This window comes from Desmodus rotundus, chromosome 11 (assembly GCF_022682495.2).
Source record: "Desmodus rotundus isolate HL8 chromosome 11, HLdesRot8A.1, whole genome shotgun sequence".
Classification (NCBI taxonomy): Eukaryota; Metazoa; Chordata; class Mammalia; order Chiroptera; family Phyllostomidae; genus Desmodus; species Desmodus rotundus.
This window is the reverse complement of record NC_071397.1, coordinates 100,559,333-100,703,511: the sequence shown is the minus strand read 5'-3', so window position 1 is coordinate 100,703,511 and position 144,179 is coordinate 100,559,333.

Sequence of the window (144,179 nt, the reverse complement as noted above, 5' to 3'; positions counted from 1 at the left end):
GGCACACACGGAGATCGGGTCAGCGGACGTCCCCGTCAAGTGCCTCCTGGTAAATCCGTTAGGCCCTGGGGGCCACCTGGTGCCTCTCTTTCAACAAGTCTGCTCTGCAGCTGTAACGGGAAAACAGCCTCAATGCGAAAACCGTGGCCGCGGCTGCGTTCCACTAAGACTTTATTTACAAAGCAGGTGCCAGGTAGACACCCTTTGCTGACTAGAAGCTCCACGAGGAAAGGAACCTTTGTCTGCTCTGTTCACCGATTTATCCCAAATGCCTGGACCATGCCTGACACACAGTGCAGGTCGATGAACAGCTTTTACTCGAGGTGTAGTGGACACACACCAGGTTATTTTCAACTGTACGGCAGAGTGACCTGCTGGGTGCCAGCAGTGTGGAACAGTCGCCCCAATGCGTCCAGTCCAGCCCATTGCATGATGAATCGATGAAGGAAATGGGCACATAGGACAAGGCCGTATCTAAGAACACTCGACTGCCATCCTAAGATCTGGTTTTCTACCTCGGGTAACAGGAAACCACTGAAGGTTTTCCATGTTGTCTGCGTTCATCGTCTGCACTGCAGGGCAGCGTCCCTGGCAGACAGGACTGCTGGGCTGAACAGCAAAGATACTAGACACGCAGAGGTGGGTGGGCCCACCGCCACTCATGCACAAGAGAGGGGCCTCTGAGCTAGGGCCTAGTGTGTTGGGCGTAAGTACGGCATAGATTCTAGACACCGAGTCTGCAGGACCCAGACAGGTGCTGAGGGGCGGAGGAAAGAATTTAGGGAGACCATTGGTGGCAGGGAGCTTGGCTTGCCCATTCTATAGTTCAAAAGCCACAAGACTCTTAGGGATGGGAGACGAATTAATTCCAAAAAAGCCAAGTGTGGGCAAAGGGCAATAGCCGCGTGTAAAAGGCATGTGCAGTGGGCTGACAGAAAGTTGGGTTACTGGAAAGTTCTTCTCTTGAGTAAGAATTAAGTGTGACACATTGTCTCACATGAGTATCAGTGAGCCCCTCTGCCCATCACAGACTGATCTGCAGGGCACTTGGAAGCTGGTTCCTAATGTCTAGTTAGGGACATAGGTAAAGAAGGGAACAAATAAAACAAGAGCCAGGACTTCCACTGAAATCTTTTTTATCTTTCATACACATTTATCACTATACCCAATTATCTGTCGGATACCTACTTTCTTTAAAAGCCTTCTTTAAAAAAAAAAGACAGTAATAAACGTAGCAATTGGCTAGGGTTTTTAAGAAGTGTGTATTTATGAAGCGGGAACATGCTTTGACATTTGACGTCCTGATCTGGACCAAAAATAAAGTTTTAAGTTTTTCAGCATATGGATCAGCAGGGTGCAGCCTAAAAACAGATGCCACTGATAACTGCTTAGTGCCCGAGTAAGAATCCTCGGGGAACCACACGTGCGTGCAGTTGCAATTTTCATTAGGACTCTACTATTCCTAAAACCTTGCGTTCTGTCGTTGAAGTCCTAGGAGGAAACACTGAGGAGAACCCCAGTGGAACTGGGCCAGAAATTAAAGGATGAATCTGTTCCTGTACGAGGCAAACAGAGGATATCTGAGAAGGCTAAGAAGGAAGTGCAAGCTTCAGCGTCCTTGGTTCTTCCTGAAGACCACGGTCTGAACTTCACAGTCGTTTTCTCCAGATTTCTCCAACCAAAATGCTGATCCTGCGTATTCTATGATGCTAGAGAATACGTTATAAATTTAAACTGTTGTGGGGGCCAAGCAGACTCCACCACACGGGTGACGTGGGTCAGAGGGAACAACGGGGTGAGGAGGGTCGCAGTGGACAACACGTGTCCCAGCGAAAGACCAGGGATGGGAAGCTGCAGTTCAGTTCACCTAGAATGTGGCTTTGTGTCTTGTCGCTAACGCCTCAGAGACAGCTGCATGTGTGATGTGAAATCTATGAATGTTTAAATGCTGGCAATTAATTAATTTTTAACATACACGGGTCGAACAAAGGTTAGCTGCGTGTCCCCAGTCTGCTGTCTCCTGCTCACATCACTTTCTTGGGAGAGACCACTGACGAATTGTTCCATAATTGACCACCATTAGTTTTTTCTCTTTTTTTGAGATGATGTGTTTATAAAAATTTCATAGAACCTGATTCAGGAGAGAACAGAAAATCATCACGCCAGATTATGGAACAGAGAATTCTCATGATAGCTAACACTTTTATTGAATTAACTATGTGTAATATGCTTTAAGTGCTTTAGATTTAATAATGTAGCTAAGGCTCAGAACAGCCTTGTAAGTAAAGGACTATTAGAAATGGAAGCATAAGGAGATACATAAGTCACACAGCTTGTAAGTGGTAAATCCACCAGTTCGATGCCAGTAGGGTGCGTCCAGTGCCTGTATTCTCGCCGCCGTACACCTTGCACATATTCCCCCAGGGGTGGCAGAAAGTCACTCAGCCCATCTGATCTTAGTTTTCTTGTTGCTAAAATGGAAGTGCTACTCTGTGACCAATGACTGAAGACCTGCCAGCCTGCCATCCAAGCTCTGTAGCCCGCTCCGGAGCTGGCCTGTCACATCCCGGTGCACAAATCAGAACCGCCCTGTACAGCTGGCACTCTGCAGGTTGACCGAAAATTATTCCTGCCACACACCAGGCCTAACCTGGTGATTTCCCCCAGATAGGAAGCTGAATGACTAATCAATAGAAAGTAGCTGAGGAGTTATTATTCTCACTGCTTCCTGAGCAGAATATTCTGCCGCAAACTAAGGAGGAAGAGGGAAATAAACAACTGAGTTCTGGCTCTACCCACCGTGTTGTAAGTCAACCATATCAATCATCGAGAGCAAACACCAGGACAGGGTGGGAATACTTTTTAATGAGCTTCTGCCGTCTCATCCAGGGGAAACCGACACCTTGAATAGAGTCAGCATAGAGAGGCAGCTGGGTTGACGAAGTACCTAAATGGTTATCTGCGAGGTTGTCATCCAAGACAGCTCACCTGAAGGCTGGGCATATCAGGTGTCACACTGGCAGTGATGGGCTGACAGACAGTTGGCCTCTTGGAGCTTCCCCAGCAGCCCCCGAGAGAGACCACTTTAAACGAGCAAATGTGGTAACATCCTTAGCTCAGTGCCTGGCAGACAGCATGCAATCAACATCAGCTGTGCTTATTATTTTTTAAAATTTTATTTTTGATTTTTAGAGATAAGAGAAGGGAGGGAGACAGAGAGGGGGTGAAACATCATTTCGTTGCCTTCTGTATGTGCCCCAACTAGGGGTTGAACCCAAAACCCAGGCATGTGCCCTCACTAGGAATCTAACCAGTGACCCTTTGCTCTGCAGGATGGCACCCAACCGACTGAGCCACACGGGCCAGGGCAGCTGCGGTCATTATTAACTCAAGAAGCTAGGAACACAGAATGGCCATCTGAAAACCAGAGTCACGATGCCAGGTTTGAGTTAGGCGATTGTCAGAAAGAAGCACTGTGACTCTCTGTAGAAGGTGAACACTCACTTTATTTCTAAAACAAAATGTTGTTCACTTTTTATTTGAATAAAAAAATAGTGACAAACTATTCTTGCAGCTCAGCTGATAAGTATTTCCCACTGTCTGGAGCGGATTGCCACAACAGCCAGGACACGTAATTTTCCCGTGCAGAGGGACTCAGTGGTGGTCCCTCCTCCTCCCCCATCAGGAAGTGGAGTCTTTCTCCACCCCTTCAGCCTGGTCTGGTTGTGCTGGTCCTGACGTTCCCCCTCGGAGGCCTGCACATTTTCCTCTTCTCCTGGAAGCCCACTCCTGCCACGTGAGCCGGCTCTGCTGACTGCTGAGGCCTGAAGGTCAGCGGCCCCAGGTGGGACCGGCCAGCACACAAGCGACCCGGCCGTGGACCTCAGGTGCATGAAGGAGGTCAGCCCAGGCTGAAGAACCAACCGCTCACCTGAGCCCAACCCCGACCTGCGAGCTCAGCAAATGCTTAGTTGCGGAGACTGCTGAGCTTTGGGACGGTTTGCTTTCCGAGAAAAGCCCACCGACATGTTCTCAGACCAGGACAGGCAGTGAGACCACCTGGAAACCACGTTCACTTCCACAGTGTGGCTGTGTCTGTGACGGGCCATTCGCCACTTTCCACGGTCAGTGCCGCCGCCAGAGACTGGCTAAGAATCGTCTCTTTCATGTTAAGGGGACACTACATAATATTTGTTATCGATTCAGGTGTGTCGGATACCAGACTAGAGACAAAGGAGTTCTGCAGATGTTGACTAGAGAGGCTACAGAATCCGTCAGAAGGCGTGGGTGTTCTTAGGGACACACTTCCCACTTCACTGTCCTATCTCCACAGCAATAGCAACACTAGACGTACTAACGAGACTTGAAGCTAAGTTCATCTGTACAACGGAGAATGTCTGTGCTTCTGAGAGTGCATTTCTTCTCCCTCAGAGGCCTTTGGGGGATAAATCAAACAATCAGATTAATAGCAAAACACAGTATAGTCATGCTTATTTAACGAAGACTTTTTACACACAGTATCGGTTTGTATCAGTTTCAGGTGTGCAGCATAACACACTTTACACAGCGGCCCCTCAGTATTGCCGGCACCCGCCTGGCGCCGCGCGCGGTTATTGCAACATTGTTGGCTCCACTCCCTCTGCTGACCTTCACACCCCCGCGGCCACTCCGTCACTGCCGGTCCCTGCTCCTCATTCCTTCACCTTTTCACCCAGCCCCCGCCCCTTCTCCCCGCAACCATTCTATTTGTGTTGGATTTAACTGCAATGATAGAGGTAGGGGGTATTTGTTTGTAAAGGTTGTCGTCACCAAGTCCTACAAGCTGATGGCTTAAAAGCAGACACTTATTTTCTCACAGTCCGGGGACTGGACATCCAGGATCAAGGTGTTGCCAAGTCGCTTCCTTCCGAGGCCTCTCTCCCCCCTTGTGTCTCTACCTGGTTGCCCTCCGTAAGCACCTGTGTTCACATTTCCTCTCCTTATGGAGACACCAGTTGTCCTGGGTGAGAGCTCAGCCTAGTGACCTTGTTTCAACTCAATTACCCCCCCTTGAAGACTCTGTCTCCAAAAGCGATCACACTCCACGGTAACGAGGGCAGAACGTCAGCAGACGACCTTTCAAGGGCAGCTTCAGGCTGTAGCCCAGGTCCAACAGAGAGAAGACACCTGCCAAAGTAAACCACACAGAGCAAACATGTGAATGGAGTGAGCTTGGGTCTAAAACTCCACGATGAGCAAATGTCGGTGGTTGTTCGGTGATGCCGTTGAGCTTGCCTGGAGTCTTCTTCTCCTTTGTTCTGTTTGGGGCCAGTCCCCTTCGTCAGGTTGTGCAGGGTCCTTCTGTTGTCAGTGCCCTGAAGGGTTCGTTTTGTTTAACCTCGGGTGGGCGCTGCATTGTGTTAAACAGCCTCTCTGCATCTCCCGAGAAGGTCCTGTGATGCTCCTAATAGAGTGAATTACATTCACTGATTTTTATGAGACTTCACTGTTTTAGACCAATTTTTGGTTCACAGAAAAATAGAGAGGCAAGTACAGTGGTCTCCCCACACAGGCACAGCCCCCATTACTACTGCCCCTCAGCAAGTGGCACTTCGTTACACCTGCTGACCCTTCACCGACATGTCACTGTCGCCCTCACCCATAGTTTGCGTCACAGTTCACTTTCCGAGCTGTTCGTTCCATGGACTTGGATGAAATATGATCAAGGACATCTATGAATATAATAAACGTTTTCGCCGCCTTAGCTCCTCTGTGACTTACCTATTCATGCACCACCACCAGCACCTGAACCCGCAGCATCGCGACCTGGGGAAGCCACTGGCTTTTTACCTTCTCCATAGATTGGCCTTTTTCAGAATGTCACACGTGTGTGTGTGTGTAATTTACTCCACCAAACAATGAGACTCTTAGATTAAACCATGAATTGCATCATGAATAGACATTGGGGGGAAGCGTTTGTTTTCTTAGATGTTGCAAATGTTTGGGCGTGTGTACATCAACTCGAGATGGTTATTTTTAAATGCTTTTTATACTCAGTTTTGTCTACTTTTTGATCCGTAATGTCCTCAGAATGTTATGAGTTTTCATAGGTATAAACTTTCAGTTACTATATATCATTTGGAAGTTACAACCTTTTATAGTCATAAATGTATGTTTCTCTTTGTCAAATTTTATGGCTTCTTTTAATTGCATTTTCCTAGTCCGTCTTTTTCAGGCCTTTTCCCAAGAGCTTGTCTCTTGGAAGCAACATATCGATAACATGCCATTTCCTTGAAATCCGACAGTCTTTTAATAGGTAATTTATTTATTTGAATTTGTTCTGATTCACACTTTTTGTTTTATGCTTTCCTCTGCCTCATTAAATAGGCAAGGAGTGCCTTAGTTTATATTAATAATCGCAAAAGAAATAGCAGTAATCCATAACAACCTTTTAATATTTCCTGATATAAATTGCTACACAAAATTGACATAAAATTTGACATGAATTTCATATTAGCTGTAACCGATGTTTGTAAAGATTTTGTAGTTCACGGAGTGCATCATCAATACTATCTCTTCTGTTCTTCTTCTTATTTTATTCTTATTTTACACTTGATGGTTTTAGGATTTCAAGAGGTTTGTTGACCTGTTATAGTTACACAATCTGCCGTTGTGAGGTGAAAACTCAAATCCTTGTTGTGTTTTTTTTTAAAAAAAAATCCAAAGCCTGTTGATTGTTTCCACGCCACTGTAACCATTCAAGGAGCAAGTGTTGGGTGAGAGGGAAACTTGGCTCCCGATCCTTCGTTCACGCGTGGAGGACCCTCCCCCCCGACACTCCTGGTCATGAGCCACCCCCGCCCTTCACTCCAGCCTTTGCCAACAGCGGGCTGACTTCACTGGATCGCCCAGTTTGGAAGGGAGCGAGGTGGCTCAGCCAGTCACTTCTCTCGCCCTTTCTGAGCTCAGCCACTGTCCACAAAGGACACATTTCCGCCTGGGCTCCCCAGGCTGCACGTTTTAGAGTTCAAACCCCGACCACGTGGGTGGACGCCTGCCCGTCGCCCAGCACGTCCCATCTGAACCAGGCATTCTAAGACCACAGGTCTGCAGGTATGAGTCATTTCCTCCAATTATTAGATTTGGTAGTAATAAAGGTACTTTTCTGTTATCCCAGCTGCCTAATTCCTTGGCTCAGAATTTATTATTTGGAGGGACCCTCTTAAACCTCAAGAGATTATGTGTGAAATAATCAGAATCCTCACTTAATTTAGATTTTGTGATGAAAATGCCCTATGGTGGCCTAAAACCACTGTCACACTGTCATCCAGTCTGCGACTACAAATGGCTTTGGAAATGTTTTCTCCACCGGTTCAAAAGTGGGTCAGCAGAAGCTCACAGTGATTGAAATAATTTAAGGGGAGGAAGATTATATTTAAATGATCCTTAAAATGAAGTGAATCTATTAAGTTAGCTAAGTCATTTAAGCAACAGTTTTGGGGATGAGATATGATAACACCAGTGTATGAACATTCTATAATGTCATCGTCTCAACTTGTTTCAGGTCAGGATTTACAAGTGCAAACACAGAGCATGAAACATGCGCATCCATACATTCTGCTGTTCCCCAGTCAGAGTATGGAGAATGAGATGGAATCCTTACAGTCGACAAATATTTAACCGGTGTTAGTTAAACGTCACAAAGGGAGAGCAGAACACAACAAAAGCCAGAGATGAGCCTGACCACAAGGCGCTAGTTCACTAAGAGAAGAAAGGAGTCAAGCACCTGCCACTCTAAGAGGGGATATCTGTCTTCCAAATGCACCAAGTGTCCTTTAAGGACACATGGACCAAATCAAGGGGGAGGGTGGAGGTGGGGGAAGGAGGGGGGTTCGGCTGGGGCGGGGTGGAGGGATGGGGAGAAAAGGCACCCAACTGTAATTGAATAACAATAAAAAATTAAAAAAAAAAAGTCAAATGAACCAAGTGCCACGGGGATTCGGAGGAAGGGGTGCTGCTTTCACGTGAGGCAGGGGAGGGGGCGGCGGTTAAGGAGGGTAAGGAGGAGGTGGGTTGGAGCCAAGCCTGGACGCCTAGGTAAGATGACTTCAGACGGAGAGCTGGAGGGACCTGAGGGGAAGGCCGTGAAGTAAGAGTGCACATCACTAACTCAGTGTGGAAGAGACTTTACCCAACAAGGCAAAACTTGTTGCTGTCAGAGAAGCTCTCGGTACACAGGAGGATCCACGCGTGTGAGACAGTGAACCCAGGTAAGAGTGGCTCCATTCTGGGAACCTAGTGCCCGTAACGGGGATGGAAGGAAGGTTTAGATGGGTAGATTGGGGCTGGTCCATGGGTGGCTGTAAGTAGCCATTAAAGAGTTTGGACTGCATATTCTTTATATAAATGGAGAGCTATCGAGAGTTTTTTAGCAGTTTTTAAAATCAGTGGTGTCCCTGCAAAAAAAAAAAAAAATTACCCGAGCCTAAGAATAAATCAGAGGTGAGCAAGGTAGAAGCAAGGCGACTGTAATTCCTGAAGGCCGTGTAAGTGCAGCTGCGGAACGGATCAGTAGCAGTCGGGCAGGTGAGGAGGGGACAGAGTGAGGGATGGCGTGCAGTGAGCTGGAGAGGGATCGGGAATCACTGGTTGAGAAGGGGCTAACAGGGAGAAGGAGTTGGTAAAGGCAGAAGAAGAGAAGTTCCTCTCTCTAAAAATATCATAAATAATTTAGCTGAAAAAGAAGCTCTAAATGTCCTCCTTAAATTAATTAAATATTACTTTTTGTCGCTAATTTTAAGAGGCCCAAGGGAACCGAACATCACAAGAATTCCAGAGGGGAAGAAGCCCAGGGCCGTCCTGCAGAGCCAAAGCTGCCTACCTGCCTGTGTCCTGCCTTCTCAGCAAGGACTCTGCCCATTCTTCACTTTCCAGTTCAGTCTGTGCTTAAACAGAGTCAGCAAGAATCAGGAGACACCTCACACTTCCCGTTTCCCCCGGAGAAATTGTGCTTCACATAATTTTTAGCAGGCGTCTCAGAATGTCAGTTACATCCCAGTTGGGTCCACGCTGGAGGACTGAGTCTTGCAGACCCCGGGTACCGTATTTCTTTGCCGGGACCTGTCAGGCACAGTGGTTTACCACTTGATAAAGCTGCCAGTTCATTTGTCACTACCAAGTGACAAATTAGCTCATTATCTGTTTTCCAAAGGAGGGAAAACAAACGGCAACAGTTGTGGCACAGAGATAGCGCACTAACCTAACCAGTGAATATCTCTTTTATTTTTTGAATAAAGATAAAGCATCATAGTAAAGGAAAATTCTCCAACTGTGCTACAAAGAAAGGGATTAGAGCAAGTTTGATATTAATCATCCAGACCAAGAATCGGCTTCCTGTCTGCTCATTGTGGTCACTGGATTTCATTTTTCTAGATTTTCCTGCAACCGATGGATGGCATTCATTATTGTTAGTAACTGTGGAAGTAGGGTAAACATTATTAATTTGAGTTCACAAAGCATAAATCTGAGACAAGCAGGTTAAGAGCCTGGCACAGCTCACAGATCCAGATTTATTCAAAAAGGAATCTACAAGTTCACTGCTAAAGTCCTTATTCATTGCACTGATTTGTCTCACCACAACCTGTTATTTTCTTCCATGTTTCTAAAGATTCCTCACAAGGAAAAGACAACTGTATCTGCTGCCTTTTCAAGGCAGCACAGAGGAAGTGAACCTGAAGTTTCTTCCACTCCGAATGACATTGGAGTCGGCATCAGAGACAGAGCGCAGGTGTGTGTAAAGATGGAGACCTGGAACCTGGACGTCTAGGATGGTCTACTTTGGGTACCACAGAATGGGGACAGGCGTTATTAATAGCACAGAGCCCTTCCCTAAGTTATGCAAAGAGCAGAATTACCCCGATAACAGGATGTGTGGTCTCCTTATTTCTGAAGGGAAGAGCGTTAAAGTTGCAATTTAGAAAAAAATGAATAAATACTTACAAGGAGCTGGGCACAATGCCCAGCGGAAAAGTACAGCCAGTCCTGGCCAGAGAAGGCACTTTATGAACATGGGCTGGTATTGTCTCTCCCTCTCTCCCTTCTCTCAGTGATAAAGGAGAAGGATTTGTACTCTCACAGAAGTGCCTGGGAACAGAAATGGTTCTAGACGAGACATTTCTCTATAAAGGAGAATTAGGTTCACCTTGAATGACTTTCAGGGTTTTTTAACCCTCTGTTTGATGGGAGAAAGGGAAAGATATGAGAAGAAAAATGAAGAATGGGTAATTTTTCCTGACTCAGGTTATGACAAATTAATATTTTTGTTAGCTAAGGGGATATAGGTTGAAATTATTTTTGTAGTTTTTAATATAAACTCATGCTATTCATGTGATCACAATGGCCTCATTGCCACTGCAGGCTCTTTTTGTTGAAACAGTTTCCTATTTAGTAAATCTTAGATTTTTTAAATAATTACTTGTCATTTTGCAAGCACAATGGGACTGATGGCCCACAGCACAGCGAAAGCTTTGTTTTAGCCCTGAGACCCATGAATGGAACAAGGGATGACTCCCTGGGGCTGTGCAGCCTGCAGCAGTGAAGGGTGCAGTGTGCGTCTCCCACAGGCCATCCGTCTTGACGCCTCTCGCCCTCGCAGGCACAGCAGCCTCATCAATACGTGTCTGGACGCCAAGTGGGAGTGTGGGTGGCCAGCACCAGCACCTCCTTTTGATGAAAGAGCCCTCCGATGCCTTTACAGAGGGAGGGTGACATTTTAATAACAATCAGATGTATCATTCTTATCTAAAAAGGCACTATGCTCCCTCAAGGGCACGCCACCTGCCCTGGGAGTGCACAGGAGACATCCTTCGTGCTAAAGGCAGTTAGCCTTCCCTGGACTTGTGGCCAAAATGCATGTTTTAACATCGGCAGCTTCTACCTTTGATGGAGTCTCCTGTCTGTGCTTGTCTTGTCACAGGAACAAATCCTCAGGTTTGCATACGGCGACGGTCTAACCAGTCATGGGTCTTGGCCTCTCGGTTTCTCGGTGCCTGCTAGTTGTATGAAATCCATCCACGGAAACCTGGGGTAGTGAAAGACAAAGGTGTTCAGAAAGTAGAGAAAAAGAAAAGACTTTACTCAGGAATACACATTTTTGACAAAGCGATCCAACTCCTGTTATGCAGAGGAAGGCATGAAGACTCGATACCTTTGGCAGGAGCAGATGACCCAGGATTTGGGGGAGCCACAAGCAGAGAAATCAGTTATGATTGCTAGACCAAAGATGAAGTGCTTTTCAAAGTCTTACGTTGACTTCCTGGCACTCACTTCAGAGAGTAAAACAGGGATAAGAGGAAAATATATGTATAACTTGGAAATAATATATATGAGGTCTGTCTATAAGGCACCCAGCCATGTAATATGAAAAATAGAGACATTTATTGAAGAAGATAGAAGATACAAGAAACAGTGTACATAGGACAATGACCTCAGTCCCCTTCCAAGTAGGCACCTTAGGACCTCACATAGTTTTCCTAATCACTATCACCTACCCCGTCATATTTTCCTGAATCTCCTCAATGGTCTGAAATCTCTTCCCTTTCAAAAGTGATTTTAGTTTGGGGAAAAGCCAGAAGTCACAGGGCACCAAATCTGGGCTGTAGGGGGGCTGAGTTACCTGGGTGATTTGGTGTTTTGCTAAAAAACTCTTCATGAGGAGTGATGCATGAGTGGGTGTGTTGTCATGATGAAGCTACCAATCACCAGTTGCCCATAGCTGCAGCCTTCTGAATCATCCGAATAGTTTCCATGGAGGAATATTCAAGCTTCATGCAAAATTTGATACAGATCCGTTGCTCTACTTGCTCAGTCATTTCAAATGAGACGGCCACACAGTACATGTGCTCACTCAACGGCATCTACTGCCCCCACTGACTAGTACAGTGAAGTCATCATTGTTCACACATGTACATTCCAGTCCACTGTCCTTGGCTGCCAGGTTACATTGATGTCGTGAAAACTGTTCTCGTTATATTAACAATGGCTGGACTTTTCCCAGACAGACCATACTTATACATTACAGGGATAAGATGTTATACACACACACACACACACTTTACTGGGAAATATGTATACATTACTTGGAAAAGAACACATATAAATTAGAGTGGAAACCATATAGCAATTAAATTTTCATTTCCTACTTGGAGAAGGCAAAAACATTTAAGTTAAGTGAGCAGGATATAAATAAAGCTTAAAAATTATAAAAAGTAATGAAAAATACAAATACCCAAACTTTTACAACCAACAAGAATTTGCTAAACACCCAGTAGGTTTAAGACATTATCCTTGGCCTCTTGGCCCCTATCCTTTTCCTTACTGTTACCAGGAAAACAATGTGAGGAGAGGCCATGGTGCCCCAAACCCTGAGGGCCCGGCCCCCACTGTACCCTCACTGGAGTGAGCAAGTCACGCAGTAACCTCTGACCTCTAATTTCCCCAGTAACAATTGAGAATAACACTTATCTATTATGGTTCTGGGGATCAAAATAAGTCACTAGTCTTCAAACTTGTTAATTAAACAAATATATATTGAGCATTGCCTATGAATCACACTCTGATGCAGGAATTAAAAATAACATGATAATAAAACAGATAAAAACTCGCAGCCCTCCACTGGCTTCCCTTGGAGAGGGAGGCAGACTTGGAAAATAAACAACTCAAAGCCATACGATAAGTTTATGGGAGGCAGTAAATATGGTAACGGCTTAAATATTCTGGAAGCCATGAGGTAGATGTTCTGTAGTATGAAACTTCCACGGGGCAGCCGTGGAAAGCCCCTCTAAAAGAGAGACATTTAGTTAAATGCAGTAAGGAGGCATGCGTGTGTCACGCAGATATCAGGACAAACGGTGTGGTAGGGACAAGGGGCAGGCAGTGCGGCTCTCTGAAGTGGAAGCAGGTGTGGTGTGTTCAAGGACATGCCAGGAAGCTGCTGTAGCTGGGAAGACTGAGGATGAGCAGTCAGGTGATAAGGTCTGTAGGCAACACGTGCTTGGTCCTGTACACCTCCGTCCACCAGGGAGTAGACTCCAGGTTCTTTTTCCTAGTGAGAAGCCACAAGGGGGTGGGGGTGGTTTACTCAGAGGACAGATAGGATCTGACTTGATTTCGATTTTGCCATTTTCCCTCTGGTTATTGCGTTAATTTGGACTCTAAGTAGGAGCGAGTGTAGAAGCAGGCTATTGCCTTAATCTGGAAGACAGGTGACAGACTAGAGCGGTAGCCATATAGAAGGTGGGAGGTGCTCAAGTTTTGGATGTATTTGAAGGCAGAGCAAATATATTTGATGACAGAGAGACATGGAATGTGTGAGAGGGAGGAATAAAGAATGACTCATGGCTCTTTGAACAAAAGAACTAGAATGATGTACTTGCCAAGAGCTGAAGTGGGGAACATGGCAGGAACAAAACCAGGCTGGGGGCAGAAAGGCAGAGGTCGGTTTTGGACACGTGAAGTTTGCACTGCCCATCTGATGTACAATTAAACTCGTGACTAGTTTGAGGGAGAGGGGTAGACTAGGGACTGAAATCTGGTACTGATGATTTAAATCTAATTTTAAAGCCTTAGGTTTGGATGAGATTATGAAAGAAGTGACAAGAATTGGGTCGATGATTATCTCACCTATTAGATGTAAAATAAAAGTGACGTCAACAAAGGAGGCAGGAAGGTACGACCAGTAGGATTAGGAGGAACAAGCAAACCGTGGTGTTCCGCATGCCAGTATAAAAAAAAAGTGCAGAGGGAAGGAGTTGTAAAGTGTCAGATAAGAGGAAGTTGACAAATGAACATTGGATTTAATAACATGGGTTTTTAAAGGATTGTGATAGAATTTGTTTTCTTTACATAGCAGACACAAATACGTCTACTTTTTAAAAAAATATTTAATGTGTCCCTTCTCGGGAAGTTTGCTTCTATAATCCTTCTGAGAGTATGGTGGTTCTTGTCATTCCAAACGCTCGGTCACGTCATTGAACCAAAGGTAGAGAGCCAGCCCAGGTGGGCCAAGTGGATTGCCTCTTCTGGGAACATAGAAACTCTCAAGTATGGGACACTTGAAATAAGAGGAAATAAACGTGAACTGGAAAAGCTGTAGAGAAGAAAAGAAACAAGTTTTAGGAATGAGAGGAGAAATTACATGAATTTTAAATGCCACGTCTGAGATGAGACATTCACAAAAACCTGCATGAAGACATCATGCAGACATTGGATGGGGGCTCTAGCCGTAAGAGTGGATACACTTTAGTAAAACATTAAGAGAAGCAAGTGGGAAAAAGAGACCCACTTTTTGCCAGAAAATATAAAACAAGAAGGTTGTAAGAAAATCTAAAAATAAAACTTTGAAGTCAAAAATGTTTAAGGCAGTCCTATGTTTCCAGGGCTCACAGACAACCGGCAGAAGCAAATGTAAGTATCCCACAGTAACCCACCTTAACTCAGGCTTGTAAGAATTCTTCCAGGAAATGTTACAAGAATTATTAAATTGTTAATCATTAAAAAAAGAAAAGAAATGGGCAACATACACAGAAATCATAAGAAACAACAGACAGCATTATCAACTGATGAAATCTTAAAGTGTTACCAGATTTGAAATTTATCATACTTAAAGAACTAAAAGAGAGAGTTGAATATTTGAAAGGGAAAAGGAGACTTAAAAAAAAAAAACTATTGAACATACAAGAATATGAACCAAATGGAAGGTTTAAAAATTAAAAAAATAGTACAAAAAGCTGAAATTTTTTAAATATATTTTATTGGTTATGCTATTACAGTTGTCCCATCCCCCTCCTTTTTATTTCCCTCCACCCTTCACACCCCCTCCTACCCACATTCCCATCCCCCTTAGTTCATGTCCATGGGTCGTACATATAAGTCCTTTGGCTTCTACATTTCCCATACTATTCTTACTCTCCCTCTATCTTTTTTGTACCTGCCATTTATGCTACTTATTCCCTGTACCTTTTCCCTCATTCCTCCCCTCCCTGTTGATAACCCTCCATGTGATCCCCATTTCTGTGAATCTATTCCTGTTCTGGTTATTTGCTTAGTTCATTTTTTTGTTTGTTTATTTTTTAGATTCAGTTGTTGATAGTTGTGACTTTGTCATTTTACTGTTTCTATTTTCAATCTTCTTTTTCTTAAATAAATCCCTTTAACCTTTCATATTATAAGAGCTTGGTGATGATGAACTCCTTTAACTTGATGTTATCTGGGAAGCACTTTATCTGCCCTTCCATTCTAAATGATAGCTTTGCTGGATACAGTCATCTTGGATGTAGGTCCTTGTCTTTCATGACTTTGAATACTTCTTTGAATACTTCCTTCTTGCCTGTAAGGTTTCTTTTGAGAAATCAGCTGATAGTTTTATGGGAACTCTTTTGTAAGTAACTGTCTCCTTTTTTCTTGCCGCTTTTAAGATTCTCTCCTTATCTTTCATCTTGGGTAATGTAATTATGATGTGACTTGGTGTGTGCTTCCTTGGGTCCAGCTTCTTTGGGACTCTCTGAGCTTCCTAGACTTCCCGGAAGTCTATTTCTTTTGCCAGATTGGGGGAGTTCTCCTTCATTATTTTTTCAAATAAGTTTTTAATGTCTTGCTCTTCCTCTTCTCCTTCAGGGACCCCCATGATTCAGGTGTTGGAATGTTTAAAGTTGTCCTAGAAGTTCCTAAGCCTCTCCTCATTTTTTTTTTGAATTCTTGTTTCTTCATTCTAGTCTGGTGTTGAATATTTCTTTCTTCCTTCTGGTCCAAACCATTGATTTGAGTTCCGGCTTCTTTCCCGTCACTGTTGGTTCCCTGTACATTTTCCTTTATTTCACTTTTCATGGCCTTCACTTTTTCTCTATTTTGCACCCATACTCAACCATTTCTGTGAGCATCCTGATTACCAGTGTTTTGAACTGTTCATCTAATGGGTTGGCTATCCATTATTTAGTTGTATTTTTTCTGGAGCTTTGATCTGTTCTTTCATTTGGGACATTTTTTTTTTGTCTTGGGGAGCCTGTTATGTATTAAGGGGTGGAACCTTAGGTGTTCACCAGGGTGGGGCAAGTCACATCACTGTGTTGTAGCGCTGAACATTTGCTCAGCTCTCTGCCAGCTTTCAGTCACTTCTCCCGCTACCCACAACTGTACTGGGCCCTTCTGGTGCTGATTCCCAGGGAGGTGGGTTTGTGTACATTCTAGAACCCAGTGGGTCTCTCCAATTAACTCACCTGTGAGGCTGGGGTTTTTTTCCACCATCTCAATCCCCACAGGTTTTTTCATTCAGAGGTTTTGAGGCTTTATTTCCCTGCACTGGGACCTGGGTTGCCTGGTCTTCTCACTCCCCATTTGTTCTTCCTGGTTTATCTGCACACAAATGTGGGACCACCCTGTCCACCAGCCACCACCTTGATGAGAGAGTCCTCTCTGCCCGGCTGCCCATCTCCGCCTCTCCTACCAGTCTGGATGAATGTTTCTTCTTTAATTCCTTCGTTCAATTTTCTGTCAGTTCTGGTTGTTTTTTGTTTTTAAATTTGTTGTTGTCCTTCTCTTGGTTGTGGGAGGAGGCAAAGTGTATCTACCTATGCCTCTATCTTGGCCGGAAGTTATAAATCTGAAGTAGGTAGTTGAGAATTAAAGAAATAAAAGGAGCTGAAAAAATTACTGAGATTAAAACTTAGAGAGCCTAATAACACAATAGGTCCTTCACACAAAATGCAGCTTGAAGAAATGAAAATGATGGAAGTAAAGGGTATTTGTCAGTAGGTATTTTGATAAAGGGAGTCAGGAGAATTACTTTAAAAAGCCTCAGATTCTGCAAAGCAATCAGCATGCCTACTGACCTATAGAAGAAGTTACCTATTGGTCTGCTACCTCTTGCTGTGTTCCTGGCCATAATCCTTCTCAAAAATGGCACCTGGCCAAGCAGTGACAGCATGGTCCTCTCCCAGGTGCTGATTCAGGATTGACTGATGTTATCCCTAAGTTCTCAGAGGTCCCCTCCTACGGCATTTCATGTTGCTGTTACAACCATCAATCTGAGCCCCGAGATGCCAAGTTCATCGCAGGAGGCAGTCAGTTCTCGTTGGGCAATTAATGGCATCTGAAAGCGTCATCATCTCTCTTTGGGTTAATTTTCCCAACTGGCATTATAAATTGAACCTGCCCCTGGCATTGTTAAACCCAAGAGACAGGGGAATTAACTGCATTTGGTAATTTAAAAAAATAAGAGTTTAATAAACAAGCTAGTGGCACAAAAATAACAGCAACTTGACACTGTTTATTCTGTGAGACAGGAAAAAAATTATTGGCTTTATCTTTCAAGGTTTGAATCCAAGCACAGTGAGAGTTTCTCATCCTCGAGTGTTTAAGTTACTCCATTATCAGTCCTCCAAGTTAATGAGGGGAGCAGGTGATGTGGGAAATGGGATTGAAGAAGGTGTACACCTCCTAGGGATTTACGGAGTCGGAGAAGAGTTTCATCCTTACGTTGTCTCTGTATTACCAAAGGGAGAAGATATGCAGAGAGGAAGATATGCTAAGTTTTTAAAGGATACATCGTTATGCTATTGACAGTTATTGATATCAGTTTTCTGGAACCTAAGATATCTGGTGTTTCACTTTTAATTGAGATGTAGAAAGTCACATGAAAAATGTTACTCCCACCCTATTAGTGACAAAAAGCCAATATCTACAAAATCCTAATTTCCTGAGTCCTTCAAGGATCTGAGGCCACAAGACAATCAAATAAACTGAATTCCCCAAAGTAGCAAGCCTACCAAGGAGACACAAGCCAAATGAACCACTTCTTGATGGAACGAGGAAGAAGAGGCAGCCCCACACTGTGGGTAGAAAGAAAACAGCTAACGTTTTAACAAATTCTTGCTGCCGGATGAAGACAAACATGAGAGTTTAGAGGAAACTAACAGATTAGGGGTCAGGAAACTTTTCCCTCAATGGTCAGAGAGTAAATATGTTGGGGGGGCCATTTTTTGGTGTCAGAAGTGGAGTACGAACCCACGTCTCCGTGGGAGAAGTAAGATTTCAAAGCTCTGTGGTCTGTGCTATAGCTACTCAGCTCTGCTCTTGTAGAAAGAAGCCACATATGATGCACAAGCAGATGAGTGTGGCTGTGTTCCCACACATTTTATCACAATACCAAGTGGCAGTCCTGTGGGCTATCGTTTACTGGTTCCCAATCAAGTGTCTCCCAGAATCTTCGACAGAATCAAATTGGACGCAATTCTCTTTTCTTTGGCTGCCTGCAATCCATGAGCCATGGTGGCTGAGTAGAAGCTGGCCTTAGCAATTTGCACAAAATCAAAAAACTGAGTCAAGTCTGCACTCCTCCAGTAATCTTCTAGTTTACACTGGTAAACCAATTTTAGCCTCCAGTTTACGCCATTTCATAGACCAAGTCCTGTCTATGAGCCTGGGCTGCTACAGCGAAACGCCACAAGCTGGGTTGCTGAAATAAGGGACCTGTAAACGGCTGAGGTCACAGTGCTGGCAGATATGATTCCTGGTGAGACCTCTCTTCTTGGCTGGCAGATGGCTGCCTTCTCACTGTGTCCTACATGGCAGAGAGAGAGAGGTCCAGTCTCTCTTCCTCTTATTATAAGGCCACTAACCCCATCTCAGACCCCCTGTCATGGCCTCATCTAACCCTGATTTCCATCTCTAAATACCATTGTGTTGGGAACCTGAGCTTCAACACAGGAAACTTGTGGGGGACAGAGTCAGCCCATGACAAGTCCAGATCATCCCCGTGAAAGCTCGCAGCCATCGGTTCCCCCGGGAAAGCAGAGCCACCATGAGGGAATGAAGGTCTTCTGACATCGCAGCAGGTATATATGTCACGAGAGCGCCATTCTCCTGCAGCGAGCCCATGGTCCCCAGCTGGGCGACTGTATGTGGGGAGCGGAGAACACCCCAGCGCCTGAAGGAGGGGCATGTGGGCTGGGCTGGCAGTGGAGTGGAGAGGAGCAGAAGCAGCTTCACGGCACATTCGTCCCAGGGACAATATAGAGGGCCACAGAAGACATAGACCCCTGGCAAGGCCCCTTCCGTGTCAGAGGCTGAGTCCCGGTCACACCTGCAGGGTCTGGGGAGAGGACCGCCAGCACTTCTAGAAAGCCAGGAACATGCAGCGGACGCCTGGGCCCATGGGCAGCTGCAGGAGACATCTCCGAGCGGTCACTGCTTCCTAGGTGCCGCTGCCGTAGGACCACACCCCAGCATCGTGGTGGCGCTGGGGCTGCTCTAGGTCGGCAGGACCAGCAGTTGGGAATAACATCTGGCAGAGACTGAGGTCAAATGGAACGTGGGGTGCCTGCTCTCTTTGCCGCTGTATGCCACCCAGGCAAGCTCCTGAAATCATTGGCTGCTGTTTCCAGGCTCTGCCTAAATTCCTCTGTGGGTCAGTGCCAACCCGCTACATTGTTCTGGGAAACACAGCTCCAGTTTCACCAACATGACACGGAATAAGCTGCCACAGAGTGATCTGTTTCAAGAGACTAAGGTGCCCCTGGCCAAACGAGCCTGGGACTTTGCATTGAATTGTGTGGAATTCCCTCTCCAAGTAAAAGGTGGTCTGCATGGCACTCTGTGCCTTTAAATTCCCCAGTCCTCAAGGGAGTGAAGGGCTGGGACTTTGGGACATGAAGCACTAGTGACTCTAAGCACGAGTGAGTTGGTGGCTGTGGGGGGTCAGTACCCTGGACCACGCAGCCCTCGCGGAGGCCAGGAGACTGGCCACACCGGGTCTCCCTGGGAAGGACAGAGCTGCCGTGCGGTGGGGTCTGCTGCCATCTGCTCCTGCTGGGCAGTCTGCCGCAGGGTGTGCAGCCTGAAGCATGCTGTCCCCTTACCCCTGCAGGTGCTGGCCCGGAGTCCTTTCCCAGAGCCCAAGAGCTTCCTCGGCCGAACAGAGAGGTTATGACACAGGCTGATAAGCTCCTAGTCCCCTCAGAAATTCACTGGCAGGGACAGAAACCTCACCCCAGGAACGCAGAGTCCTGTATTTTCTACCTAAAGCACCAGAACCACTGCCCTCCAATCTCCTGTACACAGCTCCTTCTGAGATACCACGGCTTTGCCAGTGGCGCTTTCCCCCTTTTTAAAAAAGACACAATTGTGAAGCCAAATATGTGTTTCTTCGTTTTTTTCCACCAAAACACAATACTTTTTAGGCGAATCCCACTTACTTGTCCTTCGTTTGCCCTCCCACGTGAGGCAGCCTTTGCCTGGCAGTCCCTCCCTCCTGCAGTGTGAAGTGCGACACCCCTTTATTAAGGGGGACACACGCACACGCACGCTCGGCCTCTGCCTCCCAGCCCTCGGGGCTGCGCCAATAGAGATGGCATCTGCTTCCTTTCTTTTTTACCAGGACTACCTGGACATGTACAAGAGTTTTACCATCAAAAAAACATATTTCTTGCTCATTTAACAGTTTTAAATGGTTCCAGGCAGACAGGCGTGAAAGAGTCGGTGTGTCCAGCGGTTTCTGTCCGTGAAATCATGCAGGGACATGGACCCAGGCTCTTCCTCCTTTGGCACAGGGCGACCGAGCTCATGTAAGTCTTTTTCCATCTGGGTCATGGACAGGAAAGATCGTGGAGAAGTCTGTGTGGGAAGTTCAAGGTGGCGCAGGTCCCTTCCACTCACTGCTGTTGCCCTTCTTTCATCTCGTGACCTGGGAAGTTAGGACGTGCAGGCGGTCGGTGTGCCCAGAAGACTGAGGGAAGACTGGCTTGGGGAGGGGGGCGCCCATAGGTGTTTGCACAGAAGGGAAGCCGAGGGGACTGAGAGCTGAGAGGAAAGAAGCCAGGGGCCCGAGTGAGATTCTTCTGCAGTTGAAGGTGGGAACATGTAAGAGCTCAAAATGTCAGGTTGAGAACAGAAGGAGATGGTTTGGTGCCGCCTACAAAGTCAGAATGGGAGCCGATAAAAGCCAATGTTAGTTTCCAGATTTGCATGTGGGTCATGTAGGCGGGGTCACTGATGTTTCAATGGGAGGAAGCTCAGTCCAACAGCAGGGAGATGGCAGCTGACATTTATTAAGCATTTGCCATATACATGATGTTAAGGCCTTTCTTTGTATCGACCCTTCAAATACGTCTATTGGCTTGAGGGCAGGTTATTATTGTCATTTTACAGATGAGGCACAGGAAAAGATTGATTAGCAAGATTACCAGGCTGTTTGAACCAAGAAATTAACGCCCAGTTAATGTATCAGTGCCCAGCTTCTCACCGGTACCCCCACAGTCCCTTTAGGAAGGCTGAACTTCAGTTAGAACCGTGCAGGTGGCTGGGCCGTGAATGCCCATGGAGTGTATCAGTTAAAAAATGGAAACATAGAAGCCGAGAGCAGGGAGTTGAAAATAAAGTGTTACCGGGACAGAGCCCACCCTTTCCTTGCCGTTCTATCTATAGCTCCTTTCAAGACACAAGAAATAATTGAGTAGTTGTGACAGAGGCCCAGATAGATCAAATATTTCCTGTCTGGCCCTTTAAAGAAAAAAAAAAAAATGTGTATCCCAGATCTACAGCCATGAAAATATGGATAATTAGGACTTTGCATTACAGTGTTTAAACATTTCGGGATTCTGAAATTTATGTAACCAATGAGTTATGTGGACTAGTGTGGTTTGCACCGAAGAATTAGTAAATAGTGAATAATCAGATCGGACACAGCAGAAAGTGGAATGGAGAAGGGTGGTAAGCTTGTTGGGAGCATTTTCCTGAGCAGAGAGAAAAGTCCCCTCCTCCCCCAGAGGGAGACAGCAGGTTCAATGACAGTGACACAGTGGCCATGCATGTATAAAATTTGCAGTTTAGTATAAAATTACATTTATATATAGGAAGTGTAATTATAGTTCACGTTGCATGACCATTGTAAGTGTGTATTTATGAAATATTTTATTAACTATTTAAAACTCACTGATGTCCAGTTTCACTCATTAATTGTTGTGTGCATTGTCTTTTTAAAATTCCAAATAAATAAGTTACCAAGACTTTTTTTTTAAAAGCACCGGAATTGGCTGGACGACACTGAGGTTGATAATGGAGGTCATTTTGACCCAGCGGAGCAGACCCGTGGAGCAGAACTCCACGTGAAACAGTGAACAGACAGACTCCGTGATTGAGTGTGCTGCTCACTCAAACTTAAACACAGGCGAAGACCGGGCACCCCCGGTTCCGTGAGATGGGATTGAGATACAGGGTGATAGTAGAGGTGGCGGACAATTTTGAAGTTTGGACTGTGGGGAACTGTAACTAACATTTTAATTGCTTATCTAAAGCATTAATTTTCCTAAGCTACGGCCCTCTGGGGTTCATGCCTTTGAATGAAGCCTTGCGAGTGGATTCTGTTTTACTTTGTTTCGGTGTTAGGACGTGCGTGCGTGTTTTCAGAGTTCATGTTGCTCTGCATCCTCATCAGCATTGGGAGATATTAAGTCTAAGGTCTGAGATTTTCCTTTGTGTTTTCTTTACTCATTGTCTTACCGAATTCAGTGTTAAATTGTTCAGCGTAAACGCCCTCTTGTGACGTGAAAACCAACATGAGTTTACTACAGATACTCATACAAGCAGGTTAGAATGCTGTAAAAAACAGGGGCATTCAATGCAAGGTAACATAAATGAAAAACAGACACCATGTGCTCGCAGAAATTAGTAAAATCAGAATAAAGTCAGCAGAAGCCAGAACTCAAAATCAGGTGTGCCTCAGAAAGGAACCCTATAAACTTTTCCCAGAATCTCCAGAATTCCTGAGATCTCATTAAGCCCACCCTGTATGAGGAATGGACATTTGAGCCAATTTAATTTGAATCTCAAAAGACAAGTTGACTCTGACATTTAAGCGAGAGTAGCAAGTGGACCCTCTCTTTCCTACGGTTATTATTACAAAGACACCTTTCTGAACTCTTCCTACAATTATTTCCTTTGTCTTACTGAATTAGAAACCTTCAGAAGGAAACTGGGCAGGTGAGCTAAGAGTGCACTAAAACCCTGGGAGGGCCAGTGGCACGCCGGAGCCGTCACTGCAGAGCATGGGACAGGCACTAAATAATCGTTTGCTCAACGGCGGCCTCTTGAATCCATTGATTGCAAAGAAATACTCCCACAGAGTAGAGCTTCAGTGACAAACCAGAAAGGATCTGTGTTAGAACCACCATACCACATTTCTCCTGGAAACACACAGTTTTCAAAAACAATGTAATTTTATCTACAGTAGGATTCTTAGACCACAGTGGCTGGCGGACTTCAGCTACTTTAGAAAGATCGAATCATAATGTGTCTTAATGTTCTCTCTAAATTAACCCACTTTCAGGTCTTTCTTCCCCTAGGAAATGCGTTTTCCTGATTCTGCAGCCAGAGCTCCAGCCACCGGCACACAGCTAGTAAGTTTACTGCCCATAGGTCCATTCACCTTTCCACACCTCTCCTGGGAACTCCAGCACCGCTTATGGGCAGCACATCCTCAAACAGAAGATGCTGGGTATTCCCAGCGCTCACCTCAGGCCCACAGTCTTACTTCTACAATGTGCTACTCTTCAAAGAACAAATGCCTTCTATTTCCAGATTCTTTTTACAGGGCTCTCTCACATAAATCATCTCATTTATCCTTCTGTTTGAAGCACAGAAAGCAAACGCTTTCCTATTTTTAAAGATGAGGAAGCAAACTCCAGAGACTAATTGGTCTGACCGAAGTCCACGCGTGCTAGATCACAGAACAAAATCCCTGGCCCATATCTACATTTTCACTATGTTCCTCCGCTTCTAACAAGTATAAAATTGCTGAGGACCCTGAACGAGAAACGTTGTTCACAAGGATATTTATCCTAAATTCCAGTAAATTCACTTAGCAAAGTTTCCAAACGCTTATTCTCTTCAGAGGATGCTGTGCACATTTTTGGGAGGCAACAACGATTTAAATTATGAAAAAGCAAGTTGCAGGGCACCCCTCCAACAGGGAGCCTGGAAGGCTCCGGTCCTTCCGTACCGGAGAAATACTGACTGTTCACGGTCGCACGGTAAAATGTTCTACAGAACAACAATTAATCGCACCGTGACAGTGTCCCATGTTTTATTAGGTAACAACTATTTTGACTTGCTTTCATACCCAGGTGCACGTGTGTGGATGGGTGGAAAGATGCATAATGCCATTGCACTATTAAACTACCCAAGTTTCACTTCATATTTTCAACTAAACAATTAATTTTGTCCCTGTATGCCCTATCTGAACAGGCTGACATGAATTGGCCTTTTATTCTCATTATGCATGCAAAGTAAGTTGCAGACAGCAACACAGTTGAGCCGCGTGCTTACTGTTTAATATTTATAGCGTTCCAGCAATGATTAGGCGGCACTTATAACAAAATCTCCGCTCCTCCGGGCATGTAAATTCTAGTGTTAGCACGGACTTTGTAGTCAAGATGCCTGTTTCATACTTACAAGCAGGTGAGCTCTGTGAATCTGCAAGCCGTGTTGCTGGCCCCCAGGGCCATGGATTCTCACTTTCTGTTATGCAATTTGTCTGCATCGTGCCATAGCTACAAACTGAACCAGTGACTCTAGCCCCCCCATCTGAAAAACATACCCCGCTGTTCTGGGGAGGGGCGGGTGGGTGAGGGAGCATGAGCGAATCAGTGCAAAGTCGATCTCTCTCCTCGAACAAGAATGTGAGGCGTGCGTGCTCCTGCAAAATCCACAGCATGCTTATAAAACCCACGCCTTCTAGAAGCGCCTTCTGCCATTTTCAGGACTCTTTCCTGTTCATCACGAGTATTTTGGCACTGGAAATCGCGTTTCATTTTCTGTTGGTATCCGTGTCCATCTGCTTTCCACCTTGATGAAGCACAATGACTGTGTGCCTTTGGAGAAGCTGCAGAAACACGGGCTTCATTCTCTTGCTGTGCAAAGCTGCCTGTCCAGGTGGTCTGAGAACCTTCCAGGTGAATGAGGCTGTATGACTACAGAGATGGGAAGAGATGGCTCATTGAGTCACTCAGAACTGCAGTACCGGGAAAAGGTCTGCTTTCAACTACCAAAGTAGAGGCTTGGAAAGATGAAAGTGCATCCGCCTACCATGGGAGGGCAGTAAAGAGAGGGCGGGGAGGGGGAGGGGAGACTGTGAACATGAAACGGGGAAGTGAATAGCTTAGACGGCAGGAGTGGCAGTGGGGAAGCTGGGCGGGCTGGCAACCAGGCGGTGACATTAGGAAAGATGATGATGATGAAAAGAGTTAATTCTTACACTCTCTCCAAGTTCCTCGTTTAGGGACAGTGGGTGGGGGATGTGTGTAAGGGATGGGGAGGCGCAGAAATGAGAACTGCAATAGATGAGGGGTTACGGCTGGAAGTAGAGACGGGAAGAAATGTTTCTGTGTGGGTGTGTGTGAATGTGTGTGTGCACGTGAGGGAGTGGAGGTGGCAGAGAAAAAGATGAAGAATGCCTCTTCCTCCTCACTGACCGGTCAGAAGTTTAATATACTAGTGGGTCGGTTCCTGGGACACAGACAGATACATACGTTTTAATGGGCAGAGTTACTCCGCTGAAAATGTGACTCATTCTTGCACTCACGTCTAGGCAGAACAAATTGCCTGGGGTTCACCTCCCTGCCTGTTTCTGTTTAGGAAAAAGGGATATGCCACTTGAACTTGAAGCTTAAGTGACATGCTGCACCAAAGTCTATAAAAGTCTTACATCAAATCATCAATTAGTGGCCCAGCAAACAGTAATTCAATGTTTCATTTCCTTTCGACCACTGGTCTCTGAAGCAAAGGAAGAACAGAAAGAATAAGGGCAGAAGCCTTCTCATCAAGCCTTAAAACGCAACACCATGCACAAGAATTTTTTTCTAGAAACTTCCCCTGGAGAAATTCATCTCCCTCACGCACTTTGAGATGGCAATAAAATAGCTGGAAAATTAGAATAAAGCATCTTACCAAGAGGTGACCACTAAGACCTGATGTGGACGTGTGAACGTGGAGGCAGGTCAGGGCGCACGGCCCCTGAGCGCAGAGAGGCAGGAGCGTTCCTCCAGCCCGAACATCATCAGGCCCTGGGGACGGGTCGTTTTCAAAGGCGATGCCAGGCGGCCTGAGTGGATGGTGAGGATTCGGAATTAGGGGCCTGTTGGGTGGACACCCCAGCTCAGACCTGTGTAAATTCTGCCGGAGCTGGGACAGCAGGTTGCGAAAATGATACAAATTCCTATTTCCGAAGGAACACACGAGTGCATTAATGTTAGGGAGAAAGGCAACAAAGGTATTATATTCCCCTTATCCAAGTTGATGTTTAAAAAACCGGATCCCCCCGGAAGAAACTTGGTGAAAACGGTGCATTGGCTCGATGCACAGAGCGGGACATGGAGGAGGGGTGGCGATAAAAAAAAAAGGCCTGCGTGAGACCGTTTGCTTCCGAGGCAACAGCCTTGGGCCAGGCGCTGCACAAGCACAGAGACACACGTTTCCACGGCGTTTGTGAGGGTCCAGCACCCTCCCCCGGGACCCGAGCGGCAGCCACTGCCCTGTTCACACAAAGCCTCCACAGTCCCTGGCCGTCCCTGCAGTTTGGCCTAGAGGACCCTTCCTCCAGGCATGCAGACGGCCGGGCGCTGCTCCCTCTGCCAGCCTGCCCAGTGACAGGTCAGTGTGGAAGCTCCATGTGCCCGTTTTCTTTTCCATCCCCCACGTGGGTCAGGTAAGCTGAGGTAGTCCCTCTGCAGAGAGAGAAAAATCAAGCAGATAGGCTCGATGAGGCAAAGATGAACAGAATTCTCATTGTATTTGACTGATTTTGTCCTGCGGCCCAGCCTCGTTGCACTCACCTGTTAGGTCAGCACACATGTGTGTCTGACATTTGCAACCAAGAGATTTCAGTTAATAAGGGCATGTGGCCCGGATCACCTAAGAGACGCTGCATTTCCCTCCGCAGCTCAGCACCACCACACAGCCATGAGTGATGCTTCTTAGCAAACCATGGGGCTTATCGAATCTGAGGGAAATGGTCCCAACTCGGGTCAGTAGTCAGCCGTTAGAAATTATTCTGTGGATCTTTCTAAAGTAATGGCGCTCGTTTTGTGTATGGCTCGGAGAAAACATTTTGTTGTCTTCAAACTGAATTTGGCAATCTTTAAGAGTAACTAGGGGTTTCTCCGGAAGTGAGAATTACTGCACCAGCAAGTTGGGGTTAACGCACCAATAAAAATTCCTTTGGGAATTGCAGTATTCGAGTGACCAACAGCAAAGGGGACATCCTGCCACACCAGCTGGTCGACCTTGAACCCTTGCATTCCGATCTCCTTTCTCTTCTTCCTGAGATCCGCTGCCCCTCAGTAGACACAGTGTGGTCACCAGAAGGGAGGGACAAATACCCGTGAGGGAAAGGTTTGACTTCGGGTGGTGAACACACCGTGCGGTACACAGATGGTGTGTCATAGAATCGTACACTTGAAACCTATATAATTTTACTAACTAATGCCACCCCGATATATTTAATAAAAATGAATAAGCACTGTTTTAACACTTACCTTTGATCTTAGTCAAAAATTATTTTAAATTATCGCTTACACAAATAAATTTTTCCACTCATTAGGTCTCCTTTATATTATTAAAAATTCTTCCTTTCCTTTTTCTGACTTCACCGCACCCCATCCCGAATAATGGTCCCTTGGAATGTTGATTTAGTACCGAGTGTAATCTCTTATGTCACCTGACTTTGCTTTTATATTCAAAATGCCCAGCTCCAAGGGGAAACCATCACTGCAGCTTTGCCAACAGGTCCTTCCTTCCATGAGAAGCCGCTCCAGTGTCCCAGGCAGAGGAAAAAGAGCTGTCTCGTGGTTTTGCAAACAAGGACTCTTCTCTGGCCTCTAAATAATGGAAAGGAGTATCTTAGGGACAATCCTCCTAATCCGGTTGGCTTCGGGCTACCTGCCCAGCTCGCCACTGCAAGTCCAAATGGGCGATTTCCCTTCTCCACCAAAACACTAGTTGTTTGGCTTGTGGAGTTGACCTCTGTGGGGTGTCCATGCTGTTGGCTCACTGTTGTGATTTTAAACCCTCAATCTGTTTTGTACTTTTAGCATAAGGCTCTTAGACTGTTACATAAAGTGCTACTCCATGAATCCCCTTTTTATCTCCCAGGAGATAAGTGTTAAATCCTCACCCCAATGTACAGATGGACAAAAGCATGTTTAGGTGTTCAGCAGAAGCTGGGGATTCCACGGGAAACGTTTTGAACGTCAGTGCCTGTGCTAGCCTTGCTTCTTGCTTTTGAAAACACCAAATAATATGATCATAGGACAAACATGCCTTGTGGCCTTGATCTCCTCCTGTCTAATCAGCCCCCCAGGAGTCTGCCTTCTGGGGGTGGTTTTCAGGTACAAACCCATCAGTCAGAGTCATCTCCTCTAATCTGGTGGCCCTCACACTCTGGGCCCCTGACCTAGTCACCTGGGGATCAGACACCAGACGGCTAAGGGTGGCCCTGTGCCCCAGACCCACTGACATACTCAAACTAGCCAGTCCCAATCCCACTTCCTTTCCTCACCTGTTCCTTTCTGAAACAGCCAGCATTGAGACCCTTGCCCAGGGTCTCCCCTGCACAACCTCAGCCTTGAGACTGACCCAGGTGCTTTCTCATGTGCCCCCCACCCCGTGACATGGAACACCCCCTCCTCTTGGGAACTGTGAGTAATAAACTATCTTTCCAATGGAAATGGTTTCCTTGTCTGTTGACCTTACTGTACCTCAGATTTCCTGTTAATATGCTATATTTTCCAGCAGCAACCTAATTGGAGACAGGGGTGCCGTCTCTTTCTACTTCCCTTTTGTCTTTTTCTGTAACAGAATTTTTGCTCAAATTACTTGAATTGTTCACTTATTAACCCATTGCTTTGTCTACAAAGACGTGGTACAAAGGGCTATGGCTACCCTGAGCTATCATTACACCAAAGCCAAGAGACGGAATGAAGTACCTCTCCCCACATCGCTTTCAGTCCTTCGATCCTGAGTCTTAGCCAAGACGTGAAAATATGCTGGTACACCTATTTGCAAGGCTAGAGTGAGTATGTTTACTTCGCAATTTCTTCTCTATTTCCATTTGTTTGGTTTTTATGTAGATTTCGGTGAAAGAAATCTGATGTAATTGCTGTGGCTAGTCTAGATAGAGGGGGAAATGTAAATGTTGCCGGCAAAATGAAAATTTGTGACGGTAATATTTTTTGGAAACTGTGCGCAATGTTTTTTGAAGTCTGTAACAATGTAGATTTGATTACTGCTGAATGACTTTGATGGGACTCCAACTCTTCAAAGCTGAATTACATTTACAAATGTGATGGGATGTTTCCTGAGGGCCCATCGTCCTGCTCTTCCAGTGACCTCCTGTAAGCTTGTCAGGAACGAGTGGTCTCAGGTGTCTCGCTGAAATTTAAACCAAGTCAGAGCATTTCATCTGCCATGGAATGAAGACAGAGTCCTCTCCACCGTGGTCACTGACCTCCTGGGCTTGCGTCTTTAACTCTCACTCTGTGACGTGCTCTCTAGGATGTGTGAACTTTCTTCTACTTACCCGGAATGCTTATGTAGCTGGAGAGGAGGCCTGTGGGAGTGCACCCGGGTGATAAATCACTTTTTCTGGGTGCGGAAACAAAACCAACATGATGGTGAAGACTCATAGTAATTTTTTTAATTAAGGGTAAATTATTTGGTTGTAGCTTTTCATAAACGTCAGCATGTTTACAGGTATTTTCAGTTTTCTTTATCAACACTGTTTTGAAGAATGTACACAACTTGAAAGGCGTATCAGAACATGCTCCTTTGAATTTTAATTCAATAAATTTTGTCCACTCACCCTTAACATAAACCATAGCCAGTGCATCTTTACTGTCCTGGCTATGGTTGGAAGGACGCAAGGACAAGTACCAGATCTTAGAGGAAGGTAACTGCTTGTTTACAATTGGTTATTGGAGTAAGACAGAAGGAAATGAGGTCTCCATTCTCCAGGACGTTCTTTCTAGGGTAGAAAACCAGCAGCCTGTGGTATTCAGGGAAAAACACCTTATCGAGAGTTCCAGCATCGATTGTTAAATCTTCAGGCATTTTTGTAAGCCTGTTGCTCAACAGAAACTTACTAATCGTTAAATCATATGAAGTTACAATTAAATCAATTATATCGAATGCAAAGGCAATCGATACTCAAAATGTCACTTCCCAATTATTCTACTGCCTTGCACTGTTGTGTATGTTCTCGGGGTTATCGAGCCTATTGTCGTGGGGATGAGAATGCTGCGGAGCTGTGGGCTCCTGCCTGCCCGCCCTAGTCCACGTCTGCGCTCAGTGACGTCATCCTGGCAACTCAACGTCAGCCACGGGGCGGAATTCACACGATGGAAATCAGCACATGCTGCAATTTCTGGCTTGAGTTGCTGTTCTGTTGATTGTTTAGCCATAAGAACGTATTTTAAAAAATTAATAAGGCAAGTTAAACTCAGACATACTCTGTGTTTGTAGCCATTACATTATAAATGGCACCGATAAGTGAGGAATGTTGTTCCAATATTCAAAACTATTTTCCAGTTCAGAAAGAGAGTCCCATATTGCAGACCAAGGAGTGCAGTTCCTCACACAGCTTCGTTGCTTCACGTTTGCCTTGCTCGTTGATGTAAATGCGAATCTTTTTGTCTTAACAGTTTAACATAAACGTTGGGCTGCGCAATAATATTAGGTTTAGCCACGTGGAACTGTAAATGCAAATCTTAACAAATATTCAGGTCAGGACTGCACTGACCAGTGCAGCTGTAGGTGGGCAAAGGAAACGTTCTTTTTCAACATCCATGGAAGCATCTTCGAGATTCAATTTGCCACATGAAATTTGCAATAGGGTATAATATACTATATTATGTGTAAGTGCTATGCATCTTTATTTGTAATATTTATAATACACTTACGTGTGTGTCTGCATCTGTATGTGCCCCTATTCTTTCTTTTCCAAAGCTGGTTCTTGCACGCTTGCCAGCCCACCCTCCCCTGTAGTACCTGTGACCTCTACCCTAGGAGCCGAGTCTCTGCTTTGCTAGGGCCTTCCCACGTGACAGTCCTGTTTGATATGCCCAGGCATCGGTAATGACCCTGCTTATTGCTGGTCCAATCCATGGTAGGTGGTGACACGTTGTGGGACAATGTGCAGACATTCGATCCAGTTTGTACAGTGTCACCCCTGAGTGGACATCAAGCCCTCGCTGGGACATCCAGAACAGCCCCTCTCCTCCCCACCTGGCAATCTGCAGCCTCTAGAATGTTCCCGGTGTGCCTTCAAATTGTATTCTAGTCCCTCTCGTTTGTTACTTTCATGGAATTTTGATACTATGCTTTTATATATAAGAATGACTGAAACCCTAAGAATATTTTTTTCCATCAAGCATCCCAAACAGGACAAATATTTCTCACGTCCTCTGCGACGTACCTGAGTAACAACTCAAGTGCTCTGAAGGAACCGTGTGGATTGCTGTTTCTTTCCTTGCAAAACGCTTCTCACCGCTTAGATGGCGAAGCATCGAAGTGTTCATGCATCAAGACCTTGCCACCCCGTGGGCGGGCTGTGGACAGGCAGGAAGAGGCCAGTGACCCCACCTGCAAAGTGTGTCAGTGTGTTTGTCTAGGAAACAAAGCTCGTGCAGTGAGGTGGAAACAGCCGTAACAGAGGGGACATTCTCCTAGATGACTTTTTCCCTTGTCCTCAGTTCCCCACATGGTGTCTGAGACATTCTCTCTGTACCCCTAGGGATTGAGAGGGAAACCCAACTCTTCCCTGCAAGCACTGCGCCTGCTTGTTCAGCTGATGCCTCTCTTCTGTAAGAAGCCCCTGGGGCCACCCCTACATGTCACGGGTGGAAACGCCTGCACCCCCCTGGACTCTGCTGTGAGAACCACACGAAGCACCCTCTGAGACACACTGCCGTCGGCAGTAGGGGGAGGAAAGGCATGGTCAGCTCAGGGTCTCCTCCCACAGCATCTTGACCCGGCCTTCCGGGACGCCCGGGAAGCCCTTGTCTCTGAGTGATGTGCTCTCCAGGCCGCAGCTTGGCCACAGAGGTCAACGTGTTTAGTACCTTCCACTCTCTCCTGCCCTCTATTTTATCAAGGTTGTCCCAACACCCCCAGCTCTGCAGTTGGGTGGTGTGCTATGTGGTCCCTGATGTCCACACTGCTTGGGGGAGTCCTGCTGTTTTTACTTTTCATGTGGACAGTTCATTGAGCTGTGGTGAGAATGGCTTCTGTTCTGCTCAATTGATTATATTGACACTGGGCGTGTGAAGGAACAAAGGTGTCCAGAGAAACGAGGCAATGAGGGGAAGGAGGGTTACAGGTCACAGCAATCAGTGGGGACGGCACTTACGTGCAGGGCAGGACCATTGTCCTCGGGGTGTGCCCAGTGACGAGGTGGACATGAGTGCATCCTGTGCCACTGAGACAGCCTCCCCCCCAACCCCAGACGCACAGAAACACTGTTTTCTCAGCAATTTCACAGGAAGTTTTACAATGGAAATTATTACCTAAAGGTAATAGTACCTGGATGAAATCCCTCTTGATATCTGCGGGCGCTTGCTAGGCATACCTCATTAGCATAAAGTAAATATGCGAGGGGAGGGCACAGGTACCCAAGGACGCTCATTTTAAGATTTAGAAATAAATTATTTTGTTCTAAAATCTAAATTTATTGCTCTAAAAATATTGTATTTCCTATTGTCAGAAACTTACACAGAGGCTGGTTAGTATTGGTAGAGGTTCCTACAGGGGAAATCAGGAACCCTGAGAGTCGACTGGAATAGGAGCCGATTCAGCTTCCCTTCAACCCTGAGACCCTGGAGTGTGATGAGTCTCCCTATCACCTACTCATTTTTTTGAATGTATCAAGATTAGTGTTTGTAAAAAAAATCAATGCTTTATTGGATCTGATTATACAGAATATTAAGGGTGAAGTTTCCATCCGTCGTGGTTTCTGAACACGCGGAGTTCACTTCAATAAACCCAAGCAAGGGACGCAGTGTATGGCCTGTTGTGGCTGGCGGGCAAGGCCAGGTGCAGGCAGCTGTTAGAAGTGACCATGCCTCAGCCTTCAGCTCGGAGAGAGCGGCCCAGAGGCCCCCGTGGCCCCCAGCTTTCAGAGCTGGGGACAGTGATCACACCCAGAAAAACAACCTCAAATGCGGTGAGAATTTATTCCTTTTCAACATGATGGAGGGGACAATTTTCCTTCTTTTTCTTTTAGCTCTCATGACTGGTCTAATCATCAAATTAACCGGAGAAAATGACCAACTTCAATTATGTGTATCCATACGGGGATTCCCTAAGAGAACGGGACCCTCAGACTTCAGGCTTCTATGCCATCTTGAGCTAATGAGAAAGGGGGCGTGGGGTGTGAGGCTCAAAGGAGAGGAAGGCATTCACATGAAGATAGAAAAGCAAAAGTTTGTTTGACAGGTGTTTGCTGGGCCATCTGTAACAATGCAACCAAATGCAGGTTCAGCTGCCAGAGGAGGCCACGAAAACCAAACTTGAGACACAGGTGCTGGTGAAAAGCAGAGCAGTTTACTCAAGTGCCAGCTACCTGAGAAGATGGGCAATTCTCTCACCCCAAAGCCCATCTTAACATCTCAGCACAGGCAGGAGTTTTTATTAGGAGGGAAAGGGAAAGCAGGACGAAGAGATCGGGGACAGGGGTGCTGAAAGTTCTCTGCCCGCACTCAGCGCAGTCCATTCTGATGATTATCTCAAAACTGGTCGAGCAGAGACCCGGTGTTTCTGGTTGAGAGTCAGAAAGCCTCCCGGAGTCAGAACCTGCAGGTGCTGGAGTCGGCCTGTTTCCGAAGTGAGTTCCTGGAATTCTCACCCAAATATGCTGCTTATCTATGGATTACCTGTTAGTTACCAGTTCAACTTTTATAAAAACACTTGTAACAGAACGGAAGAGAGAGGGGGGTTACAAGAGTGGGACACAGGGTGGACTTTGCTCAAAAACGTGTGTTAGGTTCCTCCCGGTCTATCCTACCTGGTTCATACTCCTCTGTAGTTACCTGAGATGCCCCGCTTCCTGGAGCAGGTCCTCTGTCTCATCCTGTTAGACCATTAGGGGAAAGATCAAAGATTTTTCTGGAGTCTTCTGTTTCTTAAAAATAACAAGCTTAAAATAATCAATATCTCCCCAAAAGGCATATTTTGGGGTAGTAAAGCCTGACCCTCCCCCTCATCACTCAGAGGGTTTCCTTCAAAGCAGAAGACACTGACAGGCGATTTTGCTCTTTCCTGCATTTGCAATGAAGAGCCCACAACTGATTTTACTCTATGTTTTAATTTAAAAAGCATAACAGAGTGAAAATTTGGGTTTCCAATCTGCAAGTAGGCCATTATTGATGCAAGTGAATTTGACCAAAATTCTCAGGTTTTCAGAATTTATTACCAATCCCTCAAATTCTGAAACAAATGTATTTTGGTCATCAGATCAGAGAAATAAGAGCCCTTCTTTACTGCCCCTGGCCAGATGTTTTCCCGTCCTACAGATGTAAAACCCTACAACTAAAGACCATCCATCTGGCTTGGCAGCTGCTTAGTGCCTCTTCCAAATTCCAAAGCTGGGCTGTGAGTTTGAGAGCGGCAGCCTGTTTTGGAGAAGCAGGGGACCTTCCCAGGTGGGAGAGGGAATGTGGATTAGACCGCTAATGTAGAGGATAATTATGGTCTTTAGCATAATAATGGAGAGAAATAGCATCCCTGAGGGCAGACCCAGAAGTGAAAACAGCTTTGCCCCTTAAGATACCGTTGCTGCTGTGTCATTTAAAGGTGTGTGTGTTGGGGAGGGGTGGGGAAGGCAGGTGTGTCTGCAGAAATTATACTGTGAATTAAGCTTTGTCTGTTTTAGTGCAGGTTAAAGCTAATCTACATGTAAGTATTAGCGCCAGGGCCCATTAATGGATTACCGGAGAGCCCCATGCATCTAATGTCTGACAACTGATTGCTGAGTGTGGGGGAGAAAAAGGCCTGGGCTAATGCATCCGTGGTTGTCATCTCCGAATGTCCGAATGTCCGAATGTCCGTGGGCATTGGACTTGCACATGCGTGATGATCTCTAAGGGTTGGGTGCACAAAACATCTACTAAATACTCCAAGAAAAAAATGTGTCTGTTCACAAACGAGTACTTTCCGCTGTGGGGAGGGGCACTGTGAACAGTGGGTTCTTACCCAGTAGAAAAAGGAGCCTGCTCGGGTCCAATCCAGCTTAACAAAGACCAGGAGAAAAATTTCTGGCAAACACTCATGATTATGTTTGAGTGTATTGTTTAATTTTGCTAACTTTTTCTAGACTCTCTGGGCAGGAAACAAACAACTGAAAAGATAAAACCACTTGTAAGTTGGTTACAGCAAAAGATAGTTTGCTTAGTAAGCAGACATATTATTCCTTCACGTTTAAGTTTGTGGACAAAAAGGGGCCGCATGCTAAACCTGACCAATTCAGGGGAGGCCCGCATGGCGGCCTCACAAACTCAGAGACCTAAAGTGGCCGCATAGGGTGGTATGACATTAAAACTTTCTAACTAAAAGCGAGTCATGGTGGATAGTCATGTCCAAGGCCAAGATCTTTCTTGACAAAGGTCAGCCTTTACCTTAACTGAGCTTGTCTATTACCATTTTTGCATCTAAGATAATATACCTTTGGAATGTCAGGGGAATCCCCTTTTTCCAGACCCTTTGGGGGCACAGTCTCCCACCAGGGCACAAGACCAGGGAGCCCCTCCCTGTTATCTTGCTTCCCCCCACCCCATCTCTCTGTGCTGTGAGTGTCGTTAACTACCCTGCACCCACCAGTGGAAAAGAGTGTTTGTTTGTTCATTTTACTCTTTCTTCAATCCCAGAGATGTCCCCACTTTGCTTCCTCCCTAATCTGTCACCAGTGGACTTCATGGACCCCCCCAGGTCTTCCCCTTTTATTCTGATGTATACAATGAGCTGATAAACTGCCATTGTCTGTAGCGTTCTCTCCCTCCGTCAGGAGTTTGCATCCCAGGCAATTGCTATCGGTTTGGCTCGAATAAACTCTCTACAGGTCAAGACGTTTCTCAACAACGTTTTAAAAATTGCAAACTGATTTAATTATTCTCTCTCTCATTATCATCTCAGGTGTAGATGAAAAAAGGGTTCCATCGAAAATAGCCTCACAGGGTGATCTGATCATCAATTCCTAACGGGCAGGTCACGCCCCAGGCCCGTAGATGGGTTTCCCTTTGCCTTAAGCAAGCCCTGCCCCTTGTGCTCACACACCCAAATCATAACAGGTCTGCAAAGTAAGCAAAACCACCCTCAAGGGAGCACGTACTCTTCACTACTCTGCCGTCTAATCTCTGACTTGCTTTTTCTCACCTCTATGTAGTCTTCCCCACTCTCCCTCCTCAATTTCCAGCGCATAAAAGAAGCTAAAAACTGTCGCTCTCGGAAGCACTTGAGATCTTGCTTCCTGGTGATTTTTCGTGGTTTTGGCTCAAGTGAAACTTCTTAAAAGTTCTTTACAGGGTGGCCGTTTAAGTTGACACACTAATGCTTGCAAATTGAAAAAAGTGATTTTGTGTGGTTTTTACACATACACACACTGTAAGAGTGGAAGTGTGCTACCTCGCGTGTCAGCAGCTCACTGCAGGTCTGATCCCCAGCCGGGCCCCCTGGCCCCCACCTCTTCCTGAGAGCGGCCTCCTTACATTACGTCACCTGGGCACCCATCCTCTGAAACAGCGTTTCTTAGTGCAGCAAATAAAGCAATAATGCCGTGCGCCCTGGAATCTGATAAAGAAAGGAAATTTAAAATGTGAAAGTGGATAATACCTGTCAGTGACAAAGACAAATGAAACACTTTATTATAAAAGTTTAATGGGGCAAAGATGAAAAATGCACGCTCATTACTGCATACCTCCTAGCCTAGTGGCAAAACCTTGGCTGCTTACTGAGACCCTGCGCCCTGCAGCTGGAAGCAGCAGTGAGCTATGGAGGAGGGACCCGCGGGGTACACGTCACCCCAGCCTCCTCCGGTCCCCCACCCAGCTCAGACTCCCAGGCCTGGACGCTTCCACAGCGGGGTTATAAGAACAGTTGAATAATTCAAAGTCCCTGGAGCCAGAAAGTCTTCTCAACACTCACAAAGATCTTCAGCAGCTTCCAGACTCTACGTAACCATAGTGGGCTGGACTTTTTCACCTGCAACACGAAGGAGGCTCCTGAAGGACTTTGAGGATCCTCGGTGGTCTAAGTGTGCGTCTGCGTGAAACTGTGATTTTACACACTAGAGCCACAGTTCCCTGTAGCTCTGAAGTCTTGGCTCCTTGTGCCATCTGAGTGCCTCTGTCCAGGGCCCCTTTGCCCACAGGGCACAGTGCCACTGCCGCTAGGGGACCTTTCGTAGTGAAACGCAAGTCTAACGTGCTGTCGCGGTAAAGGCTCCAGTATTTAGCCATTCTTTTCAAGGTAAAGGAAGGCCACACTCCTTAGCCTGACACACCTTAAATGTCCTTCAGATCTGCTCCTCGGACCCTGGCCAGTCCCTCCGCCACCCCTTTGAAGGCTAGTTGTGTCCGCCAGCTGGGACCTCCCCTCATCAGCGCATTGCCACAGACGCCCCTGTACGCAGCTGGGTAGACTCCGGCTCTGGGGCCATGTCTCGTGACCAGGGCTAAGTGCCGCTCCACTGGGGTGGGTTTAGCTCTGTTAAGGAAGCAGGGTTTGGAGTCTGTCAGATCTGGTCTTAATTCCAGATGCCGCCTTTTTCACGTCCAGCACGTCACCGGACCTTTCTAAGCCTTGGCTCCTTTACATTGTGGCTGATCACACTGAGTTCCAAGAGCTGCTGTGAATAAATATCATCGTGAGTGGAAGGCACCTACCTCGATGCCTGACACACAGAAATCATTCAATAAAAATTAAAAAGTGTACCTGTCATGTTAAACCTCAAACTTTACCTCCTGCGGTGAGATCCCCCTAAACGTCTCATCTCACTGGGCTCCTGACCCCCCACGCCAAACACCCTGCAACACTTGCTTAGCCAATGACACGGCTGCCCTCACTTCCCACGGCACTGAGATTGTTATGCAAAGGCGTGCTTTGCTCCCAGCACCCGTCCCGGGATTTGATACATGCCTTACCCTTAATACTGGCCTTAGTTATTGAATACATAGGGTTGAGAAAAATAAGATTTCATGTGCGTGTCCACATAGGTGGAATATATTGTCACGTTTTAAACATCTTTAAGTATTTTAAATACATTGTTAATAGATCATACCTTTCCCTCAGGGGTTGTTTGCTTGTTTGTTCGCTTGTTTTGCCTTTGCCCTAAGTTCTTTGGGAGAAGGCTCAGCAAGAGGCAAATCTCAGGACCCAGAGTAAATATTTTAATTACTCAATTTCTGTCTTTGTTTTTGGAAGTTAGTGCATTTATTTCTTCTTGTCTTATTTGCTCGTAACCTCTCAGAGGACAGCAACTAAATTTTTATACAACTCTTTATTCTCCACAATTTCTTGCACCTTGTAGTTCTCAGTTAAACCCTTGCTGAATGACATTGGATGAAGGACAAGTAACTGAAGTGTAATAGATTAGAGAAACATAGTATTTGTCTGTAATTAGCTAATAGATGAGTAGTAGCATGCTCTTGGTTCATTTATATCTTACAAAAATCTTCTGAAAGTTGTAGAAAAAGAAAAACTTACAGCATATTATTATTCTTCCTACAAAACAAACAGCAAACTGCCATGTTCCATCATTAAAACCCCAGACTGTCCCCGGGGGGACGGACTCGCGCCTCCCCAGGACCTCTGGCACAGCGGCTATGTGCCAGGGAATGCTCTTTCTCCATTTCCATCCCAGCTTCCTTGTTAGGCACCGAGGGGGGCCTCTGTAGACAAAGCATTTAGTTTCCATTCTTTTCAGAACAGGGCTCAGCAGCTATTCTCGGAAACCTCCGTGGGAGGCGCAGATGCACCTCTGGGGGGAGTGAGTCACTGCTGCCTCGATAATTATGCAGTATTCCTCCTGTGGATGATGGGTCTAAATAGCTACAAAACCAAATCCTAGGAACCTGGAGGCTAATTGGCCTGAAAACAGCCCTGTGCTCCAGCCGGAAGGAAGGAGAAATGCAGTCAATTAAGCTCTAATGGGCAAACCCAGCACCCCCCTCCCCAGCAGCGCCAGGCTCAAGGTGCTGGCTTCAAAACAACGCGCGCTGATTGCATCCCACTGAATTCCCAGAAGCAATTGCCAGGTAAGTTCTGCTGCTCCCCTGCCGTTGAAATTTCCTTTTCAGAAATGTGGCTTAATAGTGTTTCTTTTGAGAGAATTACTGTTTGTGAGGCACTGTGATGTCTCCTAGGGTGACTAAGACTGAGCATTAGCCTCCCAGAAAGTTACTTTCTAATGGGGAAGAAACAGGCGTAGACACCCAATTAACAAGAGCTTCAGAGGAAGGTCGGTAAACAAAACGGGGACCTGCTGGGGGAGTCTGAGTACTCAGCTCCAAACTGGAACTCTGGGGTAAGAGTGAGGGCTAGGGTTAGGGCTAGGGTTAAGGTTTAGGGATTGGGGTTAGGGGTTGGGGGTTGGGGTTAGGGTTAGAGTTAGGGCTTCCTTTATCTCCATCCCAGGGCCTTACAAAGGTCATAGGGCAATAGGAATCTTCAGATTGGGCGTTCCTTTCCTTCCCTTTCTCCTTAGGTTCTGGCTAAGTCACAATGTAGCCAAGGCACAGGGAACGTGAACTTTCCTTGACGGACATTTGAAAGGGAATTTAACCAAGGCCAACAGATATGTCTGTGCAGCCTCTATTTACAGAGTGGCCGCTGTGTTCCAGGTGCCCTCTTAGAGATTCGGCATGGAACCAAATCCACAAGGACCCTGTCCTCACGGAGTGTCACTCACAGGGAGGGGGTGGGGTATAAACAGATAAGAGAGGAGAGACAGGGACACTAGAAGATGAGGGCCGCGGGGCACAGCGTTACCAGATAGAACGTCAGCAGGGTGCTCAACCACCTGCTTTGCCCGAGACTGCGGGGGCCCCCAGGACTGGGGCTTTGGCACGGAAACTGGGAAGTCCTGGCCATCCTGGGTATGGGAGACAGGAAGGAATCAAAGGTGACTCTAAGTACCTGGCCTTGACCAATGTGAGGATGGGTTTGATTTGGGAAAAAGGAGAACCCAGCGGGTTCTAGGATGTGGAAAGGAGAGCAGAACCAGGAGTACTCTTGTGACACCTTGCGTTTAAGATGTTCTATGCACATCCCCATGGACATGTAGGGCTGGTCATTTGATACAAGACTCTGAGTTTTAGGGGGAAAACCAAGGTGAGAGAAATAAATTTGAGTATCATTAGAATATAAATACAGAGCATTTGTTGTATTAAATCCATTGGGCTGAAGGAAATCATTGAGGAGCCTCCAACATTGGGAGTTCGGAGTTGGCACCAGATGGAGGGGCAGTGAGGAAGAGGAGACTCAGAAGAAAGGAGAGTCCCAGGACCCAAGTGGAGAGAGTGTCTCAAGAAGCAGGGGGACTTTTCCTCAACTGCAGGTGAGTCACGTGATACGGAGACTGAGGACGGACCTCTTCACTGTGTCACTGTGGCGATCCCAGATGGCTGAGGGTGGGTTGGGTCTCGCTGAGAACCAGAGCTGAGGAACTGGGGGCAGTGGGTTCAGACGAGGTCTCCCGTGCACCCACCCCCAGCACAGACCAAGAGGGAGTCTGTTAGGGGTGCTGCTTAACTGGTGTGTTCACACTGAGCATCAGGGTCTTGTTGTTAATAGTCAGATGATGTTCATCCAGGTCAAGTGTTAACACAGCACAATATATATACCTGCTGTTATCAACCCAGACAGGCGGGAGAAGACAAAATGATTCATCGAGGATGAAAAGTAAGAACAGCATGCTTTTTCTGGTGGATGTTGATGAACCACCCTACAGCAAGCTCCGTGGTGGGCCCCCACGCCCATCTCCAGGGTCTTCTCCCGAAGAGATGAGAACTGGCGATTGAACTGCACTTCTCCGCAGCAAGGAGAGCAGAGCTGCCAGGAGGCTGGCTGGCCCACTGTCCTGGGAAGGGACCTCACGTGCATATCAAGAGCATCACGTACTGTTTTCTCTTTGAAAATCTCAGACTTGTGGTGCCTCCTTCCGCAATGTCCAAATAAGTGAGTAGCCAGTCAGCGAAGTACAGTCCTCCTGTCCTGTTTGAGAGCCCATTTCCCCAAACTGTCCAGAGCACACCTGTGGGGACTCGGCCCTGCCCTGCTCCTCCTACTTCTTCTCCCAGGAGCACACGCTCAGTTAGCCGTGGGGATTCCAGGACCAAATTACATCGCAGTCAGGGAGCCCGTGTCCCGTGGAGTTCGTGTCGGCTACGGGAGCCTTCACCCCTGTGACCTAGCTCATAGAGGACTGCTGGTGGTCCCCGGAGTGCCACAGGCAAAAGTCGTGAAGACGGGGATGAGACTTTCTTCGGACACCTTCCCTTGTCGCAGTAGGCAACCACTCGCTGCTTCTCCAGCTACCTCTCCATCCCTTGCAGTCTCTAAATCCTCCTCTTTCTGAATCCACAGTCAGACGCTGTGGGGAACATTTACATATGGAGGGCCATCTGTGTTCTGCTCTCTCTGCTGAAGATGCCTCCATTTCTCAGGGCCAACTAGAAACATATTTACTGTAAAAAAAAAAAACTACGAAAATACACCTGCTCTGCGTCTGTGTATTTCACAGGTCGTGGGAAGTGAGACAGTCTCTCTCTGAATGCCTGCCTCTTCTCTCTGAGCGAAGAGAAGCAGGCTCCCTCCCAGGACATCAGGGCTGCTACGTCTTCGCCTCCACAGGACCAGGTGTCATCTTCAGGAGAGCCGCTGCTGACAGGCTCCCAGGTAGCCTCCCGCGCTCCCATGCTGCTTATGAGATGAGGGGCCGCAGCCACACGGGGCCCCCTCTCTGTGTCTGGAAGTCCCGTTTCTTACCTTACGTGTCTAGATGGATGGCATTTGATCATTTCCCTAGTTTGTTTTCTACGTAGGTAACTCCAGTTGTATTATTAGCATATCAAAAGTATGGAAAGGTATATAATGATGTTTCCCTTCTGCCTGTTCTCCTTTTTGCTAATTCCCAGACCCCATCCCTGGGTAACCATGGTTACTGTTTTCTTCATGCACGTAACAAGCCAATACAGATATATATCCTGCTTCTCTTCAGCCACATACTGATCCAAACCGTGCACCTTGCTGTTGCCACATGACGCCGTGTGATTGAGGGGTAGCCCACGCAGGAGGGTGGGGCCTCACAGAATTCTCTCCCCTTGGAGCTCAGGGAAGGCTCCAAGCACTGCCCAGCCACCGAGCACAGCGCCCAGCCTCCCTGGATTGGGATGTGGCCCTGGGACGAATTCTCTCAGACAGGATGTGAGGACAGGTCACACTCACCTTCGGGTCAGGGGTTTTAAGAAGCAGGTGGGCAGCCACCGGGCTCTGTTCTATTCCTTTGGCTGGACGCAGACAGTGCTGAGGCAAGAGTGTAAAGGATCGTGAGACCCGATGAGGAAAGGGGGAATGGGGAGGTTTCCATGCAATGTAGCCCCAGGTAGCGAAAAAGGTCCTTTAGAGATAAGGCCCCAGGATCCCCTGTATTGTTGTATTAAATCCATTGGGCTGAAGGAAATCATTGAGGAGCCTCCAACATTGGGAGTTCGGAGTTGGCACCAGATGGAGGGGCAGTGAGGAAGAGGAGACTCAGAAGAAAGGAGAGTCCCAGGACCCAAGTGGAGAGAGTGTCTCAAGAAGCAGGGGGACTTTTCCTCAACTTCAGGAGAGCCGCTCCTATTCGGCTCTCCCCTGGCAGAGGAGAGCCGAACAGGAGCCGGAGAAATGAACTCCCATCGGACTGATGCGCCATAGGCCTGTTGCTTACAGGGTCTGTCCAACCTTCTCCAGCGCAGAGGTCACACCTTGCTGGTGCATAAATGCTTTCTTGTCTTGTTTGTGCAGCCGTTTACTCTTCCGTCGTAAAGGTGACCCGCAAGCCTGCTTCGGATATTTGAGTCGTTTCCAGCCTTTTCCACTAACAGGCAAGCTGCTGTGGACAGAGGGGCACGGTGCTCCTCCCACACGTGAAATGCCTTTCAGAGACGTATTTCATTTTGAAATTGAAAATCTTACTTCAATATTCCTTTTCTACGTGTATACCAGAGGAACCTGTGCACTACTGAAATTGCTAAAATACATACCCCTTTCGAAAGAGATTGTCTGGACAGCCAAAAGCAGAGAGAGCACTCCCTGCCCCACTGTACTGTTTGGGTGTCACTTCGCCCGCGGCCTCACCAGGGCGTTGAAAATGCGTCCGGTTAAGAATCTGGCCCCCGAGGCAGAGGTCCCTGATGGCTGCGGGCTTTAGCATAAGCTGGTTCCTCGGAGTGCACTCAGGACCCTAATTTACTCTCAGGTACACATACTCTGGAAATAATTGGCCATGTGGCACGTTTAAAAAACAAAAGGGGGGAAGAATGGATGGAAGGGAGCATTGCTTTGAGCAGAAAGAGGCAGGAAATGGAGAGAGCGCAGAAAGTTATGGAAGTCAGACACCAGTTTCCAAAGGCGTGGAGTAAAGGCCGCTCCCAGTCAGGACAGACCGGGCTCTGTCCGATGACAGCACAGCAAAGCCACTGGGAGTCAGTGACCTGGGTCACAAAGCAATCATTAAACCATGTTTTACAGGGTATTTGAAAGCAAAAAAAAGAAAGTGCAAAATTTTACTTAATGTTACCATCCTAAGGAGTAAGCGTAGATGGCTTCTCAGAAAGTATTCATCTATCAGAGTCCATTTTCCACCCATTCTAAGTAAATACAGTGTGGACCAGAACATTCCGGTCCTGATAATTCAGAACTCTAAACTAGATGGCATGCAGAGAGCTACTCGGCTTATCAGGATGAGAAAAATCACTTTAATGGAAGAAAAGCGTGAGGTTTCTAGTGAAAAGGCTCTCTAACATTTGGATTTGTCCTCAGCCTCGTGGTGGTTGTGTGACTGTGTGACGTCCTCACACGTGCCCTCTGACCCCCATCTGAAACCGACGATGTCGGAGTGCAGGACGGTCCTGGCTCATTCTTAAGAAAAGTGTGTCATCGGAACTTGAAGTCCAGCAGAGGAGACTCGTTCCAGTATCGGCGGGTTAGAAAGTCAGGCTCCGGGCTGCGGCCTCATCCCCGGCTGCTGTGGCCTTGGACTTGCCAACTATTTTGCTACACCTCCGACCCACCGGCTCCAGCACTTGGCACAGATCAAGGTTGCTCATTTCTGAGAGCAACAACCTTGAAGGAAGGTTGTCAGCTGATGCTGTTCAGGGGCTGGTGCTCATCCTTCAAGGTCATGGCTGAATTGACAGCCAGCTCGGCAGCCGACAGCAGTGGCTGGAGAGAAGCTGTCAGGGTTGAAGATACCATGAAGGTCCCCAGCTGCTCTTTACACAAGTCAGGTGTGCGTTTTTTACCGGCTTCATTCCAGGCAACTGTGTTCTTTACATTTCCTCTCCACCGCTATGTGAATGCTATGTCTTCTCCCCTTGGATCCCAAGTCGCTGTTTGATAATTAATGGGGAACAGCTGCCTCATCTCCCCCTCTCCCCACAAAGTGGGGTGTGGAGAGCCACGGTACCTGCAGCAAGGGGAGGAGACGTTTGGGTGAGGGGTGCTTCCTGAAGGACAAACTTATTAAAACGGCAATGAGTACCATGCTCTGCTCTCTCTGAGAGAGAGATAGAGCCTCAAATTCCGCAAAGAAATGGATGGTCCAGGACCTTCCCTTGATCCGGAATGAACAAATTCAACTTCCCGATTCTGCTAATCAGAGGGGAGTTCAGCATAGACAGAGCATGTATGTTTGGGTGCAGGGTATTTCTTGTTTACAAGCACAGCTAAATTTAATTTCTCGTTTCTATGTTCTGAGGCCATTTTTGCAGGTTTTAAGAACTTGTTGGGGTCCTTGAGGAAGCGCTCAGCTCTGTCTTGGATCCGAGGGTTAGGCCCACATTTCCTTCACACCATTATCACGTTGGAAGAGACGCACTGACCGAAGCACTTTTTAAGGATCAAGTCCCCTGCTCCCAGCCGTCACTCTTACTCTTCGATCCACAGCCCCCATACTATTGTCCACCTCCCCTACAAGCTGAACATAGTAATCTCGTGTTTGCATGATGCTTGATAGTTTGCGAAGCATTTTCTTCTTTGTTCTTCTTAAGAAATTATTTTCAGAGCACTTTTTGGTTTACACTAAAGTTGAGAGGAAGGTACAGAGGTTTCACATGTACCTTCTACCCCCAAACGTGCACAGCCTCCCCCATTATCAATGGCATTCCCTAAGTGGTACGTTTTTTTTTAACCAGGGATAATCCTACATTGACACAGCATAATCACCCCAAATCCACAGTTTACTTTAGGGTTCACTCTTGGTGTTGGACATTCTGTGGGCTTGCACAAAAGTATGATGACGTATATCCATCATTATGATACTATACAGAGCATTTTTATTGCTTTAAAAACCCTCTGTGCTCAGCCTAGTTGTCCTTTCCCCACACCCTGGCAACCACCGATCTTTTCTTCTGTGTCCACAGTTTTGTCTTTCCCAGAATGTCACAGAGCTGGGGTCACACTGTGCGCACCTTTTTCAGGTGGGCTTCCTTCACTTAGTCTTGTTTTCCCGTGCCTTGTCCTGGCTCGAGAGCTTGTCTCCTCTTAGCACTGAACAGTGCTCCATTGTCTGCATGGCCCCCCATCTATTCATCCATTCGCCTACGAAAGACACCGTGATTACTTCCAAGATTTGGAAATCATCAGTAAACCTGCTATAAAATTCAGGCGCGGGTGTGTTTGTGTGGTCACATTTTGCTTTGTCCGTTTTGAATTCCCACCAGCGAGAGATCCTGTTGCTCCACATCCTTGCCAGCACTTGGTGTTTGTTGTCTGTGATCCAAATTATGGCCATTCTAATAGGTGTGTAGCGCTATCTCATTATTGCTTTAATTTGCATTTCCCTGATGATATAAACTGTGGAGCATCTATTCACATGCTTATCTACACATCTTCTTTAGTGAAGAGTTGGTTAAGGTCATTGGTCTACTTTGCACTGAGCTGCTTGTTTCATTTTATTGAGTTTTAAGAATTCTTTGTATATTTTGGATAGAGGTCCTTATCAGATGTAGCTTTTGTGAGTGTTGTCTCTCTGTCTGTGGCCTGTATTCTAACTATCCGGATGTTGTCGTCTACAGAGCAAAAGTTTTAGTTTTAATGAAGCACAGTTTATCGGTTATTTTTTTCACGGATTGTGTTTTTGCTGTTGTGTCTAAGAAGACGTCACTATACCTGAGGTCCTGTGGGTTTTCTCCTGTGTTATCTCCCATGAGCTTATAGTTTGGGTTTCACATTTAGGTCTCCGACCCGTTTTGAGTTAATTTTGTGCGGGGTTTAAAGTTTGTGTTTAAATTCCTTTTTTCTTTTTTTTTTTTTTTTGCATATGGTGTTTCAGAATTATTTGTTGCAAAGACTACCTTTGTTCCATTGTGTTGCCTTTGCTCCTTTGTCAGAATCAATTGGCTCTATTTATGTGGATCTATTTTGAGGCTCTCTGTTCTGTTTCACTGATCTCTCTGTCTATTGTTCTGCCAATACTACACTGACTCGATTACTTACTTCAGCTTTATAGTGAGTCCTGAAGTCAGGCAGTGCCCTCCTCCAGCTTCATTCTTGTTCTTCAGCACTTTTCGGGCTCTCCTGGGTCCCCTCCCTCCACACAGACATTAGAATCAGTTTGTCAATATCCCCAAAATCACTTGCTGGGATTTTGATTGGAATTGCACTGAATCTGTAGATCAAGTTGGGAATTACTGATGTTTTGGTAATATTGAGACTTTCTATCCATGAACGTAAAATATCTCTCCATTTATTTAGTTCTTTGATTTTGTTCATCAGAGTTTTATAGCTTTCTTCATATAGATCTTGTTAGATTTGTACCTAAGCATCTCATTCTTGGAAGGTGCTAATGTAAATGCTGTAGTGTTTTAAAACTCCAACTCCACTTGTGCTTTACCGGTCGAGAGAAAAACAGTTGGCTTCTGTGTGTTCACCTTGTACCAAGACACCTTGCTATACATGCCTGTCAATTCCAGGAGTATTTCGTTGATTTTTTTCAGATTTTCTACATATTTGATCAAATCATTTGCAAACAAAGATAACTGTATGTCTTGAATTCTGGACTGTACAGCTTTACCTATCAGGGCTTTTTAAATGATATTGAAAAGGAACGGTAGGAGGAGACACCCTTGCCTTGTACTTGATCTTAGTGCGAAAGCGTCGAGTTTCTCGCCGTGCAGTGTGACTGAGCTGTCGGGTGTTTGTAGGTAGTGCTTAATAAGTTGCTGGAGTTCCCCTCTATTTCTAGTTTACTGAGAGTTTTTTTTAAATAAAAAACAAGTGGTAAATTCTGTTGAATGCTATTCCTGCATCTATTGTTATGACCATGTGAAATTTCTTTTTTAACCTATGAATGCGATGGGTCCCATTGATTTTTGGTTGTTGAACCAGGTTTGGTTTGCACAGCCAAGATAAATCCTACTTGGCGCTGGTGTGTATGTTGTTTTATGATGTTTTGGAATTAATTTGTAATATTTTTTCAGGAGTTTTTGTCTATGTTTGTGAGAGGCATTGGTCTGTAGTTTTCTGACAACGCCCTTGCCTGGTTTTGGCGTTAGGGTAATGCTGGCCTCATAGGATGAGTTTGGAAGTATTCCCTCTTAGATTTCCCTCACAGAATGAGTTTTGGTATGATTCCTCAATAATAGAGAAGTGGTATAGTTTATTTCTTACATGTTTGTATAGTTTACTGGTGAAAGCTGGGTCCGATGCTTTCTATCTTAAGAGGTTATTAACTATTGCTTCAATTTTTCAATAAATATAAGCCTCTTCGGATGACCTGTTCCATCTTGTGTGAGTTTTGGCAAATTGTGTCTTTTAAGGAATTGGTCTGTATCATGTAGGTCATCAAATTTGTGAACATAGAATTATTCATAGTATTCCTTGATTATCTTTTTAATGTACATGAAATCTGTACTGATAATCTCTCTTTAATTTCTGATATTAGTAATATGTGTCCTCTCTCTTTTTCTTAGCCTGGTTAGAGGCTTATAAATTATTTTGAATAAAGCACCTTCTCCCACATAATTTTAGTCTAATATTAAGTGAACTAATGGGGGAAGAGGATACATAGTTTAGACGCCAGACAAAAGGACGATTCACCTTCTGGGAGAGACAACGCAGGACGGGGAGAGATGTCGCCACGCCACGCAGAACTGGATACAATTTAGAATTTATAAATTGTTTATTTTTGGAATTTCCCATTCAATGTTTTTGGACCATGGCCGACCTCACAAAACTGAAACCATGTAAAGCTGTGGATAAGGGGGGGGCCACTATATGTTTGTGTGTGTACATGTATGTTTGTATGTGCGTATTATGAAATGATGACCACAAAGAGGTTAGTTACCACCTCCGTCACTTCACACAGTTGCTTGTGTGTGTGTGGTCAAAACTTTTAAGAAATACTCTGTTAGCAACTTTTAATGGCACAATACAGTATTGTCAACTATCGACACCGTGCTCGACATTAGATCCCAACATTCACCCCTCTTATAACGGCAAGTGCGTAAGCCTTCTTTTTTCTGGCCTTTGACCACCTCGACCTATGCTCCCCTCGCCAGTTTGCCTTTTTTATCACCAAAAGCGCACGATTCTGCACTGTTTCAGTGATGCAGGACTCACTTCCTCAAAAAATTGTTTGTCTGGGTTCTGTTTCTACAAAGCTTTAGTAATATGCGTGAGCACTTTTTAAATTACTTAACCTTAATATGAGTTGCATTTGACATGACAGTTATTTCAAAAAGCTCAACTTCATGAAAAGGACAAAAAATACAGCAAGAGGAATTGAAATACTCCACTTTTGTTATTCTGTGACCACACGGAATAGTTTCCATTGCATTTAAAGTGCAGAACAAATGCAGTAATGCAGACTGTGAGGAGTGGTGCTTTGGTTTGATAGGCGCAAACTTTAGTTAATGCGTGGAATGTTTTAATGAATTTGAGCATCGTCGGTCTTGCATACAAGACAGTGAAATACAGAGATTTTAAACTGTTTCTCAAAGATCAGTGCAATAAAATTACAGAGAAAGCAATGAATTGTGGCCCCACAAGTAATAATGAAATGGACATTACATAAAAAGAAATCAAATTTTGAAAAGAAATGCCCAAAGATGTTAGCCTTACAAGGCCAGAAGTTAAATGGGCAATGCTTGAATACCTTTATTGTTTCAGCAATAAATAGATGCTTAGCATAAAGCGGCACACAAAATAATGCCAGTGTTTGCTTTCACCCTATCATTTTCTTTGCTTTTTGGAGAAAACAAAATGTTCAGAGGTTTTAACAAAAAACAATAGTAATTTATAATAAACTTTCTGATAAAGTTCTGTTTTACTGAGGTATAATTGACATATAACATTATATTAGTTTTATTTCATTTTATTTTTTAGGTAGGCAGCACTTTTATATATTTATTGTTTATTGTTTATGCTATTACAGTTGTCCCAACTGTCCCCTTGGCACCTCTCCCGCAGCCCGCCCCACCTTCCCACAGTCAATCCCCACACGGTTGTTCATGTCCAGGGGTCACGCATCCATGTTCTCTGTCTACTCCCTTCACCTTCTTTCTCCCTTCACACTACTTCCTACTCCCTTCACACTACGTTAGGTTAGGTGTGCACTCACACAACGTGGCTCACTTTTTGTACGTCCTGCAAAATGATCACCCCTAAGTCTAGTTAACAGACAACACCCACAGAGGTACAACTTTTTTCTTGTGATAAGGAGTTTTAAGGTTTACTACATCAGCAACTTTCAAATACGCGACACAGCCAGTGTCGTGAGCCATGGTCACCACACTGTGCATTATGACCCCATAACATTGATTTTCTAGCTGAGAGTTGTTACTCATTGGCTCGCTTCATCCTTTATACCCACCTCTCGACCCTCACATCTGACAGCCACAGATCTGCTCCTCTTGTCTTTGATTGTGTGTGTGTGTGTGTGTGTGTAACCCACATCTAAGTGACATCATGCAATATTTGTCTTTCTCTGTTTATGCATTTCACTTGGCCTAGTGCACTCCAGGTCCGCCCATGCTGTTGAAAATGTCAGCAGTTCCTTCTTTTGTATGACTGGGTAATACTCTTTTACATGTATACACCACACTATGCTTACCTATTTATCAACCCACACCTCGGTGGCTTCCGTATCTTAGCTATTACATACAATGTTGCAATGAACATGGGGGTGCGTATATGTTTTTGAATTAGTGTTTTTGTTTTCTTTGGATAAGTTCTCAGAAGTGAAATTGCAAGATCATATGGTACTTCTATTTTTGAGGAACTTCCATACTGTTTTATGAAGAGTGGTGAAGTTCTTCAGTGGAAGTTTTTTCTTCTGCAGAAACAATAAAAAGTAGCAGAAATCAAACCTGGAAAAAGAGACTTGGACATTATTTTAATTTTTGGAATTGGTCATGTAATGGGGTTTTATGAATGTCTGCCGAACTTATCATTACATTAAAGACTTTTGCTGTATCTCTTACTTCGTGTGAAAGAAACTTTCTGAAATTAAAGTTAAAAAGCATTCCCTGATCAGCTATTAATAAAGATAAATGAACTAATTTGGATCTACCCTATTGAACATGAACATGCAAAGAAGATCAATTAGATAGTCATTGACTAATTGGCAGAAGTTAATGTTCGAAACAGAAATTGTAATTTTATTATTCTTTCCTGTGACAAGCCAAGATGGTTATAATTTCCATGAACTAAAGCCACTTATACATATCCGTGAGAAATATACATTATACACATTATTGTTTATATATTTTGAAACCTTCTATAACTTGTAACATACCATGGGTATTCTTGTGAAACTACATTTATTTATTTAATGTTGTGTTTCAGTCATCTATGTTGATAGTTCATTTATTTTCATTGCTCTATCACATTTCATGGCGTGAATACATCTTTTTATATGCGTCCTCCTGTGGGTGAATATTTATCTGGTTTCAAAATTGCTGTGACTGTCTCCCCAGGTTCTTGTTTGGGTCGCCCAGGTTCATCCTCACATACCCATGAGTAGGATGACTCGATTAGAGAACACACATTTCTTAAACGTTACTAGATGTGTCATATTGTTCTTCAAAACACTCACGCAAATGCACGGTCTCAGGAGCAATGAGTCACGCTTCCATCACGAAACTCTAAAACAGTCGGTAGTTCTTAGTTTTCTCAGATATGAGTGCGAGACCCTTTCTTCCTGTGGCTTGGCTCACATTCCCTGACCACCAGCACATGCGGACGTCTTGTGAGTTCAGTCTTTCAAGCCGTTATTCTGTGAATTTCAGCAGTGCTTCCGCCCGTGTCTAACGACCAGTATATTCTCGATATTGTAACTGTGCCAATGGTGTGTATGGATTAGATGGCTGTTCTGCTTGTCAATGTCCATAACACTTAAAAATAAGACAGATTCATTTGAAGTCAGTTATATATTAACCAACCAGGAAGTCAGTAATTTCATCATTCTCCATACAGACATTTACTATAAATCTTTATTGTTTATTTTTTTTCCTGTATTTAAAAGGAATTAACTATGTTATAATTTCTTGTCCAAGCAAAAATACGGGAAAACATCCATATAGGCCATATTCTTTGGTGATACAGAGAGAACCACCATCATGGGACATTAAAATAACCCAGCCCTCCCAAAAATCGAAATGATCCAAAGGTGCATGAGAGTTGGTGGAAAGTATACCTCAGACTGCAGATGTGTGTTCCACAAAATCTAAACCTCTTGGCCCTCGCTGCCTTCCACCCCGCCCCCCGCCCCCCGCCTGAAAGAAGCCAGTCACTGCAAGTCGCTCCCTTCTGAGCTGCCGGATGGGGGTCTGCCCCCCACCCCGGGACTCCCTGGGGCTGCCGTCTCCCCGAAATCCTCTCCTGCGGTCTCCTCGAGGACTGAAAACTCAATCCAATTGACCCCAAAGTGCTCACATTGTTTTTATTTTCTTCATACTACATCTTTACCATTTGACACTGCCGCCTCTAGCCTCTGCATTGTCTGATACACTGAATGGGAGCACGGCTCCTGTGCCAGCCCGGTGCCTGGCGCACCCCCTGGGACACAGTAAATGCACTTCGGAGGCTTGGGAGTCCAAGCTGCCGTGAGAGGGCGTGGACTTCTCCTGTTAATACATCACATGCCATACAAAGCTAGGGAAGCACACTAGTGACCATCGCTGTCTTGTGAGGGTGTCTCTGATGACCAGTGCAATGCACTCTACCCATCTCATATATATGGGGCACTAGACATTGGCTTTGAAGTTGAAGAATGACTCCATGGGACTATACGCATCAAGAGGCATTTGAGGTGCAGACATACGACTTTGACTTTTGCCTGCAGAGAAGAAATACGTGCTGAAGGTAGAGCTGCCAGAACATGGAACCCACAGATGAGGGACTTCAGGGGTCTCCTTATCGGACAGCAGCGCGCTGCCAGTAGCTGGTTGGGTGTGTCCTGTAGCAAAGGCAGCCAAAGTATAGTTTTTTGACAAAAAAAAATACCCAATTAATTATTCTAGCTCAGTCGAGAATGTAGACGCCACAAATATTCTGGAAACAAAGTAAGCTTCACAGCTGCTTCCGATCATTTGCCGAAGAGACTGTTCAGTGCTGAGAACTGGGAGATCGTCAGTGGATGGGGTCTTTGAAGACATACTCAGTGCCGAATATATGTGAAACAAAGGTATCACTAGAGGTTTAGCCTCTGTTTGGATGTTTTTAGGATATAAAAAGAAGTGGCCTTTGGTCTTATTTTTTAATTTTTTATTGGTTATGCTATTACAGTTGTCCCATTTCCCCCGTCCCCTTCCCCCCAGGGCACCTTCTACTCCCACACACACTGTAGTCCATGCCCGTGGGTCATCCGTACATGTTCTTGGGCTGATCTTCACCTTCTTTCAGCCGGTCCCCTTTTGTTTGAAGTGGCACACACGAGTGCATTAATAACATGAGTGTCATGTGCTATAGAATCAAACTGCAATTTTCAACCTGATTCTGTAAAACAGTTAAAAAACATACTCATAGCTCAGACAGCTATGTGCCCACTCTTACCTTTTGCAAACACAGTATCCCGGATGTGACTGAGTAGCAGTAGGAACCAGTCTGCTCGGGGAACGTCTGTATTACTTGGAAAAAAGCATAATTGGAAAAGAAGCTACAAAGGACATCGCCTGGGAAAAGTCTCAGATCCGGGTCATCAGCATATTATCCTGGACATCAGATAAAGACCTGCCGTGGACATTATCTATTATTACTATTATCATGTTTTGCATTCTTAGCGCTACCATGTAAGCATTTCCGTGGTGTTTATACTTGTGTATATGGAGTGATACATAATGTGTATTTGATGTCACCAACAGCACCATACATTTACTAACGAGGACACTGAGCTGCTAAGAAGTAGCTCAGAAAGGCCTTACCTTCTGACTCTAAAACCTGCACTATTCTGACCCAGGTTTCGGAAGGCCCTGGCCTGCATATACACATTGTTGTCAATCTAAACTCTTGAGCAATTGGAACCTCTAGGTATTTCTTAAATTACTATAAAAAGAAAGCATAAAATAAATCGAATTAGAGTTTAATCATGCTCAACTTTGCCAAGGTCAGCTGAGTTCAGGGACACTCACTCCCACCGCTGATTAAAGAATTATTCGGACCAAGCGGATGTCCCGTAGCTGAGAACACCCATTTGTATTTCTGAAGCCCTCAGTACCTGCAGCCAGTTTTGGAATCGTGAAGCTTTGGTGATGATAATGTCCTCTAGCAAAGCCCATCTGTAAGGAAGTCTAGGTAGACCTGTAGTTCCCTGAAGTCGGTTTACGGGGCTTTCCGCTCTCCATCCCATGAACCTACACAGCCCGTGAATGTCGTTGACAGGCTATTTGAAGGGGTGAATGGGCAACTTTTCAGTGCACACGTCTCACCAAACAGTATTGTTGACTGAGCCCTAGGCTGGGGACAAGCCTAGGTAGCAAAATCAAGTAGGGCAAACCTTGTTGCTAATTAATAGCAGATAACACACAGACACAACTAACACAAAAATCACGCCATGTCCCACGCACAGTCCCTCCCCACACGTGATTCTTTCTTCTTCAGCCAGGCTATTGGGTTTGCTTTTGTTTTTTCCAGTTCAAAGTCACTTTCATTTTCCATATTAAGAATTCAGTAAAATTCTGAGCAAGCTTACTAGGTATCTAAAATTTCAAACATACAAACTAAATGTATTTAGTATGTTGTTTTAGTCAATTGTGCTTTGGAAAAGAAAGCCACCACATGGAGACAATTACAGTAAAATTAAGGGAGACAGATATTATATTACTGAAATGTGCAGTTTAAAACTACATAGTGAAAGTTACGGCCCATTAATGTAAATTATTTTGCAGTGGAAATATCTAATTATCTCTTCCAGATAACAAATATAATTGTAAATGTTTCAACCTAATCATAATAACCTGCCAGAAGAGAAGCTGCACAATTAGAAATCAGAATATGCCCCAAAGTTGAATTGTCTATAAAATTCACCCACGGTGTCTCTGGTGTGCTATTTCTGATGCCTCTTGTATAGAACAAGGAACGAAAAATGTATTCAATTCTTTTTGTGTTGAAATTACACTTTTATAAGAGCAATTATTTGGTGTGATTAATGATGGCATTATTTTTTTTTAACTTGCACCTATGATGGTTCTCAGTAAAACGCATTCCCCAAAGTGAATAATGTATAGAAATTAATTCGAAGGATTCTTTTTCACCCACTGATCTCACGTCAGAATTGTTAACATTTTATAGTTAAAGGCAAATAGAATATCGCAAGCCTCGGATCGAAAATATATACCACAACAGATAATTTTGTAATACACTAAGAATCCGGACATGCTGTAGAGGTCATGACTAGCCTGTGTTTCATTAAAAAGCATTTTCATTTTCAGACTGAGTGTCAATTTATTTCTATGTAAACATGTCCCAGCTCTGCTGTCCACATTACAGCCGCAAATCCAGGTGCCAAGAAGGCTGAATGAACCCTGGATATGCAGTGTGATGCAAAAGAACCCCTTGGTTAAGAAAACTGTTGACTGTTACCAAGTAAGGACGCTGAAAATAAAGGCTTCCCTTGTAGAGAGTAGAAGAACTTCCCATGCAAGGGGAAGAAGTCAGGTGTTTGGTTTACCTGCCCTTACCCCCACCCCCATTTTAGGATGCACTCTTGTTTAATTAATTGAAAAACACCAAGTTAACATGTGTTTTCATAATATGGTGCTTCAAAATTTTCCCAATGTCTTCATGTTAACATGAAGACTCTGGATTAACCTATGCCAGGCTCTTAAATTACGTGCGTTCCTTGCGAAGAGTCAGGAGAGAAAATAATCCTGTCCTCTGCACAGCTCAACCAGACTGGAAAGTCACACAGCCTGGGGTCCTGAAGACTAAAGTGTCATCGGAGAACTGGGCGCTGGTCCAAGCCCCAGCAGTTTGGTGGCTACATTATCGTCTCTCCCGTCTCTAGTTCCTGCCATTAAGAGTATTTAACTGCCACCCCTTTCCTCCTCCCACACCACCTACTACTTACTAGATGGTTCTCCCTACACAGTGTTCATCCGACAGGTCTGACAAGGGACTCACCTGTTCAGGGTCTCCCTTGGCCAGCGGGCTCGTCCCAGGTTGTGTTGAGGGCAGAAACCCGTCTTTTGTCCGCTTGACCATCACAGCTGGGTTCAGAGCGTGTGAAGCCACGGGTCATGATTCTTCAGAAGAGGGCTGCACAAAATCTTCCCCAAATACTACGGAAATTGTAAAGCTTGCGTGTTTCCGGCTTGCTTGGTCTTTCCGAAAAGATTGCTGCAACTTCAAGGGACTTCACAGCGCGCTGTCGTTAGAATCAACATTTCTGGTCTTTGATCTTGCCGTATACTCACCCATGCCCCACCCACACTGAGATAATGTTAAAATGTACCTGAAAGAACCATGTTTTCTGATAGCTCTATTTTTAAGTATCTGTTACCCTTTGCCTGGAACAGCTGGCTCTCATCAGCTCTCCTACTGGGTTAACTTCCACTCATCTTCCAAGAGTCAGCTCAAGCACTGGAACAAGTACATATTGTTTTCGACCTGGTCAACATTTCTTCCTCCTTTTTCGGGTTATTTTCTCTTGGAAAACCACAGTGCCCTTACTTCAGCCTGCATTGATCAGACGCTTCATTGATCAGACGAAGTGTAGCCTGTGCTTGATGCCAAGATTGATCATGTTTATCAATCATTACTTTTCATTCTCTCAGCCGTGTGTTTGGGTCAAGAGTGAACATATGACCCAAGCAAGGACTCCCAATCATCTGGGGCCATTTTACAGAATTATTAGGAAAAGTGGTTTAGTTCGTTTGTTTGTGTTCATAAAGTTGATTAACTGGTAAAATGTAGGCCTGGAAATTCCAATGACCTGTTCACGAGGAAGTCCACACAGACTTCCTTGGAGCTGAGAGAGCGGAAGAGATCCCTGGCAACATCACTGGAGTTTCTGGATGAAGCTATACCTGGATGCAGATGGCTCCTGAAATTGTCCTTTATGTCTGACAATAATTTTGTTCTTTGTTTTTGGCTTAATTAAAATTGATCTGCAATATATGCTACTATCTGCAATATAAAGAGAGCTAACTAATACAATGATTGAAGCTAGGTGCCCGTGATTACTGTTGTTACAGTGTATCACAGTTTTTTCCCTCTTTTCCTGCACCAGACTGTGAGCTCGTGGAAGGCTGGACCTGTGTCTCATACTTGTGTGGCCAGTGTGTGATGGTGGATGGTATATTGCCGGTGTTCATTAATTATTTGATGAACAAATGAAAGAAAGATGGATAGACTTTTTAGCTGTTTAATTAATAACAGTACCTTCTGAATTGCTGAATGTATTCATTTTGGTTCAAAACACATCAAATTTTCATTATAATTAGCAAGATTGTGTTTCTTAATCAAAGCTAAGATGTTTTCTCTTCAATGTTTTCCTACAAAGAATAGCCAACAAACTTAGCCATGTGTTTCCTCAGGAGAATACAAGTATCATTTTTAAAACTTCAGTCTATAGATCCCATTTCACTGGTTCAACAACAGCGAACAATCTAATAGAGAGAGAAATGAGGTTGATGAGGGAACCAAGGTCTGGATGGAGGAGGGTCTCAATTTCTATGCTAAGCAGTTGGGATTTTATCGTGTAGGCAATTTGGAGCCATTGAGGAGTAACCAGGCAAGATTTGCATTTTAGAAAAGTCACTGAGGCAGGTTCAGGATCTGGGAAAGAGCCAGGAGATCCCCGATCCTGAGGAGACGACACAGAGGCCCGCCGAGCGAACCTGTCCAAACCACAGCAGTGGCCGTGACAGGGAAGAGGGGTCACTTAGTGACGGATGCCGAAGGTAGGGGTTGGAGGTAGGGGATGAGAAGAGAGATAAAAGATGGTCTCGGATTTCTGGCTTGGATGACAGCCATTCATTAAGGCAAAAAAAAAAAAAAAAAAAAGGAAATAACATTGGTAGATCTGAAAAAGAAACTAATTTCATCCTGCACATGTCAATAAAGACAGAGAATCTGTCTGCCCTTCTGTGGCAGTAGCCCCTAAGCTGGGCACTGGCTGTTCCACTGGGTGCCTGTCCTGCCTGCTTGGCCCCGCCCATTGTGCCCCAGGCTGGCAGCCCTCCTCTGAGTGGGATGCTCATTCAGCACAAGCTTCTGGGAAGTCTCTCTCCTGCCCCTGCTTTAAGGAAGCTCTTATTTGGCGAGTGAATTGCTAAAGTCAAGCCCTGCAAGCTGCATCCCCCTTGAGGGTATTCTTATATGGGTTTGAAAACCCTGGAAAGGTTGCGAAGGTGATTTTTTTTTTTATGACGGTCAACACTAAAATTCCCTCGATTCTCCACGTGTCCCTAGCATTGTGACGTTTTCCCTCTGCTGCTCAGTCACAGCTGCCCCCCTGCTGAGGTGGGAATGCTGCAGACAGACAGACGGACTGAAGAACCCCGTTCTGCAAGGGCAGGTGCAAGGGCCCTAGGAATCCCAAATTGTCTTTGATTGCTTCTGATTTCTTCCCCTTTCGCCAATAGATGTCCCTGCAACAAATGAAAGAATTTTGAAAGGAGTCCAGGGGTGCAATTAAGTGAGACAATACAGATGCCAGAATTTAAACCCTGCCAGTTTTATGTGATTTAATTAATACTGTGGAGAGGAGAAACTGCTTGCCTGGGCAGTATTTGGGGAAAGAAGGAGCTGCCCACAAGGGCATCGCTCTGACAGCCGAGGCCTGGCTGTGGAGACGGCTCTGCCCGACTAGGAAGAGCAGCCACATCCAGAGTTCTGTTTATTATTTTATGCCTGACATTTCAGGAATCCGCACACTGTAATTATCTGAAGAAATTCCAACAGCATGCTGACTGGGCCGTACAGGTGTACCTGTCTTTTCTGACACCTTTGTAGACATCCGTTAGGGCCAGCACCTGCTTCCCTGCTGGCGCAACAGGCTCTCGAAGGGGCTGCCTGGCAGCTGAGGATGGAGGGAGGACATTTTGAAGGGAAAGAATGGTTCTCTTGCCTAAATAAGATACAAACATGTCGGTCTCATTACCCACCTTCCTTTCCTTTATTCAGCCAGGACATTTTGATGAATATAGAGTCCATCTTCCTCAGAGCAGCTGTGGTTAATGCTTTCGGTGCAGGCTCAAAATCAATTTTGGTAATAACTGGGTAGAGCTCACAGCTTCCTGAACGAAAATCAGGTAACATGAAAAGGGGAAGCCTGTGATCAGCGAATGCTCAGATGAGACCCTGATATTTCAGGTGGCTTCTCATTTCAAGCTTATGGATTTTGAATGAGGGAAAACTACTTGAAATTTCAAAGACTTCAGTGTTGTAAGTTTGTCTTTATTTAAAATGTTCCCTTCTTCTCTTTGTACCTTCGTTATTTTCCAGGCTTTCATGCCCAGCACACAGTAAACACTGCTTTGTAAGTGAAAAGCGTGATGATAAATAAAACGAGAAACAAAAGGTGTGACACTGACAACGGTGATGAACTGTCAACCCTCCGTGACAAGAATCCTATTTCTCCCCTCTGGGTGTACCATCCTGAGATTATTTCTTATTGACTACCTATTTCCATTAACTATGACCATAGTTAAAAAATAGTCAGATTAAAAGTTTTATTTATATAAAACCTATTCAATAGAACCAAGATAAAATATTGGGAAAATTGATATTTTTGGTAGTTCAATATATGTATGCTATGTAATTCAAGTTCAAATTACATGTAAACACATTCCCTTAATTTTAATGAAGCACCTTTAAAATCTACACTGCAATCAAGCTGAATGTTCTTGAACTTTAAGAAAATTTGATCAGTGGAGAGGGACGGTGACCAAGGCATGAGCAATGCCCACTGGCACTGTGCCCGCTAAGGGGCTCCTTGGCTTATTCACTGCTGAGGGGTAAACTACTCCCCAAATGCTGTGGCGTAAAACAGGGACCGTGCATTTGTTCTGGATTCTGTGCATCAGTGTCCTGCCTGGTACCTCTTCCCTTGCTCTGTGAGGAACTGGCCAGGGTCGCACAATTAGACGGCTTCCCTCCCACATGTCACCTTGGAGGGAAGCTGCAAACTGGGGACTCTCTCTTTGCTAGACCAGTGTGGGCTGCCAGGAACGGGGTCTAGATCCCAAGTGACGGTTCCAGGCGGAGATAAGGCAGAAGCTGCCGATGAAGGCCGACCAGCGACAGCTACACAGCAGCCTTCCACGGCACTCGCTCAGCCAAGAGCAAGGGGAAGGAAAACAGACCCTGTTCTTAATCAGAGGAGTAGCAGGAATGTGCAGCCTCTATGATCTACCAGAAACCATCCTCTGGGCACAGATCATTTGTACTGTCTGCCATGCAAAATGCACTCACCCATCCCAAGACCCTGGACCTTTCCTCCCTCCCGGCATCCAGCTCTAAGGCAAAGTCCAGGATCACGTCAGACACAGGTGCCAGGAAGACTTCTCTATGGGCCCCTCAGGTGAGGAGACCACGGATCACAGACATGTCCTAGCCCACACGCATCGGGAGACAAGCACAGAAAGGCTGCGGTAGGGATTCCACATCCCAGAGGCGGATGGAAAAGCAGCCTGAGGTCCAGTTTCCCCCACTCTCTGAGGACGGCCCAGGCCTCCCCACCAGGGGCAGTTCCACTCAGGCTTCGGCTTCTTTCTCCCCTGGGCCTGTGGGCTCCACACTCTGCCATCTTTCTTTTTCCTTAAAGAAAATGGCCTGTGTTTGCAACAGAGTTGCTTTCTGGCTGCCATCAAAATGTTAGGGAAATGAGACCTCCGCATTCTGTTCCTTTGGGCCCAAACTGATACAGCCTCTTGAACAAGTTTATAGGGTCCCAGGGTATCAGATGGTAACGCAATCCACTGGACAAGCATTGTGCCCCCGTGATCCTTTGAGCCAGGCTGCGTGTTGGGGGCTCTTGGAAAACACCTTTAAGGTTTTTGGAAGATATTTTGTCCGGTTTAATAGTATCAAACACCTCTTAACATAGCCTGGGATTTTCACAAAGGGTTTTATGCCCACACCCTTGACCTGACCTTAACCCTGAGGCTGTGTGCTCCTGGTAGCATCTGTCTTTGACCTTTGTCCCAGTCACCTTGTACCCTGAGAAACATTTGCCACAAGCTAGAAAGGAGAAATATTTTTTATTTTCCAATTATGCAAGACCAAAGTTGGAATATTTCCTTTGAATTCTGCTTAAAAATCCAAAATTTCCTTTTCAAGTCCACCTGTCTCTGCATACGTTATCTTTGGGAGCTAAAGGAAGCCTGTCAGAACTTCACCGTTCTGCTGGGACCCTCCTTCGCTCTGTGCTCAGGTTCATCAGGTACAGGTTCTACTGTCTGAGGTCTTGCTGGTACTGGCTGGCCACCGCTCTGCAGCTCCAGGACGCAGGTCAGCGCATCGCCAGGCTGGACTGGCGATTTTCTCACTGCTCCCCAGTCTGCGCTGACGGTCTCCCCTCTGCCCTCCCGACTCCTACCCACCGGAGCCAACCAGTCTGTTACTGAAGCGCCCACTTCTAATACCGTATTCCATTTCCATTTTTCTATTGCTGCCTCACAAGGCACCCAAAGTATGGCAGTATAAGCAACAGTTTGTTACAAGTTACAAGTCTGTGTGAGACCAGAGAGCTCTGCCACTTTCCATGGTATGATAAGAAGTGCTGGGGTGGCTGAGGTTTCCAGAAAGGCTTCTCTCACATGGTTGGCCATGGCTTCTGTTCAGCAAGGGGTGGGGCTGCGGCCAGGGCACAAAGTCTCTCACGAGGAGCGTTCCACGTGGCAGCCTCGGCTTCTTCACAACCCACAGGCTGGGTCCCAGGAAAGGCCATTGTGAGAGGCGAAGGCAGAAGCTCTAGACCCCACGAGGCCCAGGCTCAGAGGCTACACAGCCTCACCCCCAGCGTGTTCTCTGGGTTAGAACAGTTCAGGAGCAGCCTAGCATCAGGGAAGGTGAACAGAGTCCACCTCATAATGTGGAAATGACAAGACCAACATGCCAACATGTACGTAGAATGAGAGATATGTACGGTGACACCATCTTTGAAAACACTTGGGGGTGTTGGGGTGGGTGAATGCATTTTGCACATAAAAAGAACACGAATTTGGGGAGGCAGAGTGTTGTGGGTTGAGGTGCATCCCTCCCCACATTCCTATGTTGAAATTCTAACCCCTGGCACCTTAGAATGTGGCTGTTTGGAGAGAGGGTCAGTGCAGATGTAATTAGGTAAGAGGAGGTCATGGTGGACTAGGGTGGGACCCCACTCGATATTGTTGCTCTTACGGAAGAGAAAGCGTGGACACAGATATGCACCCACAGGGAGCCCATGTTAAGACGAGGAGCAGCAGAAACATAGGAACCCCAAAGAGCACCAGCAGGCCCCCAAAAGCCAGAGCAGAGCCACGGGACAGACGCTGCTTCACAGCCACAGAAGGAAGCAGTGCTGACATTTCGACCCCAGACGCCCAGCCTCAGAGCTGCTAGGAAACATGCTTCCGTCGTTCAAGCCACCCGGCGTGTGGCGCTTTGTTCCGAGAGCATCCAGAAACAAACGCGAGGAGCCCTGAGTTCTCTGTCGAGCATCTGTGCCGGTAGCTAAACCAAGAATAGCAAGATTTCCCTCCATTAACATCCTGTGGATTCAAGGATCCAGGTTGATAAAAGAAGCAGCACATTCACAGAAAGACGCCCAAATACGTTTTTCTGAGGCCCTTTCTGCTACCATTGATTCTGAGATCTCACATAGTGTTATAATCCAGAAGCAGACACATGTGAGTGTGATGTTTGTGTGCACGTGTGTGTGTATGGTTTCCACCAAGACCACAGCATGTAACCTCTCCAGTGACCTGTACTGGAACGGCCTTGTCCTTCCCATTACCGGTGCTTCTGCTTTAATGCTGGACTTAAAGAGACCAGTGCCAAGACCTCAGCGACCTCTTCCATGGGGGGACGCCTCCGGAAAGCCAGAATCAGCCAAGATGGTGCCGTTCGGCCCAAGTCTCCAGGCACACGCCTAGCAGGTGGTCACTGTCCATTCTGCCAAGACCAGCCGTCTCTCCACTCTGACTCTGGTTCCCAGGTAGCTGCGTTGCTAGTCCACAAAGAGGGGGCGATGCTCCCTCCCGCCAGTGCGGGCGTGGGCTGCGGTGGATGGGGGCGTGCCGGAGAGGGATCTGTCGGCAGAGGACTGAAATGCGAGCAGCTGCCGCAGCGGTGCTGAAAGAATTAGACTCATCAACCACAGTGACTCATAATGATAGCTTCGCCTGCTCCTGGGATATTAAGGGAATCAACCATCCACTTAATTGCCAAAAAAGGACTTTTTTTTCCCCCCACACCACATCTCTCTTTCAGTTTCTCAATATATAGATTTTTATGTGGATAGAGAGATCCCAACGCAGCCTTCTCACTGGCTCAAGCACAAATGGAGTGAAGAAAAATTAAAATGAGCTAATAGCTTTGATTAATGCTGGTTTCTGTGCCTGAGCCTGGGAGCATAAATATCCCTTTAAAAGTAATGCTGTCTGCAAATAAGATCAACTCAAATTTCAAGGCACTTTGTTAATGAAAAGTATTGATTTTTATAGCGTTTGGGCCAAACCACTGCCAATGTGTAATCTGCTTGCTATCCCTTTCAGCAGTGAATGTCGGGCTGCCCTGTCTTTCTCCTCCAGCCGCTCCTCCTGTCGGGCTGGAGGCCCAGACTCCCTTCTCCTTTCGTTCTCTCCCATGTTGATCCAGTTCATCCCTACAACCTTGTTTGCCACGTCTAGGAGGCTTGGTCACTTCCAAATCATTATCTTAATAAGATGACACCTCCCTCTCCGGTGTCCTTGCCCAGGGGACCTGTCGGGTCCAACTGCACTGCCTCCTGAATGCTTCTTCCACGGTTTTCTCTCTACTTGTCTGTTCGAACAGTTATATGCCCCACGCCATTCATTCAGATTTGACCTGCCCTAAGTAAGTGCGATGAAGACCCGGGCCATCCGTCCCAACTCCTTCCTGGTCCCCGATGGCTCACATACTCTTCTTGCCCAGCAGAGCAGCTCAGGTGCACAGAGGCTGGCCCTGCTCCATACAGAGGCTGGCTCCGCCCCATCCTAGGCACAGAACTCAACAGCTGAGTGCGGTGTGCTGAGAGGGTGCACGGGGTGGGCAAGACAAGTGAGGTGAAGGAGGGAAAGAGACACCTCTTTGCCAGTGTGACCCATCAAATCAGCTAATTTGTGGTTGGGGTGACACATGAGTATAGGTCCCCCAGTTCACTCATGCTCCCGTAGACTTAGGGTTACTGTTCAATGAAGCAGTAATCATATAATATTAGGGGACACCTCGTGTTTTATTGAAAATCTACTTAAACCTAGTCTTTCTTAACTTCAATGTGTTTATATTTAGTTCCCCAGCTACATCATGGCTCTGTAAAGAAAAGATGGTAGCAAAGGTTTTTCTAATTCAATCTTTACTGTATTATTTTCCATTACCATTCAGTCCCCGTATACTCCCCTCCCCGCTGCAATCGCCACACTGTTGCCATGTCCACGAGTCTTTTTCCCTTTTTGTTCCATCCCTCCACTCCCTCACCTCCCACAAAGTCTGCTGATGCCCCCGAGGGGTCTAGATGCGTTGAACCAGTAAACAGTACAGATTTACCCAGAAGATACTCTACTTAATCAGTTGCTACTTTGATTGATGTAATCAACCACTAGGCCCCCTTAATTTATTTGCAGCCATAACTGAAATGGAACTATTGCCAATATTGCTAAATGAGTAATAGAGACAAACAGAAAAGAACTAATTTTTTTTAAAAAGCTATTATAACACCCCATTAGTTAAATGAGTGTGCTGAAATGAGGAACTTTATTGTCATAAAAGAAAAACAGCAAGTGTTTAGAAGTAGGGCAGTGTCTCCCCCGGAGGGACCCCCGTAAGAAGCTGCCTTTGGCAGCACGAGACAAAGATTTTCATTCCACCTCTCTTCTGGAGTAGAATGTGATTTCTAAAGAAAGCATCCTTTGAAAGCATCGTTTTTACTTGAAGATGAAGTGTAGAGGTGCCCTGCCTGACAAATAGCAGGAGTGTCGCGTGCTAGGGCAGTGGATGTCCAGAGAAAACACACGCAAGGAGTGTAATTAGTCAGCTCCAAACAAAGACATCGAGTCCGGGAAGAGCGGCGGAGAGGAGCCGCTGCCCCAGGTCGCAGTCCCATTTGTCTCCGGGGGGGAGGGAAGCCTTCGTGTCGCAGATGTGAAAGTGAATCACACCTTTTCTGCGTTTGCTCCCTCCATCCCACAGGTGTGCGAGGCTTGGTCAATTGGGCAAAACGACTTCCCTTCTGTGGTTGGTGGCATAATGGCCTGTATCCATTCATCCCTGTTGGTGATAAACTTGGCTGAGAAGAAACAGGGAACCAGAAAGTGGGAGTGACAAAAACCAAAGCCTTTTCAAGAGAAGGCAGCAGTGGACCAGCAAGTGGTCACCACTTAAAATTGCTCAGATTTCTGAACCGCAAAGCCATCCTGAGTCTGTTGCTACACTGAGGGGCCCCAGATTATGGGAGAGAGAGGCTTTGGGGGGCCACAGGGCGGTGCCTGCCACCCCTTGCTCTCTGCGCATCCTGCGTGTGCAGAATCTGTGAGGCCCTTCTCCACGCCTGCTCCTTGGGAGGACGTGTGATGGCTCAGTAATTAATTGTGTGATGAACACGTGTAACTTGGCTCCGTTTTCCCTGACTTTTTTTTTTAAGCACTCTGCTTGGCTGGAATTCCCACTGTGATTGCCGGTGATGATTGTACCTGTGACAGGCTGAGGCCAGGTTGTTGCCCCGGAGAGGCCCTCCAGATGTCAGAGGCTTGCCGAGTGCTGGTGAGTCTCACAGACACATGGCCAGGGTGTCCCCTGAAGGCACAGGGACTCTAGCTTCCATTTCACCCTCGCAAAGCCTGTGTTGGAAGCTACACATTTTCGATGTGTACATCTCGGGCACGGAAAGTTCACTCTTGCTCTCTGGACTCTGGAGTGGTTCAGGCCAGCTGCTGCTGCCAGCACTTCCAGCAAACAATGAGTATGGGCGGGGGGGACGGGAGGGCTGCAGCAAGTTCACGTGGTAAAGACCCGTGTTTTCCACCGTAAGCGTTTGTCATGCTTTCACATCAGGGATTCATTGCTCTAACAACCAGAGCGTGTCCACAGACCACAGCAAGGTCGGGGGCTCACGAACGTGGCTCTGGGGCTGGCCAAGCTGGTGTCCTCCTGCGGCAGCCCAAGTGTGGCACTGTTATTCTTGTCGTCACTGCTGATGCTGTTGTCATTGTTTGAGACTTCCCTGGAAAACCTCCAGAGGTGAGGACCTCCCCAGCTCCTGAGTCAGCTTGTGCCAAAAAGAAAGAACATTTTTAAGACTATGCCTCTAAAAAATATTCTTTCACTGAAACAGAATCGTCCCCTCCTCAACCTTTGCTCCTGCATAAGACCGGAATAAATTCTTAATAATAACTCAAAACACAAAAATAAAATTTGGTGGTAAGCGAAGAGGAGTAAATGGCTGAAATCAATAGAACTCGAAAACTTGCTATTTTAACTGAGAACATCACTCCCGAAGGACATTAATGAGGCTTCGTATGTATCTGAATGGATGGTTGCCAGATGTGAATATCCAAGTGGCCACACTCATTTAGGAAACCCCCAAATTAAGGAATAAAAAGTCAGGTGATTTTGACTCTCTCACACACAGGGCGTATTAGCTAGTCCCTGCAGAAATTATATTCCTGGATTTATGTTATGGAATAATATTGTTTAAAACCTTGAAGTCCACCTGAAAAAATGATATTCATCCCAATTTTAAAATATATTCATATATATAGCTATATTTTCCTCCCTCTGGCTCTCAACACTTTATTTTACTGCCCCCAATTAAAAGGGGCAAAATAAGTATCTATGTGGACGTCCTCAAGGGTCCCACCACAAATACAGATTCTCACAAAAACCCGCTGGGAAGGGAATTAGGAGAGGAGATAGGCTCCAGCAAATTTCTTTTATTCCAGCTGTCTAATTTTCATCTGTCCTGCCAAGAGTTCAGTAAAGTATTGTTCCCTGATGGCTTCTGCTGATTTCCCAAACTCTGGGAAAGTACGATGGGAGTGACCTTCTTGTGCCCTCCTTCTGAGAACCTCCCATGCTTCGTGACTCAGCCCTTTTTTATCTAAAGAGCATCAGCTGTAGGTTTACAATGAAAAAGATGGGAAGCAAAGATTGGTGAGACAGGCTAGGGTTAAGCCAGTGTGGGCCCTGGGCCAGCAACGGCAGCATGTGGGAACTCCTGAGAAATGCAGAATCTCAGAAGCTTCTTGGCCTCCCGAGTCAGAAAGTGTGGGTGCAGCCCAGCCCACAGGAGGGTCTGATGCACCCTCGAGAGGGAGAACCCCTGCTCTGGGCCACCGGGCGATCTCCAAAAGGCCTTGCAAGCTCGGAGTCTGGACTACCCTGTCTCCAAATGGCCGGGGTTAGGGTGCTCACAAAAGCCCAGGGTTTTCCAACAAAGGAGCTGGAATGAAGAGTTGGAAACCTCACTGCCAATTGCAGAATTTTTAATTTAAGGTCTCTCTCTTAATTTTCTGATAACAGAGCTGCTGCCTTGGGAATCGTAGGATGGGGTTAACTGCCCGCGAGGGCAGTGTTTCCCCCAGGCTGAATGAGGCAAGGTGAAAATACCGTCACAGAGACAAGCCATACGATACAGGGTGGCAAAGGCGAGATCACCTTCGGAGACTGAGTCTCCAAACATCACATGTTTCTAAATGTGTGGCTCCGGTCCCCTGAGAACTCTTGGCAAATAACTGAGTTTCCCAAATATGTTTCCGATACACAGGCATGTGTATCCCCCACACACCTCTTTAAGGTTTTGAAAGTATCTAAAATTTTTGAATATATAAAAAAAATTGTCTGATTCAATTACCTTCGCAAATGAAGAAAGCTCTTTTCCCTCACTCAATTGGATACATGCTAATAGCTGAAGAAGAAAAAGAAGCCAGACAAGAGGAGGGGGGAAAGAGGAAGGGGGAAACCGCAAGGAAGGAAGCAGTCTCAAAAAATGAGTACAAAGAAGGTAACACTCCCCTGAAATCTTGTATTTCAGAGCAGAAGCACCGCTTCCTGTTCACATCTTTGAGGCGGAGGGCTAGGTGAACGAGTTAGCGGTACCTGAGTCCCCTCCGGTGCCCAGAATTGGGGTCGTCTCTCGGTGCACACTGGGCTCAGGTCTGCTTTTGCTTTTCCATGCATGTCAGAGATGTCCTTTAAGTTAGTAACTGTGTATCTACATCATCGCTTTCATTTGTTACACAGTGGTCCCTTTTCTGTATCTGGTGTATGGATGTCATGATTTGTTTACTAATTTTCGTGATTTTTTTTTTTGGCTCTTATGAACAATACCATTACCACCATGTCCAGATTTCTTGGCATTCTCTTGCAATATCCGTGTGAAATGTCACTAGAAATTTAACTCCTGGGTCAAATGATATGTCACTTTACAATTGTGCTGCACGATGACAAACCCCTCCTCAGAAAGGTGCACCTGTAGGAACTCAGGGTGCAGGAGAACGAACCCTTTCCAGCGACCCTCAGTTCCACCTGCTTCTGTCGTCAGACGTGCTCAGCACCTGAAACAGCAACACAGTCCACCGCATTGTTTTAGATATGACTTCTAGGGCATTGAAACGTCTTTTTTCGACTGTTTGCAGGCATTTAGTAGTCCCCTTTTATATCCAGTGTGTGTTCCTTGTGTAAAAGCTCTTTGCTCACTCATGTCAGCTCTGACTCATTGTCATTCTGTCCGAAATGTTAGCGTGCTGATCGTCCCTCTGTTGACTTCGTTATGGTGTATTTTCTACTAGAAAACTTGAAAGTATTTACATACTTTAAATGTCAATGGTATTTTTACTTTATGGTTTCAGACTTCTGTCTTACTTACTTTAAAGTTCATTTCTAATTCAGTTTTCTTTCTTTCTCAGGTCTAAAGCTTTTGACCACCTGTGGTTTAATTTTATTATAACGGTGTGATAGGCTTCTAGCTTTAAATAATAACATTTAGTCTGTTGTTTCAATACCCTGTATTAAATAATGTATCTTTTCTCATCACTTGAAATTGTATGTTAATGACTAACACCTCTATCTACACTGATGGATTAATGAAACTGTCTGGAAATCAGACAGCAGTTCCAATGCAGGAACCACGCTGTTTTAAATATGCTTCGAATACTATGTAGGTCTTAATTAACTACATAGTATATTTTTTATATACCCAGATACCCATCCATTAACACTTACCCTTCTTTTTAGTAATGGTCTTGTTTTCTTGCATGTTTATTTCCCAGGTGAAACTGAGGATTGTTTCATCAAGTAAAACACAAATTTCAATTGATATTTGATTTGGATTAGACTGAATTTTCTGTAGTATAGCTTAACTGTTGGACAGGTCCTATATCATTTTATTTCAAAATATTCCTACATTCTCAGCATTTTAAAAAGTTACAGTTATACATGGACTACTTTCAATCATAATTTTCTATAGCTGGTTACATGTATGAAGGGAAACTATTGGTTTTCTAATATAAATTTCTAACTCCCTGTCTTACTGAAATCTCATCCTTCCTGGCACTGGTCAGTTGATTTCATAGTTTCCAGCTACACAACCATATAATCTACAAACAGAAACCGCCTGAGTTTTGCACATTTTTCTGGAACGTGGGCTCCTTGACCAGGTTCTTAATTTCTAAGATGCATTTTGGCTTTTTGGATTTTCTATTTCTTCTTCAGTCAATTTTGGTCATTTACACATTCTTGAAGACTTACATATTTTACTCAGATTTTCGCTTGGAATGTCACAGAGCTCCCCGCCCCCACGGGTGACTCTCTCTAGTCCCTTGTCATTTACCCTTTTCTGTCGTGTTGTCCTTCTGTTCCTCCTCCAGGACCACATCGCGCGTGCACGTATCTGTTTCACTGACCTCCTGCCCTTGACTCACGGGTCTCCCTGTTCTCACACGCGTTCTCTGTCCCCTGCATGCGGCCGTGCGTGCTGTGACTGTCCCATTTACATTTTTGTCACTCCGATTGCATTCTACATAAACTGTCATTGCAGCGGCATTTCCTTTTTTGCTCTCAGTTCGTTTTTTGTTCTTTGTTTCCTTAGTGGACGTCACCCTGCCCCCAAAGTTGAGGGCACTGTAGTTGTCCCTTCTCTGGGAACTGTTAAGATTCATCACTTTGTGGTCTGCGCCAGATGCTTGGCCAGGCCTGAGAGAGTCTGTGCGTTCCTTCCCCTCATTTCCTCGGGTCACCTTCACCTCTTCCAATGCGTCATTCAAAGCGCCTGCCCAGGGGTCCCTAGCCAAGGAGGGGACCCATCCAAGACTGCCCCACTGACTCTGGGCTGGACCTGGAATTGGGGGCACTGTGGGTGAAGGAGGAGAGAGGTGGGGCCCTTCGGCAGCAGAATGCTGGAGGCGTGTCCCCCACCCACACGGGGTCCCTCTGGCATCCCCCGATCTCAGGGGGGTCACCACTTTCTTCTGGGAGCCGTTTCAACTCTTTATCCATTTTCTCATCCCTCATCCAGGCCTCGTCCCTCCAGCCGGACATGATACGCCACCAAAACTGGTGTTTGTTTGTGTGTTCCTGTCCGGTACACGTCAGACCGCACACCTGAAACCTATGTTGTAAGCCAACGTTATCTCAATTAACGAAAGAGAATCTGTCGTAAACGAATGTTTTTCCTCTTTCTTTGGAAAGGCCTTTATTTCTTCAGTTCTCACTTGCTGGTGCGGTTGTTTCTCTTGACTGTGGAATCTGTAACCCGACCCGTCCTGAGTGTTTCCTCTACTCATTCCTGATGGCCGAGCTCCAGAAGATCCTGCTGTGTCCCCAAACCCAAGGAAGTGCAGGCCCCAGGGGCGCCCCGCCCCTGTTCCTGGAGCCCCTTGCGGGTCCTCCTGGAGTGCTGGGTTGGAGGACTGGACGCTGCCGTGCAGTTTCTGTCCTGCGGGGCAGTCTCCTGAGACACTGGAGGAGCCTCCAGGGGAGCTGAGGGGCAGGAGCGACTTCGTTTCTGTGGGTGTTGTCAGAGTGACTGGAAACTCGGCTGCCGAGGCCAGCTCCTGTGGGCAGGTGGCCTCCTGAAGCAGGCCCCATGACCAGATGGGTCGCCCTGTTTTGCAATGGGAAGCTGGTGATGACAAGACAAATTGGACGACTGCCCGCCTCAAGGACCTCGGCTTTGGTGAGTCCGTGGGTATGCGTGGGCGCGTTCCCGGGAGGGCCTCAGCCCTCTGTCCTGGGCAGCCCCTCGGAGGAGCAGGCAGTGGGACCCGCCTTTGGCTGGGTTCACAGCGCCTTTCCTCTTCACCCCAAATGCCATTTGGCTGTGTTGCTTTCCTTCCTCCGCTGTGTGTGCTGCTGATGTTACGGGGAAGGTGACCAGGTGAGGGGCTCCTCCTAACTAGGTAGCCAGCCTAGCTCCCTGGACTTTGGACCCACGCAGCACTCACTGCTGTGTCCAGCACTCGGTCCACTCCACCCAAGTCCTGTGCCCTGACGTTCCCAGCTGGAGAGTGACCAAGTTGGTCCCATTCTTAGTTCTTTGCATTAATTTGTGAGGACATTGTTGTTGTGGGCTGAAAGGAGGAAGAGCTGGAGGAGGTTGTAAACACAGGATGTGGCTGACATCTCTCCCAGAAGTTCTGGTCCTGTTTATGTAAATGAGCTCGGTGTTCGCAGGTTTGACTCCCTCATCCGTAATTTGAATATATGCATGACCACACTAACGACAGGACTCCAGGGGTCTTTTAACCTAAACATGTGAAATCTTCCCTGAAGTCATGTTAGAAAGAACTGGAGAAGAACGCACTTGGTTAAAAACCTAAAATGGAACAGGTCGACACAGAGGTCCCTTATTTTCCTTAATTGTGCGCTCGCGGACAGTACCCTTGTGTTCATTAAGTACTAACGCTTACACTCAGGGAACTGGACTCACTCTCAGCACTTGGGGAGAAGATTTGAAATGTGGTTATGAAAATAATTGGAATTTTTGAAATGCAAGATTTCACCTGGATTTTGTACACAGGTTTGCACGGTCCCTATTATTGGTGACAGCCCAGGGCCCTGTCACCTCCTAGCTGTGCAGAAAGATGTGGAACTAAGAGAGATGAACCCCTGATTGTTCACTCCCTGAATGGACAGGTGCTAAGGTAGCTTATGTAATTTGATACAATCCTTTCTAGTCATTATTTTGATATATACCTGTGCTTCAGAAATGGAAAATAAGTACCTAACTACGCAGGGCATCAAAGAGATTTATTTGCCTGGCTTTTAGCCAATTGTTCAACAAATCCTTTCCCAAGGACCCGCCCAGCCTTCCAAATCTTGTCTCCTCATGGTCCCTCCAAACCCACCTTGTATGATGAATTCAGTAGTGAGGAAAGGAGTGCCTTCCTCTGGCTCTAAACGCTGGACTCAACTGGGCAGACTGGAACAGCAGCGTTAATGGGGTCGGCTCTGGGAGGGTCATGGAAGCGAGCCTGTTTCTCGAAAGCTCAGCCGTGAGGCTCAGGGGCATTGTGAGCAGAACTGCACCAGGCAGAGGAGTGGCCGCTCATGTTGGCTCGGGCACAGAAACCAGCCCACGTCCTTGCCCTGTGCTGGAACCCAGACGGGGGCAAGCTCCATCTCCCCACAGCTTGGCTTCTCCAGTGGGGGAGGCGATCCTTACTTAGCTCAGAGAAATGATAGGCCCATAATTATATGAGCTAGAGAAAGGATGTTTGAATGCAGAGCCGAGGACTCAATTAAGTGATTTTGAATGCTGGTCTTGTGTGCATCCTATATCAAAGCCCAAGCAGTTATGTCTGGAGGCTGTTCCGGTTAAGTGCTGTGTACTCAGGTCTGTGCTGAGTGATGTAAGCAATATAATGAATTGAAATGCAGGCAGCTCTATACAAACAGTTGTCCTTTCTCCTCTGAGTCCTCCGCTGGGTGTGGAACTCGGTGGGCCCTGCCTGCACTGAGGGTCCCAATTAAGGCAGAGAGACAAGCCTTCCTCTTGTCTGATTTCCAGAGTTGGTACATCAAGATAAAAACAGACTTCAAACATGAAAAACAAAACCATAAACATTCCCTGTAAGGAGTTTTCTTAGCAGGACCTAGTTTTCTCTTACATTGATAGGATGTCTCATTGTTTACAAAGCATCGTGATGCAGATGTATGGTTGTCCCATCTCGGGGTTTGTAAGTGGAGATACATAATGTACAATCATATACCCCCTGCCACACCCTGAGGCGGGACAGGGCTGGTGTCGTTGCTCCAACACGCAGAGCAAGGACGCAAAGCCAAGGCCTCACTCACGGCGAAGGCAACGGACGCCGGAGGAAAGAAGTTGTGCCTTGACCTCCAGGCCTCACGATCTCCCCTGATGTCAGCGCCCACCTCTCTAAAAGCTTTCCAAAGAGCTCCTCACTGCTAGAAAGGAAAAAAGTCATCGCTACCCTCTCTCTTCTGATCTGACTAATACTCTTCTTTAAAGACCAAGGTATTAGCAGACGAGCCATGGGGAAGTGGGTGAGTAGATGAATTGCTTTTGTACTGCATTACAGGATGGATTGGGATGGATTAACATTTCATCATCCGTCTTCCGCTGCCCCCACAGCCCAGTGGTGGTTTCACCGTTTTGTTTAAGCCAAGTGGAGGTGCTTACATGACTGAGGCTCTTTGGTGAAGCAATCCATTTGCTTTATCCATTATGCATTCAGAGTGATTGATGCAGTACAAATACACTATCGACACCAGTAATTACAGAGAAAACAAATCCCCTGCCCGGGGATCAGGCTAAGTGGGGGCGGCACGCAGGGCGCACGTGATAACGGTCTAACGCATACATTTTTTGATTGGCATGTTGGAGTCCCCGGGTCTGTTCCAGGGTGGAAATGTGGTCTGACGGGCTGCGTGGACGCTGGGCCCCGCACCGGGCCGCCTGTGTTCTGCCGCGCTCCGTATCGACCTCCGCTCTCCCCTGGCATTTCATTGAACAAGTAATAAGTAATGCATTCTGGGCCAGGGGTGGGGCATCCTCAGGAGTCCCTTAGGCGAAAGGACTTTAGTGTATCGATGAGAAAGTGTGGGCAGTGGCCCCTGATACCTCTGGAGGGAAGACAGTGTGAAGAGATCAGTGACTATTACCCAGCTGAGTATATGGCATACTTTTTAGACTTTTGGAAGTCATTTTTGGATTTGAAAGTGGAGGGAGACTGAGCGTCACCTCGATCTTTCAGAGCTTTATTTTAAAATTCCCCAAAGACTGAGGAGTCATGCAAATGAAAAACAACTTTTTTCTTAGACAGAATAAAAGTGGAAAACAGAAAATATTTACATGTCGGTATTCTGACTTAATTACTGATGAGACTCCAGTATTAGGTAAACTTGCCATTTTCAGACATATTGTAAACAGAAACAAATTCAGCCCAAGGTAGACGTCACGAAACGTCCAGAGAATGATTTTAAGTAGCTCAGGCGCTTGGACGTGGGGGCTTCAGCTCCACATCACATGAGCCACTTTGCAGCAGGAGGCGCAGAAAACCAGGTGAACGGGTCACCGTTATTATCACCCAGCGTCCTCTCTGGTTGTCCTCTCGATTTAGACCGGAAGGCCTCCTGCATCGGGAAGCCTCTGCCAGCTAACAGCTCCCCAGTCGAAAGAGCGCAGCCGTGACCCTCTATGGAAAAGTGACGCAATCTGTACCCTGTGTTTCTTTCTTATGTCTGCTTTGTGTACTGTGTCCAGCTGTGGCTGGGTCCTTATTGTGCCATTGTTTTAGAGACTGTCCTGAATTCCCAAGGGAAAATTTGAAAGGGCCTTGTGGGTGTGTTTCTAAGCCTAAGTTTATCCTTAATAGCTGCTCTGCGGCAAGGGGATGAAGAGGGAGGGACCAGGGGGCCACAGCACCCACAGGGGGTGGGGAGAGGTCTGTCTTACTTGTGTATTCTTCCACGTGACTTCCCCCCTTACTCACGTTAATTTAGACACTCCTTTACTTAAGAAAATTACTTCCAATTTCTAACATTCTTCAGAAGCCACTCCGGAGGTGAAAGGAACGTTTTTCCTTCCTAAGGGCACTTCACCGTCAAGCATTGTGTAGTTCGATACACTTGCCACTCACTCTGCAATTTGTCTTTTTCATCACTGTTAATTTCAAGTATTTGCAAAAGCTGTGTATTTTGGGAAGTGTGTGCACATTTTTAAAGCAGAAGGCAGTCACCTGTGTCTATAAAAATAGCTTCCATTGCTGTCACCAATTCAGTCACGAAAAGGAGGAAAATAATGGCTTTTCATTCCTGCCCGAAGTTTTCCAAGACTTGAGCATCTCTGTATGAATTCTGTAATGAGTCACAATTGCTATCCTTGTGCCCAAACCTGGGGTCTCCATGGCACCTGCCAATGAAGAAAGACGCCATAGCAACCATGCTCCAAAAGCAAGGAGGGGTTTACTTTGTGTTCTTCGAGAGCTCGACTTCTCTTTCCTCCTCTCCCAGTGGAAGCTGGGCAGGCAGAGTGGATTGAAGAGAGAAGAGTGGTTAATTGGTGAAGAGTCCCGTACCTTCTCCTTGGCTAGAGTTAAAATATGAGAAGTGGAGTTACGTGCTCATGACAGCATTAGCCTCTGGCCTTGAATTTGCAAAGGCACTAAAAAGAGAAGTCACTTTTATTGCCATTGACCCCGCGCGCTGCTGCGACCCAGAGTTACCGTCAGAGTGACGAAGTGCGGGCGGATTCTCAGGGAGCCAAACTGAGGGGGTGCTCTCTTGCACTGATTTAGCATGTATGGCCTGTCACAAATAAACGTTGTTCCTCTTTTAATGCTTCCCCAGAAATATAACTTCTCATTTAAAAATGTATTAATCTCACTGCATGGTCACGTGGCTGAAACAGGGTGAATGTGAAGTGTTTGTAAAATGCTGGTGTGTTGGCTGGCTGGGAAATAGCCTAGACGTGAACGGTGATGTCCAAGTCAGGTACGTCTGCAAGGATGTAGGTTTTCTGGGGCTGCTTTCAAGGTTAGGACCTGTCTGCCTTTGTAATCTCATCTTTTAATACACAAATATTTAGACTCTGATGTCACAGATTCCCCTATCAAGGTGGAGGATGTAACAGCCAAAATAAATAAATGAGAACACAGCAAGTGCTCAGTAGTAAGTAAATGTAAATATTAGGCAGCTCGTAAGACAATGTAACTGCTGATGGACGCGTGGGCTGCCTCCAAATCTTGGCTGTTGTAAATAACGCTGCCATAAACATAGGGGTGCCTGTATTTTTTCAAATTAGCGTTTTGAGTTTCTTCAGATATATTTCCAGAAGTGAGGTCTCTGGGTAAAAAGGCAGCTCCATTTTTCACTTTTAGAGAAACCTCCAAATGCTTTCCACAGTGGCTGCACCAGTCTGCATTCCCACCAGCAGGGCCCGAGGGTCCCTTTTCTCCAAATCCTCGCCAACACTTACTGTTGATTTATTGATGGCAGGCATTCCAAGAAGTGTGATGCGATATCTCACTGTGGTTTTAATTTGCGCTTCTTTTATGATTAGTGACGTTGAGTGTCTTTTCGTATGTCTTCTTTGGAGAAGTGTCTATTCAGGTCCCTTGCTCATTTTTAAATTGGGTTGTTTGCTTGTTTGGTGTTGCGCTGTAGAAGTTCTTTATGAATTTTAGATATTAACCCCATAGCAGATGTATCATTGGAAATTATGTTCTCCCATTTGGTGGGTGTTTGCACTGTGTTGACGGCAGCCCGAGTGCCCATCAGCAGAGACGAGCAGTGGCTCAGCTGTGAAGAGGGGAATCTGGTGTGGATGCAAATGATTCAGGTGCATTTACCCTACACTTTTTAGAACTATCCTTGAGTTTCAGATTTCAAAGGAAAAAGTTTGTGAATCACATCTTAAAAGGAGGAAAATGTATCTCTCCAGGGAATTTCTCAGAGACTAGTGGAGAAGGAAGTTTTACTCTTTCCTATAATTTACAAAGAATAAAAGCATATCACTTCCAAAGCCGATGTTGACGGTCGGCTTTTCAATAACTTGCAATCAGAGGTAAGCTGCACTGAAGCGAGATCATTCTGCCCTCCCTTGATACCAATTATCCTAAGCTTCAGATACAGTCGGATGCGATAATTCAAGGGATCTTTCTAAAAAGTGAGACATACAGTGAAACTATAATTTTTTAAAAGATTAAAACAATTAGCAATTGCTACATGTTCTGAAACACCCCTTCGATGATTCCTCTTACATATGAGCATGAGTACCCCAGAATCAAGTAGGGTCTCCTGAAAACCAAGATATGTAACTTCTCCTGTATCCCTTCTGAGTCGCTATCAAAAGTCCCTTAAAACTGAAACCCGCTAGGAAGTGTGAGCTGACTCTGCACAATTCTTTCTGACGATTTAAACACGTAATGATTACCTTCTGAGAACAGGCGATGGGGTTAAGTGCTAAAATCACAACAGATCTGAGTTACTGCTACTCAGATAAGCTGCGTTCAGCAAATAGTAATGAGTGTGGAAGAGATCAGCAGGTCTGTGGGAAGCTGGGTAACAGCATAATCGGCAACTGGTAACGGCAGCTGTCAGTTTCCAACTCCAACCAGCAGAAGTCCACTTACACCTGCTCCGTGAGGTGGACGTCAGCTCGACAAGCATTCAGCAGAACCCAACTGCTGCTGCTAGCTTTTCACACGTCGGTATTTTAATAGAGACTGTTTCCAGCGTCTAATGCACTTAGTGGGATAAAAGGGTCTCAAAACCAGGTATCCACTCACATGCTTGAAGAACTCGTTTAAAATGGGAATTCTGGAATGTCAACTCAAAATGGCACTCACTTCTCTCTTTACATATGTCTTTCTATTAAAATACATATAGGTATTTCTTTACAAAGCAAACATTAAAATACTTTAAATAGACAACTATACCAATAGTGGACCAGAAACTTGGGATGACAGCTAGTTATTATAAAGGAGACAGTTCAAATTGAGAAATAAATAAAACTTGAGAAATAAGTAATAGTGGAGAAATTCCATTAAAATTGAGAAATTCCCTTCGTCCCTTCTCTTCCTGTACAACTTGAACAGTCGGCGCAGTGGCCTTGGATGCCAGTCCCCACCCCCCGCCCCCCTGTAAAGAAGGGGGCTCTGCCTGCGCAGGCCTCCGGGGGCTGAGGGTGAAGGGCAGGGTCTGAGGTAACATCGCCTCCAGGTCTGAAGTGAAGCCTTCTCAAACTGGGGAGCTTGGAATTCCTTGGAAAATTCCACCCAGGGGAACAGAGTGTGCAGGCTAAAGGTTGAGTTCTTGCGACTACTATAAACAACAGAACAGATTACAGACACCACCTGAAGTAGAACTCAGGGAACAGGTACATCCAGAATTTAAAATAAGATAAATATCATCAAAGGTACAAGGGAAGATGGTTATATTATAAAGCAGAGATAAGAGACCATGTAAGTCAGTAACTGGTATAAAAAATATAATAACCCAGAGAGAGAACACGCTGAGGGGGAAGAGCCGACAGAGAGAGCCGAGAGCGAACGGGAGGACTGGAGATCTGATGGAGAATCTCCCAGGACGCCTAGGACAGACGAGAAACCCTGGAGGAAGCTGGGGCGCGCGGGGGAGAGAAACAGATTCGCCCCATTAGTACAACAGGAGCTTCAGAAAGAGAGAAAACTAGAGGAAGGACACGTGTGTAAAGAAATAATGACTAAAGCTTTTCCCAGAATTAAAACTGAAGTTTGAGATGTTAAGACCTCTCAAACAGTTTAGAAAATGAAGGTTCACATTTCGATGTCACGTTAAAATGGAAGAGTAACAGGATCTTTAAAAATCTAAAGCTACCTCAAGGAAAACTGGATGATAGATGGATGATGATAGACAGATGGGAGAAGGAGAGGATAGATGATCCACAGATGTGTCGAGAGACAGTTATGCACACACGTACACACACAAACATGCACACTGTGTGTACACACACACACGCACGCACTTAGAAAAGACCAGAAACCCATCGGACATCGAAGTGCCCGAGGCCACATGAAATGCAGAAGAAAATAAAGCAGTATTTACAGAGGGTTTCAGGAGCAAAACAAAAACCGGGATGACTTTGACTTATAGCTTCCAACCCAGTCAAGGTCTTGCTCAGATCTCTGGATTCTGCCTCCAGGAAATCTAGCAAATATAATTTTTGCTCCAGTTCCAGTGCTTGGGCCCAGTTTTAACCCAAATCACAAATCTCTGAGCCAATCAACTGGAAAGACCTAACTGGTGCTCTTGCATCCAGCCTCATGCCCTTCCAATGCATCCTCCAAGTTGATCTCAGCTTTGTCTTTCTCTCAAACAGTTTCAACTGCCTTCCTTAATGTCCTTCAGGACCCCCATTGGCCCCCTCTTCCCCACTCTGAGGAGCCTCCCAGACCCTGCTGCCGCAGTTCATCTCTTTGTCTCTATTCTCCCAGTGGGCTTTCGACTTCTGGGGTAAAATTAACATAACTTCACCTTGTATTATAATACTTGACTCCCAGCTAGAGGGAGTCCCAAGGGGGCAATGTCACGGTTCGTTTGTGTTGGGCTCACTTAGGTCGATGAATCCCCTTGGTATCTGAGCGCAGCTGGTACTCAGAAAACGTGTGAAAGTGCTTTTGAGCCCCGCGTCCAAGAAAGACGCCAGGCCTTGGAGCAGTCGGGCATCCATCTCCATTAAGCCCTATGCACAGATAAGAGTGTTTCTGTAATAAACAAGGCCCAGTGCAGCTGAAACAGCAAGATCCGCTGGGGTGGTCACTTATTTGCATGCAGGGGACAGGAGAACGTGGCAAAGGAGATGCTGTAAATCACCCGAGAGCTCGGCGACGGGGCCTCTCGGAACGCCTGGCTCAGAATTATTAATTAAAGCCTCCTCAAGGCTGGTTTGTTTGCACATCAGTTGAGCTAAGCCACACTGGTATCCCTGTAAATAATAAGACAGCCCGATTAGGCCCAGTCATTAATTAAGTGTCTTTGCTGTGAATAAACAGTGAAAGCTTTCAGTCAGCGCGGGCCTCTGGGGCAATGATAAACGTGCAGCTGTTGACATCTTCATCAGTTAGCCAAGCTCCCTCCCCAGGGACACCAGCCTCTTGTCACGCGGAAGATGACATTTCTGCTGCGCTTGGCCCTGAAGTGATGTCACATGCAAGTTTACGGCTAATCTGCATTGGGAAGAAACGAAGGAGGGAATGGTCACACCCCGAGTTACGACCGTTAAATGTCACGTTTTATCGTTAGAAGTGTCGGTGTGTTTGCGGCACACAACCGTGGACGGGAATCATCCAGTGCTGTCACTTCTACGAGAATGAGCAAGTCTCTTTGGGGGAAAACTCATTTGAGGGCCAATCGCAGACTCTTCCCAAACCGTTAGATGTTTTCTGAAATTTTTGATAGTTCAGCAAATGTCCTCGAAGTGACAAAGGGAACTGATACCCATTGTGTTTGTGCTGTTTGAAAATAGTCATGTTTACGTCAAATACTCCTAAGTTTCTATTTTTCTTCATCCCGTGGAAGTACTTTGTAAACTGTGAAATGAAGGCGAAACAAAGGGAATTGGTTTTTCATTATAATTTCTCCATGAAGCTCTATTTTCTAACAAGCATTAGATTACGGTGTTGGTGGCCCCAGCCAACCTTCTAGAACCCAGGACTTCTCAATCTCTCCCCAAAGTCACCAGCGTCCCACAGCTGCCCACGGAGTTACAAACTGGGGCCAGCGATGGGGTGAAGCACCTTTGGTTAGTAATTGTCAGCAGCCCGCTGCTGCACAGAGGATCCTTAAAAATGGGGCTGGGGGGTAGAGCTCACTGGCAAGGACCAGCATGCCTTCTGCCCTGCCCCCCCAGAGCCTGAATCTCCCAGTTGCTGGACGGCTGGCTGAAGAAAGTGAGCAGAGGGAAGGGGCAGGCCCCAAGGCCACCGGCTCTGTTATTGAGGGAGAAGTAGATGGAGAGACCAGATGAGGATGGCCAGCTAGCCATCCAGGCCTCTGAGGGCTCACCCTCTGTGTGGGCTGGAGCAGAAAGTCCAAGGACAGAGCCGTCCAAACCTCCCTGGCTCTCCCACGCTTGGACTTGGCACCACCTGCATCTGAGACTCTGCCTGATGACACTGGCACCTCTTCCTTGCTTGGTAAGGAGACCATTGTGGGGAGGTAAGCCAGGGCTGACACAGCCAGCCTTGCTTAGAGTTATTTGCATCTGTCTTTTCTTGCCCCACCCAACTCTAAGTTCCGTGAGGGCAAATGCTTGTCCCATTCATCCTGTGTGCCCTACAGAACCTTCCTTGGGCTTCGGCCATAAAGACACATAGTGCCTGCTGCATGAATGCGTGAAGTCAGAACGAGTGGGTAGCATTCTGTGTATATGGGGACCCTGAGCCGAGAGCTGCCTTTGGGGACAGTTGAAGGGAATTTTCTCAGGACCACCCAAAACTACCTTCCAGCTCACCCAATATGCTGTGATTGGGAATCTGTGCTTGTAACTGGAGGTACCTACTAAGGAAAAGGAAAGCACACTGGACTGAGGTCAGGAGACCTCCTTTGTTACTGTCCACCTGTGTGAGCCTGGGAGAGGACACCGCTGTCATGGAGAAGAGCACAGAGCAACTACTGAGACCTCTCAGGAGCCAGAGACACAGCGGGTCCGGTTGGCAGTGCAAGTCCAGCACACGCTTCCCTGCTCTCCAGGGGCTGACGGTCAAGCCGGGGAGAGACTCCCTGATGCACACCAACCCAAGATTCGTCACTGAGCTCCTGCTGGGGACAGGTGGGGCAGGGCAGCGCCTCTGCCTGAGATGTGCATGGTGCGTTACTTGGACATTTAAAGGTGCTGTCACACCGAGATGAAGGGGTGAGAAGCAGTATACATAGTGAATAGAATGAATGTCACAATAGAGAGAGAAAATGGCACCTGGGTTCAGGGCCCAAGGAAGGTACAAAGAAGTCTAAACTCGGGTCAGAGTGAAGAGGACCCCAGATACCAGGTGAAAGCATTTAGATTTACAAATTAGTAATAAAAAGGCATCGCTGAAGAGTTTCAAAGGAAGGCAGTGATGTGAATTAAGGTTAGCAGGAATGTGCAAAATGAGCCAGAGGGAGGAAGGCGGGACCCAAGGCGATGGTTGACTTTGTTACAATAATCCATGGGTGAGCTGATTACGGCAAAACCACCTGCATGGCAGTGGGGTTCAGAGGAAATTCGGTGGTCAGAGATGGTCGGAAGGAAGACATCATCACTGGGGAGTGAGAAGCGAAGCGTGAGCAACGGGGCTGGAGTGGCCAGTGGACTGAGGTGAGACCTAGACGCGGTGGCCCTGCTGAGCTCACGCCTGGGAGCCCATGAAAAATGTGTTTCCAGGACTCGGCCCTGTGCGGACACAGGCTGGGGATGGGGCCCAGGAATATGCGCGTCAGCAAACACTCCGGACTGGCACTTGGGCCACCTCAGGAAGTTTCACTTGAATGGTGGAGTAATAAGCCAGTAACTCCGATCCCCATGAGTACTCCCACCACTGCCTCTGGTGGACACACAGCGTCCCCACACGGGGGCTTGGACGACAGACCTTTCTGTCCACTCCATCCCAATCAAGTGCCTCTGAATCTCATCTCGGTCTGGGCGTCCTGGATATGGTTTCAGAGTGGCACCCAGAAGTCACCTGTGCTAGCCAGTGTCTGTGTTCTCACCCCCACGAAAAGCTCGCAAGTTGCATCTGCCCCTTCCTCCTCTCCACGAGGCTGCGAGGCGTCCTTACCTTCACAGACCGGAAAATGTGGGACCTCAGGGTGCTTTTAACTCCAGCTCCCTCGCTCTGCTGCAGAATGGGTGGCTGGAGCAGGAAAAATTTTGACAGGGGCTCTCTAAAGAAAACAGCCTTCTTTCCTGACCCACAGGGGCCATGCTGACGGCGGTGGGGAGACAGAGGTGCATGGAGGAGAGGCCGCCGAAAGGACCTAATAGGTGCGTCAGGTGTAGCCAGGAGGGCCCCTCGCCCTCGCTCAGCTCCTTCTTGCCAGCCCACTTCCCTCCCGACCAGCTGCGCTCCACACTGCTGTAGCTTTCCTTTCTCGTGGTCAGGTAACAGCTGCTCAGCAGTCTTCTCTCTACAATTACATGAATCTGAAAACTAACATTGTTCCCCACAGCAAAGCCATATGAGAGGATGACAGTCCCTTCCTTAAAGCACACTGCACCCCCACCCCACGCAGAGAGGCCTGAAGGCTCTGTCTCAAGAAGCCCTGTGAGGATTCAAGCACTGGGCGGGGTGAGCAGAAGCAGACACCCCCAGGCTTCCTTTCCAATTGAGCGATTTCCTGGGCGTGTGTCTGTCTGTTTTCTTGCAGGCACGCACCTGGGTGTATCCCAGATCTAAGAGGGAAGCGCTAACCTCTAGAAGCCTCACGTGGAAGGGCCAGACACTCGTCCTAAAGGTTCCTCCCTCACACTTCCCTGCCCTGGGCAGCAGCGCAGACACTGTGAAATCCTCCTCTTCCTGCCACGGAGATTCCCAGCCCTCCGGCCTCACGCGGCACCCTCGCGTGTAACCGCCACTCCGCTACAGTCCACGATATTTAATCCGCAAGATTTTCCATTTACAGGATGGCGATGGGAAGAAATTGGGTATCACAGCAAAGGCAGACAGTTTATAAACTCTCGAAGAGACACAGTTTCTCCCTGTAGAATCTATAGACCTCGAACGAGAGCTGGGCTTCCCTTACCACTTAGTGTGCGTTCACACGTCACGTCTCCGAACGCACGAAGAAAGAGGTGCCGGTGTTATTTGACCCCACCCTCCCGTAAGTCCCCCTGGCGGGTTATCTCTCCTGTGGGCGAGAAGCTGCTTGGGAAGTCAGAACTCCAGGCCTGGAGGAAGGAGAAATTCGTCAAGAGGATTGCATTCGGAAAGATTAAAATGTAGAGTTTTAATATAGCTGCAGCTGGCACATGTCAAGGAGATAAAAGGAAGATTTGGGATTCTAAGAACAGAGCAGAACTATGAAGCGCTACTTTAAAAATACATATTATTGTGATTGAAATTGGTAGGGAAAAGAAATCAATATAATCAACCACTCCAGTGAATGGCTGAAGTGAGAGAATGTACTTAGCCCTATAGTGTTCAATTTTTAAATGGAAAAAAAGGAAAAGAAAGCAAGCTCTCATGAACACACTTCTGATGTGTTTTCTAACAGGCAATATATATCTAAGTGAGCAGCCTAGAGAATCTTCTCTCTCCAATTTCATCCGGAGCTATTCCCACACAAACAACTGTATCAAGCCTAAATGAAACTTGACAAATTATCCCCACACGCCAACACAATTGCAATAACGTATCAGCGTCTGAAGGGATTTGCTTTTAAAAATAAAAATAAAGGATATTTATTCATTCTTATTTTTATCGAATTTTTTGGGGTGACCCTGGTTAACAAAATATTACAGGTTCCAGGTGCACAGTTCTACAACCCACATCTGTACATTATATTGTGTTCACCACCCCAAGTCAAGTCTCCATCCATTGCCATTGATCCCCCCACCCCCTCCTCCACCTCCCTATCCCTGTTCCCCCAGCAACCACCACACTCTTGTCCACATCCATGAGTTTTTCATTCGTTTTCCTTTTTTGCTCAATCCTCACCCCTCCCAGCTGCCCCCAAAAGCTGTCAATCTGCTTTCTATAAGCCCTCTTCTCTATTTTGCTTGTTTGTTCATTTTGTTCATTAGATTCCACATATGAGTTTTTGAATGAATAAGAATTTAGAAATGATAAGTTAATCTCTCTCCCCCAAAAGAACAATTACATTACAAATTCACCTTTCTGTAGGAAAAAAAGATGAAATTCTGATTTAGTTGAACATTTTCCCTTCTAATCAGTATTACCTCTCACACTTATCTCCCTAAACTACAAAATGCATTCAGAAGAGCTGGGCCAGCAGAGAAAAATTCCTTCGTGAGAACCCTAGGAAAGGCTCGCCCGCAGCCAGGCCAGGGTGTGTCTCCTAAATCAAAGGCAACCCTCAGATCTTCCCACTGCAGTTTTGCCCTGGATTTTCCAAGTTATATAACTATCAACTTTAAAAATTAAAGTTACAGTAATATGTTCATTATTATTATTAACCTTGAAATACTAGTCAGAAGCATAAAGTTGAGGCTTAATAAATATTTCTTTTTGTTGATTCACCAATTTGCTTCTTCATAAATTATGATTGATAGATGAAAACTCAAGGTTGATGTTCCTTGATTTGGTATCAGGGAGAAGAGCAGAGATTTGAGTCACATTTTCCTTCCCTGGAATGCACGTGTTTTAATGACACCAGGGGAGAAATAATTTAGGGAGAATCGATAGGTTTCATTTGCCAGGCAGAGTTTGAGATGCCTCCGAGGCGTTCATGTGGACTCGGGCACCTGGTGATTGTCTGGCCTGGTCTGAAGCCCAGAGGAGAAGTACAGGGTCGTTCTGTGGACAAGGGGCTGCTGGGCAATGAGGATGACTGAAGCCCTGAGCATCAATGGGCTCTCCCAGCACACAGGTACACATAGGAAAGACTTAGGGACTAAATAACAGTATCATACTTTAGGTCAGAAGGGAGAAGCCAGAAAAGGAGAATGAGAAGGAAACAGATGTGCCGTAGTGTGAAGGAAAAGAATGGTATCAAATAGGAAAAAATATCCCATTGTCTAAAGCCACCTGGAAGTCAAATAAAATGAACAGCAAAGACTAGCCATTGAAATCAATAGAAGATCGTTTGTGGCAAATGATTCGGTGAAAGCAAAGCCAGGTTCTCTGGCTTAGGTAGAGATTGGAAAGGGAAGAAGTAGAGACAGCTCTCTTGAGACTTTTGCCTAGGAAGAAGAAGAGAGAGGGAGAGAGAGAGGATGTTTGGGGGGCAGTGGGGACCTAAGGAGGTCTAGTGCTGATTGCTACAAAGACAGAAGAACATAGAACATAAGGACGTTCTTTGGGGGAGACACAAGAGATGACTGCAGAGATTCAGGGTCTGGCCGTGCAATTTGAAAACTGGAAGAATAGGTATTATTCCCACTTCAAGAAAACCTAACTGCAGCCCTGGCTTGTGTAGCTCAGTGGATCAAGCGCAGGCCTGAGAAGCAAAGGGTAGAGGGTTCGATTCCCAGTCAGGGCATATGCCTGGGTTGTGGGCCAGGTCCTCAAGAGGAGGCATGCAATAGGCAACCACGCACTGACGTTTCTCTCCATCTCTTTCTCCTTCCCTTTCCCTCTCTAAATAAATAAATAAATAAATAAATAAAATCTTAAAAAAAACAAACCCATAAAAAAAAACAAAACCCAACTGCAAAAGAATCTCATGCCCCAGAGAGAGAGAGTCAAATTTGAGAGAGAGTCAAATTTGAATGCCTAATTCCACTCTAGTCCCTACTAGCTAAGTTACTAGCTAAGTTCTTGGGTAAATTTCTGCAGGTAAAGATAATTGTATCTACTGTAAGAGATGGGGTGAGGCATGTATAGGGCAAGTACAGGGTCCCAAAGGCACAGTGCAGGGCACACAGGGGACAGTCTGGAGGTGGCGGAGGTGCCAATGGGGCTGTGGTCTGAGATGTGTGGCTGTGATGACCGTGGTCGTTGGAGGGGTAGCCAGGGGGCTACGGAGTTCATGAGACATGGAGCCAACTTTTAGACCCATGCCAGGCCTCCGGATTCAGCATTCAATACCACACTTCACTCAAGAGAAGTTAAAAACTATTTTAAAGTAAATAAAAATGAAAATATATCATGTCAAAGTTTGTGCTCTAGAGTAAAAACAGTGCTTAGATGGACAGTAATGACATCGAGTGTGTGTATTAGAGAAGAAGAAATATCTGAAATCAATAATATAAACTTCCACTTTAGGAAACTAGAAAAAAAATTAAGCCCAAATTAAGCCAATGAAAATAAATAACAAAAGTTAGAATAGAAATCAATGAAACGAAAACAGGAAAACAATGGAGAAAATCAATGAAACCTAAAGCTGTTTCTCAAAAAAGATCAATAAAATTATCAGCATTTATCTAGACAAGCAAAGGAAAAAGAAAGAAGAGGCAAAACACTAATACCAGAAATGAAAGAGGAGCCATCACTACAGACACAATAGACATCATAAGGATAATAAAGAAATATTAAGAACAACTCGATACCCCCAAAATTGATAAATTAGGTAAAATGGACTGAAAGTTACCACACTGCACCTAAGACGGTGACAGCACAATTGCGTGTCCCTCTGTGGCTTTCCCCTCTCCTGTATGCTGGATCCCCTTCGTTGAGGAGGTAAGGCATTTACCACAGTTTCCTCTGGCTCTACGGTGCCATGAAAACTTGTGATAGGCAACTTTCGGTCATATGAGTTGATTTGGGTGAGGGGAAAATGTCCCGACTTTAGTGAGAAAGCCCCTCTCATTAGAAACAGCACATCCCACTGACTTGAGAGCCCTGAGCCTCTGGCTCGAGTGACTGAGCACCAGTTAACCTCATCTTCACTCTGAGGCCCTTGTTTTCCTTCGCATACGGTGGGCACTGACCAGAGGCTTTCAGGTGTTTCCAGTGAGTTTCACTGATCTCCTCTTCCTCTATCACAGCCCTGAAAGGCCCGGTAATCCTATTTCCTCTAAAGTCATAAGAAAAAATTAAATACTATTTTTTTGCAGAAGTTCTACCCAAATCGCAGTAACATTAACCAACCCCAACCATGACGAACGGCTTCTTTGCTCGAAGCCTTGGGGAATGTTAGGTCCGTGGAGGACTCTTCCTTCTCCCGGTTACGAGGGAGCGTGGCCTTTCTGGATGAAGTCCAAGGTTAACGAGTCTGGATTCCGCAGGACTAACACATGACATTTTCGTCCTCTGGACAGAGACTCCAAGTCACAGCAAAAGCTTTCCAGTGTCCCTGGGTCTTGCCAGTGATGCAGCACTGGCCTGGGAGGAGGTATCCTGAGTTCAGGTGACCTTCTGGTGCTCACAGGCCCATCAGGACCCAGGAAGTCTGCATCCCGGTGTCCTCTCTGCAAAGCCAATATGGGTATTTCCCTCAGGATCCGAAAACGCGAACCCCTGTGGTTTTGTGCAGAACTTGACACACTCACAGTCATGGAGCTGCCTCGTGTGGGTCCTCACTGGTGGAACCTGGCACGCATTTGTGGTTCTCAGCAAAGTCGCCTGGTCAGGTGCTCTAAGTAACGGGTCTGCGCCTCCCTCTGTCTGCGAGTCCCGTTGAAACCCCACAGCACCTCTGGATGAGGGCTCGCGTCTCCTGTCAGCCTCGCTTCGTACAGACAGAGAATCAATCTACTCATTCTTGTTTGTGGTATCAGAAGTGACTTGCCTCAGGGCCGTTATGAGAGATGCCAGTTTTTTAATGAGACTTGTGTTTGATGCGCACTGTGTTCAGATGCAGAGCTCTCCTCCGAGGGACTCGGGGACTGTGCCAGCAAACTTTGTTTTTCACAACGCCTCTACAGTGACAGTGCCACAGTCCCTCCTTATCCTCAGGGGACCCGTTCTAAGACCCCTGGTGGCTGGCTGAAACTGTGGATAGTACCAAACCCCATGTATAGTATATTTTTCCCTACACATACACACCTGTGCTACAGTTCAATTTATAGATTAAGCCCAGCAACAGACTGACAACAACAACTTAGAATAAAATAGAACAATTAGAACAATATGCTGTGATAAAAGTGATGTCAATGGCTTGGGGCCATTACGAAGCAAAACACAGGTGACTCTCACACAAGCGCTGCAATACTGTGACAGTCGACCTGGTGACCTAGACAGCTCTGAAATGACCGGCGGGCAGACCTGGACAAAGGGATGCTCCAGGTCCAGGGTGGGATGGTGTCAGATTGTATGTATCACGTTACTCAGAACCATGCACGATTTAGCAATCTATGAATTTCCCATAATATTCCACTAAAACGAATGGAATTTCCCATTTAATATTTTCGGACCAAGGTCGACCTCAGTTAACTGAAACCTCAGAAAGCCAGACCACAGACAAGGGGTCACACACACACAAAACGTGTGTTTTGGAAACTATTCTGGAAGCTCTGACGGTGGGTCCCACTCAGCACTAACTAGCGGAAGACGGTGTCAGGCCCGTCCCGTTTGCGGCTCACGGGCTCCTGTCAGTTCACAGACGTGCCCTCGCTCCGCCTGGGGCAAGTTCTGAGGTGCCAGCTTTCTGACAGCGTGGAGGTGCAGGGTGGTGGACCCCTGGCTGGGGCACACCACTGGGTCCCCTGCACCCTTCAAACCCCCAATCGGAAGGACCTTTCCAGCCGGCGCAGGGGCACGTTCAGGCCCCTGTTCCCTGACAGCCCCCGCTCCGTTTAGGCAGAGCAGTGAACCCTATGAGTGAGACGGAAGGGGTGCCTCAGCAGGAGACCAGCTAAGTGGGCTGGAAGGCCAGGCCAACTCCAGGCTCCAAGCTCACTCCTTCTCCCTTGACCTTTCTCAATAAGGTCAGCTGTGCAGCCCTGGCCAAACCACTTCCTCCTTGTGCCTTGTTTGCCTCCTTCCGAAGGCCTGTGGCCCCCTCCCTGTACGTTGCAGGTCTCCAGACTCCAGAGCGGACACTGCGTGCTTCAGAAGCATTAAAGAAAGTTTGTTTGCATCCCCTAAATCATCTCTGTAATCATTTTAGTTCTGCGTTAGGGGTGGAAGTGACAAAGCTGTGCCTACCTTGCATTTCTGATAAGGTCTGTGTATCCTACCAAGTTACAGTGCCTTCTCCTCCATAAAATTGCCTGTATTTCAAGCAGGTGCATTAAGGACATTTAAAGCAGAGGCCAACACTTAAGAAATGGAATCCAGAAATAGTACCTGGGAGGAGTTTTCTGGAAGCTGCAGCATTAGGGCAGACCTCGTTCCAGTCTCTCCTCGGCTCAGGTCCCAGCGCCGGAGCCTTTCACCAACACGTGCACCACCGAGAACCATCAGAGAAGGTCAGGTTTACTGCCTCGGGAGCCCCAAGCACTGCCTGCGTCCCACACTCCGAGGGAGAAGCACACAGCCACGTGTGTTATGAGTGGAGTTAGCCTCAATTGCTTTTTTAACGGGGAGGGAACGGGAGGTCGGAGCCTGTGCAGCTGCAGCACACAAGGGTGGGGAGACAAGAGGCCTCTCCTCCACGCCTTACTTTGCTCAAACCCAAAGTTGTTTTGTCACGCAGCCTGAGGAACCCCGGAGGGCTTCTGTAGTTCAGCAGCAAATGCCATTTGCATTTGCTCTTTGAATCACACTCACGAGAGCTTTGCGAGGAGCAGGCACTAGCAATCACCCTCCCGGAGCCCAGGTTCCGCTCCGATAAGGTTCCCTGCAATGATGAGCCAAAGCTCAGGGCCTCCCTCTGCAGTGGGCTCCAGGGTGATACTTCACACGAACAGGAGGTGCATTCCAGGGACGGGTGTTCCAAATGCTTGGATTTCAGTGTGCAAAATACAATGCAGTCATGGGAAAACATGTCCCAGAACCACGCAAGGCCAACTGGCATTTAAGGGGAAAACAAAACAGTGTTCTGGGAGGACTGGAACGGTTCTGGAGCTCAGGCCTGTCCAGGAAACAAGCGGCTCTTGGGGGGCTGGAATGGCACGAGACGGCCGAAGGGGTATTTTGTCTTGCCGTCGTCGGAGATCAGGGTGGAGACTTCTGCGGTCTGTGGTTGTCCAGCATGGTGTTCTCACGGAGTCATCTGGCCTCGCCCAGGCTCTGTAAGTTGGTCTGCAGAACGGGGACAATGACATCTGTACTGTCGGCTTTGCTGAGGTGATGAAATGAGATGCAAAAGGAAAGCTTCTCACACAGGGTGGCCTCAGGGCAGGTTCCCTTTGCTCTCCATTCCTGGATGTCTCTGTAATCATTTTTAATCCTAAAGAACAGGAGGGTGGGACAGAAAAATGAAGCAACACAATCATGTTCATGTACAAGTCATAGAGGAAAAACTCTGCCTTTGCTTTGGGAAACAACCTGCGAGAAGAGTGAAGATAGGAAATGTGTAAAATGGAGTCGTTTTAACCAAGCTGTGATAATTATTCACACCACGAAGGCTGACGCACGAGAAGACTCCACTCTTCTTCTGACTAGCCTGGGAACTTAAAACTTTTTTTAACTTTCCCGGCATTCCTCAATGCCTGGGTATACATCTGGACCTTCAGGTAACCCTCTAATTACCCCCTGAAGCGCTGGCACATACATCAGCCTGACATCCATTATCCAGACCAACAGGACGTGACCAGGCCTCCTGGCACCTGTCCTCTGGCCCACCTGACATCCATCATCCCGTCGCCTGACATCGGACAGGTGACTGTCCTGGTCCAGTCCTAGGGCGAGGAGTGCAGAGCTGATCATTGTCAAGGATGCACTTTTTACTACGAGAACATTTAACTTTTCTTTCTGCTTTGGAACCCTCTGGGGTTTTTTCTAGTTGTGCTCCCCATTTGCAAACTCCAAGACCTTTGAATAAATACATCTGCTCCCCATTTGCAAACTCCAAGACCTTTGAATAAATACATCTGTATCATTTATTTCCAGCAAAGCCTCCAGCCTCTTTTCGAGTTCCTTTAATAATGGTCTCCTCGATTCATTCATTTGACAGTTTGCACGTCTGCTTCATTTTAATTTCTTGAACCAAGATGGAATGTCTTAGATCTGGCGATCTAAGCACCGGCATCTCAGGTGATTGGCGTGAAGACTTACGTTCTGCGAGATGAGCCCTGGGTGCTCGTGGATCTTCAAAGAGTGGCGGGCGTGGGATGGAGTCCAGGTCCTCTGGTCACTTGTCATGTTATTTCTGACTTAATGTCTTCTGTTCACTGCCATGTCTTCCTGCGAGGCTGTGGGCAGACCTTTGTTCCCACTCGATTGCTAACTGACAGTGTGACTTTGGAAGTTTTCTGATGTGTCTGGGGCAGCTGCCCCAACGATTTCCTCTTTAGACTGAGCAGTCCAGAAGCAGCTTGGCGTACAGGAGGTGGAAGTTGCCATAACAGACATTGCCAATCCACCGCAGCACAATCCTCCTGACAGCAGACCTGATCTCAGACTCTTTCTCAACACACAGCTCAGCAGATGCTATCAATGACCGGCTGTGCAAAATGAAGCCTATTTGCCATAGATTTCAATGAGCTCGAATAACATGATTTATTATCAGGGCTGATACTAGAGAATTAACTGCTGATGTTTTTTCGTTCTTGATACCTTTGTCAAATCATGGTTTCCTTATAGTTACCCCTGTACAGGTGGCTGTGGCCTGATTAGTGCAGTGATGGACTATTCTGGAAAGGTGCTGCATTTCAAATTTATCTGCTAGAACACTCTGTTCTCAAAAGTAGTGATCCCTAGCCTCCAATAGAGAGGAGACAAAAGGAGGACGATGGAAAACCTAACGCAATGAAATCTTCTGCTCCTGTGTGAAGAGCTCGTGAGAGTTTCCGGAGCCCTCCCACTACGAAAACACCCTATGCACCTTCAGAAATGCTGCAAAATGCTTATCCGCAGACGAAAAGCAAACAGAGTGACATCATTTCCTTTCAAATCAATGGCGAATAAAGGCTTTCTACCACTATACAGGTTTGATTTCTCCTTAAAAGTCTATATGCACCTAGCAAGGAAGTAAGGGTGGGAATGACAGAAAACCCAGTCGAGACCCGGTGCAGGTCGGAGTCAGCACGAACGTCTGGCAGAGCCTCGAACACCATTCGTACCCCGTGTAACATGAGGACAAGTTTCCCCGAAGACGTCACCTCGGTAATCAACAGTGAGGCATTAAATGATGGTTCGGGGCTGACTAGCAACTGTGTACGATGGTATTCCTTTGGGAAAATGTACACACACACACACACACACACACACACAATAGTTTTCAGGGCCTTTTCCAAACCTGCCCAACAATTTGAAATATATAAGATAAAAAATAACTCTGACAGGATACTGTGGGGTGACAGAAACAACCGAATCATTTTTGACCTGCCATTAAGGTCTGGGCCATTCATCCACATTAGAAGCATCAACTTGGATAATGAGAAGTTCCCACAGCGAGATGCAAACTGGGTAAATCTCATCCCAGATGTAATTTGGATTTAATGCCTGTCTGTAAAATAAACAAAGCATCCTAAAAATTCGATGTTACACTGTAACTCTAGAAAATGCAAAAAGTGCCTTAAAACTGTCTCACCCCCACCGGAGCGCTCCTCCGCCTACCGCAGCACCTCGGAAGGGCTGAGCTCGTCTCATTTGCCCGCATCGTCCGGACGTGGACTTTCTCTGAACGTGCTCAGCAGCTTCTGATGGCTCTTCTTGTCAGTGTTTAAATCATATTACCAGTATCCACCCTTCAAAGCCAACACTTCCATGTTTGTTAGGGATCTATCACCGCGGGCACACAGCCTTGAATGTCAGAAGAAGGGGCTTGATTACCCAAGACAGATTTCTACAGAACGGTTCAAGTACCTTCGATGGGGCAGAAGAAGTCCTCACTCCTCCCTCGTGCTTGGATGAAGGTCCTGTTGGATTCCCCGCTCGCTGTGCAGGAATCGCGTTCTTGTGCCAGGCTAGCGGTGCATCTCGGATTTTGTTGAAGGATCAGCAGGAAAAAAGTAGGATGGGCCTTAACAATCATGTCTGCCATCCTGGGCCTCCATCAGCCTGGCGCAGGGGCGAGCTGTACAAGCTGGGTGCCTGTGGCCTTACAGGTGGGTCCCTGCCCTCCTATAAGGATAGCAGGAGAGGAAAGGGCAAGCTTTAGACTCTGAGGGTTCGAATCCCAACCCTACCACTTACTACCAGGGCATGGGTAGGGTATGCAGACTTGTAGGGCTTCACATTCTTACCTGTAAAGTGAGGGTGATAACACTTAGCTATTTGGAATGCTCTGCAGATGAAAGAAGATGATGCAGTTGAAGGAGTTAACACTGTGAGTAAAATATAACTCTCAATAAACGGTCAACAGTTAGTTACTCACATGCACACAGGGCAAATTTACCTACTTTCAGGGGTGACTTGGCACTGAAGTGTGTATGTCTATCTGCCTGTCCAAATGCCCGTCTCTCTGAGTGTGTCCCTATCCCATCTCTGCAAGACCTTCCCCTCTTTGCAAAGAGGAAGTGTTTGCCGATTTCATTTTCCCGATGGAAAACATAAAACCCAAAGAAGCGACTTTTTCAATATCACAAAAGAAAATTTTCTTTTGAAGCTTTTGCTAATAACAGAAGGTCTAAGGGTGAAGGTAGAGAAACCGTTAACTTCCATCACAGCGGAGAAGCTGCCCTGGGGCGGCAGCCCCACTCAAAGCATCGGTGGGCCTTCGACTCGTGAGGGCCTCCTCGTCCTTCTGGTTGGGACGCAGAGCCAGGCAGGCCCTGCGGGGCAGCGGGCAAGCCAGGCGACTGTTGCTGCAGAGGAGGCCCAGCGCACACACAGGAAAGCGCTCAATTGAGAAAGGAGGGTTTGACAGAGGGCCCAGGGGCCCAAGGGGGCACTTCCTGGCTGCAGAGCCCCAGCCAGGCCTGGGACAGAGGACAAAGGATTGTTTGCTGGGACCCGAGAACAGGACAGCCTGGTGCCAAATTGCCTGCCACGGTTTGGAGAAGCTGCCAAAGCCCTGTCCCTTTCATAATAGGGACGCTTGTCTTCGGAAAACACTGTATGCTCTGCCGCCGGGGTTTCCAGGGCATGAGAATTTCCAGTGCTGGAGAGGGAGTCCGAGGCACCGGCCTGCTCTCTGTGTGGCTGGCCACCCCCATCGCAGGGCGGCTTCGTCTCAGTGCAGAGATGCTCTTTGATCCACGCCAATGGGACAAAAGCGGGTTATCTCACCTTTAAACAGAGGGGTTTCACCAGACACGGTGAAGCTGCGTGGGGAGGGGAAGTGGGCGGCAGCCAGCGTGCCCCTCCGAGTGTGTGGCGCCCGGCCAGGGAGGAAGCCCGAGAGGACACTCCGGCTCCCAAAGTCCTGCTGCCCTCTCTGAAGATACTCCGTGGCTACGCGCACTTGTACAAAGGGGGCTGGCACTGAATAGCCACTGTAACTCCTCAGTGAGGGCCGCCCTGCTTTTTCAACTCACCGTTTCTGGGTTCCTGGCTGGGAATGGCACCCCCACAGCTCGGTTTGCTCAAGGTGATTCCCCCCACCCCCACCCCTGTGACTTCTTTCTGGCTCACAAAGAGGAGGCACAGACCCCTGAGCCCGATCCCCCCCGACTGGTGTGTGCAGTGAGAGGGTGGCCGTGGCTGGAAGCAGCTGATGCCAAACCCACCCGTTGTGGTGTGAGGTTTCAGTAAAAAGGAGACCTCCCTTCACCCAAAGTCGCTGCAAAAGACATGGTTATAAAATCTCTGTAGTTTTTACCTATTTCTTGAAAATGTGAAGTGGGAACACCAGGTACATGATGTGGCAGCCTCAAACTCTCCAGAACATCTCTGGTTTATCATCTCTGTCCTGAGATGAGGACTGTGACTGTGAGCCCGTGTTCCCTCTGCAGGGAGGGTGACTTCTGAGTGACATCGTGCAGCCCAGCTTACTAGGCAGGCACCCTGTGCATCCCCTGTGCCCTGGGCAGGTGGCTCAGAAAGGCGTAGGCCCAGAGCTTTCAACTTCCTCTCTTTTTCGTTACGAGGGCGGGAAAGGGCTGTACGGTTCCTTAAGGAAAGGAGTGTGGAGGTATTGCCACGTGATAAACAGAATTCTGCCAAGGCCTCGCCACTGATGAACGCTTGAGGGGGCCCACTGCAGTTTGCCCCAGGTCTTCCTCATGAAGGGGGGCCAGCTACTGCTAACCACCGAGCGGCTGGAGACCCTGGTGAAGACCCTTCCCCAGCCAGCAGTTCTCTGAGGCCCGATTGTCGCTGGTCCCGCCCCCTGCACTCATCCCAGGCTCCATCTCCCTAAAGAAGACAAGCGCCCCATTCTGTGCTGAGCCTCATTGAAAACGAGGTTGAAAGGCTTCCTCTTCCGCTCAGCCCGGCTCTGCACGCAGCTTCCTCGGCACCTGTTCCTCAGTCCAACCCTGGACACAAAGGCTCCCCTCAGCTCCCAGAACCCTCAGGCTCCTTTGCCATTATCCCAACGCCATGGAAACACCCAGCATGTCCTTCGCATACATACATACGCACACACACGTGTATGGAGAGAAAGACAGAGAGAGAGAAGCCACTGATACGATAGATGTTTCTATAAAAAATAACGATCCTATTCTTACTAGCTCGACTTTCCTGTTTTATTACATGATCGCTGTGTCTGCCAAATGAGCAAAGATGTCAAATCTAATTAAATTTAAACAACAGACTCAATCTATGGAGTAAGCATCTGTGGTTTTAAGTTTAAAAAAATAAACAAGTCAGTGGACTAAAATACCATTTAAAAGCCACATAAGGCAGACTCACTAGAACTTCCTGCCCACTCACTGAGCACAGGGGAGGTTTTCAGGCTCTCCCACAGCGATTTCTGCACTGTTCTCAGCCCGACGAAGCAGGCGACAAGCAGCTTTGGGTCATTACGTTCAGATGAACATTCGGAAGGGAATTTTTCCCAGTTTTTAAAAAACTTCGATGGACTCTCAGATGCTCCCAAGTGACCCGCCGCAATTAAGATCAGCACACGTTTGTTAAAATTTAACCAGAGCACAGGTTCTTTTGGCCATTGCTCCCCACCAGTTAGGTAAACAACGATGTCTAATTGCCGGAGAACCCAGGAAGAAGCCGGTGTGACCTGAGGAAAAGTCACCCTCCCTCTTTGGGCTGATACCCGTTGTCTTCCCCAAATATTATAAATGTGCAGAGAGACAGACAGGTGCACCCACCCTGCTCCCCCACTTCTTTGTATTCTGGCCTTGTCATCTGACTCTCATGAGTTAAAATTAGCAACATTCTTCAAAACTAAAATATGTTCATATTCTCAGGATGTACACAGGACCAGCCTAGTATTTGTGCAAGGAGCAGAGGAACAACGAAGAGAAATTTATCTTTAATTTGAAAATTTTCCAAAGGAGTCCCTTATGGGTGCAAAGGGAGAGGTGGCCTCCCTGTGATGGTGGCAGTGGACATGGTCACCCCTCCCCTGACCGTTTTGGGGGCATCGTGATATCACAGTGGCACAGACGTCATCTTTCTGCGCCGGCCTTCCTCTGACGCTGGGCTCACTTGGCCCATTCCCGCAACCAGAGTGCCCGGGGGCAGTCCTCAAAGGGGGGTGACCCCGCTCTCTCCCCTTCTTGGGCAGCCCTGTGGCCCTGGGTCTGCAGGCGGGGCTAGCTGCCCACCAGGCTGTCTGCCGTCCCATCTCACTCCCCCCCCCACGCAGGTGGCTGTCACCTCACAAATCTTCACATGCCAATCCTTATCTTGGGATCTGCTTCTGGGAAAAACTCAAATTAATATGGTGTGATTGAAAACTAAATGTTACTTTATTTATACTCAAAGTCTAACCAGAGTTAGGGAATTGTACCCAGAGTGAAGAAGGAAATAGATAAGAAGCGAAAATGTGAGTGACAGTCCAGATAAAAGGCACTTAGCAGCAGAACAGACTTTGGAAAGCCCAGGTGAGGCAGAGAGAGGGCGTGCACAGCCCTATCACAGTTCAGGCGAAAAGAGAAGGGAGATGCCATGGAGGATACGCGGTTTCGTTGAGGGATTCAGAGCAGCCTGGACAGGGGCCGTGATTGCGTAAGTGATGGGAAAAACGCTTCCAGGATGGAAAAGGCAGGAGAAACGAAGTTAGGGTCCAATCTGTATCTGAACGGGAGAGGACGCTGTGTTGCCCCTACTCTGGCATATTTTGATTTACAAGGGTGAAGGCAAAGTGTTGCGAACACCCAACCAACAAACAAACACCGTGAGCTTCTCTCCAAATGGAAAAGAAAAGATCGTCAGTAGGTAAATTGTTTTACCCACCACTGTTAACCTGCATGTGAGGAGGTGGCAAAATTTTTCCTGGGCTACCTGTGGGGCCAGAAATATTCAGTAAATATGCCATTCCCGGAAAATCTACTGGAGACAAGCTCCAGGTAACCGAGCAACAAGTGTAAAAACACAGACGCGGAGACATCAGTGGACGGAGGAGCTGGGCCTCGCTTCCCGGCATCACGCACAAGGAGCAGTTCAGCACCGACGTCCAGGGCGGGAATCCTCGGTGACACGGGACAGACTCAGAGTGGAAACTCCCGGAGGAAAGGGGGACCCAGAGCCACCGTCGCGAGGACACTGGCAGGACTGATCACCGAGGCTGTGTGATACTCGGCCAGTCTTACCACCCCCACCTTCCGGGCCCTTGGAAAATCACTTACGCGTTGGAAATCTCGGGTTTTCTCATCCGCGAGGTCTCGTCGGCACCTATAAGGCAGGGTTGCTTCTTATAACTATGGCCTGACATGAGTTACATTTAAAATATGTTCACTCTGGTATCACAGCATCTGCCGCTTAGTGTGCGGGCTGGTGCTGCGTCCCTGCGTGCAGATGCAGAAGATCGGGATCTGTCCTCCACGCACATGGGGGTCAGCTGGGGGGGTCTGCAGCCCCCCTGATTCCAGCAGCCCCTGTGTCTCAGTTTCAGCACTATTGTCCGTTTGCACTGTATTTTGATGGACAGTTTCATAAATATGTCACAGGCTGGGTGACAACTGGCTGCCAGACACACTTTCCAACCATTCAAAGCAGAAATGTCAAACAGAAACATAAAAACGAAAACAAAGTCGAATCATGAAAAAAGGGAAATGCACACGAATGCAGATTACCCACCCGTTGTGAGAATTGCTTTCAGGTGATAATTAATGCGGGAGAAATCAAAATGTTTCCATTTGACATGGAACCCGTAACGATATTATCTGGGTGACATTTTATAAAACTTCAAAGGAGCAAAATGGAATCTCATTTTTTAGGAGAAAATGCCAAACAACACCCCATCTGAAATTAAAATACATTACTAAAAAAAAGTCTATAAAAATAAAATGTATCTCAGAAAAGATGTGTCAATTTAAATAGAATCACACAAATCAATTTCAAGCAAGAAAATTTTAAATGTTCCAGTATTTCCCATAAGTCTATTATTTATGCTAAAATTCTCATTAATTAAGCATATTATAAATTTGGATCACTTTTGCTGTGAAATATAAAATAAATTGTATCAATTACACATAAAATGTTGTTCAATTAAATTGTAATATTAATGAGTTGTGTGAAATATGGTATTTTAACGTTAAATTTTTTATGATATAACTTCATTTCTCCTCAACACATTTATTTTTGAGTCAATATTATATGCCCTTGAAACAAATTATTTTAATTTTTAATGTTTTGTGCGCCTTTAGAAATATGGCTCAACTCATTATTAAATAAAAACATTCATGATTTTAAAGTTATGTTGATGAAATTACAATTAAACTAGATTTGAGTGTTTAAGTATATTGTTTTAAAATAATTCTTAGACGATGCAGAATATAAATGTTTCATTTTAATTTTCCTTCCGTCCCTCTGAGGACTTTACCAAGTAAGAATGACCCAGGCAGGGTCGCTAGAATTAAGGGCATTGTTGGTGGTTTTGCACCATTGGAGGTCACAGAGCTAAGAGATTTCCAAGCGAAAGTGACTTAGTGACCTTGTCCTCCATCACTGCTGTGGGGACAAATAGCTTTATTGAGCATCTGAGAGTTTACTGACATTTTATATTTGGAGATAAAAATATTCATTTATTCTTGTTTTATTTTCCAGTCCTGTTTTTACTCAATTGTACTACATGTTGAATACCTATCTTTACAAAATACTATGTTAGAAAGATCTGGAAAATGGGGACACATTTGGAGAGGCTGAGGTATAGAAATAATAGCAATTTGGGGATCACTGAGGGTCTGAAGTTAAACTGGAGACTTCTCAGGAAAAAGCAAATTCTAGGCTTTAAAGAGTGCTTAATTATCTTATTTCTGCAAAAGGAGCAAAGTCAAGCCTGGGTTGAAAGACTGTCCATGAGATGAGAAGCCTGATGAGAGAGGAGGGCCTTCCTCCCAGGCCCTCCGCATACGCTCTCCAGCCTGCCCTGCGCATTGACCCTGCGCCAGCTCCATCCCCCCACGGCCCTTGGGAGAAACTGAAGGGGCTACTTTGTCTTCAGGGCGCTCCTACTTTCCCTCCCAGGGCTTTTGTTTTCTTTTTTTAAAGCCACAGTAGACGATTGCAAATAGCCTTTACATCTTTGAAGCAAACAGCGGGCCCGGACACGTGCAAAGCATTATAGGCTTTATTTCACTTATTCTCACACCTTCACCGTCAGGCGGCGCTATTGCTAATGGCGAGGATTTCTCCAGCCTGTGCCCATCAAATCAAGTTCTGCTCGCTCGGATGGCATCTGCAGTCTTACACCAGGTACCTTGGAAAGACACTGGGGTGATTATTTCTTCCGTCTGGTGTTACGGGCGCACACTCCTCTAAGTCACCCCCCATGACAAATTTTGCTCCCGATGGCATAACCCCGTGCCGGCCTTCCCATTTGGATCTGTGATACTGAAAAAGAAAAGTCATTCTCCATTGTTTCAATGTGACTTTTACAACTAATTCTCAATCCTTACTCAGACTGAACATATAATTCAGAGTTATTTTCTGATATATCCTTGAATACCAACCTCAAAGAGGAGCAATCAGTTTCATAACAATTTAATACACTCTCTGAGCCTCCATCAGAGAAGAGCTTTGACGTAAAATAAAATTGCTTTTCTTATCGGAAGGCTCCTGTGATGCTTGAATGTGGCCCAGCGGTGTCTGCGTCTGCCCAGAATGAAGGCTTGTCCGCGTGCCTTCCGACAGTCTGCACCGCCAACACCACAGCCGTCGTGTCCTGGAATTCTTCAGATGGCAAGTCTCTGAGTGAAGCGACGCCTGTGTGCTACAGTTACTGATTCCAGCGAGACTTCCTGCTCTGATCTTTAAGTAATTACCTCTCTTATTGGCCATGTTACTTGCCATCCTCACACTCAGTAATGCTATTTACCTCATCCAGCTTTGGGAAGAATGAAATAAATAATACATGTAAAAGTCTTCGCCTGTAGGTAGTAAGCTCTCAATACCCTCACTGTCGTCAATGATCACCTTCAGTGTTACTACCACTCCATGTGTTATATATAACACCCCAGGCTGGGAGAGGGGGGCATGCTCTTTTCATGAATCTCATAAGGACCAATAATGAAGCGGAATTTTGGCAAAGATAACATTCGTAGGTTCACTCTAGCATGAAAATAGTAAACTGTTCATTTTTTATGTCGCTTTTAAACTTCTACAAAAACTGTTCTTTCCTTTATTTCTTCCTTTAGAGATAAGAAAATAAAAAATGTTGAAGCTGAGAAAATCTAGTGCATCCTTGTGTCAGCATTTGATGGGTACTCGGTGATTAGAAAATAATTGTTTTGAATTTTGAAAGGTGGAAATTTTTTCTTTGGCCACCAAGTGCCGAGACAAAGCCTGGAGTCTAAACGTATATGTTGCACCCATAAGAGTACAAATGGATTTTGAGGACAGAACTGCACAGTCTTTGAAGTGAAAATGCCTTTGTGTCTGTCACCAAATTTTGACCTACTATGTAAATCTATTTACAAAATCTTATCTACATTCATTCATTCATTTGTTCATTCATTCATTTATTCAGATTCTGCTCAAACATCTCTGGTCAATTGTTTATTCATTCATTCTTTCATTCATTTGTTTAAAAATGTAACTATGTGATTACTACGGCCTAATGTGTGAGAACATAAAGGACAAGACAAAGCTACCGTCTTCACGCAAGTGACACGCTCGTGGCAGAAACGTGGAAGTCAGCAGCCGCCTCAGCCCAGAGGCTAACACGTGGTAGGACGTTTGCATCATTTTGGTCTCGATATCAATTTTAACTTACAGAAGAAAGCCTTTCACGAGGACTCCACTACTTGTCAGACATCATGCACCTAAATGTCGGTGTCTCTCCATGGCAAATGCCCAGACACCATTATGCGTAATTAACAAAACCATCTTTTTTCCTGCCTTTATGAAAAAAATAACTGAAAGGTTAATACAAGAAAGATATCATCAAATAATAATATAGTGAGCAACACAGTTCAAGATTATCCCTAATTTTTTAAAAGGGGATTAAAAATTAAATTGAGCACTTGAGCACTTCCTGATAATTAAATGTTCTCAAGCCGTTCTGGTCTCTGGGCAGCTCTGTGAGACCGCCCATCCATGCACCGGGCAGCTTTAATTGGGAGAACATCCATCTTCCCTATAATGAATTAAAGTCAATTCTCTCTCATTCCTCCACTGCTGCCAGCCCCGCCCCTTGGAGCCCGCAGAGTGACCCTAATCCATTTTCCAGGCGGCAGTCCCTGGAGTCTGTCAGGGCAGGGCTCTGGCTCACACTCGGAGTCCGCCCGTCACACCCATCCCTGTGCGTCCCTGTGGTCTTTGGTCCCCTGGTCAAACAGGAACTCGCTGCCGAATAGGCTTTACCTTATAATGTCCAGTGAAACGCTGTTCTGCCTTCCCCACACCTGTTAGCGCGAGGAAACACACCGCCACTCTGTCAGGCAGCCCCACGTTCCCCGGGGATGGGTGGTCTGCCCCAAGCTGAGGGCCAGCGAGACCGTGAGGGCTCTCTCACGAATCCTGCCTCCTGCCGCTCAGCCATCATTCGTCTCCTCTGGGACTTTTTTTTCTTTTTTTTTTGCAGTTGGATTTGTTAATGTAAGTGCACAATTTAACATTTATCTTATTAAATCCATCCTTTTGATTTCACACAGTTTCTAAAATTGTTAGTGGTTTGAACACCCTGATTCTGAAATCCAATATGTTCATGCTGGACTCACAGGAACAACACATTTGATACACACTCTTCTACGTTTCCAAGTAACTAGACACTTGAATCAGGTGTGAAGACACATCAGGAACCCTCTGGACGCCTCCAAGGTGGAAACACCTGCAGGGGCCGGCTCTCCCTCCACTGTCACCAGACTCCCAGGGCCCATTTGCATGCTCACCCTCGCTCCTCGGCTTCCTCCCTCCGTGGTTCCCCACTCCTCCCGCCCTTCCCACACTCTGCACACTCAGCTGGAAGTATCCATCCCCTCCTCATTAGACTTGGGTTTCTCTACTGTGCCGTGGAATGCAGGAGGCTCTGGGCTTGGTTCCAGGCCCAGCTCAGCAACTCACTCCGTGGGCGCAGACCGTGCAGCTAGCTCTCCGAGTCTGTCTCCTCATCTGTGCATCGAGCGTGCCACCTGTCTTGGAGGATCACTGCCAGGGTAAGAAAACATCAGCGCAAGAGCCCACTGGGTCAGCCGCAGTTAATTTGAACAGCGATGCTGAGAGTGGCAGAAGCCAGGACAGCGACCGACTGTAACTATCGTCTTCAACAGTCTTATTCCAAAGCGACAGCACATGTTGGTCCTTTAGTTCTATGCTTTATAGACACACCTTTCACCCACTTCACACTTTCTACCCTTCTCTCCTGTCCAAGACCAGGTCTGGATAAAGAGACGGAACTACTATTTTACCTTCATTTGTCCAAATATATTACTCGTTTCTGAGTTTACCTCTTGCAGAGGACTGGATATCCGGGGTTCCCCGGCGTCCTTTGTTGAAATCCGGATGCCCAATGCGGTGGTATGAGGAGGCGAGGCCTTTGGCAGGTAATTAGGCCATTGGGGTGGACCCGCAGGAGCAGGAAGAGCAGCCTCATAGAAAGGGACCCCTGGGTGCTCTCCCGCTGACAGCCCAGGAGGCGGCCCTCACCAGAACCCAACCATGCCGGCTCCCTGATCCCGGACTTCCAGCCTCCCAAACCGAGGTGAAATCCGTTTGTAAGCCATTCAGCCTACGCTGCTTTGTTAGAGTCGCCTGGACGCACCAACAGCGTCTGTGTCTCTGTCGTCACCAAAAACAAGAACAGACTAGGCCGCCAGGTCTAAAGCCCCTTCAAGTCCCAGCTTGAGATTTCCTTTTAAGGGCGTTTCCCCATTGCTTAGTTTGACTGTTGCAACTTCTGTCATCGCTGCTTCCGTTATAACCTCTTCTGGCCATTTTGAGCCAGTCACAGAGGGAAAGCAGTTCTGAACAGAAAAGGGGGACTTGACAGACACCTAAGGAATCAACCAAAAGTGCGTCACCCCAACACGGATGAGGGTTTGGGGGCTATGACTCCCCACTCTCAAGTAGCATGAACATGTCTGTGATGAGTAAGAATTTTCACCTCCAGGATGGAAAAGAGGTAGAGTATCTGAGAAGAGTTGTCCTGCCGGGCTCCATGAAGGACAACATTGGCGAGTGGACTTGGGACTCGCATTCACCGGAGGTTTTCTCCTGGTGGGAGAAACGCGACGGAGTTGCCTGCTGGGAGAACGAACTGGAGACGAGAGCTAATTCTCAACGGAGAAGTGGAAAACCACAAGGGAAAGAGGAAGGATGTAGAAGAGAGGAGACTGAACGGAGGAGAAAAGAAAACCACCGCCCAATCTCCTCACTGAGCAGGCCGCTGGGCCCGAGCCGCCTGTTAGAGCCCGCGCAAGGGCCAAGTTCATCTTTCCTGGTACAACAGACTGTGGGCATGGAAAGCGAGAGAACTCAGCCAAGATTTCGGAGGTGGAAAACCAAGAATATCTGAACTTTTGGGTTGTATTCTGCCTAAAGAAAAAAAGATAACATTCTCACAAGTTAAAATGTAGGCAAATATCTCTCCAGACACCAATGAAAGCAAGAAAATAACAACAAAAACCCTCTAAGCTTAAGAACCAGACTGCATAGAAAAATAGAAATAAAAATACACGAAAGGATGTACAAGTCAAATGTGATATTCTTTCACCCATGTGAAGACTGGGTAGCATATCTTTACAAGAACTGGACACATGAAAGAGGCTGTTAATGGATGCTTTGGAGAATTTACATGATTTACATTTTTCTTTACTTCCGACCAAACACAAAATAGCTTGTCACCAACTCTTCTTGTTCTAACTTGTGTCCATCCCTACAATTTGATGTTTTCAACAAATTCCGCTTAATAATTCTTTTTGCTGACACACAAACCATTGTAACTTCAAATTCACCAGTCACGAGGGCTTTTAATCAGGAATTCAGGAGAAACTGCCCCTGGATCAGCGGTAGGACACCTCATCACACTTCCCAGAGAAGCCCCGTAGTGAGAACTCACCAAATACCAAGGTTCAAAAGGCTCTCAAAATGTGGAGATGAAGGTTAAAAAGAAAATTGAGCTCTTGGGCACTTCAGTACTTCTAGGTGATTATAGACCCTCACGTCTCCTTCCAACATCATAAACGGAGGCTTAATTCTGAGCCGAGACAGCACAGTTTTGTTTGTGTAAATTAACCAGGTGGTTAAAAATTACCCACTACATTCAAGGTTCAAAGTCAGGTGGAAGGTAGAGGGGAGTTGAACTTTTGCCCTCGTGGTGATGGAGAACCGTTTTCTGGTACCTGGATGTGGATGGGGGTTCAAATAGAATCAATTCACAAATCCCCACGGAGGGATCACTATACACAAGACATGAAACCAGGGCCGTTAGCAGGTAAGAGAAGGGGCAAGGGCCGGCCCCACCTTGGGGGAAGGCTGGGTTTGTGATGTAAGGCAAGTAACCCAGTGGTAGTCGAAGTATTGTTGGGAGTCTTAAAAAGGTAACATATTGCTTTTACAATTTCAAAACCTCTACACGTTTTGGGGAAGACACAAGGGTCACGAGCGTCTTAGGGGGCCTTTCAGAGGAAACGTTCGTGTGTGGTTTTGCGTGTGAAAATTAGGCTCCAGACGAGCCCAGGACAAGGAGGGAAACAGCAGACTCGGAGACTAGGAGAGAGTTGGAGGGCCTTTCTTCTCTGCCTCTCACGAATGGAGTTTTCATTGGCCGTCCCTGGAGAGATGAACAAAATTAAGGAAATTCTGTGTCTCTCCACAGAGTGACGTAGTTCATATTCTCACGCCCATTGTTCTAGTAACAGCTTCTGAATTCAGTTTTTCTCCTCACAAGAAGATATTCAGTTCCCCGTAAAAGTTTCCTAAGAGACAAGGGGCAGGGGAAGAATCCTAGACGATAGAAGTTTTCCTGGTGGGGCACAACACTAATAAATAAAAATAACATTTTATAGTTAGAAGCTCAGACAGGACCAGCACAGAGAATAATTCACCCTGTGGCCTGAAAACTTCTTGAGCTCCCAATAAGAGACATGCGTTTCATGGTGATGTCCCCGGATGCAGCCAGAGGATTGCAGGGGACCCAGAGGCTGCAGCAGATGCCACGTGTGAGTTTGAACACCGTGCTCGGGTCGGGCAAAGGTGACGACTGAGTGACATTCCCGACTGTGGGATTTCGGAGACTCTGGTGGCCCAGCCTCCCGCACAGAGCCCTGCAGAGTGCCTGCTTTCTTGTCGGTTCTTGTCCAGGGAGGCTGGGCTTGGAGTCCCCGCTCACCTAGGGGGAGGGGCGCTCAGATGGCAGCCTGGCAAAAGCAGCCCAGTGACCTTGAGACTCTGCTCTCAAAGCTTCCTGTCCCCTGAGGACTGGGCAGATAAGGGCACCCTGTCATCTCCTCAGCCCCCTCCCCCACCCAGGCCCCATCACTTCCTCACTGTGGACCATCCCCACCACCTGCTACCTGAGTCCCCTGCTGCCTACAGCTGTCCCCTCAGAGGAACCCACAGATCTGGGGAAAGGTCAGCCTCCACCCTTCTCTGCTCCCATGTCCGGGCCCTCAGGGTGGCCACCACAGTTTGTGCCCTCCAGAGCTCCACTCCTCCCTCTCCGGAGACACACCTGTGAACACACCTGCTTCCTCCCACCTCTTGGAGGCTCCACTGAGGACTGTGCTTCCAGCTCACCCCTTCCATGGCCTCAGGTCTCTGCGCAGTGGCGACATAGCTGCTAAGGCCACAGGACCTTGTAGTGAAGATGGACCGAGACCTAGTGGGAGAGGAGATGGGGTGGGACCGGAGGGGGCACTGAGATGGAGGGAAGGCAGCAGGCGGAGGAGTTGCGGTGTCAGGGACCAGAGAGCCAGGTGTCCCCACTGAGGGATGTGGCAGTCCGAGACTCCAGCCCCAGGCCAGCGCTTCCCATTCTCTGAACAAAGCAGGGCAAACAACAAACTTAATAAAATTTGGGGGAAAGGTAGTTTAATTTTGGGACAGATTAATAAGGATGAGGAGGTAGAATTCTAAGGGGAAAGAGACCATTAAAGAGATGTTTTCCATGTCCAGGTGTGAGGGGACCTGCGTGGCCGGACTGGGCTTTGAAACAATGTGGAGGATGACGATGACGAGGATGGCAATGTCGGTGAAGAAGATGAAGATGATAAAACTACCTCCATCTTCTCTCCATCTCCCCTGCTCATTTCCAAACTCAGAATTCATAGTTTGCTCCCCAGGGAAAAACACAAAAATTGAGAAAATGTTTAATAGGGTAGTTCTTTAAAAGAATCTGTCCAAAGCTCTTCCCACCACAAGGGGGCGCTCCTGGATCCGGGAGCTGGGTAGGGTGCTCTAGCACAAAGGACCTGGCACAAGGGCAGCCCTGAGGTCACATCTGAGAAGTGTGACCTAGGCAGTCACAAGGTGGAGGCAGCCCCTGGTGTTTGCCTGGCCCCGTGACATCCGTGATCACAGGATCAAGGCAGGCACTGAGGTCTGGGCGAGCCCACCTGCGCTCAGGCTTTCAGGGCAGTTCAGGACATGGAGGTTCAGGCTGTCAGTGAGCAGATGAAGGGGCGGGGGGAGGTGCGGGGACACTTGCCCCCTGGGAGCCACCCCGGAAGGATGACTCTCCCACGAGCTCCTTGTAGCCCAAGTCCAGTCCAAACTCCACTTCCCAATGGGGCCAGGGATGAGCACCAGGTCCCGAGTCTGAAAATATACTGGGACCGGCTGGCAGGTGACCCAGGAGCCTGGGGAGAGCCGGGACACACGCCAGGGGCCCTCCTTGACCTCTGCCACCCGAGGAGGGGAGGAGGGTGGAGGTTTGCAGGGAGTCCCGCCAGGAAAGGGCTGGGAGGCGGGGGAGGGTGAGAAATCGCTTTCCTATGAGTCAAGGAACAGCAGCTGTCACGGTGGGGGGGGTGGGGGAGGCGAGGAGGGGAACTGGGTCCAACCCTCTGCTCCAGCCATGTCAGCTGAGTCAAAACAAGCAGTCAGAAACATGAGGCCCTTAAACTACAGTAATTCAGGCTACATCAAAGCGGTGATTAGCACAGCCTCCTGGCTGTCTCTTTCTGTTTATTTATGGCACATTGCAGTCTTCATGCTATTTCCATAAGGTGTCAGCTGCCACGGTGCCATATTTGGGTGACAAAAGTGCCTGAGAAGTACTACAATTATCAGGCGCAACCCACCCCCACCCCCCACCAATGGCAACCAGGGTAACAACCACCTTCCAAAAGAAGTAAAAAGGGCCTCCTCCTCCCAGCAGCTCTCAGGAAGACACTCCATGGTTGGAGACCAGGGGTTGGGGAAGGGGAGGCAGAGGGCCTGAGGCCCGGTCCTCCATGTGAGTTGGTGTTGGGGGGGGAGTCAACTCGGAGGTCTTCGCTGAGATCCTGCTTTCATTACGTCACACAATCCCAGTCTTTTGTTAGTGGAGGTGACGCAGTCAACCCTGAGGTGGCCCAGATCTGCCCCCAAACTGCCTTCATTGTCCACACACTTGCATCCCCGTGGGTGTCGGAGGTGGGAGGAAGGAAAAGTAAAGAGTCCCTGGAAAGCTACTGGTTCCTGCCCATGTGTCTCCTTTGGAAAGGTGAGAGGGACCAGGAGGCCTGCTTTAGCGGACAGTCCCTTTCTTCCTGTGTCATGCAGACAGGGTGTATTTTCCCAGCCGATAAATTTACTAACAATTTTTTCTCATCTGACTTCTCTTTACCCTTCCCCCCTGGAACAACACAAGTTCGAGTCGGTTTATTTACACTGTGAAGCTCAGCGTTCGGAGCTATAGCAGGTGGGAGTGAAACAGATCAGAATAGGCAAAGGGACCCGTGGGCAGCCGGCTGGGCCCTGCACTGAGGGAGTTGGGAGAGCTGGAGACTCCGCCTCGTGCTGCAACCTCGTACCCGTCAGGCGGGCGCGCGGGGTGCACGAGGCTTGTTTCGGATGGGTGACTCTTCAGTGTGCACCCCCAGCACTGCATTCGGCGTCACGCCTTCTGTGGGAAGCATGGACGCCCTGCCGATGCACTTCAGGGTCACGAAATCATAGAGACGGGCAAGCTTCAGAAACCGTCAGTGTCTGCTTTTCCCGCCAAACAACTCAGAGCCAGCTTCCTGGCTTTTCAGTCTGGGACCACGGCCCAGTGGCCCTCCCCCGGCCCAGGGCAGCTTTAGGGCCTTCGGATTTATTGGAGACCTGGTCACCCCACAAAAGTTTCCAAGAGCCATGCCAACATTCTCAGATGGACACCTGTCCCGTAGGGACTGCGCCTGAGCCCAAAATGCATCGCACGCAGGCCACTTAAAAGCCATCCCAAGATAACTCGGGTCAGAATTTCACGCGCCGCCTACAAATAAAGCGCATCCCATGACTGCACGCCGCAGGCATCTGGGTCTCCACGGCTTCTTATTTCCAGCCGTTGCGTCAGCCGGAAATACACACCTCGAGCTGATGCAGGCCACGTAGGGCCTCCGCAGATAGCACTGCCTTCTTCTAAGTGTCTCACAGTCTATTAGATTTTGGCAAAATCCTGAAGCATAAATGTGCTGCAATAATAGCTCACAGAGGTTTACGATGTCAGTGCTCCACTAATTCTAATAATAACAGCTCACATTCATTGTCAGTTACTGTCCTAAGCGGTTTCCAAGTATTATCTCAGGGACTCTTTGTTGAAGCTCCCAGGTGGGTACCTTGCATGGATGAAGACACTGAAGGACAGATGTCCAGTGACATGATGGGGCTGGACACTGAGTCCAGACAGACTACATAGGAGCTCACAGCTGTCTATCCCTCGCACCCATCCACCCCTCCCACCCATCCATCAGAATATCCCCGCTTCCCTCTCCTGGCCCGCACAACCTGCAAAGGTGCCACGCACCATGTCTTTTGAGTAAAAGCACATCTCTATTTCCTTGTAAAAGAAACATAATTCAAAAGAAAACGTAAAACTATATCCTTCCTAATTCTTGGCAAAACCCAGTAGCCCGGGAGCCCCGACAGTCCTGGTCGGGTTTCTGGGTTGTCACCGCTGCTGTTGTCCTTGTGGTTTGACCGTCGGTGGTAGGAGTGTTTCTCACAGTTGTCTCAGAACCACGTGGGCTAAAATTTGTTGAAACAACTTCCATGACACCAAGGCGAGATTCAAACCAAGAGCTCAAAGAGAGAGCTGGGGAGGGCACTGCTGCTGGTGCCACCCCTGATGCAGGCATCCCGTCGGACCGAGGACCGCCCCCCCCCTCCCCCCCCCCACCCCCCGCCCCCGTGCAGCCTGGAAAGCTAGAGGGGGTGGTCCAGCTCACTACAGGAAGTGGACAGACAGGCAGAGAGGTAGCAGGCATTCTCTCCACAGCCCCGGGGCTCTCAGGAAACGCCTGGTGTCCCATGTTGGGAGATTTTCAGGGGCCCCTGGCGTGTGAAGAGACTCTGGAGAAAAGGTTAGTGAGGGGTCCCATGTACACTTCAGGGAGTAAGCAGCACAGTCCTGGGTGAGGTCCCACCGGCCACTAGGGGGAGCCGGGGCTCTGGGTGTCCACCTGTTTTTGGCATCATCAGACCTGGGGGCAGAAATTCAGTGTCACAGAACTACAATCTCAGGTTCACACACTGACACACAGCAAAGCCAGCTCTGTGCCATCCTCCTGCGAAGTGGCGGGAGATGTCCCCACAAGGTTCTGGGCCCCTTCTTCAACGGGCAGCCTCCCCACAGGGCAGCCAGCACGGGCGCCCTGGAGACAAGCCCCAAGGGGGCAGGCATGGCGTCCAGATCCCTGGTGGGGGTATGTTTCCACGTGACAGACCACAGCAGAGCTGCCGGGCAGAGCAGTGAGTGAGTAGTGAGTCTGAGCTCAAAGACTGAGCCCCACCTGGGTCCCTCAAGGCCATGAACTCTGAATCTCTGAGCCCGGGGAGCCTTTTAACTGCACTCCTTCCAAAGGTCAGCGCCTCGGGTCAGAGCAGAAGTCCAGTTGGAGGCAGGGACTTCGAGCACACGAAAAGCCCGCAGAGGTCCCACCGCTCAGCCCCTCCGGCCAGGCGCCTCCACGCACGCTGTCTGCAGGGGAAAGTGCCGACAACTGCACTTTATACTCATCGCTTCAGTCAAAGAGACGCTGGATGTAAACTCAAATCCGTATTGGCAGAATTGACCCAGTACGGCCCCAACAGAGTTATACTTCTGCCTGCCAGTGTGACAAAGACCGCCCCCCGCCCCCCGCCCCCAGCCAAGAGAAAGACACAAATTCTTCATGTCCTTGACAGACAGCATCAATTTCCGGAGCAGGCCGATTCTTCCCTAGCAAGTTTAAGAGACCGAAGAGACCTGGAGCCCCCGATAACGCTTCAGGGGGAAAATGACTGCTCTTCTCAGGGCTTCCCCACCGAGGTACGGGACACATGCCCGCCCTCCGTGCGACATCTAGCAGCCCCGTCCAATTCATGGGTGTGTGTATGTGTGCAGATGAGCCCAGGCACACAACAGAAAAACAAGCCCGGTGTCCAGCCCTCCCCCTCCCTCTGCAGGAATTTGGCTCGAGATGAAGGTCTGGTCTTTAGTAATAACATTCTCAGGCCCCAGCTGAGTGCAGCCAAGGGAAATAAACACACCGGCTTCTGAACCTGGGTTCGCCGAGAATCGCCATGGCGGCTGACAAAGGATTAACCTCCCATTGCCGCGGGGCCTGGCTCTACCAAAGTCAACCCACAGTTTCCACCAAACAACTCCGATGCGTGAATACTTAGTGGCCACAGAGCACAGTCTAATGATGATGTGAATGTTTAACCAGGGTCACGCTCTTTCACAATCGGTGCTATTTTGGTCCTGAGCCTGCTTCCAGCCTTCACAGTTATATGGAAATGAACTACCCTTCAAAGGGGACGCCCCAGTTCCACGTGCGCACAGGACAAGTGTGTCTCACAGCAACGCCTTCGGGTGCCTCGGCACGTCGAAGGGGCAAATATGTTGAGTCCATGTTCAAGAAAAGCGCCGATTTCTGCCTGCTGGTCACTGTCCCTAGCTCCGGCTCTGTAGCTCAGTGATCACTTCAGTCCCACTTCGGGTCCCTTTTGAGGTCGGTGGCCTGAGCCTTTCAGCACAGAAATAACTCAGGACCAAATGCCACCCGCACTGCCCAAGACCTGTATGCTTCCCTGAGAACGACAGCTGAGGAAGCAGGTGGGGAGACGAACCAACCACCTGCGGAATGCCGTCTTCCCCTTCCTGTTTGTGAAGGTTTGGCTAAAACTACCCAGGGCAGGGGCTCTAACTAGGGTTGAAACAAAACAGATTCATAACCATTTGTCTTAGAAAAAATGGTTGTCTGAAAAAATAAATTTCTAGAATTCCTATGTAATCCCTAAATCCCAGCAATAACCCGTATTTGCTCAGAATCAACATATTCTTTGTGAGTGCAAGAAGACTTGGTGGATACATGAGGTATGGTCGTGGGGGCTGCTCTAAAATATAGTTAAGCCCCCAAGTGTCACTGGCATAATGCCGGGCTGTGAATCAGTCCACTGTGAGTGTTCTGGATCTGCGGGCGGCTGTCCAGGGCTCGGGCTCCTTTGTCCTGTGACTGGGTCCTTCACGAAGGCCTCACATCGTCAAACCTCACACCCTCTAACAATCTAAAGGACAGATCCATGAGCAAGACCCCCAGTGGCAGGCAAAGTAGGCTGAGAAATGTAGCCCCCAGCTGGGGAGCATGTCTCAGGGACTTGTCTTCACGGTGGACGGGAGGAGCTGGAATTTTGCGGACGGTTGGTGGGCTCTGCCGCACCGCTGTCTGGGGTTGGGGGGACCCATGCGGGCCACTCTCAGCGGCATGCCTGACAAAGCCATCTGTCCGTGTCTACGGAGCCCTGCTCTGCTGGGGACCGGAGCTCCCTGCTTTGCAGGAAACCTACCCAAGTTCTCACCCGGATATCTCGCCATGCAGTTTCACGGGGTGAGCTGAACCTCCATGCTTCTAAAGCTGTGCAGAACGAGTCCACTTCGTCTTCTGCTTGACAGGCCATCAAAAGGTTGACGATCCACAGTGACCCCCTTAAGTAATTAATTTTCTAAGCCTTCCCAGCTTATCGATTTTCATTCCACTTATGACACTGGTCACCCTTTTTTGGAATGGTCACATGACTATTCTTGGCCTTCTTCACATGTTTAGCTGGGAATTGAAAAGAGCGCATCAGGCGAGTAGAAGGGTGTCCTGGGACTGTATGGGAAACCTGGGGTACACCCTATTCTGAAAGTCATCCTCGGGTGCCCGTCCTGTTGCTGGTCAGCTGGGTGGCTGGCGGGGAGGGATGGCCGCTCTGGGCTCCGGGCTGTGGGTTCCGGGAGAACAGCAGCCTGCTGCTCAGTCTCGCCAATGCCGCACTCCTGCCGGTGGGATAGTTTCACCGTGAACACTTGTTTCAGACTGACGCCGTTTGAAGCTGGGAAAGGACAATACGGCTGAAGTGGAATGATAATAAAGCAGACGCAAGATTACACCACCAAGGCTATGGGGGCCTTATATCACGTAAGCCGAGCTGCAGAGCGATCCTGGAAGTAGGCATAAATTAGACACCAAACCTGGTATTTTAAAAAAATTAATAAAGTTTACATTAAATATTAAAGGGAAAAGCTGAGGGCCATTCATCCTGGACCAAGTCTCAGAAAAGTGAGGTTGGTTAGTCTTCTTTCCCGGAGGCTGGAGTGGTAAACAGTCTCTATAGAAATATTTCAAAACTTTTAAAAACATTATGAAATTAATTTTACAAGTAGAACTTGTATTCCATGAGACTATTTTACACTGATTGTACCACTTTGTAAAAATGACCCAGAAAAGCAATTTGTCTTTATTACAGCTTATTTCACTCTATTTTGATGGGAGGAAAAGGGATGGTACTGTAAGCAACCTCTCGATACAGTTTAGAAACTTAACTTGAAAAGGATACTAATATTGTAATTGCTGGCTTTCTTTTATCAGCCATGGTTCTCTGTGTTGCTTCTGCTATTCAAAGGCACTATTCACATACTGTGGCCAGTTCCCTTTGTTAAGTTTCACGGGGAAGGCAGCTTCCTGAGTATTTGTGATTGCAGACCGGTGGATGTAGGCCTCTCAGATAAAGGGAAAACTGGGTGCATCCATCTGTGGGCAAATTAACAGTGAGTCTAACCCTGATTTCCTGGACCCTGTCCCCTTAGGCAAAATGGGCCCTATGATTTGAACTTGCAAGATATAAGATAGTAGTAACATACGTCTCACTTTTTGATGGTATTTGGTAGACCGTAGACAACTTCTTTGATATGACCTGTATTTATGCAGAGGGTGCCCAGGAAGGAGACTCAGGAAGCAGGGGCTGGGGTAGGCGACAAGGAGGTCTGGACAGCAGGGAAAAGCAGGTAATACTTTTGCCTTTGGGAGAAAAGAAGCCCGTTTTCATTATTCAAGGCATATTTCCTAACTGGTTATAAGTTCACCTGCAACTGAATTGGAGTTGTGAGGTGGCGAGAATGGCAGGTCCTGGGAGAGAGGCTCAGGAAGAGAGAGAGGGAAAGTGGCAGGTGGGTGGGCAGCTGCGGGGAGCACAGCCGGGCCCAGGAGGCTCTTCCCAGGCCCAGACCAAAGCGGAGGCTCTTCTTGTCCTTCTGAGAAGCATTGTCCCCATCTCTCTTTCCAGCAGCAGGGCTCCGTTCCATAAGAAGAGAGTGCAGCCTCCTCTCCTCTTGTCTGTCCCTCCTAGAGAGATTTTCAGTGAGAGAGAGAATAAGAAAACAATGGACGTTCCTTCTGTCCCTATTAATCTAATTTCGGAAAGAGAGAAAAAGGAAAGGACTGTCACACTCAGGAATAGCCTTTGCTTTGTCACTGGGGATTATAACGTTTATTTATTCATTCAACGAAGAGCCAAAGAGCTGTTGAATGTCTGCCATGCACCAGGTCCCCCTCTAGGCCGGGGTTGGAGGAACGTACAGGCAGCAGAAGGCCCCGTAGTCAGGGAGCCACAGGAAGACTGCGGTAAACCAGAGAGCAAGTGAAAGGAGCACCCGGGAAGGAGGTGAAACGGGGCAGCGAGAGACCAGTTCTGAGAGCATGCTCACGTGGCTGGCCACGCGTGTCAAAGGGACACTGGACTGGAAGCCAGCATGATGGGAAGGATGCAGCCACCACAACAGCTGGAGAACCCACGTTCCAGGCTGAGAGAAGAGCGAGCACGAAGGCCCAGGGCCAGAAAAAAGCGACACGTGTGGAAGGGACTCCGAGAAGCCACACGGTGGCCCTGGGAGAGCCTGGAGATGCGGACGGAGAAGCCGGCCGGGTCAGGCCGGGCCCAGCAGCTCTGCAGGCCTTGGACTGTATCCCAAGTGCGGTGGTTAAGTCATAGAGGACCTCATCTGTTTATTTATCTTTTGTTTGAAGAAGGTGGACGGTGTAAATCATTCTCAAAAGTGTAGAGAATGGAATCGTAAATCTCATGGGGGCCTCACCAGCTTCCACAGTGAACAATTCATACCTTCCTGTTTCGTTCAAGCCCCTCCCAGCTCCCCCAGCCCGGCCAAACCGAATGCAGATTCTAGATGCCGCTGCTTTCACCCATCCATAATTCGGCATACATCACATGTACATGCAGAAAAACAATTCTTTAAGAGCATCAGATAGGCCATGATCAAACACTTTGTGTTTCAGAGTTGTAGGTGTGTACGATTTTTACTTAGTTTGTTTGAATGAAGAGCCCAATAAGGCTCATGTATTGCAGCTGGTTGATATTTCATTTAGTCACTGTTCACTCACAGGTTTCCTCACGCGAGAGGGTTTAAAGCAAGGGGATATCACAGTTTGCCACGTCTTTTGAGAGTGTACTGTAACCCCATGTGGAGACCCACAGGCGGGAGGGCCAGATGGAAGGAGAGGCCACAGGTAGGTGGCTCTGGCGCAGGTGCAGCAGGGGTGGGGCAGGATGCTGGCGAGCCAGCGGCACCGCGTCAGGTGGAAAGAATCTGGACAAATATAGGACTTGTTGATTTACTATCTCAGTTTTCAGCTCGGGCTTACTGGACCTAGAGCTTAGAGATAGCCTGCTGAATTTGCAGACAATGAGCGTATCCATGGATAAATGATAGACACGTACACAGGAATCAAATCCGTAAAGTAGATGCATGCGTGGAAATGCACGTATTAGAAATATACACGGCCACGCAGCGTGCCTGCACAGCCCCCAGGGAAATATGGCCAAAGGAAGTCTCGAGGTCACCTAAAATCATGCCCTTGGTTCACCTTAGCCCTACACTCAAACTAAGTTTCATGAAAGCGTCTCACTTTGATTTTCTAAGTTGATGACTTCAGTTGAAATTTCCTCCAATTATTTTAAAGTAACAGGCAACCTAGTAAAAATTAATTACCCTTTACAGAGAGACAATAAAACTGTGGCTAAAGAAGACTGAAGAGATTAGCTGGGAATCAAGGGAAGACTCGAAGACTCGAAATGTGTGGCTTCTGAGCAGGGTTCCCGTCGGCCTTGGGAACTCCGGGCTCCCAGGGCGGATGGTCCAGCGTCTGCAGAGGACCAGGCCCTGCGGCTTAGGCCAGGGCTGCCCCAGCTGTTCCGGGGGGCCCGGTCCTAGACTTTTCACTCTTAGTTGTATTGAACTTGCTTCGGCCTCGACATCCGATTCTCGCTTTCCCTTCACCTGCACTGCGTTTCCTAGCCTTGCTGTGCAGTTCTCAGTGCGATGCTGAGAACTGTGACTTGCTCATTGTCTTCTGTGTTTCCTTTGCCCGCAGGCTGCTTTCTTTTCACAATCGGGGTCCCTTGGAAAGGAGCAGTTTGCAGCATCTGTCCTTTAAGTGGAGAGAGGGGGAAACCCTGAATGGGAGCGGCCCCGAGTGCATCTTGTTCTGTACTGAAGGTGTAACAAAGATGCCAAGTTGAATCAAACTGTCACTGACATGCCCACCGCGCTCCCCTGTGGCCCAGGTCCTGTGCAGAAGGAGATTTCACCCAGGGCTCTGTTTCCCGAGGTTTCCCCGGCAGCCCTGCCTCAAGTACGTGTGGCCTTCATGTACCTGGGTGAATCCTTCCCACTCTTTTAGCAACACCATTGCCTGCAGGGAAAGCAAGGTAATTAGTAATCAGTGTTTTGGGTTAGGAGCGTCTGCAGTGCTCCCACTGCCGTGTTAAGGGTCCAGTACTAGTCCTCTCACTCAGCACTTTCAACAACCAGCTGGTCGCCATTCCCCTCGAATGCCTGCAGCTGCTGAGAGTCAGGACGCTTGAAGGACTTGCCCCAAGTCATCCAGGGAGTTACAGAAGCATGACTCACAGCCTATATTCTTACATAAAACTCACTTCTGGAAACTTTGGCCCACTTCAGTCCAGGTAGCCCTGGTCTTATGCTTGTCACTACAGTTGAGTGTTTTTGCAACTCCAGAGTCCCCTGCGTGTGAGTGTGTGTGAGTGTGCGTGGGGCCAGTATTGTTTTGTTGGCCTCACTTTCTTTTGTTCGAGTTCCAGCTGATTGCACAATAGCACTTCCCTGTTCTGCGGGGCAGCAAGGCTCTGAAAGAGCAGAGCACAGCCCTGTAGCTGTGCCTCCTGTGAGGGGACAGGAAGTGCTGGAGTGTCCTGAGGAAGCTGCCAGTAGGAGATTCCTGGGTTGAAAGGAAAGTGCCCCCAGCCCAGCATGAAGCCCAGAGCTTGGAGCTTAGAAGTTCATAGGAAGTCGATGCCTGAACTCCTGAGTTTCCCTTTCCTATACTCGGATCAACAGAGAGGCTCTTGGCAAATACAGGGACAGCTGAATTTTAGAGACGCCGTGGACCCGATGCTGCACAGCTGTTTCCTACCACCCCAGAGCACCGGCCAGCTCGTGGCTGACCCCGAAGAGCCACGGGGAAGGGGTCAAGAGCAAGTCAGGGCTGCTCGGCACGGTTCCTAGACCCCAGAGCACATTCCTTAGGAGTTGTCTCCCTTTCTTAATGAAGTCGTTGAAAACAAGGGACCAGATGTCAGTTTGGGTTAGTCAGGCTAAGGCGGGTAGAAGGAGACAGTGAGCTGGAACAGAATGACACAGAGCCGCATGCAAGTAAAGCAGGAAAGGGATATTCGGAAGGGGTATGGGAGAGAAAATGCACAAAAGAAGTTCCAATGTGCAGGAGCTTGCTGAGAGAAGGAGCCAGGAGCTGCTGTGACTTTCGGAGCAGCCTGGAGCATCCCAGATAGTCATCACCAGACCGGACTGCACTGGTCAGCGTTCCCATGGGTGTTTCAACAGTGTCCAGTGCGGGCCACTTCAGAGTTATGACAGTGCATTGATTTCCAGCACCCCCGAACCCCGGCCCTCAGGCTTCTGTCCTCACTAAAGGGTCCACAGCAAAGTCACCAAGGACTCTGACTTCTTTAATGTGTCCTTTCTGGGCCTTGCCCCAGCGGCCCCTGAGACACCTGTGTAAGAGGGTGCAGCCAGGGGACCCCCAAAAGAAAGATTTGTAATGAGGTCCAGAACTTGGGGTGTCCAGGAAATGTTAAAAATATAGGACGTCTTCACCCCCACAAGTCTGAGCTGGGGGATGGGATGCATGGAGCAGGGCCATCGACAGTTCTGAATAGCAACAGTGTTGCAGCTAACCTCTAGGACGGTTGTTTCACATATCTATAACCTTTAACTAGTTACATAGATATGTTAAATAGCTGTGGTCCTGCTTTGAGCCAGGGAGAAGGGAGTAACTTCCACCCAGGATGTAACTGGGAGACAACTCCCCCTGGTTACAGAGCCTGTGTAAGAGCTTGGAGATGATTGGCTCCACACCACAGGCCACACCTGTCTGGACTTACTATGGCAGCCCAGAAAAGCTGGAAAAATACGGGAATGCTGGCAGCTGTGGCCAATTGTGGGCGGAGTCGGAAATGGGGCTGCAGGGGAAGATTGGCGCTGGGATTTAAACCCACTTGCAGCAGCCATGACCACAATCACCACACCGCTTTAGCAGGGGAGAACCACGTGGCTTTGGAGCTCCCTTTGCCACGCAGCGTAGGAAGCTGGAAAGCAATATGTAGCAGATATGCAGAGCTCTCTCTTAGCAGCTCGGAAGGATGCAGGAGAGACGCTGTGGGAAGGAAAGGGGTGAAAGGACTCCTGCTGGGGGCCAGGAGAAGGTGCCATGGGGTTTTGGATTAAGAACTGGAGATCCCGGCGACACAGCTGGTGGAGCTGGGAACCAAGGGAGGCCTACCAGCTGAGCATGGATTACTGGGAAGAGTCGGGGGCTACCTGAGCCATGGACTTCTATTTCTTTTCCTGAGATACGGTACCCCAGACCAGGCAAAGGGGGGAAGGAAGCACTGGGTGTGTTTGTGGGTGTTTGAGGGTGTTTTAAGGGACTTTGGGATTTTAATGAAGACATGAAGTCATTACTCTTAAGTCTGTATAACTTTTGAATAAATAATTCCTTTCCTTTTCACCAATCTCTAACATGGAGAGCTATAATTCCCTGGGGATGATCAAGGCAAACCTAGTACAGGGGGGCCCTGGGAGAAGGGTGGTCCATTCGGTAACATCGTGGGACCCCCTTCCCTGGTGGTCAATCAGGGAAAATCATGGGAGGCCACATGCGCAGTAGCTTTAAAGTGATACAACTACTCGCACATGTGCAGTAAAAGCCACCAACGCTAGCCTGGAAGGATCTGCCCTATAAGAATAGAGTCCCTCCAGCCCATGAGGTCAATCTCTGCTCAGAGTTAGCCAGCTCCCATGTCCTCTGCTATAAACTCTGGGTGTTTGGTTCAATTCTTTGTCCCGATCACCAAGAACCTGGTTACCTGTGCTCACCTGTGACACTTGTGCTGCTGGGCGGCCCTGGGTTTCCACTGTGCTTCCACTCCGGGCTTCCAGAATGGTCCACTCTCTGAGGACGCACCTTCCTTCACAGGCTTCACCTTCACCACCCCTTTACTTCAGTGTTTGGGGAGAGGGAGGCAGGCAGGGCCACACCCGAGCCTTTTCTCCCCCACTTTTGGAGATGGGCATACTCTTTTAGCTTTAACGACTGTTGCTCATGACGGCCACTTTTCTGTGCCATGTTGTAGCCCCACATATCTAAATGTCTTCCAGAACTCTCTGCCTAGACATCCCACCAGCACGGCACACTTGGCAAACTCGCAAGGAAACTCTTCCTTTCCTCTGTGTTGTCGTTGTCCATCTCTGTGCGGCATCGCTACCATCCACCTATTTATCTCCATGGAGACACAGAGCACCGCCCTCCACCGGCCCTCATTCCCACAGACCATACGTTAGCCAGCATTGTTGTTCCTTCTTTTCAGATGTCACCCTAATCCATCACCTTCGCAAAGTCTTCTGCCAGGAAGTGATGTTGAGTAATCTCATCTGGTGACTGGACGGACATGAGACCTGGGTCAGATCACAGCATCACAGGCTCCAGCTCAATGCACAAGGTCACCCTGAGTTCCCTGAGGCCATGCCCAGGTGACTCAGTTCTGGTCCCCATGTGGATTTGTGCCCTGACAAGAATGTATTTCCTGATGTACCCACACTCCACTAAGACTGATTTACCCCAACTACTAGAGATCCTAAAATAGCAGATATTTTGGTTCTGAATTCATGTAAATTCATGTCAATTAAAATGTCTGGTTTTCCTTATTTCTCCAACTCCCTATAGAATTTCAGAGAAGATTGTCACTATTTGAAACTCAAGTTGTGCTCAACTTTGGCATCCCTTCAGAATGAAAAGAATTAACTGACTCATTTCCCCCTTGTAAAAATAGACAATGAATAATGACCAAGCTGGGGGAAATCTTATTTTGACTCCATCAAGTACCTTGAAAATGAAGATATGTTACATAGAAGGGTGGATGGATGCACAGACAGATAGATAAACAGAAAGAAGCAAGACAGAAAGACAGAAAGACAAAAAGACAGAAAGAAAGAAGGAAAGAAAGAAAAAAGGAAGGGAAAGGAAGAAAGAGAGAGAGAGAGAGAGAGAAATATTTCCTCAGGAAGAAGACAGAATTGAAGAATTGAATATGCTAGACTTGCTTATGATTAACACAGATAAAGAACTCAGTTTCTATGATTAGATTCAAAGGCAGACAGATAAACAACAAAGGCAAAAATGATCCAAGCTATTTTTTAAAATAAAGAAAACCAGGAAGTAGGAAATCTTGAAAACAGATGGAGAAAGGAAGTAAAAAAGAACATTGATAACAGGAGGCAGAACTCTAGGATATTAAGAAAAAAACTATGGAAAAAGCAGCCAGATAACAAGAGCTATTATAATATTAACTTTGGGACACAAGCCAGTGAATTTTAGTGTCTTTTTTTCCCTTAATAATTTCTTCCACAAGAAACACAAAACAAGACATGTTTTTTGCAGAGTTTATAAACTTCAACCTTTTTTCCATTCTGTTTTGAAGACCTTTCCTCTTGCTATAAAGTGAGTGAACATATGTGTTTGTGCCTCCGTACACATTCTCCAAGCAAGAGGGCTGAGCCTTGATCTCCATTAGCCTTCCAGCAAAAGTGAACAATAACGGAAGCGCCAGCATGTTCTAGGGAACGAAGAGCTTTGTACCAATGTGGTCACGTGAGTTGCAATGTGTGAGACTTCCTATGTGTTATTCTGCAAGCGTGGCTGTGATTCCCACATTGAAATCATTTAGATCTCTGCTAGGTAAATGTCCAATTTAAAAATAGGAATTCTGCAGAAAAAGAGTAAAGCCCTTGACCTTGGTTCTGACGATACTTCGGCTGTGCATAAGCCCATCCTCTGTGCCCCTGACCAAGTGCCACTGACACCCACATGCCATTGTCGCATACTCACCAGTGGTAGGTTCAGCCCACAGCGAGATAGAGCAAGGATTACAAGGCAGTTGATGGAGCCAAAGTAAAAAGATTTCCCCCAGCTTGGTCATTATCCATTGTCTTGCTATTTTTACAAGGGGGAAATGCGTCAGTTAATTCTTTGCATTCTGAAGGGATGCCGACGTTGAGCACAACTTGAGTTTCCAACAGCGACAATCTCCTCTGAAATTCTGTGGGGAGTTTGGAGAGCTGCTGCACTAGTAGTTCAAGTACGTGGGTCTCTGGACTTGACTGATTCACAGTGATTCTGAGAGGACTCCGTCAAAGCGCAGCTGTTCGCTTCCCTTCTCTCTGTCCTGCAGTACGGACCTGCCATCCTGCACCCGGGAGGAACCAGGAGTTAAGTCTCCGTTAGAATCTGTCACGTCGTCAGGGTCGCAGGAGATCCTGAAAAGAGATGGTCACTTTTCCCTTGTGCTCAGGTGACATTCCAAGCACGCAGAGACACGAAGCCTCCATTAATATTAGGTTTTCAAGAACAGATCATCCGTTCAACATTTTAGAAAATAGAGGGTGAGAAATTTCACGATCTTAAAAATACATCAACAAACCTAGGCTTTTAATTCAAACATGAGTGAGGGTCAGATGAAGGTGTGGAACCAGGGTCCTTCTCAAGGCAACAGGCAGAGGGACAGTGGAGTGTTCTGCTCCCACACAACGAACTCGGCAGCTCCAGGTCATCTCAGGCCTTGGGGCATCGATAATTCTGCTGGGTTCCTTAGAGCAACTCTGTCGCACCGTGCAGAGGGCCAGCGCCCAGAGAGGAGCATTGTTCTGTGCCTGTTTGTAGGCGAAAAGGAAAAAAAGCTGTCACTGCTCATCCCCAGGCACTTACTGTGATGAAGAGGTAATTTTACACGCTCACAAGGGACGTGCACACCTCTGCTGCCCCCACACACACTGAGAGCAGGGGAAGCTCCTGGGGAAGCCTCCATGGGGACGTTCCAGGAGGGAATGTGCTGCTTCATGTCATTCTTCGTGCCCACCAAGTGCAAACTTGGAGGAGAGACCAAACTGAAAGCCTGGTGATCCCATCAGTAGATCCTAAGAGGTAAGTGACGAGGGCTTCCCAATGCTTGATAAAGCTGTGTTGTGAAATACAAACATAGTATAGTCACCCGTTGTCCCACTCTGTTGCTATTCCAACCATTCTCATAGACAGTGGAGCCCAGGCTCCCCACTTGCTAGGAGGCTGGGGCTAGGCACCCACGGCGACCACCTCTCCAGGCCTCCATCCGCACACCTGAAATGTGCAGATAGCCACCTCCACAGCACAGCGAGGCTGGGAGAGCAGGTCAGATCCGCTTTGCAGGGAGTTCACTCAACTGGAATTCGCAGATATGTTTAAAGTACTGTCTTCTAAACAAGTAAATCTACGAAGGGGCAACTGAAAGGCTGGAAAGGAGAGGTGTTGCCTCTGCAACCCCCCACCCTCATAGCTGCAAGACACTCCAACAGATGCAGTCCATGGGCTGCCTTGTCTTCATCTTCTGAAAGATCTAGACAAATTCTACAAGATCATTTACTTAGTTATCTATTCATTACTAACTTCACCTCATGGATTCTTATTTTCTCAGTGTTTAAAATGCCAGACCCTCCTTAATTATTCTGGTGCTCAAATTGTACAGACTGACCAATGAATGCCACTGCAAGCTGGTTTCTGTGTCTGGTCCTTCAGAATCTTTGTTTTCCGAGATAACACATATGCCAGGCTCATCCTGTACCTTCCTTAACCTAGCACTGGAATCACCCATTTCTCTGGGGGCCTCGGTTCCCTTCCGAGAAGAATGGGACTAGAAACCAAGATCTATGGTGCAAGTGTGCCCATGGCTTCTGGGGACCAAAGCCTCTGCACCCTCTCAGAGGACAGAGCTGGGAGGGAAATGTGTAAACACACAGTTACACACACAACACACACATGTGTGCATATACCCTACATGACATATGCACACAATGACATATTCTTATTTTAGAAATCATGAGTTAATACTAATTCTTCCAACTCCAACCCAATTCACTACAGTCAAAAGTTTATTCACATATATACAGATATTATACATTATATGTATATTATGTGTATTGTATATGGTAATGTATAACACATACATATATAGTATATGCAACATAATAGTATGATAGCACATCATAATATTAGAACATTACCATGTAATATAGTATATAATGTTAATATTATGTATAATTATACACTTAGTACATGGACACCATATAGCATGTATACTCTCTACATACTGTATTATATATATTCATTCTTTCACGGGGTGAATGCTGGTTTCCAACATCAATCCATCCACTTCCTTCTCGGTCCCATAACAGATCGAAGACACTTTCAGAACAGACTTAACCGTATCACAACAGGAAACACGACTCTGAATGGAGCCGAGCCGAGGATTTGCAGCCCCACCCACGTGCTAAGACTGCAGCTACTCCGGCATCACTTTGTTCATAAGTTACTCGACTGTCCCCTCCCTCCCTCCCTCCCTCCTCGATGTGGTTTTGTTACTCATTTTGCATTAGTGTTACTGAGTCAAACTGGTGTCTAATTTCCTTTGTTGTGTTATCTTTCTTAAGTTTATCTACCGATGTTGTCCGTCCTTCATAAAAGGAATTTTGGGGTGTTTTCTATGTACTGAAAGGATTTGTGTAGCCTTGCAGCTTTTTTCCACCAAAGGTTTGGTCAGATTCTCCTGTAAACTATTTATTTAGTTTGGCGCTTTTTTGAGAAGTAGTACCTAACATATTTTTTCTGCTTCTTCGATGGTAATTGACTGTGTAAGCTTTCCATATCTACTAGAGCCAATTTTGGTAAACTATGTTTTACTAAGAAATGACCCACTTCAGGCTTTATGCATCTGTTTGCTCGGTGTGCATATGTGATGCTCCCTGTTTGCTTTTCCCATTTCCCCTGGACCAATAGTAATTAAGTTCTTGTCCTACTTTATTTTACAAATTTTTGCTCTTGGTTTTTTAATGAAATTACATAGTTTTGTATTATTCTTTTAACAAAGTTTTTAAATTCATATAATCTACTATTTTTCTAAATTTTACTTTATAAATTTCTCCTTTTATTTCCATTAAGCCTTTCTTTTTGCTTTCTCTTGCTTCACTTTTTTTGATTTTCTCATTATTTTTAAAATTGATGTTTTAATTAGTGTATTCTCATTCTTTTTTTGACACAGATACTAGGGATATGGGTTTTTCTCTTACCATTACTTTAAGTATATCTCAGATTTAAATAAAGTGTTTTCATCATCTTTTTATCTCTTGAACTATAATTTTAAATGCCAGCTCTGCTCCATTGCTGTTGCTTTTTTCTCCAGAGGTGCCGAGTATATATACGTATACATTTGGTTGATACCCATAAGAACAAAAATTGATGTAGAAAAGAAGACACTGAAAAAGAAGATATTCTGCCTAAAAATTGCAGGATTGGCTTCTAAGATACACACCCATAGAATGGAATCAATGGGATGCAGCAATATTTATTCTAAGAAATGGCTGCACGTGCTTGTGGGCTGGCAAGTCTAAAACTGTAGGGCAGACCAACCTACAGGCTAGAAACTGAGGCAGAGTTTGATGCTGTAAACCTGAGGCAGAATTTTTTCTTTTCCGGGAAAGCTCACTATTTGCTCTTAGAACCTTTAGTTAATCGGATAAGGCTCAGCCACATTATCCAGAAGAATGCCCTTTACTTAAAGTCGATTGATTATAGATATTAGCTGTGTCTTCAAAGTTGCCTTCACAGTACCACCTGCATTTGCTTCCCACACAGTGACTGACCCTTTCCCGGCCAAGCTGACAGATGACACAGGAGATCCACAGGACTTCTTCCTAATGTTTCAACCCTTTTCCCTCTCACCCCTCTTATTTCCTTCTAAGTGTTAAGTTTACTCTCCTGTTGTTTTTCTGAATGTTTTCTTTACTTACCTTTATTAAATGTGCATTTGAATCTCTTCGTCTCTGAGGACCTTGTAATGGAGGCGTTTTTTACATAATTGTGCCATTTTCTTCTGCTTCTTCCCCGGGTCCCATCGACTCTCGTTTTACATCTTTATGTTGTGTTTCCCACTTCTATTCTTCATTTAACATTTTTGATCTAAGCCTTTCCCTCATATCTTCAAATGCTTGTTTGAGGATATTTAATTCAGTTTTAATTGTTATGATACAATGTGCATCTGCTTCATGGTGAATTTTTTCAGAGAATTTTCATCCGCTTATACGCGTTGATTCTTGTTTTCTATATTCGTACAATAATGGTGCCTGCGTGTGAGCCACATTTTCTGTCCCCATTCATCTCGTGGGAAGGGTGGCCAGTTTGAGAGTGTGTGACTTTGTGTGTCTGTCCCCTGTGGTACAGTTTGCTTCCTGGCTGATGAACTGTGGTGGATGGTTGGTCTCTCCCTGACCAGAGACCTCAGTGATGGGCCACGTGGGCGGTGGCACAGGGCCGACAGGGTAGTAGCAGCCCTGTGTGTGCGTGTTCAGAGCGGGAGAATGCCGCTTATCTCCGAGGGTAAGTACGGAGAGGACCTAAGGCCATACGCATGAAAGCATGTGGCACATGGCTAGTTCTTCAAAACATCTGTCGTCACTGCAGCCAGTCACTAGACCTTGTCCTTCTATCATTCCCCTCTGCGTCCACAGAACCCGTTCAGAATGGTCCTGCCTGCTGAACGAGATACTGGGCTGCTTTTCAGGGACAACAGACCAAAACCTCAAGTCATGCAGCTGAAACATGCTCAGAGGAGAGAACTTTTGTTCCAGCTGCACGGGAACCAAAGTCTCAACTCACCCCCCACCCCCATACACAGAACCAAAGGATGGACGTGACGGGAACTTGAACCCTGTAACCCTTTCAGAAGTAAAGGGTCTGTTGTCCAGGAAGATCTTGCATTGACACCCCTTAGCATCAATGCCAAGCTCCAAGTTCCTCCAATTAAACTCACCCCACCAGCACTTTTACCTGGTAAAAACCTGCCCTAAACCCTGGATGGGGAGTGCAGGCTTTGGGGCTTTAGCTTCCTGTTCTCCCAGGTGGCGCCTTTCATAATAAAATGGCCAATCTGTCTCCACCACAATTCTTGGTGTTTGGCTCATTCTGCTCTTTAACACCCGCAGGTGAACCACTGTGACCCTCTGGCCGGCACTTTTGGGGGTGTGTCCTCAGAACCTACAAGGCCGGGAGTTAACAATTCAAGTTTTCATTTCACAGAGAACCACTTTTTAAAGAAATTATTGGAATATCTGGGGTACGAAATTACTAAAAAATAAGTGTGGACAGCTGAGAGAAAGGAGGAGCTTCCCGCTTTTTCTGAGCAGAGCAGCTCCGGGTGTTGGCCACTCTGCTGGAAGGGAGGAGGAGGAGAGCTTCGGAGACCTGGAGGAAGCCCCGGAGTCATCAGGCCGGCTCTGCAGGATGGGCCAAAATGAAATTTTTCTCTTCTCTCCTCTCAGTTAGCTCAGAGTCTCCTGTGGGATAGCAAATCCTCCCAGCTAATAGAGAAGCCATTTTCTCTCTTCCTCTCAGGTTCACTCGCCCATCTTCCCTCCACAACGCCCAGCCCAGCCCACGCCCCTCCCCAGGACCGGCCTCCCCTCTCCGCAGCAGCAGTGGCCCTGTCTTCAGGGAAAAGGGTGGATAAAATATTGGCGTAACCTCAGGGGCGTGCGCACCGCCCTCATTAGCATTCAGACCTGCAGCTGGAACTTGGAGCGAGGGGCGGGAGATAAAGTTCACTATTGTTAGCTCACAAGTGGCTCAGACTTCCTGGCAACTGCAGTGAATAACTCAGTCCTTTATGCAGCCTTCAGAGCCGGCCACTGTTCCCCAACAAAAAGGGCATTCAGGCCCAGGGAGGTGGCCTGGGCCCGAGCGCAGGCTCAGGACCATGAATGGCCCTGCGCCACCCCAGTCAATGGTCTCTGTGGGAAAAGCAATGATGTCACCTCGAATGTATGTCCAGGGCTTTGCCCTGCTTTTCCCTGCTCTTCCCCTTTCTTAAGACTATGCCCTGTCTTATTTTTCTCCTCTTTCTCTCGCTTGCCCTCTCCCTCCTGCTTCTGTGAGGTCGTTATTTTTTTTCAAAGATTAGAACTCAAGTCCACCGAAGGCCCACAGCAACCTTACTGCCATGACAACTCGAGGGCTTCTCCACCTCTGCCCCTGCATGAAAAGTAGGGGGACGCGTCCGAGAGTCCAGCTTGGCCCCTCTGGGGAGGGCGGGAGGGCTGGTGTCGGGAAAGGAAGCTGGTGAAGCCAAGGCGATGAATGAGGGGCCTTTGAGAAACAAATTTGCAAATCTTTGCATGGGAAACTTTTAAAAAGATCTGTTTCTGATGGACAACAAGAGAGGAAGAAAAACAAAGTTTTCACAAGAAAGAAGGTCTTGCTTTTGAAAATGTAGTTTAGAGGAAGCCTTCCAAACTTTGCCTAGTCTTCTCAAAAAAGAAAGGCAAAAAGGAGAGGAAGAGTCTGTCAAGGGGCTGGGTGCAGAGGGAGCCGAGAACTAGTTGGCATATTTTGGAGAATGTTGCGGGGTTCCCTCAAGGGCAGCAGTCACAGATTCTGAGGTGTTTGCTGTGTCAGATCAACTCAAAAGAGTTAATGGGGAATAAAAAGAGGCATTTGCACTGCGTTCTCTTCCCCTGGGCAATGGAGTTGCCTTGAACTCATGAAAGAAAAGAAAGCATTTCTCTCAATTGTGTGTCCGTGTGCTCACAAAGCAGATATTAAAAAATGTGGCAAAGCAGCTCCTTGAAATCCCAAACAACCGGCCCCATAACAGCTGGATGGAGCCAGCAGGCTGGGCCCTTCCGTCCTGGAGGTGTGGACCCGACCTCTCACCTCTGTCACCAGGGGTCCTGCTCATTCTACCCACCACCTGACCTGTCTGGGCCCACATCCAATTCCTGGGGCCTGGGTCACCACCTTCTAATTCTCTCTTCCACTGACTTCCCAATCGTTCCATCAGCTGTCGTCCGAGCGCCCAGGTGTCCATGTGCTACTGGACCCAGAGTCCTTGAGAACTTACACACTCGTTGAGCAAGAGACAACCCTCAAGGAGGAATGGATTTATTTTAGGTGACAATAGGGCATAACCTCTGCTCAGGGACTCTCACCCATGCTCCAGCCAAGATTCCCTCCCTGTGGCAAGGCAGTGGGCTCTTCCCGCCCGGCCCTCCTCTGCCCTCATTTCCTCCCTCAGAGGGGTCTCAGGGCTGCACAGCAGTCTGCCAGTGTCCCTGGCTGCACGGGCCCCTTCCTCCCCACCCTCCACTGCTGAGCCCCCCAAGAACTTTGTGTACATTGTCTTGGGTTGAATTGTGCCCCCCCCCCACAACTCATATTCTGACATCTAATCTCCAGGGCCTGAACAGAGACAGTCGAGCTGACCTGAGGGGTGTGGGGTGAGCTCTAACCCAGTATGGCTAGTGTCCTTCTGAGAAGGGAGATTCGGAGTTATGCCTGCACAGAGGAGAGAGCATGTGAGGACAGACAAGGAAAAGGAGCTATTCCCAAGGCAAGGCTACAGGCCTGGAACAGATCCTCAAAGACCTCGCCATGACCTCTCCTTGACTTTGGACTTGTGGCCTCTGTTGGTTAAGGCGGCCGTTCTGCGGTCCCCTGTTGGGGCAACCCTCTGACACTACTCTGCACGCTTCCCTCCGTTATAAAATCTGCTTCCTGGGGCACCTGAGCTGACACAGGTGGGACCAAGAGTGATGAGATGACAATGACAACGAAGCCCAGGTGGTGAGTAGAGGGTTGGGGACTGGGTTCCATGCTCCCCCCACACCTGCATTTCGGAGTGTGGCCTCCACGCCATGAGGGGTGCCTGTTGTTTCAGGCACTGGGTCTGTGACACTTTGTGGCAGCTGCCACAAGTGTTGGGCACAGTCCAAGGCCACTGGCTTCAGGTGTGGGTGAGGATGGCCTGTGGGGGAAAGCTGGAAGGACGAGTGCTGGCCCAAGACCAAGGGCAGCTCGTCGCAGTAACCACTCTCTTCCAAGAGTCCCTTCAGGAGGAGAGCTCATGGGGACAGTGAGGGCACTCCTCAGACACACACAGAAGGGGATCTGTCGTGGGGGCCGCGGCAGGGCTGCATGTCCCCGGAGCCTCACTCAGGCGACGACGGGTCGGGGCAGGCACCAGGACAAGGGTCTCACTGCTGCTGTTAGCATTCGTCCTCTGGTGCCAGAGCACCTGCGGTCACTGAGCTGTCCTTGAAACGCCATGTCTGAAGCTCTTCTGCCCTCTGTCCTCCACGCTCCTGCGACAGATGTCAGAGCACATCTGTCTGAAGCCCCGGTCCCTCCCTCTTCCCTTTCCCCCTCGCAGACACACCCACAAGGGGCTCCTGCCTGCGTGATGCTCTCTTGACATTGATTTCTCAGAGGACCTGAGGGACTCTGGGAAAGGTTTCTGTCACGCCGTCACTCACAGAAACATCTCACTGAAAATCAAATCTCTTGTGAGCTTCCTAGAAGCTGGTCTCTCATCCCTCTTCCTTTGCCCATCAAGGATGTACAAAAATAGCCAACCCTTCGGGGCTCGGACCATCCCAAAACAATCATCGCCGCATTAATGCTCTGTGTCCACCTTCTGAGCTCTCTGGATTAGTTCAGACTATTAACCAGACCCCAGGACGGGTCAGGCCACTTCTGCCTTGGGCTGGAGCCAGAGGTGGCTCAGGAACTGGGGCCACAGCCTTGAGGGCCCTTGTTATTCTAGCACAGAGCGTATCAGTTCGGGAAAGGAATGCAAAGAAACCCGGTCAGAACATGAAGGGAGGGATGGCCCTCAGCTTCCCGGGTTGTATCTTTAAATGATCTGAAGTGGTCAGCCAGTGGCAAACGCCAGACCTCCAGCCACAGGCTGGGTGACCCCCCCGAGACGTGTCCGCAGCAGGCCTCCTGGGCTCCTGTCTGCTGCGGAGAGCTTACCCTGCCTGGTGAAAATCACAGTGAAGCAGCATCTCCTTTGCCCTCTGTGGGCGAAACTGCATCGGGGGAAAGACCATTGTGTGTTTAAGGAAGACAGGCGTTCCCTCTGTACCCCAAACTCGGAACCTCTAGTGCTAAAATCACTGCTTGTGAGCCCGTGAGACTCTTGTGAGGATCGGGGAAAAGAGCAATAGCAAATGATACTGTGGACAAGTGCTGATCTCCATAACCATCAACCCTGTTCCCAAGAACAAATGTTGACCAAACAGTTCAGCCTGGAAGACACAGCTTTGGTGGCTTCCAGGACATGGGTGAGGCCCCCAGGAGCTGGTCCCCTGGTCAGGGCACATGGCAGAGCAGAGCCAAGCAGACCTCGAAAGTGCCCGCCAGGGAAGCGAAACCAGACTGGGGGCCAGGCTGTGCCAAAGTGGGGATTGTACCCAAGCCTTCACAAGAGCAGGAATCTGGTGGCAAAATAAGGACAAAGACCTTCCCAAACCCAGAAGAGAAAGCGCGCTCCAGGATGGGAGCCTGTTGGTTACAGAGGGATTTGTATGAGGGGATACTGAAATCTCCAGCTAGAAGAAGGAGTGGGAGCTGGACTGGGCTATCACTGCGTTGCAGAGGATACATTCCCGTCTGAGGGGCGGAGCATGTTTTTACTACTGGCCAGACTGAGCCTTAGAGGGGGCGGCAGGAAAAAACGGAGTGTTGAGACACAATGAGTCTGCTTCCCAAAATATCTCCTGGGTGCACAGACCCAGGGCTGTGATGTTGCCATTAGCAGAAACTGTCAAGGGTAAGCAGGACCTCTGTGGTATTTCAACTGCGTGAGAAAGTAAATCACCTCCAAAGCGAAGGTGTAAAACCCACAGGCCCCCAGCCCCGTCCTTGGCTCCCAGGATTTAGCAGTCTGCAGCGGGGCCAGGGCTCGAGGTGGTCCGGCCTCCAGGCAAGTCCTGGAAGATTTGCTTGTGGCTCCGCTGGTCAAGTTCATTGAGGCGCTGCATCGGGGGGTGATACTGTTAAGAACTCTTCACAGGGTCGCTTCTACCCTATAAACAACCATGTCGACTCATCTTAGTAAAAGGGAGGAGCGCGGGTCAGGCCTGGTCTGGCAGCCGGGACCCGCGCAGGAGTCAGGCGGCCCTTTCCTTGAACTGAAAGACTTTCTTCCATTAGCACCTTAGACCCAGCGCTATTTCACTGACTTGTTGTTACTGTGTATCATGGTGTAAGGTAACAAGTTGCAACAAATTTTCTTGAGTTTTATTCCTGGCTGAAAGCTACCCAATCACTCCTTGGATATCTGTACCCAGGAGTTTAGGAGAGAAGCCTGTCTGTCGACAGCCAGCCTATGGGGTGTAAATTTTAGGAATTATTCTTTCTTTCGCTCATTTTCTAAAACCTATAATGCAGGGGAATGTTATAATATTCAAGACATTCCCACACTATGCTTGAGTTCACCGGGTGAGCTCTCGGTAGGAGCACGAGGCCGAGGAGTCAGGCCATGAGTCACGTCCCAGGGAGACTGAAAGCGTCCTCAGCCACACACCCCAGCCTGGTGTCCTGGTCCAGCCTGGGAGGGCAGCTTCACCCAGCTGGTGGCTGCCTGTCCTCTGCACTGGATGCGAGGCTCTCGAAGGCAGGGCTGGAGGCATGCCTCTCTCTAGCCAGAGCTCTGCGCAGCACGCAGCATAGGGTAAATGCTCCATGATGCTTCTAAGTGAGCACACAAAAACCTCAGTGTTTATCCATGGGCAAATGGATGAAGGAGATGCGGTGCTTGTACACAGCGGAATATGACTCAGTTATAAAAAAGAAGGAAATCTTACTATTTGCAACAGCACAGATGGACCTATGGGGTATTATGCTAAGTGAAACAAGTCAGAGAAAGACAAATACCATATGATTTCACTTATTGATTGAATCTAAAATACAAAATAAAAGAACAAACAAAACAGAAACAAGTTCACAGGCTCAGAGAACAAATGGGTCATCACCAGATGGGACGGGGGTGGGGGCTGGGTAAAAAAGGTGAGAGGGATTAAGACGTGCAAATTTCCAGTTATAAAAACAGTCACAGGGACGTGAAGTACAGCACCGAGAACAGTCAGTAATAGGGCGGTAACCGTGTGTGATGTTGGATGGGCCCAGCCTTATCGGGGCGACCCCTTTGTAAGTCATACACATGTCTAATCCCTCGGTTGTACACCTGAAACTGATACAATGTTTAAGTCTACCGTAACTGAAAATGAATTTTAAAAAGTAAATGAATACGTATAAATGAGAGAGGACCAGAAGGAGTGTGCGTGGTGGAACAGCATTTCCAAGGGCAGAACCAGAGTGGCTCGGAACAGAAAGGACAGCGAGGGACCGTCCCTCCCCAATGGGGAAGGTGGAGGCACATTTGTCAGCTGGGCGCCTTGTCCTGCCCCAGGGGCCACTCACTCCTGGGAGAGAGAGAGTTTCTCCTCCACAGTCAGTGCCGCCCTGTGCTTCCCAGCAGCGAGAAAACAGTCATCCTCACTTGCTTAGATGGGGCTTATTTCATGTTTCACGTGGGCGTTTGGAGCAGGGTGGAACAACCATGAAACAAATATGGTGCCAGGAGCTGATCTGAAATGGCACCAACACAAACTTTAGGGGAAAACGAGAACAGACTTGACAGTTTACAACCTCGGCTGCTTACAGGGAAGTCTGCACTGCAGGACTCCATCCACGCGTTTGAACAAGTACATCTACGTCTTTAAAGGGCGGCAAGGACTTGACATTAAAGCCCGTTAGTAACTAAGAGGCTTGTTTCTAATTGTAACACATGGAGTTTCCGGCTGCCACACAGAAATACACTTTCCCTCGATACCGCTCTTAAATTCATCAGTTCACCAAACTTAGATCGAATGTTCATTCTAGGGATCAAACTTATGTTTAAAGTCCAGGTTTCTCATGTTTTTGTTAAATTGATAAAAATTCCCAAAGACACATATTAAAGAAAATGTTTTCCTGTCTACATGAATACAGTTTTATTTGACATTTGTTTTAAATGTTTCCCTCTTGCTTGCTATCTCCGCAGCCAGGGAGAGAGGGCTGTAGGTCCTCTCTGGGGCGGCTGTCCCTCCATCCCGGGGCTGGAGCCCACCAGGGCCCTCTGACAGAGCCGCTCCTGGCGGTGAGGGCAGAGGAGCTGGGCAGCACTGCTTTGAAACCACTTCTGCAAAATTAAGCTACTTCTCTAAAACTTAACTATTAAGTGGTTCTTAACAGGGTACAAGGATTAAAACAAGCCGGTCATTGGTGATTTCTTCCTGCTCCTGGGGACGGATCAAAGAGTTCCAAATGGAGGGCTCTGTTCCTCGTGGTTTTCCTGGGAAACGCCCCTGCAGCAGTGAAGGGCCACTGACCTGGAAAAGTACATTAATAAGCTTTCATAATTACACGGGGGTCGTTTTACTTTCAACCGTGAAATCAGGAGCTCTGTTCACACCCAAGCACGATCCGGTCGCCGGCCTCCGGGCCACCCCCCAGGAGCGCCAGGGGTCTCCGGATTTTTCCGTCCTAGACAGAAAAGTTCTCGCCATCTCCTGTTAAACCCACTGGTCACCTCGTTCCCTCTGTCCTCCAACGAAGTCTCTCAGCATTCCCAAGGAGATGACCGGGAAACTGAGGCGGGTGAAGGGCAAGGAAGTGGTCCTCGATGCGTGCGCGCGCCACTGTCCTGCCAGTAAATGCCCGAGACAAGCCCCAGCTGGTGGGTGCAGGCGCGGCTGCTGCACAGCCTGGACCCGAGGAGCGGGGGCCAGGGGATGATGTCATCTAATGGAGTTAGCCGGGTGATTTAGGGCCCGTGTGGCACACGCTGGATGAAGTCACCAGAGTGCTTGGGAACAGAAAGCTGGAGGTCAGCGAAAGGGACCCTTGGTGTGGGTGTGAGACAGCAGGTTGAGGGAAGGGTGGAGAGGCGTCTGCATTTATCATCGGTGGTCTGGCGTTCTTGGAAGCAAACCCAGCTTCCCACCCGGGTTCTCTGACCTACCACCCATGCTGGGAGCCGGCCGCCCCTCCCGGAGCAGGAGCCAGGCGCTTCCCTGGGCGCCCAGGCACCACCGGGGCAGGAGGGAGGAGGGAGCCTCGGCGCGCAGATGCTGCAGAAGCGGTTTGTGTTAAGACGCCTTTGCAGCCTTAGCAGCAGCACGTTTCAGGAAACAAAAGTGAGGAACGGCTATTTTCCTCACAGGCCTTCCCATGGAGATACTTTCTCTGGATTCTTCAGAAGACAAATGTTTACTTAACTCGGTGTTATGAATTGTAAATAAAATGCTCAATAATGAAAAACAATGAATTATGCAAACTAATTTTTGTATACATAAAAAGGACAGAAAATGGATTAAAGGAGTTTTGCATGGGTATTAGTTTTACCCTTAAGCCCTCCAGCACGCAATGGATTCCTTCCTAATTGATTCCTAATTATTGTTTAATATTAGGGACATTTCTCGCATAACCACAGCACAGTTACCCCCTGTAGTAAATTACCACTGATAAAACGCTTTTATCTCATCTCCCATCGGTATTCCAGCTCTGCCATTGACCCACTACTGTCCTTTATAACTTCCATTCCCTCCCACAGGTTGTCATTTAGTTGTCCTGTGTCTTCCGTCCCTTGTCATCTAGAACATTCCCTCAGCCTCTTCCTTTTAGTGTCTTGACATTTTGGGAGGACACAGTGACCTCTTCCTTCTAAAAGAACATTTTCCACGTGCTGCTTGAGGTCCCCCGGTGACTGGGTTCAGGGTACGCCTTCCCAGCCAGAGCACTACGGAGCTGGCAGCATGGCCTCACCCCAGAAGCACACAGTGTCCATCTGTCCCTCACCAGTGATGGGAACGACACTCACTCCATCGTGGTCCTGTCCAATTTCTTCACTGCATTGTTATTTTTAAACCGATAAGAAGGTTGGGGGGAGACACCTTGATGCATCCATCAAATTTTCTCCTGGATTTGTCATCCATTGCTGATTCTTGCCTGATCCAACTTGCAAAACGTTGGCACAGCGCTGCCCTCCCGCCCTGCGTGTGCACTGGCCCGCGGGCAGGTGAGTCTCCACTGCAGGAAGAGCCCGCCCGCTTCCGCAGGTAGCTTCCCAGTGATGGTGTGCGCGCGTGATTCTGTTGCCCGAGTTTACGTAGGTTTCTGAAATAAGTGTATGCTATCTTTGTGCTTTAGATTTGATGAAAGTACTAAATTGCACGTGTGCCCACACATATCTACATGAAACATGTGTGTGCACATGTGTACGTGTGTGTATCAACTCAAGGACCACCAAGGAACGCAAAAGCACACTTATCATGTTGTCAACATCCTAAGCAAGGAGGCCAGTGAGCACCATGAAGGCATCCTACCAATTTGACAGTATTTGTTGGCAGTGGCCAAACACACTTAGATTATTAGCCACCCAGAGAACTAGGCTGCTCAGAGTACCCAGAACTGGGGTCGAATGGGGTGGCCGTGAGCCTGCGCCCCCCAGGAGCCCCCGAGGCTACTTCCGAAGGAGACATTCTGATCCCCTTCATCACCGCTCAGGTTTACTTGGCGCAGGACAGGCTGGCAACGCTGCTCCTTGGAGGCTGGCTGCTCCGTGCTGTGCCGGGGACAGAAATCTCTTCTTGGGAGGATGCATCCCTTTCCTGATGTATTTAGGAGGCTACAGACGAACTGAGCCTTTATGGATTTCTCTTCAGCATACTTGTTGAAATAGCGTAAGTAAAGTAGGGATTTACCAACACAACTCCTGAGAAAGGCAACCCGTGTTATACGTAAGTCACCCCCAGAGGTTCAGAGTGGCCCAGCCGGTGCCCTGCTCTGCGCCCCAAGGGCAGGCTGAGCTGGTGCATCTTTCTGCAGGGGGTGGGGGTGCCAAACTCTGGGTTCTCTGCATCGGTGCCGATGATCTGATAGAAGCCTGGAGTTGGAAACCAGCAACTGAAACACACCTGATGGGGAGCTCCCAGCTGAAGCTTGAGCCTGCCTGGCCCTCTTTCCTCCACACTTGGAGTAGCTCTTCCTCACTCTCTCGATAAAACTTGCTGTACAGGAATTTCTCAAGTCAGCCTTCCAGATTTAATATAAGGAGCACCTTCTTCATCCAGCGTCAGGCATTTGATCCTGTACTGCATCTCCAAACTTTCCGATCCAGCACCCCACACATCGCCATGCCTGGCTTTCACCCTCAGACTCCGTTATAATGTGCAGAGCCTCCAGTTATTGTAAACCCCCACCTGGACCTCCAGTTCTACTGAGAAAACAAAACAAGAAACAGAGAAAAGCTATTCTATGTGTTTGCTACTTCTCTCTTTATTTATATGTTTTTAGGTCAGTGTAAACCCCAAAGCTGGAAGCCCTGGGAGCACTTGAGCACACTGGGTTTGGGGTAAGACTTCCAGCATTATAGGACCACCCTTAGCTTAAATCTTCAGGCATTGCCTGCCTTGGGGATTCCCATTGTTCCTGCCCCTCTCCTGGCTCCACTCTCTCTCTCAGACCCCTCCCTTCACACTCAACTCTCCAAATTCTGGCTGAAGTCAAGGCAGAGGAGTTGGTCCTTCCCACTTCCTTCAAACAAAATCCCAGCTCTTTCTGCTAAGGAAGAATGGCCTTACTGTAGCCGTTCGCCCTTTAGACTGGAAAACACCGGCAGAAGCCACAGGTGACACCATGTCCTTCAAAGTGAGCAACCCCACACACAGGGGCCCTGGCTTTCCTTTTCCCTTCCACTAAGTTCTCGTTCATTTTAACTTTATTCGGACACGTGGGACGTCCTAGTGGGAGTGTCTCGGGTGGAGGTTCAGAGAGGCTCAGAGAGGTGTGGCTGGCAATAATAAAGCTGAAAAAACAGTCTGATGACTGCAATTATAGCATAGAATGGCATTTGCCTTCTAAATCTCCTTAATTTTTTTTAAAAAAGGATTAAAAACCCTGTTTTCATTGTGTCTTTGAAAAGGAAATCTACAGGGATTACAAACTGGGAAATATTAGAATATGAATGACATTGTATATGCTTAAAGAAATAAGAGCTGGAAAATATTTTTAAAAAGCAGCAAGAGTTTATTTTAAAACATAAAAAATTTTAAAAAGAGTGATCGCACCATTTTATCTTCTACAAATGAAGTTAAAATTACGTTAATGGATTAAACAGAAGATTGGCGAAAGCTGAAAAATAATTAGTGAACATAGAGAGCTGAAGAAGTCATTCAGAATGCAGAATCAGGAAAAAAAAGGAGATGAGAAATATGACAGGAAAGTTTTAGTTTTTGTCTAAGTAGAGTTCCAGAAAGAGCAAGTAAAGATAAAGGAGAAGTATCAATATCCAAAGGGCTCAGCCCTGGCTTGTGTGGCTCAGTGGGTTGAGCACTGGACTGGGAAGCAAAGGGTCGCAGGTTTGATTCCCAGTCAGGGAAACTAGCAAAGAGCCAAGGAGGAAAACAGATCACTACACAAAGTAGCAACTAGACTGATGAATGATCTCGCAACAGTAAGAACAGAAGCCACAAGGCAGAGTAATTAATATCTTCCAAGTGCTGGTAGAAAAAAATAATTTTTACCTTTCAACAAGGAGGCTGAGGGTGAAACTGACAAATCACCCCTGAGTTTGTCACCAGCAGACTCTCACTAAAGGATGTTCTCAAGGATTTTGGGAGGCAGAGGGACAGAGACTTCGTTGCAATGTCTGGGACGCACAGGCGGGTGGTCACATGATGGGACAGAAAGACCTGCCCACCAGAATGGAAGCTGCGGCTTAGGACAGCTGATCTGCACAGTTGTTTCGAGTATTAAATGACCCCAGAGCTGGAAGAGCTCAACAGCCTGGCACCTGGGATGCTCTATCTCCAAACTCAGAGGAGGGGTGGAAGGGACTGCTTGAGGCGGGCAACAGCCATCTGCAGAGAGCCTGCCACAGACCTCATGGACCCCCTAAAGCAGCATTTCATAAACAGACTCCCGATGCTTCCCTTGCAGCTGAAATCTGACCCCACGTTGGCCAGTTGGCACCTTTATCTTCCAGTTGTTCTGTAAATCTTCACCATACTCTGCCTCTTACATCCAACGTCGTGGCAACTGTCAGGAAATCTCAGAAAGCGCGACCCCTCGGGCCTTCCTGTTTGCAGCCCTGCCCCCTCCCACTGGAGCGTGGGCATCACCTTACAGCCCCTGCCTCTGTTCTCCGTACCCACCCACCTGCGCTGCCCCCGGATTCCAAATACAGCAGCGAAGGTGGTCTTTTAGAGCTTACGGTTGGCCATGGGGCTCCTCTGTCAGACTTTTCAAGGGCGCCCCGTCACACTCCATAAAAGCCCATGTCCCCAACACCCCAGGCCCTGGCCCATCTGCCCCAGCCCCTCGCTGACCCCATCTCCCGCCTCCCTGCCCTAACGCATCCCACATCAGCTCCCCTGGGATGCACTAGGCAGGTTGGCGTGTCTCCCCCCACGGGGCTGTTACCTGTGCTGGAACATCCTCCCCCCACTGTCTCTGTGACTCCCTCCCTCCGTCGCCTCTAATCCAATGTCACCAACCGGAGGTCTACCTGAGAGCCTCATCTCAGTTTGAAACGGCCCCCCGGACCTGACCCGTCTCTCCTTGTACTATTTTCCTGTGACATTTATCACCACTAGTATTCTACAGGGTGGGGCAAAAGTAAGCTTACAGCTGTTCATGTGGAAAACAATGCAACAATTAATGAATAATAATACAAGAATAAGTTCTGATTCATGTACTGACATCTGTAACCCTACTTTTGCCCCACCCCGTATATAATTCAGTTATCTATGATGCCGACTGCTTATTTCCCATCTTCTTTCCTACTTTTGCTAAAACGTAAGCTCCACGAAGCCCAGGGTTCTGTTGGTTCTGTTTGCTGGCATGTGACAAGCTGTGGCTGACGGTTGGTGAATGAATGAAGAGAGACAAGCATTTTCTTTAAGATCAACACCAAAATAAGTAAGCATAGTGAAAATAGATGGATAAATTAAAGGTAAAACTGCAATAAAAACCAAATTGTTATTTTTAGAAAATATGATTATTTACAGAAGTTTTAAGAATCTACAGATAAATTGTTACAATTAATAAAAAGATTTGGCAAATTGTTTTACACAAAATCAATATAAAAGGTGTAAGTGCATTATTTCTATGCAACAAAGAATTATTTAAATAATGAGAAAGATGATACCATTTTGTACTAAACATACCAGCTGGATGTTTAGTACAAAGTGGTTTTTTAATTCCACACAGTTATGCCCTCTTCTCTGTCTCATAATAAACATGTTTTTAAAAGTCAACTGTATCGAATTTATAATGCCGTCATATACTTTCAGATCAAAGTCCAAGAGACATAGGATAAGCTTATTATTTCAAGGACGTTGACTTGATTCTGTGCCTGTCCTCAGAAATCCAAAATAACACACTCATCTCAGCACACATCCAGAAACTAAATACAAGTGGAAGTACCCATTGGCTCTCTGCATTCTTTCTGGAGCATTCACACAACAAAACTTCGTGCGACCTGGGAATCCGTGTAAACTGTAAAGAAACGCCGCAGAAGCAAACCGGGCAGCTAGAGCTAAGTGTGTACGGGAAGAAGGCGGGAGAGGAGAGAATCCCGCTCACCTCCCACACACCGGGTGACGATTCAAACTGCATTTTTGCAGATTCAAAACACCTTTTCTCAGATGCCAACAACAAAAAGTCAAAAAGATGAAAGTGAACAACACACAGACAAGCATATTTAAAATGCATAAAATGAAGGCGGAGCCTAGTATTTACTATACGCAGAAACGTTGTTGCTGCTAGTTACATGTGCTCTTTCTAGAAATTAAAAATTAAATGACAGTACACAACCATTAACGACTTCACATTTTGTTTAACCAAGCACCACAGTTCTCCCTTACCGTTAATTTACAAGGTGAACAAGCGATTCCCGCACTCAAGAACGGTCTCTAAAACCAGGCTGAAATTTAAAGTCACACGAAATGGCACCATATTGAATTCCATGACATACTTTCCTTACAAATCAATGTATGCATGTTCTCCTAGAGAGCGTGGCACAATGAAGCTGCAGATGGCGTTACAACTAGATTTTCGCCAAATAATCACTCTCAGTTCCATGCCTCCAACGAAACAATCCTGAGATGTTTGCATTCAGTTATTTGGAAAAATAATAACTGTAGCATTCATAACATTTCCTGAGGGACTAATAATCTAGCAAATTTAATTTAGTGAAATACAAATACGTTCTCATCATCTTTAAATATTGGTGAACCGGACCAGGAGAAACAGAAGCTATTATTCAGTAAATAATTAACTAAATGTGGTCTTATTGTTAGCAATGAACAATAACCATAGATGTGTCCAGGGCTGTTTGACAAGGTTCCTTGTAATTCTAAGACAAAGAAATAATAAGGAGATCTGTGCTAAATGGAGTCTGACCCTGAATAAAACAATCTTATTTTCTGCTTTATCATAATAACATTGGGTTACCTAAATATGCTTTTGGATTTGCTCAGCTTTGTTATCCTTGCTCGGGCTGAAATGAAAGCAGAGGGAAGCGGTGTGATTTCAAAACCATGAGAACGGAGTAACATCTTTCCCATCTCAGGAGTTGATGCTTCAGGTATCTCCTCTCCAAATCTAGGTTAAGTTGTACTGAAAGGTGAGTAGCTCATGTGGCCCCAAATCAAATAGACTAGCCCAAATCTTGGGAAAGCCCCAAATCCACATGACTTGGAGGCTATCTCAGGGGTGAATAGCACCCAGCCCTACCACTGCCTGGTCGAGGAAGGCACTGGCCACTCTGATGCTCAGTCACCCCAGGACATGTTCCATTCCAGGGCAGGAGATGGGCAGGCATGCCAGAGAAGAGAGGGTGCCCTGCTCTCAATGCAAGGCAGCTAGGTAGAGGTATGGAACCGGGACCCGAGGCAGGAGGAGCTTGCGGTGGTTCTGGTGGTTCAGACAAGCTTTTCTTGGTGATGGCATCCCAAGCTACAAGCTGGCAGGGGAACAGTATCAGCCTGTCATTGAACAGGAGTGAACACACCTGTGAGGCAGAGACCGACCTGTTTCTGGGGCAGCCTACAGCCAGGATGTACAGATGTCTTGTAACCTCTGGTTTGGAAGCCCGGCAAGGTTCACCAGCCAAGTCCACCATGCCACCCAGCCAAGTGACTGGTGAAAGCAGCAATGGCAAAAGCTCGATGCTGCAACAAGTTGACTGAAGGTGGGGTGAGGGAAAATTTGGAAATCTCGACTGGGAATACTTATTGTTCATGTGCTGGGAATTTCAATTGTATCTGAGGGACACTTTCTGGTGGAGTGCTTATAGAACTAGCATCTGAAAAAGAAGCCAGTGGGACTTGACCCCTTAGTAAGCTATACCTAAAATAAAAGAGAGAGAGAGAGAGAGAAATGCAACTACTTACACTTAGAGTAGGCAAGCGGGTTTACACTCTACAGGGAAGGTAGCCCTTACCCTGCAGTCTTCAGGCAAGAGTCATCAAAGATTGGTTGTCACTTCTATGTTATTGTCTCACCCCATTCTTTTCTTTATGCGATCACACTTTCTCATAACTTCCCAGAAAGGAGGGTATGAGTATTTCTATTTTGTCTCAGATGAGACTTTCATTCAAGCCGGGGTCAGCAAGCTGCCTGGTGAAATTGCTCTCACTGTGACTCAAGGATATTTGAGGCACCTTGAGGAGAAGCTGCAACTTTGGCATTCGATACCAAGAAGTTCTTACCCTTGTTCATCCTTTTATTATGTATCTATATGGTATCAATGTAACTAACTCTTTGAATGTCATGTAAGAGTCAATATTTTCCATTAAATAAAATGAATTCACATTAGCATAAGTCTAAACCTAAGATGGAAATCTTGTAAAAATTGAGGTATCTGCTAACAAAAAGAGTACTTTGCTGGGTGGTTATTATTGAACATTTTGGGAAAGGAGAGGGGAAGGAACAGAAAGCTCGTAAATAAACCATTTGGGCCTGGAACTCCGCAGGTTATGAATAAGATTGGTCAAATTTCAGTCTCCTCCCTCAAAAACGTCTTGGCATTTCAAGGAAGTAATAGGAATTCCCCCTTTACAAGCTATGGCTTTGTCGTCTGTACTTAGGTTAGCTGTATGTTACTTAGGTATTTTAATGACGGTAGAGATTTGTGAGTGTGTGTGATATATACTAAAGCATTTAGTGTATATACTAAAGTAATAATAAAATATTACTAAAGTAAACTTTTTTAATTAATTTATTTATTTTTATTCAGTTACAATTGTTTGCATTTTCTCCCCTTCCCGCCACCCCACCCCAGCCAGTCCCACCTCCCTCCCCCAACTCTACCCTCCCCCTTGATTTTGTCCTTGTGTCCTTTATAGTTTTATATTTTTGATGAAATATACATGGTATCATATTTTAATTTTTTCTGTGTCCCCATTTTCTCTGCTAATACATAGAAATAAATTTTATTTTTACATCTTTATCTTGGATCCTGTGACCTTGGTGAAGTCACTGATTTGTGCTAGGAGGGGAATTTTATAAACTCTTTGTGATTTCCTATGGAAATCATCATGTCATCTGGAAAAAAAGAACACTTTTTCTAATGTCAGCATTTATTGCTATGAATTTTCCTCTCAGCACTGTTTTGGCTATGTCTCACAAATTTTGACAGATTATATTTTCATTTCATTCGTTTCAATGTATATTTTAATTTCTCTTGAGATTCCCTGTTTGACCCATGGATTACTTATAAATGCATTACTTAGTTTCCAAGTGTTTGGGGAGCATACTGGTATTTATATGTTGTGAATTTCTAGTTTGATTACATTGTGGTACTTCCCATGTCAGTTCTAACATAGGAAAAAGTCTGAAAGCCATTGCTTCCACCCTTACTTTAAAAGAAAGCTTAAAAACTAAAAATCGGTGACTTTTTGGACACATAAGAAAATTGAGTTCACCAGGAAATCCACCACCCAAAATCTGAAAGGCGGACAAATGCAGAGATTTACAGTCAATATCTCCTTCTATGGAGCCAAAGCTGCTGGAATCATAAACTGGCAGAAACACTGAAGTTGTAGTGTTGATGAATCTCTGGAAGCTGAGGGGGAGGAGCGTGAGAATGAGAAACTCTGAAAGGTGAACTCTTGGAGACAGGGAACACTTTCATTGGCTTTTATGTTCAGCAACCTCACAGGGTTTTCAGGGTGGAGAATTGAGAAGATTCCCTCCAGGCTTGGGCCGGGGGTTG